Source organism: Aplidium turbinatum, chromosome 2 (genome assembly GCF_918807975.1).
Source record: "Aplidium turbinatum chromosome 2, kaAplTurb1.1, whole genome shotgun sequence".
Lineage (NCBI taxonomy): Eukaryota > Metazoa > Chordata > Ascidiacea > Aplousobranchia > Polyclinidae > Aplidium > Aplidium turbinatum.
The window spans coordinates 29,087,207-29,207,441 of NC_137473.1; the positions used below are offsets into that span (position 1 = coordinate 29,087,207).

Consider the following 120,235-nt stretch of genomic DNA (forward strand, 5'->3'; position numbering starts at 1 on the left):
TAGAATGCACCAAATTCAAAATAATTTTTCAAAATTTTCTGGGGGAGGACCCCCACACCCCCCACCGCTGGGTGTCGTCTTAAGCGAAAACGCGGTCGGGCTTCACCCGCCGGTCGTCAAGACCCCCCTTTTCAAAATTCCTGGCTACGCTACTCTCAATGGCACCCCCCCTTGAGAAAATCCTGCGTACGCCACTGCCTCCAGAAGCCCTGCCGGGCCCCGGTGTTGATGTTGCTGCCGGGCCCCCCCAGCGCGACATGTCGCGTGATATCTCACCAATCACAAGCAAAATTTGCGGTGCGCGTTCTTACAAAGGATAAATTAGGTAAAAGTATTAACACTCCATTATTTCACAAACAATGCACTATTGTAAATATAACTTTAAATTCACAGATACACACTAGTTAGGTGCACAAAGATAAAATGCTGTAAAATGCTAAAACACTACATAGTGTAAATATAGCCTCAATAGCGTTGTCAGATATGGAATTCTGCTCTAATTTGAAGAAAAGTTTATAGCTGTTGAAAACAAAAACTTGTATTTTGGAATTTTTTTTTAGTCCTGGGCAAAGATCAAAACCCTAACTTTTCCTAAATCTAACTTTTCCTAACTTTAATCCTACCTCTGGCAACACCTGATTGTAACCATGGCAACAAGTGCGTAAAATCAGCCATTTCGAAGATAAAAATTGCAATACCCGACATGGCTGACATAGCATTGCATATGTGTGCATACAGCTTTACATTAACATACAATACCATTTCAGACCTTGAAATCTGCAGAGACTAGGAGAGCAAACTTAGGATGAATGCATTGCTGTTGTTCATGACATTAAGAAATACCAACTTCATATAAGAAATACCAACTTCAAAATATAAAAAACATTTTATGCAAAATTGACCTTAACAAGCAAATTTAAACATTTTATCGGCCCCCTGAACGCAAAAAATGAAAATTTTGTTGTTCTGAAAAAGGGCATACCCATGAGGGGGCCCAATCAAAATACAAAACTAATATAAAAAACAATATTTTATGCAAAATCAACCAGAGCACGCAAATTCAAACATTTTGTCGGGCCCCCTAAACTAAAAAAATTGAAAATTCTGCAATTTTAAAAAAAGGCATAGCCTAGGTTACCCATAAGGGGCCCCATTCGACATACGAAACTAATATAAAAACAATATTTTAAGCAAAATCGTTAAAATCAATCTTTTTATCGCGTGAATTTAGACATTTTGTCGGGCCCCTTGAACTCACCGGGCCCCGGTGCAATGCACCAGTTGCCCCCCCTCTTGTGGGCCCTGCTGAAGAGATCCATAAATCGAAACATTGGCTACTGTCGGTGGTTAACAACGTCTTTTTAGACATTATCTTTAAAGAAATAAAAAAATGGTCCAAATTCATATAATTTCTACTTTGTGTGTGATGGAGCTACATGCACTTAAGAGGTTGTTGATATTTTTTTATTCACTTCTTGAATTATCCATATCAGATTGTATGCTCTGTAGATCCTTCTCTTGTATCATGTGCCAATCCCACAGTATATGGATGTTTGCTGGTACTCCTCTTCATTGTCTTTGAACAGTATAATCTGTTTGAAATAAATCGTTTTTTTTTACTGGCTAGTTTCCAAACAGCAAAAAGCAACCGCATTTTTTTGTAAATTGCGAAACGAATCTACACTCAATATAGGCCTACCGTAATCTAAATAAAAACCTTGTGCCATGACAAAGATAACTTGTGTTAGAAAAACCACTTCTGTTGATTTTTGTTGAATTGCTCATGCTGAACGTGCTTCAAAGTAGGATTTTAATTACAAATCTTTCTAAGGAATTCATTGTAACGTTTTTTCATTTTGTGGAAAGAAAATATTTTTAATCAAAAATACAGAGCTCAAAATGTCGATACTAAACTCATGTTCAGCAAACAAACGTTTCGGAAACTATATTGTCTTTATCTTCCTTGCAATAAATGTATATAGATTGTATATAATTTAAATGTGTATGTAACTGCAGACAGGACGCCACTGTTCCTCAGGGCAGTAAATTGTACACTAAACTGAACGATTACTACTATACAAGTATTGCAGCTTGGTGATTTTTCGATTTGTGGTAGGCAAGGAACCATAAATGGGTACTTTCACTCATCTTGCCAAAGTGCTCAAACTGCCGGAGCGGTGAGTATAAATCCTTTATAGCACTAAAGATAAAGACAATATAATCGAAATGTTTGTTTGCTAAACATGAGTTTAGTATCTATATCTTTGGCTCTATTTTATGATTAGAGTAGGCCTAACCAGGCGTTCCAACCATTTTGCTCCTAAAATATTTTTATTTATCTACAAATATTTGTTGCTCATAGCAGCTTACGATGAACATGTGTCAATAAAAATTTTGTTCATTAGCGCTGTCGGGTGATGAGTTATTGTCCAGTATTGTTCACGCAATGTTTATGATAGCAACCATCACAGTTTTAATTATCAAAACGACTGGTGTGTCATTTCAAGATTTTAAATTTCGAAGTTTGAAATAATACTTTCTTCTATTGAATCATATCATGAGGTATCAAATGTTAATGCAGGAAAGAGTACGACACAACTGCATGACTTGACTTAAGATCGTGCCTACCACATTGTTTAAAATATCTCAACTCTGTATAAATAAAATACAAATGGCAATTTTGGCGTCATCGTTGCATAAGCATTGCAAATTACATTACAATGCTTATTAAAAAGAAAAATTACTGATTTAAAAAATAATTGAACTCTTCTCCAATATACTCCCACACACACCTTTTTTACATCAATTAATTGAGCGTTTGTTCCAGGCTTTACTCAATTTCGTCTCCCACGAGAACTAAGTTTTCCTTAAATAGTTCAGCTCTTCTTCCTCGTGAGAGACCATTAGTTTATCCGATCTGCCTATAAGCAGACCGGGTTTAAGAGACAAACGTACCTGTGCTATGGTCGCTGCTTTGCTGTCGAATTACTTTCAGTTCTAGCCACCAAACACGTCGGGCCGCTCGGCCAATAGCCTAATATTAATAATTATATTTTATTTTATTTTTCCTCCATTGCAGCAAAGCAGGAAGCAGCGAAGTGACATAATAGTTTTCGAGTCAGCTGATCCACTTATTTTGGCATGCCAGTGTCTTTGCCCAAACACAGCTCTGCTATTTAAATTTTTGCTGGCGGGTCACATAGAGCTTTCAATCCACACTCTCCTTTTACAGGTAGACTACCTCGATTCTCAAGCTTAGTCCTCGAGACCTAAGCTGGTGGACCTTTCTCCTGGTGCATTGCCACCCAAACTTACGTCGCTCTCCACGCCGAAGATGGGGTAGATCGGTTCTTTAAGGCAGGGCTTCCCAAACTGGGGGGTCGCCACCCCCGAAGGGGTCGCGTAACGAACTTCAGGGGTCGCAGAAAGTATATCAATTTGCACAAGGTACTGCATACACTTCTGTGCGAGATGCTGTGACAGTTATTAACTTTATTAAGAGTTGCGCACTCAATAGGCTGCCCATATTTTTGAAAATTTAAGAGGTGAAATGGAATCGGAGTTAAAACACTTTTACTGCATCGTGACGTGAGGTGGCTTTCAAAAGTCAAAGCTTTAAAATGGCTAGCCAATTAACGTTGAAAACCGAAATCGTGTTTTGTCCAACAGAATAAAATTCAGTCTTAGTCAATCATTTTCGCAATGACATCTAGCTTTTGGAATTATGCCAAAAGTCAGATTTGCTTGAAAATCTGAAGGAATTTAATTTGTCCCTTCTGAGAGAAGACACCAATATTTTGCATTGACATCTAAAATCAATGCGTTCATCAAAAATGTGAACATCTGGAAACAAATATTTCAAAATATCTTATCTGAAATGTTCTCATTTCGCCTACCGTTCCAACCTAAGCAACATTGAAACCGCTTTGAGATCTGCACTTGAGACCAAACACTGAGCCACGGCTGGACTTGCTTTGTTGCAGAAAGCAGTCACACCCATCACACTGAATAAATGTGTTTGCTTTTTTGTTTCCAGTAGGCTGCCCATAGGCTTCGTTGTTGTTGTACATCACAAATGTATATTTCGCCCTGTTTATCGTTTAATCGTATAAGGGGCCGCGAAACATTTTAGGAGATTAAAAGGGGTCGGAGCAAAAAAGTTTGGGAAGCCCTGCTCTAAAGTTTTTTATCTGGCTATGTTTATTGTGCTCTTCTCGCCGCATCATTTATTTGTACTTGTGCGTTGTCGATGCTAAGAAAGCAGTTCATCACCGTTTAAAAGACTCCAATTTATAATAAAATTTAATTTTCCTATAAATTACATTATAATCATCTGATACCAAAGTGCTAATTTCTATAATACTCGCATTTTTGTGATGACATTGCACCATGGTGGTCAGGGATTTTCATCGAAAAAACTTTTTCTTCGGACTTGAACTATACAGTCAGGGATGTATACAGTATACGTTAGAGCAGAGGTGTGCAACGTGCGGCCTGCGGGCCAAATGCGGCCCGCGAAGAAAAACTGTGCGGCCCGCGAAGATGTGCCAATTTTGAATTGTGTGCCGCTCGTGAAACGTGTTTATAGTTTAGTTTAGTCTGGTACGTGTGAACAATTCATTGTGGAGTGGATTATTGTATTATTGGAGTAGATTTCGCACCTTCTGTTAACCATTTTAGAAATCTCCCACCAGCCACCTCAAATCCATTATATTTAATTATTTTGAACGTTAAAATGTATGGTCACATAAAAGGCATTATGAACAAATTACCACTTTGGAAAGCCCACATACAGATAGGAAATCTTTTCCACTTTCCAACTTTGAGAGACTATGGAATGCATCCTGAGAAGAAAACTGAATTTGCAGACCAACTTGAAAAATTATTGTATGAATTTTTGGCTCCTTTCTAGGACTTCAAATCTCATGAACAATTGAACATTTGTAACCGTCTCCGTACGGGCGCCGGGCTTTTCCGCTTAACCATGCACCAATTGGGAACGGCCTCTTCCTCCTCCTGTGAATGTGGTGCCGAGGAACTGACCGCAGACCATATCATCAATGACTGTTCCATCTTCAAGCCACCTAACGGAGTGGAAGGTCTGCGTGTCATGGATGATGATGAAACCAGAGACTGGCTGCTCTCTAGTAGTCTTCCAGTGTAGTCCGGGAACATCGTGAATCTGGCGTGGTAAAAGGATAGATCCTCGGCCCCAGAGGCTCACACGATGATGACGAACATTTGTTTGCTATATTCACTTCGCCATTCAACACAGACATTGACAAACCACCAGCAGATATAACTTGAACTGATTGATCTTCAAGAGAAAACGGATTTGAAAGCAAAGTATTTAGAAATGAATCTTGGCGATTTTTAACGAAAACATCTCAACCAAGATGACTTTCAACATTTTAAAAAATCTATAGCTTCAAAAATGGTTCTTTTTGGCTCAACGTATTTGTGCGACCAATTTTTGCTGAAATGGGCGTCATGAAATCTCCCTATCGATCGGTTCTGACAGACGAACACTTGGAAAATAGACTTCGAATTGCGAGCACTTCCATTAAAGTAAATTTGGAAAAAGTCGTCGGGAAAAGAAGCCAGCTGCAAACTTCTCACTGAACTCGTTTAAAGACAGGTGTGACAATAAATTTGAATAGCAGTTTTCTTCAGAAATTTAGGCTATGCGTCTTAACTGGTTATTTCTGCAAGGAGATAACCCCTCATAATGCCATAAGAATAACACGAGTAACAAAAAACTACTTTTTTGTGCCTGCAACTACTAGAAATCATATGTTAAATAAACGTGCGGCCCGCGGTTTCACCCAGTTATTTATATCTGGCCCTCCTGTAATAAAAGTTGCACAATGCACACCCCTGCGTTAGAGGATAAATTAATTAGCAGATAGAAAGAAATCATGTTGCCACGATATAATGGTCATATTGTTTTCATATAAAATGTTCAAAATTAAAAATAAATTTCTTCCTGGGTTTTAACATTAGGTTGCGTACTTATTAATACTTACTGTAGAAAAGTGTCTTGTCAAAACAATTTTTTGAAGCCTCTTATGAGGTTTCTTAATTCTAAAAGATGAAAAATGTGGAATCAAGACTACTGAGATATCTCTTCGTAGCCATAAAAGCACCAAACAAAAAGTTTCGATGCAGTGACAAAAAAGTGGCTCTTCCGTGGTTTAATGTCGATTCAGTCAGTTAAAAAGCTTCATGTTTATCAACTCAGAATTAATTTAAGCCATTGTTGATTTATGCATTCATTTAAGCCAAACTGATGCATGCTTTTTTTACATGAAAAACATGATTGCAAAAACGTCATTGCCTCCAAGAACTACGCCATCATATTAGCTAAGTTCATAATAGAAACGTTGAAGTCATGTAATGTCTCTTGTATTTTTGTACTTTAAAATTTACATTGTCGTGCTATGAGCTATTACATTGTTGTTCTAAACTTGGCCAACCTTGGCCATTTTCCAAACATTTGCAAGTATTGTGGATCTATCAAAGAAACCTTTCATTCAAAACAAATCAAATTTTTGCTGCAAAAGTTTTAATCACCGGGTAGGCCATCATTGAATAAAAGATGCTTTTAAAACGTCAAGTGTTTTGTGTGAAAGTGTTGCCGCCTCAAGCAGTGATAACAATGATACTGATACAGCAACGCACCTTTCTACAATGCTACTGATGATGATAATGATATTGATACAAAAACAGCACTAATTCTTAGAGCAACGAAGAAAACCAAACAAACTTGATTGATCTTACCACGATGCAAAGTCGTTGTATTAGCTTATATTTTGTTGGCAAATATATCTTTTGTGACCTACCTGCCTTAAAAGTACTCTACTAAAAATTGTAAAGCTTACAAAAAATGGAAAGCATTAAATGTCGAAAAAATAGTTGCAAAACAGTTTCTTAATAACACTTAATTATCCTAACCCGACTTCAATAACTTTGTAGATAAAAGAACATTCTTTTGTAAGCTACATGGAATTGGATAACTTTGAAATAAAACTATTTTAGAATAAATTCCATGCAACATGTAGCTGATATTTGTTTGTCTGAACCTTTTGGCAACTTGTATTCAATGCTCACAACTTTGCTTTCGATGGTAAGATGACAAATCGCAGGGTAACCAAAATTTTCACAGCTTTCCTCCCAAGGTCTTTTTTATTGTAAAACACAACACATAGTTTCATTTGAAAAAAATAAGTGTAGAAAGTGGATTTGATAAAAAAGTCCAACAAAAAATATAATAAAGCATTGGTGTGATTAATTATTATTGAATTTTAATTTTTTTGTGTTTTTAAAACAAACGTCTTAGTGACTATACTAATTTTGGAATCTTATTGTTTTTCAAAATTTTCTCACAAACCTATGAGAGAATTAATTACGAGGATAGAAAGAGTTTTCAGAAATGGCAATGTTCTGAAAAGTGGTTGCCTGTCAGCTTCGTGGAATCATCTATCTACTTTCGAGATGATGTCATTTTAATGTCCTTCGAAATACTTGGCTGTGTCTTTGCAAAACATATACTACCTGGTCAAAGTGGAAACAGGTGGCCTTCTCACAATCACTGGAGTTTCTCTTGTGAAGAATTGTTTACTATCATCAACGGTATTAAACTTATCTTCAGTCCATCAAGTGGAGCAAACAGGGCCATTGACAGGATTTCTCGGGCCTGGTACCAATTTATTTTCGGGCCCCTTTCATCGACAATGTTATGAATGTAAAGGTTGCTATTAAAATGGGGATGACACATGCCGTTCAAAGTAGAAAATTAAGAGGTATAGATCAAACCTGATATGCCAAAAGCATGGTTGTTTAACAAATCTTGCGCAATCTTAAAATTTCCTGAACCGCGAAACTTACTATCTTTATTTAGCGATTGCTTTTTTGAACTTTTATTTGTCGCATGGCGCTAGATTATTACTTCCCAATTCCATTGATGTTTCACTGGTCATTCTAGGCTCACCAGAAGAGAATTTACAGCAAAGTTAGTGCAGACGGTCAGAAAGTTTTCAATTTGATTTGGGAAAGGTTTTTGGGCCTAACTCAAACATTTGATGATTGCTGCAATCTGAAAAGCAGTTTTGGTCTAATTTTTAGTCCAGAAATAGGGATAGCAATCTTCTTACCTGTGCCATTTCAGTTTTTGAATTTAAACAAACATTAACTTGTATATTTTGAAATTCGTGTTTCGGGTTCATATTATTCGTGGTTGGGGAAATATTTGTGGTTAGGGAAATCACTATACAGTACTAGACTAAACTAAATTCTTATTTTACTGTTTGGTGGCTAAAGTGGCTATTTTAGCACCACAGATTATACTTTTTGGTGGCTGAAGTGGCTATTTTAGCACCACAGAGCTGAAGTGGGCCGGTACCAAGAAGGGGCCCGGTACTTTACCATCTGACGTCTTAAAGGGCTGTTTTAACCTCTGATGGCAATTCTTTTAGATCTGATTATATTAAGATCTTGATAATGTTTGAAGTCGCGGCAAATCTTTTAAATCCGGGCCCCTTACATATTCCGGGCCCGGGTGCAAAAGTACCACCTAGACCCCCCTGTCAACGCCCCTGGGAACAAAGATGTATTGTACGTACCTCGATGATCGAACCAACGATTGGCTGCACTCTACCTGCCTTTCGATGTGTCAGAAAACATTACCCAACTGGTTTGGTAAAATGATATCACCTTAATATACTGTATATCACTGTCAGAATAGTCGCAAAACAAACTGATTGGTTACATTTTTGAAACGTTTTGACTTCTGAATAACAAGCAACTACTATAGTTCAGTAGTAAATTAACTATAGAATGATAAAATAAAGCCATGTACAAATCTAAAATGGAATGAGACTACAAAACTAATCATAACATGTTCTTTGGTCTAAACAATTTTAATAACTTACATCAAGCCGTCATCGTTTCAGGTTTTCAAGAACATTTCCTATTCCCAATATGTTATACTGTAGTTGTTATAATTTGTTCTTTAAAAAGACAGCATGCAAATAAAAAAAATTCTGACATCAGACGAGTAAACTGATGCTTTATTTAAAACATTTCCAGCGGCAGATGTCCAACAGAGAAATCTGGAAATCATTCTTAATAAAGCAAGTGAATCCACCACCCATTAATCAAAGTGCAATTAGACTACGTCTTTCTACAAACGGAAAATCCGATAAATTCAACCGTTGTTGACTTGGTACGCCAACTGGGGTATTTTACACCAGCGGCAAAAAACAAGTAAATTTTTGCTAAAGCAAGTTAAATCGTGATTGATTTTTTTTTGGGTTATTCTGCGATGATATTGCAGTAATTCGTTTTTTTTTTGTATCCGCAGTCGTGTCAGACCAATTAGTTACGTAGTGTCAACATAGTAAACAATTTAATACTTTATGATAAATTCGACGTATATATAGAGGCAAAACCGAGAATTTGTTCAAAACGGTCATTAAAACTGCAAAGTTTGGTGAACAAATTTAAGAATGGAAGCATTGTATTTGTCGTTGACGATCTTTGCTTTTTGTACGTTCGGAATCAACTGGACGAAGTGAGTCAGTTTTTTGACAACTTATCTGTTTTCTGTTGATTCATATTCACTTATTGTTAAACGTACATACATAGGCCTACCTATGTTGTACCGTAAAAAACATCAAAAATTTGTTAGTCATGAGAATAGATGAACACAAAAAAAAATTGAAAACATTAGGCTACAAGTGGAAAAGGTTATCATATATTTTACTTACTGCATGAATTTGTTTTAAAATGTCATGTCGTCGCAATTGATTCTACTTTAATTTAATCCAAAGCCACCTGACCTCACTGCACAGGTCAAATTTCAAGAATTTTTTATCGCAACTAATGGGCCATGACATAAATAATAAATACATTGATCAAAGTACTACGATAACAAATATAAATCGTCACTAATTTAGAGTGGGTTACAAGATTACATGCCAATTCTAGCTTCAACAAATGTATTTCTTGAATTAAATCAATAGGTCTGCATGTTTTAGATAAAATAATGTCTAAAATATGATGGCTTAGTGAGTAGGCTGGAGTTTTTAACTCAGAGTTGAATGGATTGGGTTTTATATGCTGTCGGATAATTATACCAAAAACCTCATAAAAATAACAGTAATTTGCACGTTTTTTTTTTTATAAGCGCGCATAATACAGATACGCCATTATTAATTTAAACTTCCATCACTTCAATCAACTTTGGAGAAGCACATTATCTGAAAATGTGGATTATTTAACAGGATTGTTTGTTTAAACACCGTGGCGATATGTTTATCTAGTTTGTTTTTGGTATAGTTTTTGTTGGACGCAAGTAGTGTTTGGTTCATTTCGTGTCGTGCCTCACAAAGGTATTTCGCAATAAAAAAAAATCCCGGGCAAGTTCTGTCTTGCAGGATAAGCTACAAGTCATTCAAGCCTCCACATTGAAGAGCATGAACATGCCAATGAAAGATTAGAAGGTGTTGAATGAGCAATGTACGAACCAACGGTGTTTGAAATAAGCACTTTTCTCATTCGTTAGTTATCGCAGTATGTTAGTTTTTGTATTGTTTTTCCAGCATATTCTCAAGATGTCCGATGTTCTGTGCCACCGCAAGTGGCGAATGGAAAAGTAGTATTTTTTCCATCGGAAACAACAATTTTTGCGTTAGGAAGTATCGTGTGGTATCAATGTAATCGTGGCTACCTATTAAGAGGACGGGCATATGCGAGTTGTACCAGAAGCGGATGGACCCCCACGCCCGTTTGCCAAGGTGAACAGTATTAGCGTGGTTAGACTAAATATTAAGTTGCCTATACGATGGCGCACTTTGTAAAGGGCATCACAACTATTCTTACACCGCATTAGCTGAACAATTTGTTACATCCATATAACACTACTAAAAGGTAGACTATGTTTCATTACAAACCATTAACTGTACAATGCAATTTAATTGTAGATTTGCGTTGAAATTAGTCGTGTTTTTCTGGTATGTCATTGCCAACCTATTAGTTATAAACAACGAATAAAAAGTTACCAACGAATAATTGGATAGCAAAAGCACGTTTCGGAAAGAGAAACTTGAAAGGATAGTTAAGAAATACGTTAACAAGCATTTTTTATGCAACAACTAGAAACTTTACACAAGCAGTTGCATTACCTTTATCATTGTTAAATTTGCAGCACCTACAAGAGACCCAACTGGGTGCGTGCGTCCCAACGATCCACCTAATGGAAAAGTTCATTCTTACCCCAACACCAGACAAAGGTTTTCAAATGGTCAGATGGTTCAGTATCAATGTAATGGGGGATACCGGATTTCTTCAGAAACAAATAGTTTGGTGCAATGCAATGTCAACGTGTGGTCACACGTACCACGATGTGAAAGTGAGTGGTTGCACTGGCCCAAGGTCGATAAATTTGCTTATACACTCATACCCAGTGCCTAGTTTTCTCAGTGATAAAAAAAATTGGGTTATTCAACAACATCTATCATATTGATAAACAACGTTTAGAATAGCAATATATTGTAAAAAGTTTGTTTATGAAAGTGCAGTTTTCAATTTGAATAGATTTTGTATCGAAATCTCATAGCCCAAATTTTCCATCGCTCAAAAATAGTTGTTATAGAAGGGGAGTGTATTTCATTGATTTAAAGTGGATAAACACACCTATACAAGCATGTAAACGTTACCAAATTTTAGAATCACCCAGTGTACCAACTACACCACGCGAAGTTGTTACCACAACAACCAGACGACCAAGAACCACTTGTCTCCATCGATCACCACCAGAGAACGGAGAATACATCCAAAGCCAACAATCGAAAACAGTTTGGTACGCAGGAGATGTTGCAAGATACAGATGCAATTCAAACTATGATTTAATTGGAAGTCAAAGAGCAAGATGCCAAACTAACGGTCGATGGTCTAGTGATGTTCCAACATGTAGAAGACGTAAGTGTGACATTTTTTTTGAAACAGAGCACTAATGCTCAGCTCTAATACTCGGATTTATATAATGCAATAATGTTATAAGTATGATTTGGCTGCCATTGTCTCTAATAGCACAACAAACATAACGTAACTAGTAGCGCCTCTAAAGTAAAATCTGGTGGAGACACCAGAGTTTCAACCAAGCAATGGCTGTAAGATTAAATGGAAAAAACAGATCTGAAATAGCAAATATTTTGACAGATATCATCTTACTTTGGATGCTTTTGCCTATTTTCAGAACCAAAAATATATTTTGTCCAAGATGCCAGTTATTGCTTTTTTCACTACCAGAGAAGGATTTCAACAATAGATTTGTTGACTGATGCTTATATAATGTTGTGTAGTCTTTCAGTGAAATTTCAAAATCAGTCTGATGAGTGCCCACCTTTCCCAATAGTAGTAAAGGTATAAAGCTCAGCCTACTTCACCTTATTCTTCTACCTTTCAACCCTGAGTTATGAAAATGGTTGTTTTGAAAACTTTACTTTGCAAAAAAACGATCTTTACCAACATAAAGTTCAGTTTGTAAAAAACAAAATATGTTTGTTGTTTAATATCTGGATGTGGAAATCTCAATTGCTGTCAGGCCTTTGGTAGGTTTCACATTAGTTTTACATTATCCGATACAGGATACAGTATCGTCCGTTACGACACCTCAATTGGTTAGCGCAGTGTTTCCCAAAATTTTGTTTAATAGCGCCCCCCTAGACCAGGGGTCCGCAAATAGTGGGTCGCGACCCAAATTTGGGTCGCGAGACCATCCAAAGTGGGTCGCAAAACGGTTTAAACTTACCATAAATATAACTTGTATGGCAAAAATAAATACAATCATATAGTTTTTGATGTGCTGAGTTTCGTACAATTTGGTAGGCGACAAAAAAATTATACTTTTGATTGTAGGCTAGTAACTTACAGTAGTTAAGCCCACGGCTATATAGCCTGGAAGACACCTTGAGCCAGGGCATGAAAACTCTCTCAGCTTATCTCCAGAACTGGCGACTGAAACTCAGCGAAGCCAAAACTTTGGCGGCAGCTTTCCACCTACACAATCGGGAAGCTGATCGTGAGCTACATGTTCAGAACAATGAAAAACCTCTGTCATTCTGCCCCGCACCAAAGTATCTTGGGGTGACACTAGATGACTAGACAGATCGCTCACATACCGCCACCATTTGGTGTCACTGTGCAAGAAACTGACATCCCGCGCTGAGCTATTCAAGCGCCTGGCAGGCTCCAGCTGGGGGGCGAGGGCTGACACTTTGCGTATAGCAGCCTTAACCCTTGTCTACTCTTCAGCAGAGTACTGTGCACCTGTTTGGTGCCACAGTGCTCACTGCCATAACATCGACACTGCCATAAACAGCGCCCTGCGCAAAATTACCGGATGCCTGCGTCCCACACCATTGGACAATTTTGCCATTCTCGCTGGCATCCAACCTGCTGAGCTTCGTCGCGAAGAAGCCACTTTGTTTCTTGGCCGACGGGCACTAGAGCCTAACCATCTTCTCCACCACAAGATCTCTGCTCCCTCGTCGACTGAAATCAAGACACCCATTCGTGCCAGCCGCTCAACTTCTTATCAACGAAGCAGATGAACTTCATCTCTGCGGCTACTTGGGCGGACTATAAATGGAATTCTGAAGGGAAGTCATGTACCGTCTTCGTACGGGTGTTGGGATTTTCCGCTCAACCATGCGCCATTGGGGAATTGGCCTCTTCCTCCTCCTGTGAATGTGGTGCCGAGGAACAGATCGCAGACCACATCATCAATGACTGTACCAGTGTACCATCTTCAAGCCACCTAACGGAGTGGAAGGTCTGCGTGTCATAGATGATGAAACTAAAGACTGGCTGCTCTCTATAGTAGCCTTCCAGTGTAGTCCGGGAACATCTTGAGTCTGGGGTAGTAAAAGGATAAAGTAGACCCTCGGCCCCAGAGGCTTGCACGACGACGACGCACACGGTTAATAGGTCCACCCGCTTATTAAGCCCAATTTGGTCCATTTCGGAATTACTGAAGGTATAGAAGTGGTAGAAAATTGTCCCTCGCTTGATAAGCCAAAATCGTCCGGTTCCGATGTGGCCTTAATAAGCGGGGACGACCGTATTGGAATTGATATTAATTTGCAAAGTGTTTTGCGCAAAATTATATATTTCCGAAACGTTTGGGTGGCGAAGATGTCGAACGATTGCTTTTTGGGTCGCACCAAAAAGTATTTGCGGACCCCTGCCTTAGACCACCAACAGAGTATCAAAAGCCCACTTCGACAAAAAAAGTAAAACCAAAGTTATTTTTCATTCATCACAACTTTAAATCCAATTCTAATGAAACGGATGAGGTTGGTGATAAGGTTGAGGATGTTCTTCCACATCCAAGCTTTCTTCTTCTGACTGCACTAATTCATTTGAATCAAACACTTCTGATCATAACATCACTGTGTAGGGGGGTAGGCAATGTTGCTCTGGCTGCAATTGCTGTTTTCCAACCTCACTTTTCAAGTGAATTAAATAAAACCTAATGATGACGTCACAAAGTTAGAAGAATGCAATTTGCATTCCTGAAACAGTAGGTAAATTCAAAACTCGCTGGATCAAAATACTCTCGGATTGTAAGATCGGATTTGCGTAATCGCAGTGCTTCAAAGTAAGTTATGCGTTACGACCTCAACAAACTTGTAAGGCACTGCGAAGCGACTTTGCCACAATATCTGCCACAAAGCTCTTATAGTCACCGTCTTTTTTGTATTTCTTTGAAGAAAAGCATGACAAAAAAGGCTTTGCAAACCTCTTCTTGTAACTGCCCCGATTTACTCTCAGCACCCCCAATCGCCCACTTTATAACCAGCAACCCCTTGACGGTCGCAATCGCCCCCAGGAGGCACTGGCGCCCACTTTGGGAACCATTGGGTTAGCGCTGACTTCGTGGATGAAAAAGCTTCAAGATCAAGTGGCGCTGGTTCAACTCTCAGGGCGTGCGCTTGAACAACGCAGGCGCTTGAACGCATAAGGACTGCTCTCCATTCAGAGGCACCTAATGGATGGAATAATTGTTCCCAGGCAATAACATTTCAAAAATCGGAAATTCACTCTGTCAATCTCGCGGCCCTGGGTCAAAAGCCTCTGCAAGTATGCGAAACTACCAGGAATAACCTATCAAGGCTTTGTCAGTTCGTGGATAAAGATTCAAAACCAACCTACCGGTATTATACTGAGGACACAGTATTGTAAATTATACAATATTAAGTATCAGGAATGCATTGGAAGGCAAACTTATACATTTTTTTTCTTCTCTTTATAAGATTAAATTGATAAAGCTTTGGAAGAGAGTTTGTCTTGTTGAATCATAGGCATACAAAGCCGAGCAACGTTATCAAGTTTAACATAATTATTCAAGTTTATTACATTTACAGAAACACAAAGAAACTACGTAACAGCAATTAAATATCAAACGTTTTCGACATCACAAGATGTCCTTTTCAGGAATAACATATATACAATTTAATTACATCTGAATAAATACAATGGTTTATTAAATCTATAAACAGGAAAAAACAAAAACTACACAATACCTGTATACTTCTGACCAGCTCAAACTCAACGATATAGACTCTACGAGAATCAAAGGTAACTGTATAAAAAAGTGTTGAACAGATCACTTGATGTGGTGAAAAGACAAGTACTCAGACCTGCCTCTGGACTTTGGCCAACTTCTTTTTAGCGCACTTAGAAACGAAAATGTTTGAAGTGTTTCGTGGTTTTTACCCTAAAATGTATGTACGTTATGTTGACTCCCAATTTTTAAACCTTTTAAATGCTCAACGTCAAACCATCAAATTTACGGTTGAAAAAATCTGATAACACTATTGCCTTTTTAGATGTTAAAGTAAAAATAAATCATGATTCGTTTGACTCACAGATCTGGTGAAAACCCACCAACACTGGCCTACTGTTAAATTACAACGCTTTTTGCCCAAATAGGTGGAAATCTGGATTAATTCTATGTCTTTTATCTCGTGCCCGTTTGGTTTGATCGACGGACTATTGTTGTTCCACAATGAAACTAGTAAATTTATCGACTAGAGCTGGGGAACACCTGAATTTGAATTCTATACAGAAAAGTGCAATTAAAGATCACATTTTCTCATGTACAGAATGCGAAAACAACGTTTCTATAAAACAATTTGAGATCATGTCCAGAGGCAGGTCTGAGTATCAAACCAAAATCTTTGAAGCCTTGTACATAAAACGTAACAATCCACCTTCGAACAGACAATTGTATGCTTGCGGCTCATCTTTCTTGCTCTCTGTATTTTAAAATGATTTTCTTCGCAACTTGCCTTTCCACCACATCATGTGATCTGGTCAACACCTTTTGATGCAGTTACTTTTGATTCTCGTAGAGCCAATATCGTTGAGTTTGAGCTGGTCAGAAGTACTGTGCAGTTATTGTTTTTTCCTGTTTATAGATTTTATAAACCATTGTATTTTGTTCAGATGTAGTTAAATTGTATATACGTTATTCCTGAAGAAGACATCTTGTGATGTCGAAAACGTTCGATATTTAATTGTTGCGTAGTATTTTTTGTGTTTCTGTAAATGTAATAAACTTAAATATATTAAAGTGCAACTGCACAATCGAATTAACATTGGCTAGAATCCATTGCCAAACCATCCGGTAGCGGTTAAAAAACTCACTTCCTTACAATTGAGGCCCACAGCCAAGAAACCGACCTTTTTTCCACGCTCTCTAGTGCTTCTCTCTCACGCTACCTGGAAGTGGCAAACTCGTCAACGCCATCTGGTGATATGACGTCAGTTCAAAGTGAACTGAGTGGAGATCAAACTAACCGAGATAGGCTTGGCATCAAATAACGTAAAAATAACGAAAGGACTTGCAAAAGCGATCAAAGCGATACTCGAACTGACATCATGATCCGGTGTGTTGTGCAATTCAATCCGCCATTGCTGCTGCGTGGCCAAAAATACAAGCGCGTGGAAAACCATGGTTTTCATAATTTTTATTGAGATAAACATAGCATTAAAATGAAACGGCGAGGTTGTTATTTATAGATTGAAACATGCTCTTTCAGATAAAGTGCGGTAATGGTCATCGTGAAGTTGCACTTTAAGCTTGATAGCGTTGCCCGGTTTCTTAATGTTTTCGTTTTTTTAAGTTTTCTTAAGATTTGCTAAAATGTGTGATTAAGCGTTTATTACGACCCTTTAATTGTCATTGTTTCTGCCAATTATGACGACGTTGCTAATTACGATTACATAATAATCTGAAACAAAGTGATATATTTTCAGAACGAGCCACTTGCCCAAACCGACCTCCTCCACCAAATGCTGAGTATCATCGAAATCTAGAAGGAAAGACTGTTTGGTATGAAGGAGAAGTTGCAAGATACATTTGCAGACAAAACTACAGAAGAAGAGGAGACAATCCAAGATGTCAATCAAACGGACGGTGGTCCAGAGATCTTCCAGAATGTGAACGTACGCTTCAATCAAATTTTTGTAATACAAATCACTATTGATAAAAGACTACACTATTTTTTTGTGCGAGTTTAGTTCAAGATCGTTGTGTTGTTATATTTATAGTCCCTCCCAGAGACCCAACTGGGTGCGTGCGTCCCAACGATCCACCTAATGGAGAAGTTCATTCTTACCCCAACACCAGACAAAGGTTTTCAAATGGTCAGATGGTTCAGTATCAATGTAATGGGGGATACCGGATTTCTTCAGAAACAAATAGTTTGGTGCAATGCAATGTCAACGTGTGGTCACACGTACCACGATGTGAAAGTGAGTGGTTGCATTAACAACTCTAAGGTCGAATTTTGACTTCAAATTCCTATTTTTTGCTGTAGCCTAACTACAGAGGGAACTTGTCATCCAAGCCACTGTTAGTAGATATTATAGGTTTCAAATCTTATAATATTTTACCAACTTACGTTGCTTTAAATTATTGCATTGGCATGTTGGAAGGGCAAATTGCACATCGCAACTGTTAGCCTATCTTGATTTATGGTAAGCACACGTTAATAACCCCAATATTTAATGAAATAAATTTTAGATAACCCTATTGGATATGTTAAGATTTAAGATAACAACATATGACCTGGTATTGAAACATAGGTTTAGGTTCAGCGTACATCCAGGTTTCCTAAAACGATTTGCAAAGGTAAGGCAAGATTGAAATGTTGGGCTAACCAAAGATTTTTCGGCGCTCTTAAACGCTCTGCCAAATTGAAGTTTTATTGTATTCCTAAGTATACAAAATGTAAACAATTATTTGCACACAGTGGTACACCGTTTTGGCCTTACAGCCACATCAATGTAGTAGATATACGCTGGGTATGACTACAAAGATAAAAAGCCCGTCAAAAAGGTGCAAAAAACATCATACACGTTAAATGCATTTAATGCAATGTTTAATTTCAGGAATCCCAACAGTACCAACTACACCACGCGAAGTTGTTACCACAACAACCAGACGACCAAGAACCACTTGTCTCCATCGATCACCACCAGAGAACGGAGAATACATCCAAAGCCAACAATCGAAAACAGTTTGGTACGCAGGAGATGTTGCAAGATACAGATGCAATTCAAACTATGATTTAATTGGAAGTCAAAGAGCAAGATGCCAAACTAACGGTCGATGGTCTAGTGATGTTCCAACATGTAGAAGACGTAAGTGTGACATTTTTTTTGAAACAGAGCACTAATGCTCAGCTCTAATACTCGGATTTATATAATGCAATAATGTTATAAGTATGATTTGGCTGCCATTGTCTCTAATAGCACAACAAACATAACGTAACTAGTAGCGCCTCTAAAGTAAAATCTGGTGGAGACACCAGAGTTTCAACCAAGCAATGGCTGTAAGATTAAATGGAAAAAACAGATCTGAAATAGCAAATATTTTGACAGCTATCATCGTATTTTGGATGCTTTTGCTTATTTTTAGAACCAAAAATCAATTTTGTCCAAGATGCCAGTTATTGCTTTTTTCACTACCAGAGAAGGATTTCAACAATAGATTTGTTGACTGATGCTTATATAATGTTGTGTAGTCTTTCAGTGAAATTTCAAAATCAGTCTGATGTGTGCCCACCTTTCCCAATAGTAGTAAAGGTATAAAGCTCAGCCTACTTCACCTTATTCTTCTACCTTTCAACCCTGAGTTATGAAAATGGTTGTTTTGAAAACTTTACTTAAAAAAAACGATCTTTACCAACATAAAGTTCAGTTTGTAAAAAAACAAAATATGTTTGTTGTTTAATATCTGGATGTGAAAATCTCAATTGCTGTCAGGCCTTTGGTAGGTTTCACATTAGTTTTACATTATCCGATGCAGTATCGTCCGCTCCGATACCTCAATTTAGTGCAGTCGTGGGAGCTTAAAAAGTGGTGTTTGTGGGAAATTTTTTTTATCAAGCTGATACTTTTCTCAGACCTTCCCCATATTATGCAGATGGCTCAGAAAAAAATCCCCATCAATCGGATGATGGAAAACCCCCTTTTGGACCCATTTTCCAAATGACGTCACAAACCCTTTATGAAAATTTCAAGTTTTTCAAAATAGGACATATTATACATCACTTTTTAGCTTTTTTCAAGGGGAATAACTTTTTCTATTAACAAGAACCCTGAAAATGTACAGAAAAAGAGTTATTACCGATTAAGCAAAAGGATAAATCCATGATATTCAGGCAAATTTGAAATTATTCGTAACTGTTGAACTTATTCTTCTATAATCTATAACAAAAATTAAACAAAGTATGCGAAATGTAAATTGAAGCTATCATTAAAAACGACAAAGATGTTGCTTTCCTCCTTGTCTTGTCCCGTTTCATATCTTCATTGTACGAGAATTCCTTTTCTTCGGTACCAACATCGACGTTACGCAAAAGTGAAAAAAAGTCTTCATTATTAAGTTTTTCGTCTAGTCTCTGGAATATGTCGTTCATACAAATTATTACTTAGATACGAAAAAGATGTGACACTATCTTTGTATTTCAAGCATAGCCTACTTAGGCTACTATACTATTACATTCAACACCATGATATTCACCACACGAAGAAACACATGCCATTCCATAATTGCGACAGGTCCAAGTTTTCGTTCCACATGGATTTTTCCTTGATTTCTTACATCTGCATCTAATTACTTTGGTCAATGCTTCTGGTGCTATAGGCATATCCGTCATTATTGGGACAAGTTCGTTGTTGCCATTGTTTCTCCATCCCCATTCACAAACATTGAATTTAAATTCTAAAGACGTAACCCATGGAACTAGGCTGCTCTTTGGCTCGGTGGTAGCTTTTCCGGTGCAATTATCCCTTCGCATGCCATATAGCCTACATGTAATTGTCATGTCTAAAAGTAAACAAAGATAAATATTACATACAGGGTATCTTGAATTGGACAATATCTTAAAAGTGTAAACATTATTATATAATCTCTATGTAAAAATACATAGGCCTACCTGAGTTTAGTAAGCGTTGAATCTTCATTGCCACAATACCAGATCTTGAATGCAGTTATAGAGGCTTCTTCGACCTCGTTTTGGGAACTCCAGACATTGCTGATAATTGCAGAATTCTCTTTCAGCGTTTCTGATTTTCGCAAACTTCTTTTCCCATTTCCAAATATCGATGACGTTGTGTCGCATCCTGACCATGCATGGAGGAAACGAAAATCTTCTTTAATACTTGGGTTAGCTTCTTTGATTCTCCAGGCTTTGTTGAAGCGCTCCTTGGTCGAAGTAAATATCATCATGAGTGTCAGTCTTCCAATGATGCAGTAACATAGTAACTACATCAGTATCATCAGCAATGACATTTACTGGACTTTTTCGAAGAGAAGCATAATCAAGGGATTTCGCTACAATGGAACCGTCAGCATCATCAGAGCATTTTGCCTCGCGTAATTAACCGCCATGCGATGTGCCTTTCTCCTCTGCTTTGCAGTTTCATTCTTGTGCATTTCGTTTTTCAATGTTCATTGTGTAGATCAGTTATTTTCAATGTAGATGTTATTGTAAAATCATTAGAGCAGTTGTGAACTTCAACTTCGGATTGTCTCAGAAGGGTAGAAACAAACTTGATGTATTCAGCCTTGGTTTCGATGCAGCTGAGGTAGCGATCTTGAGTAAAAGGAAGTGAATTGCTCGGATCAATTTTCACAAACGTGCTCTGTGGAACGGAATTTCGGCGCAAGTGCTCGTCACTTTTAGTAGTACTTTCGTCATAATAGACATCAAACACAACAACAGCATGGGTATAATGGTTTTGGATATATTTCGGCAGCCGTGGCCGAGTGGTTAGCGCGTTGGGCTCGCAGTCGAGAGCCTGCATGTTCGACTCCAGCCACCTGCACTTGCTGTTGTTTCTCTGAGCAAGAAACTTTACGATAATTGCTTCTACCTAGTGATCGATTTCGAGTAATGGGTAGTATCAAATTTAAGTCATAAGTAGAGTAGACAACCGGAAACAGACATTGCCGTCGGCTGCAGCGTGGGTCAAGTGTATGTCAGAAGGCGTACACCGATGCATAGCGCTCAAGTCCGCTTTCCCGCAATGCAGGATAAAGATAAACAAACAAACAAACAAACATTTCACATACAAATTTCAAACTTCCGAAAACTTTATTCCTTTTTTCCAGCGAACTTTATGTAGTAGGCCTAATGCACCACCGTCGATAATAGAAGTTGCTTGTTGATTTCCTCTAAGGCATGCGACGATGAACCAGGCAAAAGAATTTTTCGAAGAGAGGGTTTGTCAGGCTTTCTCATCATGCCTTCCTTGAACATCGACATTGGCTCTGAAGTCAACTCGAATTCGAAAAATTGCTCAAGGGTTTCTTCGCTTTCAGCAACAGCAAACATCCTATTGAACATGGTTTTCGAACCAATACCACATGCACTACTTTTTGTTTTGTTTACTTCCATTATGGATTCTAATGGTTTGATTGATGCGATAGTAATTGCTACCCCATCTAAACCTTTTTGGATATTTTGACCAATTTGCTCCGCTTGTTCACAATTGACGTCATCTTTTCCAGCGATGGACACTAGACCGTTTGAAAGAAAAGATAGGTTTATATCTGGTACCAAGAATGGGTTTTTCGTTGTTAACCAGGCCAGAAACTTTTACAATCTTCGTAATCCCTCTTTTTTCTTGAAGCACCCAACTCTTCATGCTGGTTAGCCTACTTCATAGAAACTGAGCCTTGTTTGGTTGCGTCATTGCTTTATGAATACTTGCCGAGTGACTCACACTAAAAACCCAAAGATGTCGAACACTTTCTGCATACTTTTCCTTCCGTCAATCCTCCACGCGACTTAATTGAGCGCATAAGAGCTTGCTCGATCGCAAGATCTTTCCAAATTCCAGTGAAGCTTTTTGCTGTCCTCTTTACTGTGTGCTGCTCGGTTAGGAGTTGATCGTAGGCCTACAACCATTGATGAAAAGAGAATTCTGCAATTATCAGCAATATCTGGATTCATAGTAGCCTAAGTATGCTTCAAATACAAAGATAGTTTCACATCTTTTTCGTATCTAAGTATAACACAGGCCAACAAAAAAAAAAATTTTTAAAAGGCACAACATGTTAGAGTCATTTTAGGGTATTTCGAGGCCCCTGATTCCGAAAATGCACTTGTTTTTTTCGAATTGGCTCTAGTTTTTGAGATACAGCAAAAACATTTTTTTTGCAATTTTGAGCCCCCTGGATTTAACGTCGTGTATTTTATTACATAGACAAAACTGAAAATAATCCCAGGCACATTTCTGAGTTGTACAAAGGCTATTTGGAACCAATCACGTTGATTACAACCCAAACAAACAGCTATTTAACGTTTACTGGCCCAGTAACAATCAAAATACGACGTGAAGCAAGCCTGAGGATACATGCTGTAGAATATATAACTTGTGTTTTGCATTAATATATTTGTTGACTTCAACAGTATCAGATTTACTAACTAAGCTACTAAGTATAAACAAAATGCATACATTGTTTTGCTTAACAAACTAGACAAATAAGCAAAACAAAGCTATCAATGAACAAACGCAACTCTTTATTATGGTAAGCCTACTGAGCAACACCCCATCAAGGTATGAAGGCCATTTATGTAATTACAGAATACAAAGTTATGTCTTTCAGTAAAGTAGCTGCTTAGAATTTTATCCTTGTTACGGAAGAACGTAATCTTGGCCTCGGAGTCAAGAATGCCACGTTGATCGAGATGAGGAGCCAAGATTCCAACTACCACATTTGATAACTAAATCTCTAACTACAATAGGTGGTAGAAATGGTTTTGAGAAAAACCCTTGACCTTGCTCCAAAACATTGCTGAAGGTATTGAAGTTACTCTGGGTCATTCCCGTTTTACTATTGTTTCAAGCAAATCCCCACTTGAAACAAGAGAGGACAAAGAAAAACCATAAATGGCAACGTCCATGCAATGGCCGTCTTGCACACTCCATGTAAACATGATGTTACAACTTCCTTTGTGACGACTTCATTCGAACATGTTCACCGTACATAAGTAGCCTATCAATAAGGTGATTCCACGGCTCTCTTTACGCCATGGCACTCTGAACTTCTTCTTAGCCCTGAGCCCAGAAACGGGTTTGAGTGCAATGTTTGCATACTTTAGGAGGAACCCAGGACTTATCTTGCTCAACCAGTTTCATATGTCAAAATAATAATAATAATGTTTGTTTTTACATAGCGCTGTATCCATCGCAGAATGCGTTGCTCCTCAGCGCTTCACAAAGCAGACAGTGTCAATGCAGCCGTATAGAAGACAGCATCCTACTCGTCAAAGGCATATTTTATTAGCCCATGCCATTTATTAGCCTATAGATAAAAAAAAAACTTCTTGCAGCAAAGACTTGGCCTTAGCAAAGGCTTAGAATAAAATTTCATTTGTACAAGTATCCATTTCAATAGGCCTACCTTTTCAATATAAAGCTGCATTCATAAACACATGACTTTCGGGCTATTTTTCTTGTTAGGTACTGATTCACAACTGTTTTCATTGAATATTCATGTCTCCCTTATATTAATCACAATTCATTTCGACCCTTGCTTGTGTTTTGACGTTTCACACAATATCAATCAATTGAACTAGTCAAGTGCAATTATGACATCACAATGGAAAGCAGGGTTCAAAATAAGTAATGTGCCAGTTAAAAGCTTTTGAGTAACGATTTCAAAAATATTTTTATTGTCGAATATCTCGAAAACTAGAGCCAATTCGAAAAAACTAAGTGCATTTTCGGAATCAGGGGCCCTGAAATACTCTAAAATGACTCTCACCTTTTGTGCCAACATTTTTTTGTTGGCCTGTGTAATTAGTATGAACGACATATTCCAGAGACTAGACGAAAAACTTAAAAATGAAGGTTTTTTTTCACTTTTGCATAACGTCGATGTTGGTACCGAAGAGGAGTGCTCTTACAATAAAGATGAAACGGGACAAGACCAGGAGGAAAGCAACATTTTTGACGTTTTTGATGATGATGATAGCTTCAATGTTTGTTTCGCTTACTTTGTTTAATTCTTGTTAACGAATGTAGAAGAATAAGTCCAACAGTGACAAATAATTTCAAATTTGCCAGGAATTCATGGATTTATCCTTTCGCTTAATCGGTAATAACTCTTTTTCTGTACATTTTCAGGGTTCTGGTTAATAGAAAAAGTTAGTCCCCTTGAAAAAAGCTAAAAAATGATGTATTTTGTCCTATTTTGAAAAACTTGCAATTTTCATAAAAGGATTGTGACGTCATTTGAAAAATGGGCCCAAAAGGGGGTTTCCCATCATCCGATTGATGGGGATTTTTTCTGAGCCATCTGCATAGTATGGGAAAGGTCTGAGAAAAGTATCAGCTTGATAAAAAAATGTTCCCACAAAAAACCTCCCACGACTGCACTAATTGGTTAGCGCGTGACTTCGTGGACGAATAAGCCTCAAGACAAACCTGTGCTGGTTCGACTCTCGGAGTGTGCGCTTGAATATTGCATTATAAGGACTGCTCTCCATTCAGAGGCACCTAATGGATGGAATATTTCCCGGCAACAAGACTTCGACAATCGCTGACTTTACTCAGTCAATGTCGGTAACCGGTCCTGCGTCAAGAGCCTCTACAAGCATTCGAAATTACCAGGAATAACCTATCAAGGCTTTGTCAGTCCGAAGATAAAGATCCCAAACCAACCTACCGGTATTGTTTGGAGGACACAGTATTGTGAATTATACAATATTAAGTATCAGGAATGTATTGAAAGGCAAACCTAGGCTATACATTTTTTTTCTTTTTGTAAGAAAAAATTCTGTTAGAATTATTTTTTTCTTAGCAATGATTTTTAGAACAAAGTCACGAATTTTTTTTCAAAAATTGGCAGAAGCCTTATTTTTGCTGCTAATATGTGGAAAAGTATAAATACAGAATTATTTAGAATTGAATGCTGCCATGTGTAGGATGATGGGTGATGTGGACCACTACCTGGCGGAATAAAGGCTAAGCTTACCTGCTAAAAGTCCTCACGGAGAAATCTGTAGTGGGAATTAGATTTCCTGTCAGGGTTGAAAGGGTTAAAACACTAAAATAATATAATTTAATTGTTAAGTAAATGAATGAGAATTTACTTTGTGATATAGCATTATTTTCCTAACTTTATTGGCGCACATAAAAGCAATCATGTTGCTCAAATTTATTGCGGAAAACATAATATGTGCCGCAGGGTCTGTTACCGAGATTGACAGAGTGAAGTTTCCGTCTGTTAACCCTTTGAAGGTTGGGAGGTGGGGCTGTCAATTCAACTTTTTGTATCAACAGTTGTATCTCTAAAACCACTGAGGCTGCGACTACGAGATTTCTTGACTTTTCCTAACTTTTATTCACCTCTATTGAGCTGAAATTTTGAGCGAATAAAGATTATAAATTGAGAGATATAAGTCATTTCTCAGCACATCCTCTGAAATATTTCATATTCTATTGTTCAAAATTTTCCCACCAGCTGGATGAAACTAATTAATTTGGCCCATGTCTCGTTAATCCTAACTGTTTCACAGCGTAAAGGAAATTGGCTGTATGTAAAATTATGTAAAAAATTTTAATCACAACATTGCAATGCATGTTCTTTATTTCTCTATCAAAAAATTATGTGTAAACTCATGCTACAATTACAGTCATAAGTCACCTTAACATTTCAACGTATATGAACAGTTCTAAAGTTCACATAGTTTTAATTTTTGGATATGCTCAGCGTGAATAATTTTACAATGTGAATCCCAAATTTTGAAACCGAGCCTTAAAAAATAACAGAGATATCACTCCTAAAGCATAAGAAAAATCGACAGCCCCCTCCCCCCCACAACTGAGCAACACTCCAGGAGCCCAACCTTCTAAGGGTTAAAGTGTTGTTGCCGTGGAACTATTCCATCCATTAGGTCCGTTTGTAGCTAGGAGACAATCCAAGATGTCAATGAATCAGATGGTGGTACAGAGATTTTCTGAAACGTGTGATAAAGCGTTTATTACTACCCTTTAATTGTCATTGTTTCTGCCAATTATGACGACGTTGCTAATTACGATTACATAATAATCTGAAACAAAGTGATATATTCTCAGAACGAGCCACTTGCCCAAACCGACCTCCTCCACCAAATGCTGAGTATCATCGAAATCAAGAAGGAAAGACTGTTTGGTATGAAGGAGAAGTTGCAAGATACATTTGCAGACAAAACTACAGAAGAAGAGGAGACAATCCAAGATGTCAATCAAACGGACGGTGGTCCAGAGATCTTCCAGAATGTGAACGTACGCTTCAATCAAATTTTTGTAATACAAATCACTATTGAAAAAAAATTACACCATTTTTTTGTGCGAGTTTAGTTCAAGATCATTGTGTTGTTATATTTATAGTCCCTCCCAGAGACCCAACTGGGTGCGTGCGTCCCAACGATCCACCTAATGGAGAAGTTCATTCTTACCCCAACACCAGACAAAGGTTTTCAAATGGTCAGATGGTTCAGTATCAATGTAATGGGGGATACCGGATTTCTTCAGAAACAAATAGTTTGGTGCAATGCAATGTCAACGTGTGGTCACACGTACCACGATGTGAAAGTGAGTGGTTGCATTAACAACTCTAAGGTCGAATTTTGACTTCAAATTCCTATTTTTTGCTGTAGCCTAACTACAGAGGGAACTTGTCATCCAAGCCACTGTTAGTAGATATTATAGGTTTCAAATCTTATAATATTTTACCAACTTACGTTGCTTTAAATTATTGCATTGGCATGTTGGAAGGGCAAATTGCACATCGCAACTGTTAGCCTATCTTGATTTATGGTAAGCACACGTTAATAACCCCAATATTTAATGAAATAAATTTTAGATAACCCTATTGGATATGTTAAGAGTTAAGATAGCAACATATGGCCTGGTATTGAAACATAGGTTTAGGTTCAGCGTACAACCAGGTTTCCTAAAACGATTTGCATAAGTAAGGCAAGATTGAAATGTTGGGCTAACCAAAGATTTTTCGGCGCTCTTAAACGCTCTGCCAAATTGAAGTTTTATTGTATTCCTAAGTAGGCTATATAAAATGTAAACTATTAATTACACACAGTGGTACACCGTTTCGGCCTTGCAGTCACACCAATGTAGTAGGTACGCTGGGTATGACTACAAAGATAAAAAGCCCGTCAAAAAGGTGCAAAAAATATCATACACGTTTAATGCATGAATTTCAGGAATTCCAACAGTGCCAACTACACCACGCGAAGTTTTTACCACAACAACCAGACGACCAAGAACCACTTGTCTCCATCGATCACCACCAGGGAACGGAGAATACATCCAAAGCCAACAATCGAAAACAGTCTGGTACGCAGGAGATGTTGCAAGATACAGATGCAATCCAAACTATGATTTAATTGGAAGTCAAAGAGCAAGATGCCAAACTAATGGTCGATGGTCTAGTGATGTTCCAACATGTAGAAGACGTAAGTGTGACATTTTTATTTATTTGATATAGCAGAATATCTACAAATCTCCTAATGGACAACTTTTCTGAATAAAACCTATAAGTATCCTTTTGTATTAAATAAACATAAATATATGCTGTAGCCATTCAAAGCAGTTGACATCCTAATCACTATGTTGTGAACTTTATTGAAAGCAAGAAGGGTTCGTCTGAAACAAGTTGTTTGTACAATAACCTACAAATGATGTAGTTCGAAGTGGTTCGCGTAGCATTTTAAGATTACATTACATAATACGATTACATAATAATCTGAAACAAAGTGATATATTTTCAGAACGAGCCACTTGCCCGAACCGACCTCCTCCACCAAATGCTGAGTATCATCGAAATCAAGAAGGAAAGACTGTTTGGTATGAAGGAGAAGTTGCAAGATACATTTGCAGACAAAACTACAGAAGAAGAGGAGACAATCCAAGATGTCAATCAAACGGACGGTGGTCCACAGATCTTCCAGAATGTGAACGTACGTTTTCACAAATCGTCTTGCTTTTTGCTGTTTAAGATGTAGCTTGAATTGATTGGAAGATTAGTGGCAAACTAGATGCTTAAGAGATCTTTTACCTACAAACTTGAAGGAACGAGCTTTATTGCTGTTGGCATTTTATCTTAAGAACTTAATCTTCATCCTGCACAAAGGTTTATGTGACGACTGATCTTGGCAGTTCATATAATAGGCCAATAAATCACAAGATCCGAGATGGCCTGTTTGTTTTACTGTAATGCCATTTCATCTTTATCGGCTCAATTTAAATTATAGGGCATATTGCATGATGTCGGGTTGACTAATCACATACTTCACTGTTAAAGCTAAAACTATTGCACATTTATTTGCAGCTCTTATTCAACGAGATCCAGTGTGTCAACGGCCCAGCAACCCTCAAAATGGATACGTACAGTCAAATCCTTTACATAAACAAACATTCAACGAAGGTGAAGTCATCCAATACATTTGTAACGGCAACTTCATAGTTGACGGCGATGGAAGAGTGGGTTGCTTTGGAGGCAGATGGAATTTTGTACCTCAGTGCCGACGTAAGAACAACCTATTTTTCTCAGAACTTATTCACGTTTTACCTTTTACTCAGCGACGAAAAGCTACAGTATACTGTATTCGGCCTGGCCATTCGCCAGTAAAGATAACGTAAAAAAAGTAATTTTAGCTACCTAAATATACATTTCAACAAATTCAAAAACCGATCCTTCCTTTAGCTTCAGCGATTTGTTCTTATCGAGAAGCGCCATCCAACGGATTCTACGTAGAAAATATTGGTAAAACAACATGGTATGCTGGCGAGACTGCACAATACCAATGCAATCCAGGCTTCAACCTCATAGGAAGCAACTATGCCACTTGTCAAGCCAATGGAATTTGGTCTGCACAGCTACCAGTGTGTGAAGGTCAGTACAAATATATTTGTATCGATGTTAATCCCTTCTCGTTTTGCAGTATTTCACAGACCATCCAACACTTACACTATACTTAAAGCATAGCACGCACTGCATTATAAGCGTGTATTCAATAATGTTGTATAAAAAAGATAAAAAAATCTAAATCTTGAAATGGAGTTGCCTGAAGCTTCTAGCATTACTTTGGGATTGGTCTGAATAGTGGGTAAAGCGTTAAAGCTAATTTTTGAGATGATTAAAAAGTTTTTTTTAGTCCTTGTTTTTTTCATTTTTTTGTTTTTATCTGTTTTTTCGTTTTTTATACTATTTCTAATCGTTTCATGCATTTTTTCACGCGAAATATGTTTTCATGTAGCATAACAAAGAACTGCAAAAGAAAGTGTTGAATTATAGCTGCTGAATAACTTCTTATACTGTGAATTAGTTTGCTGCAGCTTTGGCTACGTTCTGTAAGTCAGAAGTGTGGTCGCATGCTCAGCAAATGGTTCCAATGAACCAACCAACTTCAAGTGCTACCAATGATGAGGATGAGGACGGTTCGGTCCCAGTGGTGACCGTGTCAACAATCAACCTCCTTTGTTGCTTATTTTAATTTATTTTATAAGTTATTTATTTTTTTCATTCCTGTCATTTCTTACATTGCATCGTTCACATAGCCTATTTCAGGTTAATATATATAATGAGTATTATGATGTTCTTTAAAACCTAATTGGTGATTCTACAGTCCATTCGACTGATACAGGTTGACTTATCGACAAAAAAAGTAAAAAGCACCACCCTAAATTGACCCATTAAAGTTCTTTCAATTTAAGCGTAATAAACTTAAATTTGCCAATTTGAGTGTGATACGCTCTTTTTGGATCATTTGTAAAGTAAAAAAAAATTAATCAAAACTTTAGTGACAAAATTGTATTTTGCTGCCTTATCGATGTCTTGATTATTTCAAAGGAGCAAAAGTACACATTTTGCTTCAACATTTAAATTTTAGACAGATTCTTGATGCAAATACAAACTATCTTTTTTTTTTTTTAAAACATGTTTTTTTTTAAACGAGCACAAAAAACGACTCACATCTCTATAGCTTATTTGTAAAAGATTTTTTTTCTCTTTTAGGCATCTTTTTTACGACAAATAAAACCTGGTTGACACATGGTCACCAATGCCGCCTTCAGAGCTTTTTTTCTTTTTTTTTTATGTGAATGGCAAATTAGGCAATTTACTCATACGGCGCACTATTGGACGTGACACTTTAATAATAAGCAACATGACAATCAATTGTGTAATTTCATAATAACCGTAATTGACCTACTTGATCTTCAGTAAAATTTGCAAGAAAAATTTCTTGGAGTGGTAGATCCACAGGCTTGTATCCCTGGCTTGCACGTCAGTGAGCTATTAATTTGATTTTACAGAGTCTAACAATTTTGGAGACACAACTCCTCCAGGTGAAGGTGAAGAAGAACCAGGAATTCCGGAAGTTTTTGACAGTAAGCAGTGTTGATATTTAAGCAAAACTGGTGTTAAATAGGCGAAAACTGTACCTCCTAGGGTTCACGCTGACTATGACATTTGTAGTGCAAACTTACAACTTTCTACAGTAGTTTATTATTTTTTATATATGGTAAAATTTAATATGGTGCTTATACGATGCATGCTTTAACTAAATGAAACCATTTGTGATTTCATTAAAAATAACATTTTTTTACATTGACACATCTCGACTGATGCTGTATCTTATATTTTGAAACCCGTTTGTATTTGTCCTAACAAGACAAAAACACCATTGAAAGTGAAAACACCACATGAATAAATAAGAGATTAAAATTCAATAAGGTATCACACAGAATACGCCTAAAAAAAGAAACTATTTGTGGTACAATACTAACTTCGATACGCACTCACACGTCACGAAGTTCTATACAACTGCAGTGGGTCGATAACAAAAACATTGGCCTACTAGTATTCAGAGAGAGTTTTTAAAGTGTTGAATGGGCTAGTAATCTTGTATCACAGTAGTTGTCACAATCAATGTGCAAGACCTCGCGACAGGCTGCTTTGTATCTTGACCAAACGTGCTGTTTTGATTGTGGAATTCTTATGCTATATGTTATTATCTGTTACTGTCTTGTAGTGACCTCTGACTGCGAAATCTTTATTATGTGACGTATTTCCAGAACATTTTGTGGACGTGCAAGTCGGGAATAATCTTTGCTTGACTTGCCAGGTGTTGGGTGTTGTGACATCATAAAAATGTTTGCCAGTAGTAAAATTTGACAGAACAATGAGTTCTTATGATGTAACGTTATCTCGAAGTTACTAGACCATCAAACCTACTATAAATAGTAGCGTAATTTGCGTAAACTATTCTTATGAAAGTTTATTATTGTAGTAGTGGTAGTTGGTAATAGACGCAAAGATTATTGTTGATCGAGAGTTGAAGTTATTGAATACGAGTAAACCAAAGTTGATGCTAATATAATTTCTGATTGAAGTTAGAATCGTATGAGGAGCTGTGGGTGGATTACGTTAAACTCGATTAATAGTTGTAAGCAAGGGCGTCCGCACATAGGAGAAAATGGGGTCAGTTGACCCCCCCCCTGGAAAATTGTTGGATGAAAAATGATAAAGCGAGAACATGCAAAAATAGGCAATTTTCTGAAAGGGGGGGAGGCGTGAAGCCTTGAAGGTGATACGAGTGATGATTGGCTGGTCAAGCTCTCCGATTGTGATCATCACCCTTCTTCGGGAGTACTCCACCTCCTCTATTAATTTACGAAGATAGCCTACCTACGAGCTACCCGTAATCGCAAAATTCGACAACTTGAGCTCCTGTAGCCTACTCTCAGAACCACATTACTAGTGCGGGCACTGGCTTTAGCTCACATAAATCTGAAGAAAAATAATTCACAGTTTCAGATAAAATCATCTCGTATTTCGTGAATTCAATGAAGCTGTTCGTAACATTGAATCATACAGAAAAGAACAATCAGCCACCAGTGTAGTTAATCAGTTCTTGAACAAAAAGTGAAATCGACGTGGGTCTTTGTCGAATTTTTCGATGACTTTTTGGATGAACGAATTTTTGTCCGAGTTTAATCGGCTTTTGTGGACACTCATCATACACAGCCCGGTTAGCCTGTCGTCAGACATGGTTGATCTGAGCCATGTTTTGACCCGCCTCATTGTGCTGAATGATCTTCCTACCGTACAAGTAGTGGCAGGGAGGGTCAGTAATGTTATCATTGCTTAACGTACAGCTGGAAAAAGTTCCATATTTTTCACCAAGTTCACAAATTCCAATTCTTCCGGGTCTTCGGACTGAGGAAATTTTCCTTTTATGGTTATGTCATACCACGACATGGCGTCCTGCTGAAAATTGTCAAAGTTGTAGAATTGGTGTATGGTTTTGACCAGGCTTTGTAGTCTGAACGGCCAACTTTCTCCATCTGCGTTGGATGCAGTCGGTATAACATGAATGCCGGCATGTTCGTCTCTGAGAAGCGGCTTTTCAGAGACTGGATTAAAGAGTCTATGTAAGGAACGTAGGCCTAAATGGCGATAGTATTCCTCACTGGGGCCACCAGTATTTGCTCTGAATACTTGACGGACACATTGCCGTGGGACAGATATAGTGAAACCGATTTCTTCGGCTGACTTCAATGCCGCTGTATAAATGTTTTCTGCAAAAATGTTTCTGCATTTTGCCGATGATCACAAAACATTGATACGAGTTTGTCAATGTGCTTCTTAACACCTAACATGTTCAGTTGGACTGCCTGAAGGGCTTTGGTGACAGGCTCCAAAATTGATGAATACTTGCCGATGATACATAGCGTTAGGCCTACTACAAAAGGTGTCCGACGTTTTTTTCGTAAATAGTTGTTCGTAAAACAATTGTTTGTAAAATTAATTTTTATCAATTAATTCTTCGCAAAACAATTCTTCATAAAGCATTTCTTCGTGCATGCAATTACGAACAATTGTTTTACGAACAACTGTTTACGAACAATTGTTTTACGAACAATTGTTTACGAACAATTTGCCTATAACCCTACAAAAGTAGCGGTTCCAGAAGCCTTCCGCAGTTGGTGTGCGGTCTGCCGTCTCTTTGCATTCGATGCAGTGATCGAGTGGTTAGCACATTGGGCTTGCAGTCGAGAGCCTGCATGTTCGACTCCAGCCACCCGCACTTGCTGTTGTTTCTCTGAACAAGAAACTTTACGATAATTGCCTCTACTCAGTGATCGATTTCGAGTAATGAGTTGTACCAAATTTAAGTCATAAGTAGAGTAGACAATCGGAAACAGACATTGCCGTCGGCTGCAGCGTGGGTCAGGTGTACGTCGGAAGGCGTACACCGATGCATAGCGCTTAAGTCTTTCCCGCAATGCAGGATAAAGATAAGAAAAACAAACAAACATTCGTGCTGCACTAAATTCTCCAGCTGCCTGTGAATTTCGGTGAAATTTTCCGCGAAGAGTCTTATTCTTTTATATTTTGCGCTCCACCTCGTTTCACCTAACAATGGCGTGTTTGATATTAAGCATCTTCGTTTCGGGCTCTCTCCGGCTGAAAGGGCAGAGTGAACCCACCTTGACCCCCCTAACCGAAAACCTGCGGACGCCCTTGGTTGTAAGCGTTGGAATCTATTGCTGTTCACTGTTACTATTACTTTGATTAGTTGCTGGAAGTGCTGAACCATTCGTTAAAGTCCTTCAAGAATTTTCATTATCATTTCACTAGTAGAACTATCCGACCATTTAATTGACTGCTTTTCGATGATATCCCATAAAACTACGTCATTAATCCTTTCCGAGTCTCCTTCTGGTAAGATATAGAAAGAATCGTGACAGTAGTGGTATATAATATACCGTCACAATATTGTATATTTAGATGTCAGATGTCCGCATCGCCCGCCTCCAGTGAATGGCGTTTACATACAAGACGTTGGCAAGACGGTATGGAGACCTGGCGACATTGCGCGGTACAGATGCAATCCAAACTACGTTCTGATCGGTCACGATTACACAAATTGCAGAAATGATGGCACCTGGAGATTTAGCGTGCCTAGATGCCAAAGTAAGATCTTATTTCTTTAAACCCCTAAAAAAGAAAGGCCATCTAAATTTTAGTGCTGTTCTTTTCATGCAAATAGAAAATACAATGGTCATAATGAAAATTAACGAATTATTTCCAAAAGTTCATCCAAGCCTTTCTTCAAACGGAGTCAAATTTTTGTTCTTTTAGTATAGTAAATCAAACTCAGAAAACATTAACAAAATAAAATCCACAGTGGGATGTGAGCGGCCACCACATCCACAAAACGGAAGAGTATTTTCATCGCCATCTGATAGACAAAGATTTTCCGCTGGAGACACAGTATCCTATCGATGCAATGCTGGATATCGCCTGGTTGGAGAAGCGAGAGTACATTGTCAAAGCAATGGATGGGCCACTCTCCCATCCTGTGATTGTAAGTTTGGCCTAAGTTTTACTTTATAAATTGTCGTCTATGAGCAAATCCTGTTTACAACCTTTAGGATCTCAGTAGGCTACAGTGTTTTTAAACCTAGTTTCAAGACTTTAACGTGATATGTGAACAAACTTCCAATGTAGAAACAAGCATTATCAATTTCACCAGTAAACAAAATATGTAAACGTGAGCTTGATTCCACTCATTTATCAACTAAACTCCTGCTAAAAGGTTGCAGCTAATATCAGGTGTAATCGCTGGACGATTCAGTCGATTTTATCATCACAGGGTAAAAAGTAGCAACTAGTAAATGTTGAATTATTCATTTTAATGTGTAAAAAGTAATCATTTACTGTACTTTATCACCAGTCAAATTTAATAGTCTAACTCACTATTGAATACTTCATTCATATACAGTCCAAGTAACTTGTCCTCACCGCGAAGCCCCAGAGGATGGAATTTATATTCAAGATGTCGACAAAACTCAGTGGTTTGTTGGTGACATTGCTAGATACAGATGTGATCAAGGATTCGTTATGGATGGCCACAGCTACATAGACTGCCTTGCTGATGGTACTTGGAGGTTTCATGTACCAACTTGTCGAAGTAAGCATGATAATCTCATTGAAATACTGACTTTTAACTTCTTTTTTAAACTTTATATCTTATAGTTATGAAGAGGCATAGAATATTTCAAATAGATCTTTTTATACATGACATATATCTTTACATCCTGAACAGGAGAACAGCAGTTTGGAATGCAATTGTCAAGTTGAAACTCAGTTTTGAGCAAAATTACCAAACTCTTAAACATAGTACTAGGCCTATCTTTAATCACCATAGAAATATTAAAAAATAACATAGTGTTTCATGGTTTCTACTTTTTTTTCTTGTGATGTGATGGTCCAGCATTTACGTTGCCTTTTTTGATTGATTTGGCTATTTGTGCAACAAAATAGAAAAATTTATAGTAATTGATGAATTTAAAGTTTAAACCACAGGGTCCGATTCAACGTTTGTGACATCACAACCCCACACAGAAGCCTCCAGGACGATGAGTCCCACTACGAGACAAGTTTCCCCTACCCCTGAAACACCCGATGAACCTGGTTAGGTTTAATGATATATTAAAGCTTTAAGAATTCAATTATCTGCAAGCCATTTTGTGGGACTGAACTAACATAGTCAGTCTTTTTATCAAATGCAGTTACTAGTCATTGAATACTGTACCTTCAATTAATCTACATCACTTAAAAAGGTTTTTAGTGACTGGTAACTGTATTTGGATGTAATTCGCTCTGCTTGGCTTTTTTGCTTGGCATTGAGAACAGTTTTGTAATATTAACAGAAGTTATTCTTTGGTCACTCTTTTCTGTGGAGTTTAAGATTTGTGGACGTTGAATAAATGTAAAAACGTGGCAGATGTCAGTCCTTTCCCTTTTCGATAAATCCGTTCTGTCAATCTTTTTCACATTGAATCATTGCTGCGTTGACAGTGCTTGCTATCAATAATGCTGACGTAATTATATTAATCGGCCAACCTTTCGCTATATCACTTCCATTTTTAGTATGCAAGTATACGCAAATGAATTTGATGAGACTGACTTCTAGTAGTCTTCCATTGTGGACTAGTTCACACTAACATTTTTGTACTGGTCGGAAAAAAATAATTACTTTCAGTCTGTCAGAGTAGATACAGAGCTTCAAACAATGCTACATTTTTGTGAATGTCTTTAGTGATCTGCATTCGTCCTCGAAACCCACGCAGCGGAAGAATCGTATCGAAACCTCGGAATAAGAGAAGATTTTCTGAAACTGAATATGTGACCTACTCATGTAACAATGCTTATACCTTGGTTGGAGAACCCAGAGTAGTATGTCGCAATGGTGTATGGTCGCACACACCCATTTGCAGAAGTAAGTCAAAGTTCTCTTTTAGTGAAGTGAAATTCATTCATTTAGCTTGTTTGAAATCAAGGAGTAAGGTTTACTTTCTGTCGAAAATAGACTCGAATCTTTCAATTGTTTGACTTAAACACATCGCTTGAAACATTGTTAGTCCGTCAATTATTACAGCTGTTGCACTTGTTAGGGTTGTCTTCAACTGAAGCCACTACAGAAATTGTACGAGCATCGAGGCATTGCAACGACATCGTACTTTCGACCATAAAAATATTGTGTTTTTCATGTTGCTGTTATAACCTAACTGAACTACGGCAGACTGTTGACCGACAATCGTTTAACAAGTTCTTAGCCTATTCCATATTTAAAAATTAGGAAATGTTTGGTAGCATGATTGCAATTGCTTCAATTTGTTATGGAGATGACGTTTTAGGAACTGGATGTATTCGTCCTAACGTTCCCGAGTCAGGGGTGATTCAACCTTCCAATAAAAGAATCTTTGCTGAGGGTGAATCAATAATATATTCATGTAACAACAATTATCAACTGTCGGATGATGCAAGAGCGATTTGCCGCAATGGTAAATGGGGGCAACAGCCTTTCTGCAGACGTAAGTATTTCTCTGTTACCTTCATTAACTAAGAAAATAAAAATATAAAAAATAAGAAAATAAAAAACTAAAAAAAAAAATACTTATTTTTACATGAGATAACTTTTGATACTTTTACAAGCAACAATTTTTGTAAAAGCAAGTGCAAAATAAACGTATAATTTTCTCAATTCTTCAAAACCGTCGTTAAAAACTCGAGCACGCAGTAATGTTAATAAAGTGTGCAGTAGACCTCCCCAATCCCCTGACTTTCTTTTGTTTTCTTCTATATTGTGACTTTTCTGCATGGGTTTTTAATGCTGATTTCAAAAATATGCATAAAATTTTTTTTCGATCAACGTCTTGGAAATTATTCGCCGTTGCTTAGCAACAACTTTTCATAAAAACTACAAAAAAATCTCCTTTAAAAACCCTTTACTTTTAACCTAGTATGCTGATATCTAAATTATCTAAAAGCACTTCTTCAGCTAAAGAATTTAAAAAAATAAAATTGGACAATCGGTACCAGAGATATAACCGTTAAGAACCCACATTACGGAGTCACGCATGACTGATTTTTGTTAATTTATTGCCAAATGACACTAGAAAAATGATGATAGTCGCTGCCAAAGGGTTTTTGGGGGTAAGGAGTTCAAAAAATATATTAAAAAGTGTCTCAGAGTAACAGAAAAAAAAGTTATTAAAAAATTGATACGAACAGTCATGCATGAATGATTTTGTCGCAGTCGCTTCATTCCTACAACGAGATGTATTCTTTAGGCACCACAAATGTTAAATGCCTGGAGTCATATTATACAGTATAACGTGATCAACTGATCATCTGGGTACCCATTGCACTTGATGTTAGAATACACGCTTCATTGCTCGGAAAGAGCTCTGATCAAGTGCAAGATGGTCACGGTCCGCCACAATTTCAATAGCATCTCTCACCCAGCATAATGTAGTCTATGCATCTAAATCATGTGGAAAAAAATGGATTAAGTCAGCTAAACTTAACGTTAACCTGCTGTAATGCATTTCAGGTTTCACTATTGATCAGTTAGCATTCTCTACTTGTATCTTGTATGATTATATTACGTATTGTATACACTTCTGTCTAATATTCCGTGTGTATTCATTTATCCATCATGGAGCTGAGGAAGAGTAAAATGAACAATGGTGGTTTGCTTGGTAGCTTGCAGCCTTTAAAACATTTTAAGGAAAGACAATTTGGACCAACTACTGGAGATGTTCTTCAGAAATACATATATCATCTTCAATTAAATCCTCGTAACCACCAGAGTGGGAAGCTCGTAGCTTGGGATACGGCAGTATGTCTAGCAAAAGTATGGCAGCCTGCTTATATTCCACTGATGACAAAACAATATATCCAAAACAAAATTATTCGTTTGGTTGGTGAATACAAGAAATACAAACATGCCAAAAAAGAATCTGCTGCCTTAATTAAATTTCGAGAAACACTGATAACACGATGAACTTGAATCTGCTGCTACCATAAAGGACCAGTTTATCTTCCCTGAACATCTGGTAGTCCACTTCGATGGGAAGCGAAGAAAACAAAGGGGACAAATGCATGAGTTTTTACCTGTCTGTGTTACAGGATATGGCATGAATAAGGAGAAGTTGCTAGGTGACATTCCAATTTCAGAAGGCACTGGAAAACAAATAGCACAAAGCGTTTTATTGCTCTTGCAAGAGTGGAAGATCGAAAAGAATGTTGTTGGTCTCTCATTTGATACAACATGTGCAAATACGGGCAGTGAAAATGGTGCTAATATCTATTTGGAAATCTTTATGGAAAACCACTGTTTTGGTTTGCGTGTTAGCACCACATCCTTGAACTCATCTTGTCAGCAGCAGTAAAGTGTAAATTGGGTCCAATTTCTGGACCAAATGATCCATTCTTTTCAAAATTTAGAGATTTTTTTTATGGATTGAGTGAAAGTGACATGGAATCAATAGTTCAAAGTGCTGCTGAGAAGATCAAAATTATTGCAAAATTTAAGAAACTGTATATCTTCTGCCTTATCTTCTGATAGCAATGTTTTGTTTTTGTTAATAAGATTTTCGGCCTTCTTAGCAGATACGTATCACAAATCGTGTTGTCAGTGTTTCTCGAAATTTAATTAAGAGAGCAGATTCCTTTTTGGCACTTTTGTATTTCTTGTATTCATCAACCAAACGAATAATTTTGTTTTGGATATTTTGTTTTGTCATCAGTGGAATGCAAGCGGTCACAACGGTAAACCATAATCTCTTCGTGGGAAAATTGTAACATAAGATTCCCGAATGCGTTGGTCTGTATGTAATGACCGAAAGAAACACTCTTCTGAAACGTCTATTCAAGAATTGTATTTCTTTAAAAATAGCCACTGGCTGTCGAAATTGGGACGCAACACCGTACGCTACTAAAACTTGTCACTACAATACAAATGACTGAGATAAAGACGGAAATTTCGTCCAGCTGGCAAGCACTAAGCAAAACAATTAAATATGCCTCCAACTTTTCAAGCAACAATTTTAAAATGACGAGAATAGATTGCAATCTTCCAAACGCACGTAACCATCTTATGTGACGTAATAATGATAAGTATTATGAAGCTATTCAGGCACCTGTTAAATTTGGCTTAGCTCGTAATTCAAGATTTACCGATGATGTAATGTTTCAATAGGTGTTACAAAGGTGATGCAATCTTTGCTTATTTCTAGCAATAGTCCATTACGTCAGACGCCAAGATTCAGTAGACCTGAACGGTTTTATGTGACGTTTGATTTGAAAATTGTCCGGAACATAGCGACCCCTAGTTATGACAGTCTAACATGGCATAACTAAAAAAGAATTTAAGGACAATCTTGAGCCAATGAATAAAAACACACGATACACAATTTTTTTGAATCACTCACATTTAAGTTAATACGCAAATACAAAGGGCATGCAAAGAATGAACAACAATAAGAATAATACACGACGATACATGAAATTGGTACCATAGGTACACGCTAAAATGACGCTATATACAATGGTTGCAATAATAACCGACTGTTCTGGGCTCAGACAAGGGTCGACCACCGCAGACAGAACCAGGCTCAAACCCTAACACTTAAGTGTTCTTTACGGGGGCGAAGCACGAAATATCCCTCAACACGTAGTCTACTTTCACTTTCCCCGTACTCCCATCATAGTTACAAACGGCAACTTTAGCTCTCCGAACCACAGGCTTCCCTTTCCTAATTTGAGGGACTACCTCATGCACCCTCCCAAGTTGATACTTTCCACGTTTACCAATGTCTTGGAGAGAACCCACCACTACAAGTTGAACAGGCTTCATTATTCTCGGCCATTTTTAACCATTTTTTTAGGACCTAAAGCCCTGGCAAGTAAAAATCGATCCATTTACTCCAAAACTGCTGAGAAAGTGACAAATTGAACCGATATTCCCTTCTTAGTTGGTCACGATCATGTGGTTGCCCGACAGCACAGTATGGGTCTAAAATATGGGGTCAACAGTGAGGTAGGGGTGATGACAGTAAAATCCCTATGGTCGTCACTCAAAGGTACCAAAGGGCGTTCGTTCTCGATCCGAACGGCACTGTCTGTGTACGTAAGCAGTTCAATAAAACTGGGCTTGCGTATTGAAGCTTCCAAAATGTGAAAAAAGTATTTAATCATATCAGCCATGAAACCAAATCTATCAAGCCGAAATCTAGCCAAGACATCTGCCAGAGGGTTTAACAAGTCAGGACCCGAAAACATTACATCATTAACACAAGTTCCTCGAAATTCAGACTTGCCATCGTAAACAATGCGCTTTTTAAATTGTGACGTCACAAAGTATGGTAAATACCACTCAAATCCCTTTACATTTCCTGCTTCACCAGCACGCTCAATATAACCATTAGATTTAAGATCTTTCATGGTATCGCTAATTTGCATTCATCAAATGCTGGCATTTGCACAACAATTTAACCTCTTAGTGTAATTTATTAAGTTAAGAATCGATTTCGCTATAGTAATAGCATCTTCAGCTAGCACATGTAAAAAAAGAAGAAAATTTGAAAAATACGTAAAACGAACAAATAAAGCAAACTCCGATGTTATCAACACGCATAAAAATTACATTTTAAATAGATGGTTACATAATATTAAAATCAAAACCTGCAAGCCTAAATCTTAACTGGTGTTCTCCCACGATTTCCAACAATATACTGGTACAAAATTCAAGAAATACATTAACCTGATCATCCGTCTAGTAAATTACAACAGTTTAAGAAGGCGAATACAAAGAAAAAACGCAATTTAGTTTCAGTCCATTGCCGTAAGTTTATATCGATAAAGCGTCAATAAAGAATAAGTGTAAATGGGCATCCGTCTAGTAAATTACAACAGTTCAACAAGGCGAATACAAAGAAAAACGCAATTTAATTTCAGTCCATTGCCATAAGCTTACATAGACAAAGCGTCAAAAAAGAATATGTTTAAATGGGCATAGTTGAAGAATCTACACCACAGGGGTCGGAGGTTGCTGATAACATGGGATTTAAGTGTTTGGTCGAATCAATTTCTGTATGTTTATGGTGGCTTTGATTGTATGTAACCATTTATCTTCAGCGATGTCTAAATAATGTCTAAATAATGTTTGCTGGGTTGTTCGGCGAAAGTAACGACAAAGCAGTCTGCCAGAGCTGGTTTCTTTTTGAGTTCAATATTGTGGAGTTTCGCATAATGTTTCAATAATGCTGCTTTGTCACCGGATTTATCAAAGTAATTAAAACTGTTCCAAATAGATCTATGTGTGGCCCAACGTGTGGAAAATTTTGTCATGGTTTGTCCTACATAGTGTTCGTGACATATGGTGCACGTTGCAATGTATATCCCGTAATTTTGGCAAGTTAATTTTTGTTTGAGACTGTATGTTTTGTTGAGTTTACATTTAATAGAGGTGCATTCTTTTACCATAGGCTTATGCGCTCCATGGTTACCACACAGTGCACATTTGCCGCATGGTTTGGAGTAGCCATTGGTTGGTGTTACTGTATTCAGGGCAATTTTTTTGTATTTTGTGAGTAAATTTCCCAGCGTGTTTGGCTTTTTATATGTCATCATTTGATTGGGCTGTAGTTTTTTCTCTGCGTTGGTGGTCTTGAGTAAATTAGGAAAAGATGTAGGCCAGATTACTCTGTGGGCTTTGGTTGCATTTTTTTCTGTGGGTTTAGGTATCCGTTCTGTCCATTTTTCAGCAAGTTGAATTTTTTCTTTGATAAGTTTTTGGGGAAAATTTGATTTCAAAGCCTTGTTTTTAAGATGTTCAAGTGCTGCAGTGTAGTCGTGTTGTGTTTCATTCAATCTCCTGAGTCGTAATGCTTCTCCATGTATGATTGCCTTGAATGTAGATGTGGGGTGATGTGATTTACCATTGAGGTACAAGCGATCAATAGCTGTTTCTTTGGTGTAGTTGGTGGTCACAAATTTAAAGTTCGAAGTTTTGCAAGTGCGGTGGTTAACATCTAGAAACTCAACATTTTTATCAGTTTGGGAGGTGTTGATTTCTCTGAAAGTAAGTTCCAAGTCGTGATTTTGAAATGCTGTAATTAAGCTGCGTTTTATCAATTCTGTGGTCTTTTGGCCAAATGATATCCACATTATGTCATCTATAAAGCGTTTGAATATTTCTGCTTGTTTCAATGTGTTGGAAGCTGTTTTGATGACGTAGTGCATGGCAATGTTGGCGATTGATACAGAATGGTTGTCACCTGTTATTATACCCTCTGGTTGCTTATAGAAACTCTCACCGTTTTGCGTGATAACATTGTCAAGACAATACAACGTCAAATCTGTGAGTGTTTCTATTGCAATCCGAGATTCAAATGAAACATATTCACGTCATGAAAATGACGGAAACCACGTAAACCCTGCTTATGCGGTAAAGTTTTAACATCGTCAATCCAAGCTGGGTTAACCACCGAGGTTATATCACAAAACAGTTCATCCGTCTCTAACGACTTGATGTTGAGTTTAACAAGGTCATCACAAGTAGGTTTCTGACCAGCCAGAGTATCCATTTTAAACGACGCTTTATCATACGATTTAAGGTCAAGTTCGCACACCAAATCACTCGAAACAAATGTCAACTGCGAACCAGGATCATGCTGACAATACACCAACTTCGATTTGCCAGTCATTGGATTTAAAACACGAGCAGCAGTAACTCGGTTAAAGTTTGCTTTAACATTTCCAATCTTAATATTACGCACAGAAACTGTGGCACCAGCATCATCTTTGCCGATCAAATCCAGAGAATCACGTGACGTCACATAAAAATGATGCAAAAGAGAAAAGTGCTTCCTATCGTTGTTAGGCCCACATTGACGACAGTTGTTTGCGTGATTACAGTCCCTAACCATATGCTGGCGCAAACAATTCAAGCATTTTCCAGCTTTCACAATAACATCTCTCCGATCTTTAGGTGTCAAGCGCAAAAATTTTTACAATTAGACAAAAAATGATATTCAACTTGACCACGTGACGAACAATAAAAACATGCCGGCATGTCTCTACGTCTGGCCACACCATCGCGCGGTGCGCCAACAGCAGTCGAGTACTGCGAACTCCCCGACATCACATTATCATGGTGTTTTACCGACGTCTGCCTAACCGGACATGAAGGCAATTTTCCTTTGCCAAACTTTTTAAAATGCTGCGACTCACCAGAATCGCCCATTATAGCATAATGCTAAAATCAGTCGACTTACGCGTTTCCTCCCGTACAACAAAATCGAACAAACTCTGAAAAGTAGGCTCATTAGTGCTACCATACTGATCACCTAAAAAGTCAAGATAGCGTTCTTTAGCGTCAAACGGGAGTCGCTTAGCCAAATCCAAAACAAAACGTCCTTCCAATTTATCACGCTGACCATAAGCTTGGCGTAAAGCAGACACTGCGACAATTTCATCTTTAAACTCTTTCAAATCACTAAAAGAGATCGAAGTCAATTTGCTATAATAGCGATACTTTCTAATTTTCGGTTCGGCGAAAAAACCTCCACGAACTCCAAAACGTTGGAACAAGCGAGCTAACGACATTTCTATCCTGTCTTCCTCTTACAAGCCAGGAGTGTCAGAAACCAAATTAGCAATCGTTTGAGCAGCTGTTTTAACACAAGCTGCTTGTAACAAAGTCAAACGATCCCCCTTAAAGGGCGAAGCTGCCATTAAGCCGTAATACGATTTTTAAAGAAGATAAATCGCATATTATTACCATCGTAACCAATCAAGGCCGCCTTATCGAAAAACGTCCTACTATTTTCGTATTCATAAAAGCAATCCTATTGTTGAGGACTCGATTTAGCGGGAGAGGACAAGCTATATCCCTTAAGGGGCTGAAGGGGCTCAGTCACATGCACAGCCCGATCACGCTCCTCACACACGTTAAATTCAGGAGACGCGTACGCCTCTCACAACCACCCAAATTACGTGTAGCTGGGCGATCAAAAACTAGCGGAGCAGAAAACTGTGAAGGGGCAAAACATTACTTCTAATGGCGGCCCTGTGACCTGTACGCTATGGGGGAGAAGTTCGGTTATAATTCGCAGGCTTTGGCTCTAGAGCCTATGGAAGACCCTTAGCCGCGGCCCCGAGACCTTCTGGAACAGCTTGAAAACGTGTGGACTGCACTGGTCCACCCACGGGTTAAACAAGCGTCTGGAAAGGATTATGTAAATTAAACTGCGATTGATGTTCACTTCTGGAATGGCTAGAAGAGCCCTTTTTAGAACTACGCTGCGAGCCCAACTCTGATCGATATTCAGCTAAAACTACCTTTTTACGTTGTTCAGCCCTCAACTGAGCGTCTATGAGTGCGAACTCAGCAGCTCTCCCTTCGGCCTCAGCTCTCGCGGCGGCCTCAGCTCGTACGGCATCAGCAGCTCTCGCTTCGGCTTCAGCTTTCGCGGCAGCCTCAGCTCGTATGGCCTCAGCTCTCGCGATGGCCTCAGCAGATCTTGCTTCGGCCTCGGCTTGGATCTGGAACTCCTCTCGTCTTAGCTGTAGGTTAATTTGTGCAACTATCCGAGACGAACTCCTAGACATCCTAGTGCTTACATTTGAGGCGCTATCCTCAGGATGTATGTCAGCATTCAACATATCTGAGAATTCATTTTCTGTTTGTTCGAAGTTATTTTTTAACAAGTTAAATTCGGAATCTACCCTATCACGAAGTTCTGCCAAAATTGCAGAGTTAAAAATTTTACTCAAAGGAGCATGGAAATACCGTAATTCCTCTTTTAAAGTAGATAAGTTAGATCGAAAAATTATCGGTTCCTGCTTATCACTCAAAGAACTTAGGGCTACAGAAAGTTCCTCAATTTGAGTCAAAATATCCCTTCTAAGATGCCTGGCCTCTCGAACTGACTTAGCCTCATCGTTACTGGGTCCCTCCCCAGAATGGACTGCCCGACCGCAAAGAACATCATTACGCTTAAACTCAGTCGAGTCGACGGCGGTCGGGTCCCTGTCGCCACCGAGTGTAGACATATTAAATGTTGGGCTAAATTTAACAATTGAAAATTTAAGTTACACAAACACACAAAATATTAAGTTATAAAAAACTTAACTGCAAAGACCGTAAAAATACAAAAAGAATTTAAATGCACAATACCGTAGTTGTAGGGGTATATGAAGTCCTACCACTTCTGGAGACTTCCAATCTAGGCTATTAAAAGTTCCACAAAACTTGCTTGGATTCGTCCACTTGAATCTTCAAGCACAGATCGATTGTCTTTAATCTTTTTTCTTGCCAATGAATGTCAATGTAGTTTTTCTTCAGGACCAACAAAGAAACATCTTTAAATTTTAGCTTTAAGTTCTTCAGTATCAATTTTCTTTTGTGCTTCTGGAACTGACAACAACACGTCTTTATTATTTCTTGTGCTTCTGTAGCCTACCAACCAACAAGATCGTCTTCATTATTTCTTGTGCTTCTGTAGCCTACCAACCAACAACAAACCGTCTTTATTATTTATGGTCACAACGGTAAACCATAATCTCTTCGTGGGAAAATTGTAACATAAGATTCCCCGATCCGTTCGTCTGCATGTAATGACCGAAAGAAACACTCTTCTGAAACGTCTATTCAAGAATTGTATTTCTTTAAAAATAGCCACTGGCTGTCGAAATTGGGACGCAACACCGTACGCTACTAAAACTTGTCACTACAATACAAATGACTGAGATAAAGACGGAAATTTCGTCCAGCTGGCAAGCACTAAGCAAAACAATTAAATATGCAACCAACTTTTCAAGCAGCAATTTTAAAATGACGAGAATAGATTGCAATCTTCCAAACGCACGTAACCATCTTATGTGACGTAATAATGAAAAGCATTATGAAGCTATTCAGGCACCTGTTGAATTTGGCTTAAACCATATCTCGTAATTCAAGATTTAATGATGATGTAATGTTTCAACAGGTGTTACAAAGGTGATGCAATCTTTGCTTATTTCTAGCAATAGTCCATTACGTCAGACACCAAAATTCAGTAGACCTGAACGGTTTTATGTGACGTTTGATTTGAAAATTGTCCGTAACAGTAAGCAGGCTGCCATACTTTTGCTAGACATACTGCTGTATCCCAAGCTACGAGCTTCCCACTCTGGTGGTTACGAGGATTTAATTGAAGATGATATATGTATTTGTGAAGAACATCTCCAGTAGTTGGTCCAAATTGTCTTTCCTTAAAATGTTTTAAAGGCTGCAAGCTACCAAGCAAACCACCATTGTTCATTTTACTCTTCCTCAGCTCCATGATGGATAAACGAATACACACGGAATATTAGACAGAAGTGTATACAATACGTTATATAATCATACAAGATACAAGTAGAAAATGCTAACTGATCAATAGTGAAACCTGAAATGCATTACAGCAGGTTAACGTTAAGTTTAGCTGACTTAATCCATTTTTTTTCACTTGATTTTGATACATAGACTACATTATGCTAGGTGAGAGATGCTATTGAAATTGTGGCGGACCGTGACCATCTTGCACTTGATCAGAGCTCTTTCCGAGCAATGAAGCGTGTATTTCTAACATAAAGTGCAATGGGTACCCAAATGTTAGCTACATTGAGATGATCAGTTGATCACGTTATACTGTATATGACTCCAGGCATTTAACATTTGTGGTGCCTAAAGCATACATCTCGTTGTAGGAATGAAGTGACTGCGACAAAATCATTCATGCATGACTGTTCGTATCAATTTTTTAATAACTTTTTTTCTGTTACTCTGAGACAATTTTTAATATATTTTTTGAACTCCTTATCCCCAAAAACCCCTTGACAGCAAGTTTCACCATTTTCTAGTATCATTTGGCAATGAATTAACAAACATCAGTTATGCGTGACTGCGTAATCTGGGTACTTAAACAGTCATAACTCTGGTACCGATTGTCCAATTTTAATATATATTTTTTTTAATTCTTTAGCTGAAGAAGTGCTTTCAGATAATCTAAATCAGTGGTTCCCAACCTTTTTTGGTGTCGGAGCCGAATTTGAAACTTCAGAGTACATATGGAGCCGCATGAAAACATTCAAGTAATTATAACGAAAATTTTAAAGCATGAAAGCTACCAACGAATAGCAACAATAACAAGAAAAATAACACAAATCAATTTAATGTCCAACTTGGGTTTGAGCCAAGTTTGTCAAAGCGAGGCGCAAATGCAGAGGATGCAGTAGCTGCTTAAGGTGGTCATCGGTCAACCGATTGCGATATTTATTTTTGATTCTGATCATTTTCCTGAAAAGTGCTTCACATACGTAAGTTGATGCAAATACAGAGGCGTTTTTCTGGGCATTGGTTTTCAAGTTGGGATACTTTCCCTCTGGAACTCGATCGACTCCAAAATTTAAGTAGGTCTTCACTTTGAAATAATTGTTTGAGCTCGATATCTGACTGCATGTCTAGCAACTCCAATTGAAAATTATCAGAAGCAGTGGCCACATTAACTGCAATAGGATTTGCAAACATGTTCACCATTGGCAAAAATAAATTCATTCCGTTAATGCGGCGGTTGAACTCATCAATCAAGTTACTGGTAAGTCTGCTGTAGCCTGTATGCTTCAAATGATCCATTGGTTCGATGGTCAGATAGCGTTGGGAAATGTGTTGTAACACCACCTGCAAGCTGCGTTTTCCTTCAGATTTATTACTAACCTTGAACATATTTGTTTGCTTATTCCGTGCCGACTTAAGAGATTCCAACTTTCTTTTCCTTGATTCTCCTTGGTATCAATCATATTTTGTAGAATGAGTTTTGTATTGCCTCTCAATGTTAAAAGATTTTACACTACTTATCACCACAGGACATAGAAGGCAATGCGCTTTGTTGTCTACCTCAATTTGAAAATATTTTTCTTCCCAAGCGCTTTGAAAGACCCGATTCTCCTGCTGAAGAGTACGTGCTTTTTTTTGAAGGCTGATCTGACATAATTTTTGGTTGAATATACTAAAACTTAAGCGAATTGCTGATTATCCTATCACAGTTTTATAGCGGCAATAACTTACTGCTTTTCTCAGTCTGTTTTAAAGGACCTACCAGAAATTTTACACGTTTTGAGGTGTGTTGAGCACCACACCATATCAACCTAATTATTTCACTTAATGGTTTATGATTCACAATAAGCCGACAATGGGCCATTCACAACAGTAGGCCTATAAAGTAGGCTACAAGGTGTAAGATGAAAAGTTCACTGACAGTGCAACCTCTACGACACCACGACAATGCAGTTTGTTAACAATTTTGACTTAGTAAATAATTTTGACAAATCAACAAGTAATCGCCCTAATTATTATAATTAGATTTTTTTTATTTTTTGTGGGATTTTCAGGGATCAATGAGAGCCGCAAGAAGGCTAGCTTGGAGCCGCATGCGGCTCTAAGAGCCGCGGTTGGGAATCACTGATCTAGATATCAGCATACTAGGTTAAAAGTAAAGGGGCTTTAAAAGGGAATTTTGCAATTTTATTGAAAAGTTGTTGCTAAGCAACGGCGAATAAGTTCTAAGACGTTAATCGAAGAAAAATTGTATGCATATTTTTGAAATCAGCATTGAAAACCCATGCAGAAAAGTCACAATATAGAAGAAAACAGAAGAAAGTCCGGGGATTGTGGAGGTCTAGTGTGCAGGGGTACTTTTTGACCTAAGGTTGGACAATTTTAGGGGCGTGGAGCTGTTTTATGGGCCTAGGAAATTGAAGAAACCACCATGTATTATTTAGATGTAGGCCTAGTGTGGTCTATTTGCATATAGTCTAACTCGTTCTGAAGACAAGTTCCATTTTTTGGAGAAAAAAAACAAAAAACAACCACTTTCCTTGATGATCTGCCCAAAATTCTTTTGAACGGCCTTGCAATCCAACGTACAACTAATTCAAATTAATCCAAGCTGCAATCTAAGCACACAGTTTGAAAACAAATACATTTATTGCATGATTAAGTTACATGAAAGCTCGGTAATAGTACGAGCGTTATATGCAGGCTATACTGGTGTTGCACAGCACATTTGCCTTCAAAGCAATTAACCTCATGTTTTCTCTAATATTTAACTTAAATCTAATGCAATAGGATCTTGTCCTCGTCGTAACCCTCCTGGAAACGGCAGATACGCAAACTACCAACCAAGATGGTTTGCTGGTGATGTTGCAATAGCAGTCTGCGCGGAGGGTTTCAACCTTGTCGGAGAATCGCGATCCACTTGCCAAATGGATGGAACCTGGCAGTATGAAAATCCTAGTTGTCGACGTAAGGCAATGCTTATATCTTTTGTGCTCATTATTATCATTCAATTTTTTTTCAAGAAGTTACATTTAATTATGCCGATGCGCCCGAGGGCACACAATTACTGATGAGTGATGATATTAATGTAGTGTCGTATAATGTTGTCATTTTTATGCAACAAAACAATATGCAAGATTAAGCATTTTGTGATTTACATACCACAGGAAACAAGTTATATACGCTTTTAGCAGAAATTGAAACACCCCGAGACTTTGTAAAACAAGATTAATGCAGTATACTTTATCATAAAGCCAAATGTATAGCTGCTATAGCAAGAAGCAAATCAATATTACTTTAAATAGTGCGTAGGCCTATAGCAGGCTACATGAATAATGACATTTTGTTTTTGGTAAGTTATATAACACATTTCTATTGCTCATTCTATATGAGGTTTTTATCGCATAAGATAAAAAACACTCAATTAGCTCAGGCCAGTAAAGTTCGACCTCTTTCAGCATAATCAAACATACTTTAAGTAAGAAAAAAGCTTCTAGGACAATAGTAATGGGAATTTAAATTATTCTATCTGCATTCTACACTATTGCAAAGTGCTAAAAACTTTTTATTTCTCAATCGTTTTGAAAGCATATAAACAACCAACGAAACAAAAGTCATGTTTTTGCATCGTTACACGTTTGGCAACTTTGAATCTTGTTTTATCGAAATGATCATTCACTGCGCTAATAATTTACAGGCGCGGAAGCATCTCTTGGTTCATGCCAAAACCAATGCAACATGGTGGACGTTGGAGGGTGCACTTGTGATGCCATGTGCTTGAAATACAATGACTGCTGCAGTGATTATAAAACTTACTGCAGAATGAATGACCAACATTCATGTAAGTAAAAAATAGATCACTTTTTGTATAAAATAGAGTTTGGTAAAGACATCGACAGAAAGCGCAACACGCTTATGCTACAAACAGCTTTACATTTCATGCAGGAGAAATGTTTACTTTTGATTAGCCTATGCTGTAGACTAGCTTATGTATGGGCGCATTATTGCTTCATAACAAATTTCCAAAGCTTCATACTTGACAACGTTCAGTTTTACCGTATGTTATGGGTACTTTGTAAACATTATTTCTGTAGCTCAGTTTATAAAACAATTCAAATCTTCAACGCTTATTACATTCTTTAATGATATTTTTGCAGATACAAAATAGAAGAATTGTGAAACATCTCGGGACACTTGCGTTACGATTATTGCTCTGTTGTGTCTTTGATTCTTCATGAGTTATTACGTTTTTTACAGCACAAACACGAGTAAGAATAATAAAACGTAGTTTAAGTACAGTCTCATGGTATGTCAAGTTAAAGTATTTTGTTGCGATTTCTGCAATCGTAGTAGGTCAAAAGAAAACCTACGTATTGTGAAGTAAAAATCAAGAGCCGGCATTGGTAAAAACTTGACAAAAAGTTCATAAAATTTTGCTAGGCCTCGATAAACCGTTTTTACTATCGTGTAAATATGTTAACCTCTGTCACAAGATGTATCTGAGTTTCTTTTATACGATGATTGATGATATTTAAACTACCGGCAATATTTGCATTCAATAAAGCAAGTCAGGCGCCTATTACTTGATCTATCTCCTATTCACCAGTGCTCAAATAACAAAACAAGGGAGTGCGAGTAAAAACGCAAATAATTATTATCATTGACAACATCTTGTAATAGTTGATTTTATGGATGCTAGATGAGTGTTCTATGCCATACAAAACTTTACAATAACAATGAAAACATGAAAGAGTGTACGAAGTCCTTTCGACCACCGGCGTCCACATAACGTCACGGGCAGCTTTGCCCAGCGCCGCATTAAGATTTAGGTGGACCTGAGGCTATATGGTAGTTAATGGTCTATACTGCACCAACCACATTTCAAATGTAATAGCAAAACTATTTTTCCGTCTCCATCTGAAATTTAAGTTAACCTAAACGCAATACCTATCGATTTGGAAATACTATTGTCTAAACTAAACAATAAATTTGTGCTGTCAGTACGGTTCTTGACCACAATTGTCAATCACAAAGCCAATCAATACAGTATACTATGCATTGCACGCTGCCTCACGGACACTTTAGGGCTTAGACCATGGCTTACGTAATACAGGCCTTGCCATCGTGCGAGCTGGAGTCCAAGCTGGAGGCGAACAAAAACTCATGTCTATAACTTGCTAAACACACTTTTCAAGGCTTGTTTGCCCATTTTGTTAAATCCTGCTCGATTGATACCATATCAGTAAATAATAATCTTTTTTTTTTAATTATTGATAAGTTATATGCATTCTACGTTTGATTTACAATGAATGACACATTTAAATAAAGCACATAGTGGAATAAAAGGTGTTAAATGAAAAGGTACAAATGCACACAAGAAAACAATATTTCTTGTTAAGCATAATCTGCTATTATTAACGTTGATTTAACGTCAGTAACGCAAATACAAGCACAACACAAAAGCACAATGAAAGACAATATGTATGGGTCATTCTATTATAATACAGTCGAAATTTTGTAACCCATCCTCTCAGAATTTCTTCATTTTTTTTAATATGTTAGAGCTATTAGGAAAAGATGAAGATTGGCATTTGTACTGTCAAAATCCATCAAGCGGTTTTTAAAATATTAACGAGTATATTTTTGCCACTAAAGGCGCTGTTTTCATATCACAAAAACAAAAATAGCTTAGAATTCGTATTTTTTATGATACAAAAATAATAAAAATATGTATTCTTATAGTTTTTGGGGCAAGGAATTGAAATATGTTATTACATTTGTGAAAAGAGCAAAGAAAAACACTTTTTTCATTGTACAAAAGCTTTGGGCCACTCCATTTCAATGCCCCATATCTCAAATCTGCAAAAAGATTTTCCCCCCAACTAATGCATGCTAAACTGTCACGAAAAGCTATCTGCTTCATGTAGAAAAGTATGATAAATACATTTTGTTGCAAGCTTCTGCAATTGACATGAAATTTTCATTGCTACAGTATATTCATAATGTTTTCAATCAATAGACTTGAAGTGTCATACAATTAAGGCACTAATGATGCTCTGCAGTAGTAGAGCGAAATGCATATGCCATAAATAGGGCACTGCTGATTATTGATTTTTTAATAAAAAATACATGATCACACAGCATATGCATCATGATGTCATGGTAAATGTTCAATTTGATTGGTGACAGATTTTGATTTAAAAGACTTTCATTAAGTGCATCAAGTGCACCTTCGTTGTCTGTAATTGCAAATTCTGATCTGTCAGCTTCAAATGTACTTGAAGATTAGCATGCATCATCACACTCATCCGTGTAAGACGGTTTGTCCTTGGCTAGAATATCAAGCTCTTTTTTTGCTTGTCTTTGGCAAGTGATGCATAATTTCAATCCGGGTCACTGTGATCCGGGTGTAATTGCATTGTGGGTTTTTATCAAACTTCTTGACATGAGTATTTAATGTAATTGATTGGCGTGCTTTGGGAAGCTTAACTCCATAATGGAGTTGTAAGAGATTGCAGCATCTCGTTTGTCTCTTTTCACATCGCGCAATATGTATAGGCATATCTTTGCACTTAGTCGTACATGCAATCTTCCACTTTGACTCCCGCTCTCCATTATGCAGTTCTAGTTCATTTCATTTCAACTGTGCAATGGGTAACAATTCTTGTCGTTTGGTATACCACGTTTTATGACATTCATCAGACTCCTTTGATTTTCTAATAAAGCACTTCTCCAGATCCATAACTTTGACACATAAATTGTAGCAATAATGTTGTGTATTGTACAGTATGTTCTACAATAAGTTATTTGCCTATTTAATTCCTAAAAGTCATGATGGTAACACATAATACATTGAGGACTCTGAAAGCATTGATCACTATCATATACAGCAGTAGTCACAGTCTCATTAACGACCAGAATTAAAGCAAATAGCCTTGCCATTTTGTTGTTGATGATTTAGCTAGCTTTCTGTATTTCTTATTAGGAAGTGGCTATTTTTCCACACTTAATGCCATTGTTACAATTAGGTGTTGCCAGAGTTAGGATTAAAGTTAGGAAGGTTTAACCTTTTGCGGTCCAATGTTTTTTCCGGTTTTGGTCCGTACAGGTCCAATTTTTTTTTTTTGCTTTTTCCGATAGATTTCAGTATGCCTATTGCAGATTTAAACTTTTTTCCAAGAAAAAATGAAAAAAAAACACCTTTTTGTCCATCAAAATTTGCCTCAGTTTAGCAGAAAAACAGGTTTTTTCTCGTTATAACGCATGCTTGACACACTCTTTACAAGATAAATGTGAATCCTCTTGACATTGCCTCGCTCATATTTACATAAAAACATGTAGTAGATGCATACATCAATGTTTTTTTTTAATGTAACAATAATGAACGGTGCAATAAAAGGCACACAAAAACACCACAAAACAGTAATTTTCAACAAAATGTTTAGGGTTTGTAATTTTCCAGCGTGTGATACTTTTCGAAGCATTCTCCTGGGTGGAGACCAGGTTTTCTTGTGCAAGTTTTACAGAAAAATAGCGTTGTTTTTCTGCTTTCTTTGGTTGAGCAAACCATGCAGATTCTGTTATGTCCACGTGGCCGTTTGGATACGAAATGTGGCCTTTTGTTCAGTCGTTCGCTTGCATCGCTGGTACTTGGTCTTCCTCGGTGTGGATTGCGTCGGATATCTCCAACAAGCTGCACAATCAGTTTTTTCCTGAATTGCAGATGTCTTGCTCTGGAAAGACCATTCACCTCTTTGTAGAGCAAATACGAATTCACAATACACACCTCTACAAGCCAAAAGAAAAGCTTCCTCCACCACCTTAGAGTTTTTCGGGTGAAAGAATATGAAGAACAATAATGATCTGAACGATCAACAGCACCCATGTTGGAGGTGTAATCACTGATGACTACAGGATTTTGCACATCTTCTTCTCTACCTTTTACCCATCTGTGATGCAGAGAGGTATCTGCATTATGCCATGTACTTAGCATGAGAATCAGTCGTCTGTCCTGCCAAGCCAAACTCATCATATCATCTTGATGCCTGTAAACTTTTATGTCACCGTTCCTCAGACGTAATCTCTTTATTTCTTCAGGCAATCCAACTCTGTTTTTTTGAATTGTCCCTGTGAGATGAACCTGTCGCTCTTGTAGCTGTACAGCTGAGTAGCTGTGCAGCTGAGTGTAGCTGTGCAGCTGAGGTGATCGTACATGCAACATCCAATGAATCTGCAGAAATCTTCTTCGCGAGAAAACATCAAGAAAAAAAGCACAGTATTCTGTCCACTCTCTAATAAAGTAGTCTTTTACATTACTTTTTTCTGTCAAGGCCATTTTTAATACCACTCCAAGATAAGCTTTCAGCTCTGTCAAGGACACATCTTTTCAGTTATTCCAAACTGAACAGTTACTGAAAACTTTTCCTCTCAAACGAATTGTTGCATATGCATTAGTTGCTGTGACCATTTGCATGAGCAATTCATCTGTCATAAAGCTCTGGAAGAATTCTAACTCTGTCTCTGGTGCTGATGGCAAAGTTGCTCCAACACTTTGAGCCGTGAAAGGACAGTGAGGCAGATCTCCATCATTAGGAAGCCATGCTCTCCATCCATTACTAGTCGTTCCACCACGGTCAAGAGATACCGGTATATTTACATCATCAACATCCATGTCAGAATCAGAAAGGTCTTCCTCATCGTCACTAATTTCTAAATCTGTATCGTTGAAATCGCTTTCTTCTCCATCATTCGAATCTGAGTATTCAGAAAGCATTTCCACAACATCATCAGCATAGTAGCCTCGCTGAGTCATTTTAGGCCTACTGGTGGCTAGCCAAACAGCAATAAACAAACGTTGTTAGTAGAGTGTAATTACTCTAATCTAAAATCGATAAAAAATCTTTTTTCGCAAAACAAACACCCCACTGACGTATTTGGACCTTGTTGAGCAGTGATATGTAGACATCATCCCAGGAATGGCGTTGGACCATATTACATAATTTTATTTTGCATCCCAGGGAAGTTCTTGGACCGCAAAAGGTTAAGGTAGGGTTTAGAGTTAGGAATAAGAATAGGGTTTTAATCTTTGCCCAGCACTAAAAAAAATTTCCAAACTACAAGTTTTTGTTTTCAACAGCTTTAATCTTTTCTCAAATTTGGGCAGAATTCCTTATCTGGCAACACTATTGAGGCTATTATTATACCATTGTGTAAATATAACCACAACCTTCTTAATAACTGAATAACTATTACTAAATTGATTTAACAAATTTAGTCAAGTTTCACTAGTCATTCCATTCATTGTATGAAAAAAATGATAAATTCTTGCAATGAACAATAGACATTCATACCAAGTAACCAACTGCAAAAGTTTACAAGACTACACATTTATCATATCTTTAGCAAGAAGCAAGTAATAATTGCAATTCATCACACATTTACGCCCCATTATGAATTAATTTTTATTAAGTTACCTAAATATAACATGCGAGTAGTTAATTACAGTACCGTATATGATTTTATTCAACCATAGGTTTACCTTTTAGGTTCCTTATAGCCTATTAACCTATTCCTGATCAGTAACATATAAAAAAACTAAAGTTTTAATCTCTTGCTTTGACCTAGCCCTGCGCAAAGATACTCTCTTGGTAAAATTTTCTGTCAAAAACAAACATGCAGAATAACTTCTACTCTGTAATTTGTTTATTAAAATTTTTATCAATTCTTGATTGCTGAGAACCTGGCTGTATCTATAGTAGGGAAGTCCTCTTTGATATTTTGGCTGTTCAAAGTACAGCTACATCTATCTAGCAACTTAATGATTGTGAGAAATCTAATGTACAACAGTTAGTGACTATTCACCAGCTACAACATTAGCTTATAACATTACCAACATTAAGAACTTGTATTAGTAGACTATACTTTGCTGCTGTCAAAATTCACATCTTCTTGCTTGCAGCATAGATAGATTCCTGTTTTCCCAATCATTATCTTCACAAAGACCGATTCAACATGTGGCATGGTTGTTAAAAACTCGAACAAATGGCTACTTTAATACACGTTTGTACAAATTATGCTTCTAAAAGTTACACATACAGTAATAAATAAAAAAAAATTGTTCAAAATAAAATCAAATCAACACTACATTGCTATTTCATAACCAAAATAAGAAAAACGCCCCCTTCTAGTTAGTTGGCTACTTTCGTAAAATATTTTCTGAATCAATCGTTGTGACGATACATGCGAGAAATACTACGAGATCGCGGAGGAGCAATTTTTTTCTTTCTCTTTATTATCTTATCGAATCTGAGAGAACTCTTTACTGCAAACAGTGCAAAAACAAGGTTCGCCTCCAGCTTGGACTCCAGCTCGCACGATGGCAAGGCCTGTATTACGTAAGCCATGGCTTAGACCTTAGACTAATGATTTTCAACCAGTGTTCCATGAAAGATCGTCAAGTGTTTCACAAAAATTGATTCAAAATCACAAAAGCTTCACTTTTTTCTTTCTACACTTCTTGCCCAAATATCAACTTTGTGCTGATCCAAAAAGGCCGAGATATCGCACTGAGAAAAACTGAGTGAATAAATCGCTGTTGTAATGTTTATTTTATTCTATTAGGTATTATAAAATTCTTTTGATGTTCCGCAAGACTATTTTAATGCATAAAGTGTTCCGTGGCGTAGTAGCTGTTTGCACCAGTTCCACAATACTGTGGTCATGTCTGTGACTAGTACCACACACTGACTTCAACATCATTCGTCATAGCACGTGACCAAGCAACTGTGTTCCGAAAGCTAGTGCAAATCGCTACTACCAGAGCAAAGTTGGCGTCGCAGCATGAAGCTGAAACATGTCGTTGGTATCTACTTTATGAAGTAAACAATGATCATGCTGCTAAAAGCAAAACTCAATCTATGGCAATAAATTTTTTTGTTTGCAGCTTTTTTTAAATATTATAGGCTACTTCTTGTTTTCCGTATTGCAATCTAAAAATTTACCAGAAAATAGAAGTGTTTGTTATTTGTCAGTTTTTGTGAAAGTCACCATTTCAATTTCGATTAGAACTTAAGTGAAGTAAAATTAAAGAAAATCCAGCAAACCTCAAAATCTGGCAACACTGAAGAAGGGGTCAGCCAGTTATAAATCGAGGAGTTGGAGTCGTATATTTTTTGCCCGCCTCTACAGCCTTGGAAAATTTACGTGTTTTTTTCGATTTTGGGAGAGGTATAGCCTACTTTGATAGATATGCAAGTGTTCCGGAGGCTCATTTGGAGGCTCATTTAAATCCTGTCCGGATGGCTGTAACTTAAATTTTGCATTCTACTGTGGTGGTTTATGTAAAAATCTAATTTTAATTCTAGTTTGGTAGAAAAAACAAAAATAAAAAATAAACAAGTTGGTGATCATTTTAAGTCTGCCAGACATGATCGGGAGACTTTTTTGACAAGCTCTCTGAAACGCAGCATGTGTCTTTCGACAGCCTTGAGGGACGCTCCAACAAGTAAAAGGCAGGCAAATATTTATTTGCACGTATTTAGTGCACAGCTGCAATTGTTTCCACTGTAGTCAATTTATTCTGTGGCTAAGGACATACTTTCGCCCAACTGGAACTTTTGACGGCAATGTTGGACGTGTGTTCTCGCGACCCCGTAGCAACCTTTTCATGACCCGGTGTTTGGGAAGCCCAGGTCTAGTTCAACGATTTTTCAAAAGCTTCAACCTTATTCCCCAATCAGGCTACGTAGCACTTCGTTAGCTAAAGAGCATCAATGGTCTAAAACACATGGTATAACTCAGTATTCATAAGCTCTGCAACCAGCTCAGCGGCAAAGGGTTGTCGCTTTCGTCTCATAGTGCTGCTAGATCTGAGATCGATTCCCGGTCGATTCCTTGTACCAAAAGTTTCCATACGTACAGAAAATACCGAACCCTTCAAAAACGGTACCGATTGTAAATTTGTGGGCTATTCTTTCTTCCATCACGCAATTGGGATGTCGGGTAATGATGTGGTGACATCGTAAGTTTGATGCGAAATTAAACATGAGTCATGTCGCTAAAAGACCATAACAGTTGCAGAGCGACTATAAATACAACCGTAACCAACCATATTATCATTTGTCATTGTACATGACGAGGGAACTGTATCCCGAAAGTCAATGCAATCCGCTACTACGACAGAGAACCTGCAGCATCAGGCTAACCAGGTCGTTTGCATCTACATTTGTAAAGTAAATAACGATTATGCTAAAAAAAAAACGAATCACAATCTATTGCATTATTATTATTGTCATCAGCTCTGCAAAAGTGAAAGTTGTTTTTACAAAATTTGCTTTTGATTGAAAATCATGACCATGCAATCAACATTAATTGACAATTTTACATTAAAGTTCTAGCCTTGCTCCATGATTTCAACTTCCAATAACAACAGGCCCAACTCAAAGTAATTGGAAAGAGCTACGCCTACATCACTGCCTCAAGCATGTAAAGTTTGACGAATGTTCGGTTGAAATACTTCCATGCTAAGTCATTCAAGCAAACAGCTAATAGCAAAAACAATGATTTGTATCGTCATCATTCTTACAATTTAAAAATAAAACATTCAAATTTAAGTTATCAATCCTAAAAACCTATTAGATTGTTTGGTTTTCCATGTTTGCCTTAAAACATCTAGCCTACTGATATCGATAATGCAGTAGAGTATAATTGACCAAGAAACCCTACGCTGGGGTTTCCCAAACTTTTTTTGCCATAGACCCCTATGTGTGAATTTGTTTCTTTTTCCGGAACCCAATCATGTTTTACGTTATTTTTTTTGCCCAGCTAGCTTGAAAAGATGATCTAAACTAAAGCAAAAGACAAATAACACTTAAAGGCATAGTAAATGAAATTGTCAAATGGGAATTAAGCATTAAAATGCGTAAACTGAACATTCAAGAATACATTTCAAAAAGAATTACCGAAAAAAATCGTTTTCAATAGCACTGGCAAGGCCCAAAGTTCAATGTTTCATTTATTTTTTATTTTTTTTCAAAATGACCAAAAAGTGTTAACACTGCTCGAGAATACGTCACTATCGACAGCAATAACAAAAGCCACATTACCACTTCTGATGCTTCAACATCAGATCTGATGTTTTGAGCAAACTGTCTGATGTTTTGATGTTGAAATCTGCTGTTTTGATGTACATACATACATAGCCTACAGTTAAATCGCCCGCAGTAACAACTATTGCGCGATCAACTGATTGCTCGCCTATAGTGACGTAGACTGTACAGTCGCACGCTTCGCTGCTCACTCCAATTCTCGTTTTGAAAGCTCTGACAAAAGCGGGCGCGGAATGCTGATCAGACCGCAATGTGGCAAAATTTTATTGAAAATTGTTTTATGGTAGCATGTTAAACACAAAGAACGCGGAAAATCGCCAAGACAGGTTTTTCCTTTACTATCCCTTTAAGGAAAGCATTTAAACATGATTTTCACTTTCGGTTTACAAATTTTAAGAAAAGCATCCCAGACAGCCATTTTATCTGGTCTAGGTCTGGTAAAGATCTGGACCAGATAAAGTGGTTGTCTGGGATTGAACCACACTTATTAACCCTATCTGTAGCGACGCGGAGTTTTATGACCACGCTCCACTCTGGTAGTGAAGTATTTCACAGAAGAAACTATGCTAGAAATGTGAAATTTCTAGACTATTAGTTTTTTTTCTTTTTGAATTTTCTAAACCTACACTGGTAATTTTTCTACCTTCCTGCCCTTCACAATAAACGCCCCAAAATGCCTTATATTTATGAGCAAAAGTAATTTTTTGTTTCGTTTAGCATGTTTATGTTATAATTTAAAAATTTCAATTTTGAAGCTATTTTTTGGAAAGTATAGAATAAAAACCGACTTTCTGAAGTTTTTTCATCTCAAACAATTTATTTCAATAAATTGGTTGGGTAAAAATTTAATTTCTATGTGCACAATACACAACACATGGCTATTATCTTGTAAAATATTTTGGCTCTGTGATTTTCATAGCTCCCGTTATTAGCGATTAATTAGCACGGGGCTTAGATAGCCTGTGACGTGCTTTTCGTGTACGAAAACAGCTCGTATTAAGATAGGGTTAACAAACTGACAACACCGAGTGAAGGGATGAGGTTGCATCTTATCGCAAAATTTATCCATCCTCTAATCTAAACTATTTGTGACAGACAAACTCGTAAATCACGTAAGTCCACGGTAAGTGTGGGCCTATACTTTGGAATTTGCTTAATCTACTGTACAGCAACATTGTTAATTGCTTTGACAGTGCTATCAAAAACTAAACAAGAAAAATGTAAGAACTGTTTGATTCAAAGTAATTAAGAAAGTGTGATCAAATGCTAATTCGTCCAACTCTTTTTTATCGCGTCCTGACACATTAATTTTACAACAAAGAAAGTGTTTAAAGTCCTGTATCAAAACTCTGGCATATCTTTTATGGAAAGCACGTTTTGAAGTGCCCTGAAAGCAACTGCAAATGTTGCTGATAGTCAAAGAAAATCAATTCTTCTTTTAAGGATTTGTCGACTATGTAGTCACACTCAACAGGAAACATGTTTTTCAGATTATCATTTGTTCTAATTTTCCATATGTCAAATTTCTTTACTAACGCAGTTATTTTGTTTTGACTAAGTAAAAAGTTATTGACTAAAAAGTTTTGACTAAGTAAAAAGTTATGACATCTTTTTCCTGAAATGTCAAGTTCAGTTGGTTCAGAAGGTTAAAATGTCTGTCAGATAATATGCAAGTTTGCAAAATCAACTTTCATCAGCTAATTGCAAAGCACAGCCACATTGTGCGCATGCAAGAAAGCTAAGAGCTTTTTATCATATGGTCACAGATAGAGATGTAAAAAAACGTTTTTTTTTGTTTTAAAAAAAAAACGAGCTCGTTTTTTTGTTTTCTTTGTTTTTTTACCTATTTTGACATAAAATGTCACAATATGTAGCAATTAAGGTAATACCATTGCAATAACACAACAGATTATTCATCTGAGGGGTCTGATCTTGCATAACTACTTCGTAGCAGACAAATAGACTCTTACTACATCAGATTTTTGTTAGTTTCATTAAATTTGTTCTTGTTCCCAAATAAAATAAGTTTTCATCTTTGCTGTTTGTTTTGCATCTTTCTCCTGCATTGCGGGAATATGAATAAAACTTTATACTTGTCAGGAAAAGTATTATGAAGCATTTATTCACTCTGTGAACACTGAGCATTGCTGAAAAACTCCACTTTAAAGGAAAAATTTCTTCATTCAGGGTTAGTAGTTACTAACAATAGCCAACGTGGGTGGTGGGTATTTGAAAGGAACATTAACGTAAACCTTTTCTGACAAATGCAATTACTTCTGACAGCTAAAAATATCAGTGATAAGATCTCTTGCATTATGTCACAAAGGATCTTCAAGAAGCATCAATGACAAAGTGTCTATGACCTTACAACACACGAAAGGAATACTTCTGTTTCAACATTTATAAAGCATATACATTGTTGCTAAGCTATCAGGTAAAAAATTGGCAATAGCTTGAAGCATTAGTAAATTACCACAAACAAGATAATGTGTGTTCTGAATACTGCCATCCAGTGGCGTAGCCAAAATTTTTTTGGGGGGTTTCAACCCCCCTTTTGGCACGCGTGTGACGTCACGATATTGAGAATGATGCTTTTAGTCTCTTTATGTCTCTAAAACAAAGTTTGCGTAATTTTAAACGAAACTGCATTAAACGAGCGAGTTTTGCCAATACCAAACATTCAAATATCAAATGAAAACATAGAGACTTAGCTTTATTTCCGAAAAATGCCGAAGAAAACATGATCTTATCCTTTTGCTATGCCACCGGACAGCACTATTTTACAGGAATATTCATACCCCCATTTTTGTTGAAAATGCTCTCAGAATGCACCAAATTCAAAGTAAAAATTTTCTAGGGGAGGCCCCTCAGACCCCCCACCGGTGGGTGTGGTCTTAGGCGAACACGCCGACGGGCTTCGCCCGCCGGCCTTCAAACCCCTCCCCCTTTTTCAAAATTTCTGGCTACGCCACTGCAGTGCCATATTGTTTTTGCCAAATTTTTGTCAACCCATTAAGTGTGTACAAGAATTACAAGTAGGCTACCGGTATACTAACACCGTAGGCTACCTTCCATAAAGGGCACTTCCATAAAAGGAAAAAGAAATTAACTCATCCACATTATGTCATGTATCAAATTGCATTAATTCTATGTTTGTCAGGTCATGGCCACCTGGAGATGCGGCCTGATTTGTCACATTTTGCAGATTTTGATTACAGCTACTGCTAGTGCTTGACTGAGTTTTTTTGAGATGCTTTTACTATTTGTGGTTTCCTAATGACATAAAACTTTTTTCTTGCCTTGGGGAAGCAGTAGCAAATGAAAAAAACTAAGTTGAAAAACGCAAAATCAGACTGTTATTGAAAATTAACAGTCTGACTAAAATCTTCGAAATCAAATTCTCTTTGTTTTTCTACATGTGAAGATGTTAAAACCTATTGTGTCATCTGGGGAAAAGAATAAAGAAAGCGTAAAAATCTAATTTTTAGAAAAAATTTATTTAAACATTTGCCCAAAGTTAGAAAAACCTGGAAATTTCTGCAAAATGTGACAAATCAGGCCGTATCTTTAGGTGGCCATGGTCAGGTCTACTGCCACAACAAATGCCTGAGAATGAAGAAGAAAGTGAAACAACGTAGGGCTATGCAGAAAAACATATGCTGCTGCTTCTTCGTCGTATGAGCTGTTCTTCTGGACTATATGTTTGGGCATGATGTCATCAGCCACTCGACAGTCTCGTCATCCAGGGCCTTCAGTCCAGGCGCTCCATGTGGTGGTTGATGGATTGGGCAGTCATGGACGACATGATCTACTGTCTGGTCTGTGGCGCCACACTCGCATCCCGGTGAGGAAGCCAGGCCCCATTTGCACATGTCTGAACGAAAGCGACCGACGCCGGTTCGTAGGCGGTTAAGTCGGACCCACGCAAGTCTTGCGAGGGACATTCCCGGAGGGTGGGGATCGACGTCGGGTAGGAAATCACGGAGTCGGGAGGTGTTGTTTTGCCACTCCATGTTCCATGTGTAGTTCGTCCAGTGTGCCGCACTTATTCCAAGATCTTCAACGTTGTTCAGAAGCTGTCGTGCGGCGGGCACAAATGGGCGTCTTGATTTCAGTCGCTGCTGTCCTCCAGGTAGGCGCTGAAATGTACTGTGGAGGAGGTGGTCGGGGTCCAGTGCGCGACGAGCAAGGGAAATCATGGCTCCTTTACGGCGAAGCTCAGCAGGTTGGATGCCTGCAAGGATGGGAAGGCAGTCCGTTGGAGTGGGACGCAGGCATCCAGTCACAGTGCGTAGTGCGTCATTGATGGCGGTGTCAGTGTGGCGGGTGTGAGAGCTGCGGCACCACACTGGTGCGCAGTACTCAGCAGTAGAATGGACAAGGGCCAAGGTAGCTGTGCGAAGGGTTTTCGCATCAGCTCCCCAACCGGAACCCGCCAGCCGCCTCAAAAGTGCAACGCGCGCAGATAGTTTTTTGCGCAGTGACTCCAGGTGTCGTCGGTACGTGAGTGACTTGTCCAGGGTTACGCCGAGGTAGGTGGATTCGGCGCAGTAGGGGAGGTGTTCGTCATCGGTGGTAATGTTGATCTCACGTTTTGCTTCCTTGTTGTTTAGGTGGAAGGCCGCCGACACTGTCTTTGCCTTGCTGAGCTGTAGCTTCCATTTCTGGAGATATGTTGATATAGTTGACATGTCCTGGCTTAGGTTCCTCTCCATTGACTGCCAATCTCCGGCTGGATGCAGGAGAGCCAGATCGTCTGCATAAGCATACTTCCTGGAGATGGTGTCAGGCAGGTCATAGATGTAAGTGTTAAAGAGGAGGGGAGCCAGGACAGAGCCCTGTGGGACGCCGTTCCTGAGTCGACGTAGTCTACTTCGTCGGCCGCTACCGGTGGAAAGGGTAAAGCTGCGGTTTTGCACAAGTTCCATAATCATATGGACCATGTGCCTGTCAGGAAGGAGACGCTTGGTGGCCAGGTGCTCGATGATGTTGAGCTTGCTGGCCGTGATGCCCTCGGTGTTCAGCTGCAGTACGGTGGGTCGTCGGTACTTTTCGACAGTGCGAGCACTGCCGTGCCCTGAAAAGGGCATTTTCCTACCCACCCGCGCTGAACAGTCTCATTAGCTGGCTGGCTCATATGCTGCTGCTGCTAAGCACAAACACTTAGGAATTTCAGCACACCAATAAAACCATTTTTACTAGTTTAATGCTTTTCAAGAGCACTATAATGAAACAAAGCTGCAAATTGTAAAAAAATTGCAATTTTTCCAGAAAAATATGAAAAAAACAAAAAAAACAATAAAAACAAAAAAACGCGTGTTTTTTAAAAAACGCTTTTTTTTTATTTACAACTCTAGTCGCAGACCACCTCAGTAGTCGTCAAGAACCACAGTTTGGAAAACTCTGCCCTGGAATATACCAACAAAAACAAAACTCTTTTAGCCGATGAAATAGCACACAGTGGGTACCCAAAGTAGACGACTTTGAACAACCAACTAATGAATAATAATGTTTCTACAGCTACACAAATGATTTATGGTACATAAAAAATTACAGAACAAAACTTTTACCGATTCCACGAACCGGGCTTTTTCAGGCTTTTGCATTTTATGTTAAACTTGGATTAAACCTTTCAATATTTGTCTGATGTCTTTGTGGCTTGTTGAGCGCTGGGAGAGATACTGCCCAGTGTACAGTAGCAGATGTTTTAAATTAACACACAGTAAATTTTGATGCAAAGCAAACATGCGAATAACTTGAAACAAACCTCCAAACTTCTCACGTTGCTTTGAAAAGTTTTTCTTTGTCTACAAAAGAAACAAACAAAAATATAATTCGAACCTAAGTAGTCTGGTAACCGAGTTTGGTAATGTCTTGAAGTTCTTTAAATTAACCACAACATTCTGTTACGCTTATGCATTTCAAAGATTAAAATAATAATAAACTGTTCGAAGTATTGCCTCTAGCATAAAAATTTACAGCTACATAAGAATCAAGTTGTACAAAAAATTCTCAAACTGCTTTTGCAATAACACAAATGGTTTCTATGTTTAGAGTTTGAGCATGAAACGAGTTTTATCTTCAGTTCTTTTGTTCGTATTACTTGGGATTTTGGTGGATGCTGTTTGGGGAAGATGTGGGCCACCCAATCAAAACTCCCAGGGGTCATACTCTCCAAAGAAGAGAAGTTACAGAACAGAAGAAAAAGTGACATACGAGTGCAATGATGGATATGAAATTCATGGTCATGAAGTTAGACAATGCTTGGAGACAAATTTCTGGACTGGTGAAGCTCCTTATTGTTGGAGTAAGTTTTTCAACATAAGCTATTTTTTTCGTCGCTGCTTATCGTACTTTCTGCTAGTCCAACATTTGTTGTAGTTTTTACGAAAGTACAGTCAATGTTAGCGATCTTTTTGCAGCTAGTAGTATAGTTCTGTTATTAGATTTGAAGCGGTCCAGAAAGCTATAATTTGTGTTAACTTTAATCTGAACAAGTCTTCACGTATTTTTTCATAATACAGATCTAATTTTACAAACAATTTATGTTTTGTAGTTTGCAGTAAACCCACATATGCAACAATGATTCCATAAAAATCGATGTTGCGGGCTATTAGGCCTACATATTAATTTTCCATCTTTAGGAAGTTGCCCGCATCAAAAATAGAAATCTTTTTAAAATGTCGGCTGCGTGATCAAGTGGTAACAACGTGTAACTTGCACTGGAAAGAGAGTTAGTTCGAGGCCCATAAACACAACGTTGCCTTTGCATGATATTCAATGATATCCTCAAGGCCAGCCACAAAGATTTTCTTATTTTTCTCCATATCTAATTATAACTGATCTTCGGCTAACAGATATTCTGTAGTAAAGCTTAGTATTTAACAAAAAGATTCACTGTTGAGCGCATCCCAATTCTGTAGACTGTAGCTATTGTATTTTTTTAGTTCCTTCGACCAACACAATTCCCTTTTTGACTTGCAAGCGTCCAACAAAACCAGCCAATGGGTACATTAAACCACGTAATAAGAAAATATTTACCTTTAATGAAAAAATAACGTACACTTGTGACGATGGCTACTGCATTGATGGAAAGCACGAGTCAACTTGCAGAATTTTATGGACTCCTCCTCCAACTTGTATTCGTTGCGGTAAGCGAAAGCAATTATTAAAGTAAATAACGAATCAATCAAATCGTAGGCTGGGATGAAAACAATGACAAAGACTAATGAAATTAAAACTTAAAAATTAAAAAATTGCTACGTTTTTTTCTTATAAGAATAGCACCAGATTGTGCATACTGTTTATTATTCAAAGTAGGCCTTGTGCATAATTTGAAAAGTAAAGTCATATATCATTGTACTAAATTCTGATAAGCGTGGAGGGAAGGCTCACTCAGTTTTCAATGACGTGCATGGTTATGGTTTTGTCTGAGTTCTCTTGAAATGATCATACGCATAAATTGGATTACAAGTTTTAACCAGGGCTGTGGAGTCGGAGAGATTTGGGCGTATCTGGAATCGGCCAGTTAGAAACCGAGGAGTCGAAGTCGTGCATTTTTCACCCGACTCCACAGTCTTGATGTTAACACATTTAGAGTACCGGTATCTCAGTTTTTTTTTTTTAACAAGTGCATTATATAGTTTTGTGTTTGACAGCATAATAATAAAATGTTGCTTGAACAATATTATTCTTTCTGCTAATTTGAAAAGTGGTACCGTATGCTCTGCAACTGTATGTCGCACCATGACAAAGTGGTTTAAAATGATTTTTAGTGAGACATTAGTGACTCACAGAAACTGTAACAATATTCTTCAGTTAGTCTTATTTTTAGATTAAGCTACTTTCAAAGCCAACCAACCAATTTTTTGTCTTCTGCATTTCAAGATTTCGTTACATTTTAGTCTGGGTGTGCTGTTGTATTTAATAAAAAGTTTGTAAATGTTTATTGAATAAAGAACGGTTGCTGATCACAGGAACTACGTAGGATAAGGCTCATAATTGTCAGGCTTACATAAATCTGTGTCAAATTTGAGAAACTGTACACTATGCAATTCGTTTGGCATAAAACCTTTCATAAAATATTTATTTGTAGTCTAGTCAAGTGATAGCCATGTTTTTTAGGATATCTAAAAGACTGATATTGCATAGACATATAGGTATTATTTGAAACATTTTTTTGGCTTTCTCAACTCGTAAGTATAATTTCGGACTAAAAATACTTAACTTTAAAATCCTGGCATGGGCATAATTGCATTACAATCATGATTTCAGCTGGATGCTACCAACCGCGTAATAGTAATTGGTCACAGCGGTAAACCATATATCTCCGTGGGAAAGTTGTAGGATAAAATTCCCAAATCCTTCGTCTGTATGCGATGACCGAAAAGAAACACACTTCTGAAAAAGTCTTTCACAAATTGTATTTCAAGAAAGCACAGCAACACGGGCTGTTAACACTTTCACTGCCACGCGTTTTTTGATGAAATTTTCAGGATTTAGCTTGAGCAAAGGCTTTGATTTTGAACTGCTGTATTTTGAGAACGGTAACTGCTAGAAAACAAATCAAAACATGAAAGTTGTTGCATTTTCAACAGTCTTTTACAATATGTTTACAAATTTTGTGCATTTTCTTTTGAAAATGCCTTAAATGACTAAAATTTATGACAAACTACAAAAAATCTGTGTTTTTTTGATTTTTTTTTCGCTTCCGTTTAGATATCTGAAAAAAATGTTCAAACTGCGATAAACTTCACCGGTAGATGTCAGGCAAGTACTACGCTTGCCGCACAAAGGTTGTCACGGCGATATTGACGCGCTTTGCGAAGAAAGAACTGGATATACTTCACTTTGCACAAAAAATGACAACTTTTTGTAAATAATTGATAATTGCAGGAAAAAGTTAAATACAAACCTAGTAATTTCTTTCAATTTTTAGACAATGCAAGTCTTCCTGTTTCTAAAACAGTCAGACTCATGCAGTTTGGCAAACAAAGACCAGATTTATGGTGATTGCAAACAGTGTGTATTTTTTAGAATTTTGTCTCTGGATATCCAGAGGTTGGACCAACGAAAAATTGTCACCCGAAACAGATTTCCAGATGAAGAACGGAAATTTCGTCTAGTGATTACCCAAAGCAGAACTGTTTAATATCTGACCAACTTTCACAGCGACAATCTACTGACAAAATTGACAAATTCAGGGGTGTGCAACCTTTATTCCAGGAGGGCCAGATATAAATAACTGGGTGAAACCGCGGGCCGCACATTTATTTAACATATGATTTCTAGTAGATGGCTAGATGCAGGTGCAAAAAAGTGTTTTTTTGTTATTTATGTTATTCTTATGGCATTATTAAGGGTTATATCCTTGCAGAAATAATAAGACGCATAAATTTCTGAAAAAAACTGCTATTCAAAATTCAAATTTATTGTCACACCATCTTTAAACGAGTTCAGTGAGAAGTTTGCAGCTGGCTTCTTTTCCCGACGGCTTTTTCCAAATTTACTTTAATGGAAATTTGGAAAAAGCCGCAATTCGAAGTCCATTTTCAAGTGTTCGTCTATCAGAACCGATTGATAGGGAGATTTCATGACGCCCATTTTAGAAAAAAATTGTTTGCACAAGTACGTTGCGCCAAAAGAGCCATTTTTGAAGCCATGAATTTTTTCAAATGTGGAAATTCATCTTGGTTGAGATGTTTTCGGTAAAAAATCCCCAAGATTCATTTCTAAATGCTTTACTCTCAAATCCGCTTTTTTTTGAAGATCAATCAGTTCAAGTTATGTCTGCTGGTGCTCTGTCAATGTTTGTGTTGAATGGCGAAGCAAATATACCAAACAAATGTTCATGAGATTTGAAGTCCTTGAAACGAGCCAAAAATTCATACAACAATTTTTCAAGCTGGTCTGCAAATTTAGTTTTCTTCTCAGGATGCATTCCTTAGTCTCTCAAAGTTAGAAAGTGGAAAAGATTTCCTGTCTGTACGTGAGCTTTCCAAGGTCGTAATTTTGTTCATAATGCCTTTTATATGACCATACATTTTTACGTTCCAAATAATTAAATACAATTGATTAGAAAGCTAAAACCTCAATTGCTAAGGTAACAGGGATCAGTTGTCAGTAGATGTTACAGAAAATATATTTCGCACTTATTCAGTGCATCGTCAGTTCTGATAAAGGGCAGTTAAAACCTACAAGTAATGTTTTAAACAACATTACAGTGACGCAATAATGCCAAAACATGAGCGTAAAAAATTGAAAAAGCAAAAGCGTAAATATTGAAAAAATGCTGAATGAAAACTAAACCAAGCCGGCAGTAAAGTAAATTACGTATGAAATATAAATTATAAACTAGAAATGATGAAAGAGCGATGAGCAAAGCCTGCAAATGTAGCGTTGTGACAAATTACGGCAAAGAAAATAAATTATATGCGGAACACGGCAGTCAAAGGCAGTGATAAACAAACTAAGTACAGCGATAAATAATTAAATGGAGCGTCTTGGAAAACACAAAATGTAGCGTTGTGGAAAAAAGAGTAGGCAAAGACGGCAGTGAATAATAAGGCAGTAAAATATTGAAAAAATACCAAAAAAGTAGTGGAGCGTCAAAAAATTAAACTTGTGGCAGAATTAATTTTTGGATATTTATTTTGGCATGTATCCTATGTATCCATTTATCTTCACAAGCATCTAGATTATCAATATTGGGTTGTTCAACAAATGTGACATTGTAGCATTGGGAAAGTTGTGGTTCAGTACTTAGATCATGAAATACAGCAAAATGTTTTAATAACGCAGCCCTGTCATTATTAGAGGAAAAATCGAAAGTGTTCCAAGTTGCACGATGGCCTGACCAGCGAACCGAAAATTTATTAACCGTCTGTCCAACATATTGTTCATGGCAAAGTAAACATGTTGCTACATAAATCCCATAATTGCTGCAATTGAGTTCCTGTTTTAACTTAAAAAGTCTTTGCGGAGTGCTCAATGTCGTTGTACGTGAAACCATTGACAAACGATGATGACCATGGTTACCATACAACGCACAGCGACCACAAGGGGCAGAATAACCTCTTTGTAGAACAGAAGATTGGATTTTTTTTGATAGATCTTTGTAGTTTGTAACATAATTTCCAATTGTTTTTGGCCTTGTGTATGTGATCATGACATCAGGTTTAAGTTCCTTTTCTTTTTCACTCATTTTTAATAAAGCTGGGAAAGCAGTAGCCCACATAGTCTTGCTGTTTTTCTTTTGAGGTTTTGGTGGCCTAAGTCTGTCAGTCCAAGTTGAAGCAATTTCAATCATGTCATTTGTCATCGCGATAGGGAAATCTGACCTAGTAGCTTTTTCTTTGAGTCTTGACAAGCTGGAAATGTAATGTTCATGGCACTCATTCAGAAGACGCATTCGAATGGCTTCTCCGTATAATATGGATTTGAAGGTGGATATAGGGTGGTACGACTTTCCATTTATGAAGCAACGATCTTTTGCTGTAGCTTTGACGAAATCTTCAGTGGTAAATTTAAATTTGTTGCCATGGGTGATGCAATGATTGACATCTAAAAATTCCACTGCGCCTGTCTCTTGAGAAGTATCAACCTGTCTGAATGTTAATTCAAGTCCAAATTTGGCTCCATTTAATTTAAAAATTAATTTAATTTAATGGAGCTTAAATTAAATTTCATTTAATTTAAGCTCCATTTAATTATTTATCGCTGTACTTAGTTTGTTTATCACTGCCTTTGACTGCCGTGTTCCGCATATAATTTATTTTCTTTGCCGTAATTTGTCACAACGCTACATTTGCAGGCTTTGCTCATCGCTCTTTCATCATTTCTAGTTTATAATTTATATTTCATACGTAATTTACTTTACTGCCGGCTTGGTTTAGTTTTCATTCAGCATTTTTTCAATATTTACGCTTTTGCTTTTTCAATTTTTTACGCTCATGTTTTGGCATTATTGCGTCACTGTAATGTTGTTTAAAACATTACTTGTAGGTTTTAACTGCCCTTTATCAGAACTGACGATGCACTGAATAAGTGCGAAATATATTTTCTGTAACATCTACTGACAACTGATCCCTGTTACCTTAGCAATTGAGGTTTTAGCTTTCTAGATATGGAACAGGGATCGTTTCAGAATAAGACTAGGTCAGAAAGCGAGGCAGACTCCGACGAAGCTCAGCATCAGCCAAGAGCAGTTAGCTACAATTGATTAGCGTAACAAAAGGTGCAAAATCGACAACAATCCACTCCACAATGAATTGTTCACCAGACTAAACTAATGTATAAACACGTTTAGCGGGCCGCACATAATTCGAAATTGGCACATCTTCGCGGGCCGCACAATTTTTCTTCGCGGGCCGCATTTGGCCTGCGAGCCGCACGTTGCACACCCCTGGATTGATTGCCAGATTTCAAACGCACATAACTTGTGTCTTATGACGTAACAGTGAGTTGGTCTGTTGCGTAATTTCACACGAGTTAAATCTGGCTTATGCAATATTTAATCACATTCAGCAATGTTCTAGCACAGGGGTTCCCAAACTTTGTGTTCATCGGTACCCTTTGGTCAATTTATAGATTCGCTCGTGTACCCCCAAATTTCCTCATATTTTTGGCTTTAGAAAGTTTAGATATTGCAACAAAGTAACAGTAGAGCTGCATTAGAAGACTGCATACATGATATTTTGTACCAATCAAAGCAAACAAAGTTATTCATAACAAGGTAATTCAAGGTTAAACAAACACTACAATCAATCAATCAAACAACAATATATCGCAGGGTTGTCAGATTAGTTGCAGTCTTCCCTTCCAGATTGCATGTCAGTTTGATTCTAATTATTCTAAAATTTATTCTAGACATTTCATTTTAAGTCTAAAACAAAATACCATTAAATACGCAGTGTACGTTGTAAATATATACGGTATACAAGTAGTGACAAGAATCTTCCTGTTGAAATGAAAATATCCCTGAGATAAGATGGTGCCAGCACATTTTTTTATGAAGTTTGTCGCCTTTGTTCGCCCCATTTTTATATCTGTGCCTGCGTACTTGTTGAAAAAGTTTGTCAAATGATTAGCAGTGTTAAACGATGTATCCTAACAAATGAACACAGCAAGTTAAAGAGCAACTGTTTTTTCTTTGTATCATTAGAATTCATGAAAAATGTACGTAGGGTTGCCTCCTGCTGAGAAACCTTGCCCAGTTTTTGCCCGTTCGTGTAAGAGCTACCTGCAAGTTACCAATAGCTGTTTATCTGCTAATAAATTTCATACGAATATTACCCTAAAAGTGTTTCCAGAAAGCACTATAATCCATTATTTGAGTGTAATTTTGCAAAAATTTTCCGGGGGGCATGACCTCGGACCCCCCTAGAATATGCGTACCTTCGGCACGTTATTACCCTCCACGAGTTTTATTGTTTCCCTTCAATGCCTTGCTCAACCCACCAGGATACGCCACTGCGTAGAGCTATATTCTTCCTACAATAAACTTCATGTAGTAGGCTACTCTTGGATTTTTGAACTTCTTATCTAACTTCTTCGATGCAACAAAATATGAAAATCAATAAATACCGTACTTAACAATAACTACGGTGTAACAACCTAAAAACATAACAGATTAAAACTAGTAAACTTAACATACATGGAAATATAACCCAGTGTTAGTGTGCGGAAAGTCCTGTCAGCTAACTTGGGTTGCGTCACATTTCTCACAGACAGGCGTTCGCGCCAGAGAGCGTGCAATTTAGCAACAAAGTTTCAAACAAAGAGACGGAACTAGTGCAGAAAGTTACGCGCACGCGTTGCAGCTACTAAATGCAATGAAAAGACAATTACCGAAACAATCTAGACTTGTCTAAACAATTCCAATTTGCTTGTAAAAATTATTCCAGATTCCAGACATTTTTTTTCCCTACTAGACAGTTCGTTTTGATTCCAGATCTGGAATCAATTATTCCAAACTGACAACCCTGATATATCGGCTAAATAAGCCCAGCAATCCTAGCTAATGTGATGGATGAGCCTGCTTTTCAGCAACAAGCTCATTAATACGCGGTGAAACATTAGCAACAGCACAACGAAGATCATGTTCAGGTGTTTTGAGCTGTGATCTGTTTTTTGATTTGATTCCAAGCAGCACTGAAAATGTTGACTCACACAACCATGTTGATAGAAACAACAACAATGCATGAATAGCAGGTTCCGCAATCTTTTTGTACGACTTGCACGTCGTAAATCACATCGTAGTTACTGTAGTTGTAGTTAAAGCTTCTACTGGGGTGAAAATGTGACTTACTAAGGAGTTCTTAATCTCAGGTCTTCAAATTATTAACATCATCAGGTGATAAAAAATATTTTAAGGCAGATTAGAAGTTATGGAAAGAATATCCTTATACTTAATCTAATGTATACCCCTTGAAAAGTCGAAATGTACTCCTGGGGGTACATGTACTCCAGTTTGGGAACCCCTGTTCTAGCAAGTGCTACTCAAACGCCGGTACGCGAGCACTTGGCTGCTGGTACGCGGTCAGTTAGGAGAAATTGTAAATTGAGTACGGTAATTTGTTTTATGTTGATTAGAACGGATTATAATAATTTTTAGGCATCGATAATGTTCAATCTGCTTTCCCAGCTATAGACTGTTTGGTGGCCCGCTACCATGACGACTTCCAGCTACGTCACAAAGAAATGTCATTTCGTAATTGTTATTCATTGTTTCAACAAAGTATCGCAATGTTCGATGCGAGATGATCATCCTTTTTGTGTCTTTGTGCTGTGTCCACGTGCTTGACTATACCTGCAGCGTCCAGTAACGAGTAGAGAAGTGAGAGGCTCAATCGATCGGCCACACTCTGAGTTCAAAATATCAGATGATTGTAGTGAGTTGAGCATGTTTTTACATAGATTTGTTAAAGCTATAAACCTTGTTCTTTTTTAGAAAGTGAGTTAGCCCTGTTAGCCCATATTAACCTATAAAAAGTATAGTTTCAGCTAAGTTTTACAAATGGCAAAGCGTGGTCCTATGGAGAAATATATGAAATAGAGACAATCAGTTTCAGACCTACATGATGCTTCTGATTCAAACAAAAGTAATGCTGGAAGCACTGAGGTGACTGCAGTGGCGTAGGAGCATATGCTGCCGCCCCTGGCTTTCATTGAAAATGCCGCCCTAACTAGACTGAAGCAAATTTTGAAATAGTTTCATGTTCAAGCAATCTTTTCAATAAAAATAATTACAAAAAATGTGCCGCGTCTCAGAAGTTCTATCTCTCTGTAGGTATCATGGCTGATACAGCCCTCGATGTACAATGATGTTCCAGTTTGATCGATCTCGTGCGTCTTGCCAAATTTTAGTAGGGTTCTTGATATGTGGTTGAAAATTGTGCAAAAATGTAAATCTTTGAGCTCCTCTTGACCGTTTTCCTAGTATTTTTCCACTTAAAGATAAATCTTCAAGTTCGCCTTTCCTTATGATGTGACCCAAGAACTTCAGTTGCCGCATTTCTATAGATCTCATTATCTGCTGCTCCTGGCCCATCTGTTGGAGAACTGCTCTGTTGGTTCGAAAAGCTGTCCATGGAATTTTGAGAATCCTTCGGTAAAACCACATTTCTGCAGCTTCAAGCTTTTTTCGTGTTTTTGCCGTTAACGTCCAGGTTTCACATCCGTACATCAAAATTGACCAAACAAAGCATTTTAACAAACGAATTTTTAAGGTTTTGGAGAGCTTTCGATCTTTAAAGATTTTTGCCATGGTGTTGAAACTTGATTTTGATAGTGCAATGTGTCGTCTAATTTCTTCTTCACATCGGGTGCTTGGATTCAGTATTGAGCCCAAATAATTGAATTTTTGAACCTGTTCAATTTTGTTATCATTGCAGTATACGCAAATTGTTGGTTCAGGAAGACGTTTCGAGACTGCCAGAGTTTTAGTTTTGTTAATGTTTATTTTTAGTCCATATTTTTCACTAGATGTTTGAACTGCATCTAGTAAAATTTGCAAACCACATTGCGACGTTGCAAGCAAGACTGTGTCATCTGCATATCGAATGTTATTTATAAGTTTTCCGTTTATATTAATTCCTTCATCAATATCTTCCAGTTCTCTAAGGATGAGTTCACTGTACAAATTGAAGAGATCTGGGCTCATGACACAGCCCTGTCGAACACCTCTTGATATTTCCATCCATTCAGTGATTCCATTGGGAAGCATGACAGCGGCTTGTTGCTTGTAGTATAGATTGTGTATCATACGGAAATCTTTATCATCAATCCCAATTCGTTTTAGTGATGAAAGAAGCTGGAAATGGCGTACTTTATCAAAAACTTTCTGATAATCTATGAAACACAGAAATACATCTTGTTGGTGTTGAATTGAACGTTCACACAGCATGCGAATTACAAAAATTGCATTTCTTGTTCCTCTGTCAGGCATGAATCCGTATTGGCAAGCAGATATTTCCGGTAAAATCTTTCTTCGTATTCTTTGGAGGACAATTTTCAAGAGCAGTTTTAATGTATGTGACATTAGACTTATCGTTCTGTGGTTTCCACACTCAAGTGTGTTTGGTTTTTTCGGAAGGGCAATAAAAAGAGATTTCAGCATATCCTTAGGTAATTCACCACTTTCATAAATGGTATTAATGAGATTCCACAACAAGCTTATTCCATCTTCTTTCAAGGCTATCAACATTTCCACCACAATTTCATCTGGGCCTGCTGCCTTGCCGGTTTTTGAATTATCTAAAGCCCACTGTACTTCTTCCTTTAATATTGGTGGTCCAGTTTCACAATTAATCATATTATTATCAATATCTTCTCTGTCATCTTGAAAAAGGTTAGTGATGTACTCTTCCCAATGTTTCTTCACATCTTTCGGTTCATAGAGAATTTTGCCATCAGAAGATCGAATCATGGACTTTTATTTAGAAGTCCATGATCGAATGCACTTCGAGGTTAATACAGGACCGGTTTTGGATATTAAGCGTATTGCCTTGAACAGTTCCTTCGGGCTGATGTCTTTGAGCCTTTCAATTTTTTCACACTTTTCTTCTAACCATTGTTCTTTTGCAGATTTGCACTTTTCTTGAATAGATTGATCAATTTTGTTATATTTTTCTCGGTTTGTTTTTGACTGTCTTCATTCTGACATAAGATTTTTTATTTCTTCTGTCATCCAGTGAGGCTGTTTAGTTCGTCTGGTTTCTTTTGGTATAATTTTATCTGCTGCTGTTAGAATACTTGTTTTGAGATTGTCCCACTGATTATCTACTGTTTCTTTCTTTTGGTTAGCTGGGAGATTATCCAGGACAGCATGGCAAAAATCTATTTTTGTTATAGGGTCTTTCAGAGCAGTTAACAAATATTTCGGTTTGCATTTCGGTTGTTTTAAAGTGTTTAAACGAATTTTAATTGTTGCAATTACAGGGTTATGATCACTGCTTGCATCAGCACCTGGGTCCTGGATAGGCTCTTGCATTAGAAATGGAAGACCTATATCTTTCATTTATCATAATGTAGTGAATTTGATTTCTTGATCGGTCACCAGGACTTGTCTAAGTATATCGACGCCGAGGGTGTGCTGCAAACCATGTGTTCATAACAGCAAGCTTTTTTCTTTCACACCAGTCAATGAGCATCTCACCGCGATCGTTTTGTGATCCAAGGCCGTGAGGTCCAACAGTTTTTCCATGTTTGTTGCAGCCAACTTTAGCATTAAAACCACCCATCACAATATTCACTTCCTGTGGTTTACATTCTTTGTACAGTTCATCCAGTGAGTCGTAGAAATCACCAATTTCCGAGTCATCTGCATCCGTTGTTGGTGCATAAGCAACTATCAGATTGATATTGAATAGACTTTTGAAAGGCTTTCAGTTTTACGAGAAGCAAACGGTCAGATTTAGGCCAACTACCCAATATTGATTTAGAAAGTTGTTTGTCAATAATCACAGCAACACCTCTTTGATGTTCATTACCTCCAGAATATATAGTTGTTTTATCGTCTTTCATGAATTGACCAGTTTTTGTCCATCTTACTTCGCAAAGACCCAAGCAGTTCATTCTCATTCTGTCCATTTCTAGCATAATATTGTCCAGTTTTCCTTGTTGGTAAAGTGTTCGTACATTCCATATGGCAATTCTTTGAGTTCGTTGTCGGAATATTTTTGCATTAATTACAGTTGTTGAATGACGATCGAAGGAGCCCTGCAATTGATGACTCCGACTACCAGACGAGGGGCTCTGGTTTCTAGAACTCGGAGACCCATTTACGCCGTTTCTCGTATTTTTGTTAAACTTTTGCATCATTGTAGACTTGGCCATAGTACTGAAGTAGGTAGGCCAGTTCCTTTCTTCAGCGCCTCTGTGTTTAGTCAGCCGCACTGCTTCCAGCCGCACCACGAGGAGGTACACAGATGACTTGGTGCCAACAACGGTCACCCGCGTCTCAGAAGTTCTATATTGCTTGAGAAAGAAGCCTCACTGTCTCAGCGTTAAGGCCAAAAATAAAAGACAAAAAATGAACAACAAATATATTAGGCAAATAAAAGATCAATAGCCGCCTCAAATTTGAACTGTTCGAGCTTTCGCCGAAGCAAAATCAGCGATAATATCTTCAAAATCAAGTTTTTGAACGTAGTCTCTTTCTATAGAAAGAATCGATAAAGCTGATAGCCGATCATCATTCATGGTACAACGTAAATACGACTTTATCATTTTGAGCTTTGAGAAACTCCTCTCACAGCTCGCAATTGAAACACTAATGGTAAGATAAAGTTTCAGACACAAGCATAAATATGGTGTCGAATCAAGTAGGTGTGATTTAGCTAACCACCGTAAAAAATACAATCAAACGTGGTTATCATTTTCTTGTTTTACTTTTTATTTATTATTGCATTACTTCATTTCTCGTGCTGTGTGCACTGCGCAGCCTCATTTTGCCGCCCCCTAACAGCCTGCCGCCCCTGGCGCAGAGCCAGAACCGCCAAGTGGCTGCTACGCCACTGGGTGACTGAGGTGTTGACTGTAAAAAGAAGTCGTTCAACATTTGTTCGAAAATATGATTCATCGTATTTAAACTTTGGCCTCATTGGCGCAGATGAGGCAGGTGTACAGAAACCGCAATGTGTTGTTTGTGGAGTTGTACTTAGCAATAACTCAATGAAACCTTCAAATTTAAAGAGACACTTAGCCTACATTCAAACATAAAGATTATTGTTCTAAGCCGAAAGAGTTTTTTGAAAGGAAATGAAATGAATTAAAAAGTGCACAAAAACAGATGTACGGTGTGACTCATGTAAATACTAAAGCGTTACGTGCATCTTATAAAGTGGCGCTAAGAATGGCAAAAGCTCAAAAACCGTACAGTGTTGATGAGACATTAGTACAAGGCTGCATTCAAGACGTTTGTTTAGAAGTAGTCTACTTGGTGAGGCAGCAGCTGCAAAGGCTGCAAAAGTTCCTCTTTCAAACCACACTATTGCTCGATGAACTGCTGATTTGACTGATAATATAGAAATTCCAGCGCCGGATTAACTATAGTAGCAGATGTAGCAGCTGCTACGGGCCCCGCGCTTTACAAGGCCCGTGCTTGGCGAGTAAAACATTTTTTTTTTGCAAAAAATGTCGAACATGGCAAGTAATTTTTGGCCTGAAAACTGGAATGGCATAAGAGAACATTATTGTAGGATTAAATTACTATAGTTCCAACGTCTTGTCCCTTCCTAATTACTCTGAACTTAAAAAACCGGTAATTTCTGCTGGAGGCAACTGGCTGTTCGAGTGTGCGATTTTAAGGTTTATAGTTGTTTCACTTGTTTGTGTAAATAGTTTCTTTTGTATTGGAAGAGGCAAAGACATTTGATTTGAACAGGATTTAGCCTATTGCTTTTGAGAGAAAATTGTAAGTAAATTCTAACTAGCTATTTCGTGCCAACACATCAAGATGCATACGAATCAGGGAAAAGGGCACACTTCCTACTTATCAAAAACCGTTTGCGAAGAGGGCGTCAACATTATTGGGAAAAGCAGCTGAAGATATAATCGTCAGTGAACTAAAAGAAGCTAAATACTTTTCCATATCACTAGATTCAACCCCGGACATTACTCACACGGACCAGCTTTGTTTCACGGTAAGATATGTCAAGCCAACAGGGCCAGTGGAAAAGTTTCTGGCACTACTGCCAATGGAAGACCATACTGCTCAGCAGATTTTCGACAGCCTGGTAGGCTACTCATTCGTTGAATTTAGTTGGTGTATGCGCTGCACAATCGTGTCCAGAAACAGTTCAGTTCTTTGACTTCGTTGAAAATATCTATGTATTCTTTGCTGCTTCAACACACCGGTGGTCTGTTCTGGAGTTTTCAGATGGTGGGGTGCTAAAAAGGCTCTCTGCAACACGATGGTCCGCAAGAGCAGATACCATTAAGGTTAAGAACGTTTTCCTTTCATAAAGGAGGCACTGGAAATACTGCGAATGACCAAGGGCAAAAGGCAGAATGTCAAAAGCAGGCAAATGGAATCCCCGAGAAAATGGAGTTGCTCGAAACTGGAATCTTAGTGGTTTTTTGGAATAGCTTACTCGATTGCTTCCAGGCAAATCAAGCCTCTCTTCAAGCAAAGCAGCAAAATCTCAACATTGCTTCAGCGTTGTGTGCCTCTTTGGTAGGATCTCTACAGACTTTCAGAAAACAATTCGCTAAGTTTGAGTCAGAGGCGCAGAAGCTGACTCAAGTGCCGGATTACCGACCAACAAGCACAAAAGAATTGTCCGAAATCGAAGGCGCGATGAGGATGTAGGCAGCCGCCGTTCAGTTCCAGATGCAATGGAATCAATCACCTAAAGACAGATTCCGGGTGGAAGTTTTCCTTGCAGTATTGGACTGCCTACAATCTGCGCTGGAGCAACGTCGCAAGGCATACACCCAACTGAACACACGGTTTAGTTTTTTGCGAAATCTGCATGACCGAACACCTGCGCAGATCCAAGAAAGTGCTGACAGACTTTAGGAAGCATATTCCTAGGAATTGGAAGACGGATTGAAAGATGAAGTACCTCAGTTTTCAGAAGTCGTAAAGCACATTGCTATTAATTACTCCTCTCCAGAACTCAACTATTTCACTTTGATTAAAGAAAACAATATTGACACCACGTTCCCTAACATTGACAGTTTGTTGCGCATTTATCTATGTATGATGGTAGGCTAACTAATTGTACTGGAGAGAGATCATTTTCAAAATTGAAGTTGATTAAAACTATCTGCGAAACACGGTGGGGCAAGAGCGGCTACACTATGTAACTCTTACGTTAGACTTTTGTTATTTTTGTTGTTGTAGAACAGTGGTTCTCAAACTTTTTCAAAAAATTGTTTGAACGGTCCCCTTGCTATTTTTTCAAGGACTCACGGTCCATTAAAAACTTAAGGCAAAAAACGGCAAATAATAATTTATTTGTTAAATGCAATTAAAAATGCACACGTCAATAAAATGGGTGCACCTGCTTGGGTGTTATCAGTTCTATGTTAGGTTCCGTTTGGTTCAATATGATCTTGATATCATGCATTACATCCAACATGTTTTGAGCTAAGTATCAATGTGACATTGTGTGTCTTAGTCACTAAGTATTGTGATTGTCTTAGTCTGTGAGTGTCTTAGTCATAACGCATTGTGTTGTTCTCAATTACCGCACAGTGGAAGTTGAGCCTGTTTTTCCGCCATCTTGGATTTCGTTTCCTGGCCTGTAAAGTTATAGATGGCCTTGGTCACAAAAACAAAAATCGACCACATTTAATAGTAATAGCCTACATTACTGCATCAATGAGATTTCTGTTGCTGTTTTTCAGAGACCAATAGTGAGATTCGAGGCTTTGTCTCGGAAACAGCAATTCTCATGTCATTTTCTCATGCAAGCCGGTTTCGTTTTTTTGCTTTAACATCCACCAGAATAGAAAACGCTTGTTCACATAAATAAGTGGTTACGAATGGCATGAGAACTTCAACGGCAACTTTTGTAATAAAAAGATAACTTTCCATTTGTTGGCACCAAAACGTTTGAAGATTTGTTGCATTGAAGCTTCTTTTTTGCACCTCGCTTTCTTGAAGCTCGATAGTGTCATCCAAGTATGAACTGTTTATATCTGTTGTTGAAGTATCATAAGCAAATGTTTGACGTATCTATGCTGGATATTGCGTTTGCTCAAGAAAGTAGTTTTGAAATGAATTTTGCAACTTCTGCAAATGCTCAGTAAATACTGGCTTAAGCCTCCGAACTTATGCAACTTCGCCATTAATTCTTCTTCTTCAATTGCCTTGCCTGAACCAGGCATCGACGCCTCAGATAAATAATTAGACCAAATGTTCCTATTATATGTTGCATGGATAATTGTTTCTGTTTTGTCGTTAAATTGTTCCAGATGTGTTTGTCTTTGTCTGCCAGGTGCCCGCTTTCCAAAAATTTTACCAGTTAAAGAGAGATGCTCCAGTTTTTGCTTTCTTATTACATGGCCGAGAAATTTATATTGTCTGGTTTTCATACTTTTTAACAGAGTTCTGGTTTGGTTCACTTGGTGTAGAATTTCTTTATTTGTTTTCTTTGCCAGCCATGAAATGCGTTGCATTCTACGGAAGCACCACATTTCAAAAGCATTAATCTTTTCTGCCATTTTTGTTGAAATATTCCAGGTTTCAGAGTTGTAATGAAAAACAGGATAAATATAGCATTTTAAAACTCTAGATCTTGTTTTGAAAGAGATATTTTTATTGCAAAGAATTGGTTTCATTTGTTGGAAGCTTGCTTTTGCTTGGGCTGTTCTTATGTTGAGCTCTGTTTCGTCTCTTGCATCCCAATTCACCATAGTACCAAGGTATTTGAATTTTTGGACCTGTTTAAGAATTGTTCCATTAACTGATAAATTACAAATAGGAGTTTCGGTTGCTTTTTTCTTTGTTATGACCATTGTTTCTGTTTTCTTTTTATTTAATTCCATGCCAAATATCTTGCTTATCGTACACACAATATCTAATATGTTCTGCAGTTTTACGTCCGAGTCGGCTATCAAAACGGTGTCGTCAGCATATCGTATGTGGTTAATGTTGTTTCCTCCAATACTAATACCTCTTTCATCTATTTGAATTTTTGCTCATAGATTCTATTTGAATAAGGCACTAATGATGCTCTACAATTAGAGCGAAATGCATATGCCAATAGGGCTCTGCTGATTTTCCATGTATTTTGTAATAAAGAATGATTACCTCTTTCATCTTCAATATGTCTTAAAATTATTTCGCTGTATAATGAGAAAAGCTCAGGTGATAGCACACAACCTTGTCTTACTCCTTTCTGAATGGGCGTGTAGTCACTGCAGTCATCATTTATCCTGATAGCAGCTGATTGTTCGTAATAATTGCTTTGTAATAATTGTAATAATTGTTCGTAATAATTGCCATTAATTGCTGTATCGAAACTACTTAATTACTACCTCGTCCAGACGTGGAAAGTTAGTGAAGTTGTTATTTTCCAATCGCTGCTACTACAACTGCAATTTCCTCTGTAAAGCATTTGCTCTTCAGCTTCTAAGTTATTACATTTTGATCACTCAAACACATTTTTCCGTCAAACACACAGATGTTTATTTGCCACCACGTAAGCCGCAGTCAAGTTTCGGCTGGACAATATTTTCCAAAAATACTCGCAGTAGGACGTGTGTTAATGTTTCAGAGGACGTTTACGCCGAACCCCTGAAACAGCTTCATTGAACTCCAGGGGTTCGATCGAACCCTGGATAAGAACCACTGTTCTAGGATGTGAATGATGCAATATTTCATAATTCTGGCTGATGTAACATTTCCTCGGTACTACGACAGTTTATCGAACGACTATTGATCGAACGACAGCTTATCGAAACGACAGTTTATCGAACGACAATTAAACGAACGACAGTTTATCGAAACGACTGTTCACCGAACAACAATTTATCGAACGACAGTTTATCGAAACGACTGTTCACCGAACAACAATTTATCGAACGACAGTGCATCGAACGACTATTGATCGAATGACAGTTTATCGAAACGACAGTTTATCGGACGACAATTAATCGAACGACAGTTTATCGAAACGACAGTTTATCGAAACGACTGTTCACCGAACAACAATTTATCGAACGACAGTTTATCGAAAACCTAACCCCTAACCTACAACCTAACCCTAACCCCTAATCTTAACCCTAACCCCTAACCCTAACCCTAATCCTAACCCTAACCCTAACCCCTAACCCTGACCCCTAACCCTAACCCTAACCCCTAACCCCTAACCCCTATAACCCTAACCACTAACCACAACCCCTAACCACTAACCCCTAACCACTAACCACATCCCCTAACCACTAACCCCTAACCCCTAATCCTAACCCTAACCCCTAACCCCTAACCCTGACCCCTAACCTTAACCCCTAACCCTAACCCCTAACCACTAACCACAACCCCTAACTCCTAACCCTAATCGTAACCCTAACACCTAACCTCTAACCCCTAACCCCTAACCACTAACCCTAACTCCTAACCCTAACCCTTAACTCCTAACCCCTAACCCTTAACCCTTAACCCCTAACCCTTAACCCCTAACCCCTGAGTATTCCATTGCGTATGTGCTTCGTCGTTCGATAAACTGTCGTTTCGATAAACTGTCGTTCGATGAACTGTCGTTTCGATAAACAGTCGTTTCGATGAACTGTCGTTTCGATGAACTGTCGTTCGATAAATTGTCGTTCGATAAACTGTCGCGTCACGCATTTCCTCGTTTGCAGAAATATTCTGTGACGTCAGAAGCTAGGTACATTTTAACGGTTTTAAGTTTGATCTTGTGGAACGATTGTCTGTAACAGTAATCAGCAGGTCGCTGCAGCAGATGAGGTCCATTACAGTATATAAATCAGCTGGTTGCACTTGCAGTCATGCAAGTTATGCACGTTAGAAGCTAAACTAATTGAATGTTTCGCCGTGGCCAGCTTGGCCTAGCCTAAAGGGTTAGGGCTAAAGAATAGTAGGCTACTTTTGATGGAATGGATTCGATTCCCATCTTTGCTATTGTAATATTGGAAACGTGCCTTTAAACTTTTAATTTTGTTGAGAACATTACAGCCGTTAGCCTACTCTTTTTTCTTTTTTAATTAACAAACATAGTTCAAAGCAAGATGTTTAAAGCGTTAGGTCAAAACAAGGTCTTCTGCCATATAGTCTGTCCATCTTCTTTTCGGCCTTTCTTGCCTTCTTTTCCCAAATTTCTCTCGTCTCATTAGTCTTCCGACATAACCACCATCTCTCCGTAAAACGTGTCTCAACAAATTGAAACTGGGATGTGTCTCTCGGAGCTTATCATTCCTCCGACTTGCAGTCTTTTTCTAATAAGTTTATTGCTTCAAAATACTGTCTCTAGTGAAGGAATTCATATTTCTAGGCTCTAAAATAAGCTGGGACTCTAATACCTCACCAGAGATAAGGAGAAGAATAGCGCTGGGAAGAAATGCATTTGTTGGAATGAATAGCATTTGGAAGAGCAAGTATGTAAAATTGGAAGCAAAAAGGAAGCTGATCAAAACTATTACATTCCTAATTGCAACCTTGGATGCGAAACATGGACAATGAACAAAACAGACAGAAGAAAGATTGACGCATTTGAATTGTGGTGTCGGAGAAGGTTACTGCGTGTTCCTTGGACAACCAAAGTAACAAATGAAAAAATTCTCGAACTGATTAAACCGGACATATCCCTAGAATCGTCAGGCAGAAAGGATAAGATCATGCTTTCTTTGGCATTTTTCGGAAATAAAGTTATGTCTCTATGTTGTCTGGATGCAACCTTTTTCGTCCCCTGAAAAGTTCATACCCCGATTTCGTACACTGAAATCTTGTACCGGTAACAAAATCAAATTTCGACCTATTTCGTCTCCTGAAAAGATCGAGAGAAATTTTGAAATATTTGCGGCAACTCCGATCAGCTACTTCGGCTCTGTTGTTTTTTTTGTCGATCTTTTAAGGGTACGAAATGTTCAAGAGACGAAAAAGGTTGCACCCATTGAATCTATGTTTCTTGTTGCTAATTCGTTTGTTGAATTTTTGCATTGGAAATGACAAAAACTACAAAATTACCGCATTTTCTGAGTAAATTGCGGGGCCCCTAATTTGCGAGCCCAGTGCGATCGCACGGTTTGCACAACCCAAAGACCGGCACTGCCGAGAGTCGTAAACGACTGAACGGTTGATGAAGAAGAAGACTGTCTCTAGTGAAAAATATCAATGTCAATGACATGACAACACATGTGCTAACCAAAAAGTGTTGTTTCTAGTCGTCCTTTTTTACTTAGTGCAAATTGGTGAGAGCTCTGTCTATATTATAGTGTCACCTGTGGCGTTTTCTTTAATTTCGTTTATAATAATATTTCAAAGTGTACGCCAGCCTTTTATAAAGTTCTGTATCACAAAATATGTAGCATATTGTATTGCATACTTTTCAGCTGGATGCTACCGACCAGATAATCCTCAGTTCGGTTCAGTTCATTCTGAAGTTGACGACCAGACACAGTTTCCAATAGATGAATGGGTGATATATCGATGTGATGAAGGATATATCTTGGAAGGCGATTCAAGTGTTTATTGCAGAAGCAGTGGATGGTCTCATGTTCCTGTTTGTGTTCGTAAGTAGACTTTCTTGTGCCGTGTTGCAATTTTTCATTTCTAGAAGAAGAGGCTGATAACAGGATTGTCTGCCACATTAACGATATGTTGCGAAGTGGTTTGTCAACAATATGTGTACGCAAGGGCGTCCGCACGTAGGGGCAAATGGGGTCAGCTGATCCCCCCTGGAAAATTGTTGGATAAAAAATGAAAAAGCGAGTACATGCAAAAATAGGCAATTTTCTGAAAGGGGGGGAGAGGTGAAGGTGATACGAGTGATGACTGGCTGGTCAAGCTCTCCGATTATGATCATCACCCTTTTTCGGGAGTATCCCACTTCCTCTAACTTATCAATTCACGAAGATACCTACGAGCTACCCGTAATCGCAAAATTCGACAACTTGAGTTCCTGTACTCTCAGAACCACATTACTAGTGCGGGCACTGGCTTTATCTCACATAAATCTGAAGAAGGATGATTCACAGTTTCAGATAAAATCATCTCGTATTTCGTGAATTCAATGAAGCTGCTCATAACTTTTTTCTGTGTATGGTTTTAAAGATTATAGACTCCCAAATACCATCGCGTAATTGAAATGTTTCTTTTTCTCTGTTCTTACCTTCCTTTACTATCTCTTCTTGGAACTACTAGCAGTCGGTCGCTGGCTCGCTACGGAAATCACACAATTATGACAAAACAAAGTACATTATTACCCCAAATATATATATTACACCTTACAAAAGGTTCACTTAAGCACGATAATAGTGGGATCCAGGCCGGATAGCGACTGTCAAAACAGCGACTGTCATAATGGCGACTTCATAATAGCGACGTAATGAAGTGAGCGACATTCCAAACAGCGATTGTATAAATGCCGACTGCATTAAAACAGCGACTGTTATGATAGCGACTTAACACTTTGAGTGGGCATATTTTTGAATTTTATTTATTGTAGGCGCCCATGCCAGTCAGCAGGTTTTGACTTGGAGGCCAAATTGGGTGGTTCTGTATGGCACCAGCTTGACAATGATTGCCTAGTCTAGTTGATCTGTGATAAAGTTTGTAAAGTATTTTTTATCATGTCAATTACCTTTTAGGGTAGTTTTAGTTTACAAGTTTACAGTTAGAATTAGTAGGCTAAGGTATTGGAAGTACAGATGCTCAGCTTCTTGGTCAAAAACGTCATGAGTCAGAATCGACCAAATATAGGGTGAAGTGTGTGAATACCATCCAGGCAAAAGCTGTTTTATGCCTTTGCTGCTGTAACTTTCATTTGCTATTTTGTCATCTTAAACCTTAACTTGTAGGGTTAGAAAATAGCAAAGCAAAGGTAAAGTAGTGAAGGCACTATATTAGGGTTGCCATACCGTCCGGAAAATTCCGGACATGTCCGGAATTTAGGGTTAAATTTTGCGTCCGGGAGGAATTTAAAAAAACGCTCAAATGTCCGGAATTTTATGATGGGCGTTTTGGGGGAATATAAGATATATCAATATTTTTCTATTTACACAATTAAAACTGAACAACTGAAAGAATGCTGTGAATTTGCAAATTGTAAATACAAGAGACTTCTCTCTCATAGCAAGACTCGCTGGCTCTCCTTGTTTCCTGGAATTTCAAGATTGTTAGAAATGTTTTCACCCCTGAAGTCCTACTTTTTGTCACAAGAACATCCACCAATAGTTATTGAACGGTTCTTTGAGAATGAAATGAGCGAATTATACTTTTGGCATATGAACTCATTAATGTCCGTGTTTCATGGACGTATTCAAGTAGTTGAGAGAGAAAACAATTCCGTTGCAGAAGTACTAGAAAATTTGGAGCTGGTTCATAATGTGCTTGTGGAAAGGAAGAATGAAAACTTTATGTCCTTGAAAGTTAAAAGGCTTTTAGTTGAAAAAAGAGAAGAGGGATATGAAGATGAATGTAACAATTTTCTTTCCGAAGTTGCAAACCTCTATAAGAGATGCTTGGAGTACCTGTGCAAATGGATGAAACCAATGGAAGAGTTTGCTTGTTTCAATTGGATGACCTTGAACGAAATACCAAGTTGGAAGGATGTAGAGCCTTGCCTTGGATATCTGATTGGTAAAGGGGTTGATGTGGACGATGCAAAATGCTTTGACCAAATCTGTAACTTGAAGCAGTTTGTGGAAAGTTACCTACAGGACGAAGAATTTATTAAATTGTCAACGCATAAGACATGGTGCAAATATTTCGATCAGTCTACGAACATCACATGTCACTCAGAAATTTTAAGGATTGTACAGTTTTTCTTTGCTGTTACATCCCACAATGCCAACGTAGAGAGAGTCTTTTCACTGATGCAAAGTCAGTGGACTAAAGAAAGAAACAAGTTGCGACTATGAAAGGCATATTGACTCTTCAATATAATTTCAAAGATATGTGCTGTAGTGAATTTTTCTCATTTTTGAAATCACACAAGGCCCTATTGAAAAGAATTAGATTTTCAGAAAAATATGCATCGTCGGAAGAGTAAATTTGTAGTGACTTGACTTATAAGCGTGTCTTTAATTTGTTTTAAGCATGTAATTGCTGTTCTTCCTTTTTCGGCACAACCTAATTCTCATTATTATTTTTCACTCTGAACTTGAGATTTTTTTCAGTGACGGTCCGTAGCTATATTTAGAAAGTGCTTACCCTGCCTGGTGTGAGATTCTGCTCGTGACAGAAGACAATACTTTTCATTTCGGTAGCTGGCGCTTTAGCATGAGTATCGTACAACATTTGCAGCTTTAGCATTTCGGTAGTGCATATATATATGGTCTCATGAAAATAGTCATGCTCTGTCCGGAATTTTGCTTTTTCAAATATGGTAACCCTACACTATATGTACCTACTTCACCCTCTATTTGTTGGTCAATTCCAATCTATGACGTCATGGCATTTTGACTGGTGCATAGACTTGAATACTAGCTCCTGTGTCTGTATTTTATATGTTGTACTAATTGCTTTTTACAAAGTTTTATTTTACATTTTTGGTCAATTTCAATGTGTTAGTTTTGACTAAGGCGGAGACTTGTATACCAGCTTCGACAGAGTCAAACTTCATGAATAGGCTAACATTATCAAAACGAAATTGTGAGCATAAACGTGTTTTGATATTTTAAATAAAACATGTGAAAAGTCTTCATTTGGTGAGTGTCATTGGGCTTAAGTTTGGATAGGCTACAAGTCGGGTGAAACTGGATCACCAAACAAAATTAGAATGCTTAGGCAAACTGTGTTCATAGCTAAGTTAGGCTATCCAAACCAGGACTTAATTTTCATCAAACAATATTTGTTTTCAACAACGCCAACCGTTGATGGAACTCAGTCATTTCCCTTCTAAAATGGTCAAAAATAAGTCTTTCCGATATGTATTATCCATATGCCAAATATTAGCCTATTCTTTTCTGCAGAGGAAAAAAAAATTAAGTGATAAGCTGGCAACACTTTTGTATAATATTTTTAAGTTGGGGAATACCCCGAATAGTGCTCTATAGTTGGCACTGAAAGTGTTAACTCGTGTTCACTGAGTTGAATTCACTGTGTCGAATGAGGCATTTATAAATGAAAGGCAACATTATGTCGTGTCACATTAATTTTAAAAACGTTTGAAAAATTTGCCTCAATGGATTTTATAATTTCAAGAAAAGGAAGTGACATGATAAGTTATGAAGGCTTTTTGTACAGGAACGACAAAACAAAGATAAATACAATCAATTGGAGATGTGCTAAAACAGGTTGTAAAGGTCGCCTAACGACAAGCCTTCAGTATCGTGAGCAACAACAACCCCCAGTGAGCAGTGGCGTCCACACGCATCCACCAAACCCTACGGAAGTGGCAGCCAGGAGAGTTGAAAACAGAGTAAAAACAGCTGCAGTAAGAACACGGGATCCACCACGAAGAATCGTGCAGTATGCAATGACTGAAGTTAATGAAGAAGTTGCAGCAGCTGTTGGCTCTTCCACAAATCTGCGTCAAACCATCAGACGGAAAAGGAAAGCAACAGACAACAACCCCCCAGCTCCTGTTAATGTAGGAGAACTGTTCATACCTGATATGTTGAGACAAACAACAGACCAGCGTGGCTTCCTGCTCTATGACAGTGGGCGTGGAGATGTTCATCGGATGCTTATTTTCAGCACAGATCAGTTTCTTCAAACCTTACACGATTCCGAACACTGGATGTGTGATGGTACATTCAAAGTGTCACCATCCCTTTTTTATCAAGTATACACTGTGCATGCTATGATACGAAACAATGTGCTTCCTTGCATTTTTGTTCTACTCCCAAATAAGCAACAAGTAACATACTCTCAAATGTGGACTGGAATCAAATCACTGAAACCTGGACTCGCTCCAAGAAGTGTACAGATCGACTTTGAACTAGCTTCCAAAGCTGCGCTCATTGAAGCATTTCCTCAAACGCACATCTACGGCTGTTACTTTCACTTGGGACAATCGCTCTGGAGAAAGATTCAGGAAAACGGACTGCAACGGTTATATGTGCAAAACGACAATATTCGGATGGCACTGAAAATGCTCCTTGCTCTTGCCTTTCTACCAGTGGATGAAGTGAGCGATGCCTTTGATGAATTGGTGGCAGACTACCCAGCAGAAGTAATGCCTCTCGTAAATTACTTCGAAGACAACTACGTGGGCCGAAGAAACAGACGGGGAGACAGACGACAGCCATTGTTTCCCGTACATATGTGGAGTGTGAAAGCCAGACAAGATGCGGGACTGCCACGAACCAACAACCAGCTAGAGAGTTGGCACAATGCGTTTCAGGGATCAACGGAAACTCATCATCCATCCATCTTTCGATTCATCGAAGCTTTAAGACGGGAGGAAGCCCTTCAACGGGCAAACCGAACCCAGCTACTACAAGGCAGAGACCTGACTCAGCGAATGAAAAGATACGTGACAATGAACACACGAATCACTGTTGTACAGCAAAATCGAGGCCAGTATGATCTGCGGCAGTTCCTTCGAGCCCTTGCTCACAATTTAGAAATAAACGTGGCTTGATTTTTATTGCAAGACTTTTGGTTGTTTTAAAGTCCCTTTTGGTTTCAATCTTTTTCTAGACCCTGAATTTTATTGCAAGGCTTGACGACTTTCTGTTGTTTGGCTTGACTAGCCTATTTCTTTTTAAATCATGTGACTTCTATGGATAGTCCAAATAAAATGTTGTTTTAAACTCCCTTTTGGTTTCAATCTTTCACTACGCAGTGTTTGCCTGTTTGTGCGTGCATACGTGTGTAGAGAGGTGTGGGGGATGGAAGGTATGTGTGGAGGGGGTGAAAGAGTGCGTGTGCGCGTAAGCCTTGGATTTAATAAAAGAAGTGAGGTCGCTGTTGTGGCAGTCGCTGTTTTTGATGAATCGCTGTCGTGTAGTCGCTCTACTGACAGTCGCTGTTTTAAATGAATCGCTGTCGTGTGGTCGCTCTATTGACAGTCGCTGTTCTGACAATCGCTATTTGGAACCCGAGCCGATAATAGTATGCAATAAAACGATTATATAACTCTGATAGTTTTTGCTCTGGCCAATTTTGATAAAAATCCGTAGAAATGTAAACACTGATAAAAATAATAAATTGTCTGGATAGTGTAATGGTCAAATTTTCAAAAAAATTTTGCATCCGGCCGAAAAGGCAGAGTGAACCCACCCTGAATCCCCTAACTGAAAACCTGCGGACGCCCTTGTGTGTACTGACTGTAGATACAGATGTAGTTATCATCCTACTTGCTTTCATATATCAATAATTATTGTACAACACGGTTTATAGTTTAAGATTTTTGAACAAAATAGAATATTGAAATCTTTGATCTTAACTCATCATGATTGCGCATTCTGTAGCCTACTTTTGATTCATTTCAAATCACAGTCTACAGGTAAATTACTTTTCAGCTGGATGCTACCGACCAGATAATCCTCAGTTTGGTTCAGTTCATTCTGAAGTTGACGACCAGACACAGTTTCCAATAGATGAATGGGTGATATATCGATGTGATGAAGGATATATCTTGGAAGGAGACTCAAGTGTTTATTGCAGAAGCAATGGATGGTCTCATGTTCCTGTTTGTGTTCGTAAGTAGGCCTTCTTGTGTGCCCTAAAAGTCTCAATTCCCGCTCAATACGCATGTATATGCACCACTGATGATCTCAAACAAGGGTGACGCTCAAGTATAGCGTCTTCCATTTGTCTTCGATCTGGGTCTTAAAGTAGCCTATTATTTCTAGTAGAGAATTAGCATTCCTTGCGTTCAGTTTAATCCTCTGTCACGAAGAAAGCAAATCTTTCGAATTCTCAAATTCTCGGGGTACCAAAAGAAAACGTCACTCCGTCAATCTTTATGGTTCAGCCTGTGTCTGATTTAAAACATCTCATACAATGTCAAAACAGCCACGATGAAGTTTCAGACAAGGCTTTCTTACTGCCAGGTTAACGATCCTCACAAGCACTCAATACTTATCTTTTGATGAATATAGGTTATTTTACTGTATAACACAAGCCAACACACTTTTTGTGTCAGCATAGTAAATGTCATTCTAGGATATATTTTGGGTGCTGAATTCAAAAATCACATCAGATTTTTTGTATCACATCAGGATTTTATGATATCTGAATGCATCAGGATTTTATGATATCTGAATGCTGTTTTGGTAAAAATGGGTAAAATCGACTCCTGATCTATATTGGTAGACTATGGCGTTTCGTGGAATTTGAACTCTTTTTTGTCAACAAGGTCTGTGATAAAGTCTAAACTCATCACGATAAAGTCTAAAGTCTACACAAGAGATACAAACATAATATTAATGAAAACATTGAGGTATTTCAAGAGCTGTTTTATTTTTTTTAATTTAAAATTTTATTGAAGTGTGGTAACTTGAACCCAATTCTTCAAAGTTTATCCGCTAACACTAAACGTTCAACGTCATTTGTTTTACAAGAGTAGGCTACATTGTTACTTTTTTTCGTGTTAAGAAGTAGGTTTGGTGGCTTTACAAATCCCCAATACATAATTATTTTAAACCTTTTGGTTTTGCCATCTTTTCCTTTTGTTGGTGCTACATTTGTGTGTTTGTAATGTCATTCGCTATTATGTTTGCGCCAGCAAAGAAAAATAAAATTTAAGAAATTGAATAGAATAGACACTTAAAAATAGGTTCAATTCTACAGAAAAAAGGAAATTCACATGCACATTTGGGAAACGTTACTCTGGACAAACTTTCGCTTGCATGATTTTTATATTGTGAGTGGATTTAAGGTTTCCATTGATCTATCGTCTTAGGTTTTCCACACAAGCTTTACATGCAGCATGTGTGGAACCCATGATTTGTCCTGATCACCCAGGCGAATTTTAAAGTAGCCTATGTCAGATATGCTTGTTTCACAAAACTTGTTATGGTTTGCCTTTGGTTAGGAACAGTAGCCTATAACTGCCACATACGTAACAAAGAACTTCAGGGTCATTTTCACACTTTTTTGAAGATGCCATTCTGCTACTTATTCACACCACAAACAAAATTAACACCTTGCTAATATGAAAAAATTTGAATACATGAAAATTCAAATAAGAATGAGTCATAGACAAGTTTTACATAAGCTTAAATCCCCAAGTTCAGCGAAAAAGATAAAACCGATGTTATATATCAAAAAGTAGAATGGGACTAAGCATTCAGGCGAAAGTGAATGTAACCCTGCCTGTAAGGGTGGTTTATGGACAGTTCTCAGAAGGTACATAAGTTGGATGGTCCACCATAGACAGATGGTCCACTAGCCAGATGGTCTAGGTGACTCTTGACCAGTGGACCATCTAGCTAAGGGGGGCTTCTGACTAGTATACCTTCTGAAAGTAGGTCGGTCACTCCAATGGTCATGGTGTCATCATACATCTCCAAATGTTACAAAATAAAATCATTTCCATGAATATGTCAAATTTTCAAACACTATTGGCTCATAAGGTCTTGATAAAACGGTAACAGTAAGAGAAAATTTGGCCAAAAAGCCAATATTATGAGAAAAAATATCATGCAAAAATCTCAAAAAGCTGATGCGATAGGTAAAATCTTATGTGATTTTTGAAATCAGCAGCCTCAATATACCCCAAATCACATCTTACATTGCAGACACAAATTTGTTTATCTTTTTTGTTGGCCTGTGTAATCATAGATATGTCATCTCCTATTATTTTCAGCTGGATGCTACCGACCAGATAATCCTCAGTTCGGTTCAGTTCAGTCTGAAGTTGACGACCAGACACAGTTCCCAATAGATGAATGGGTGATTTATCGATGTGATGAAGGATATATCTTGGAAGGAGATTCAAGTGTTTATTGCAGAAGCAGTGGATGGTCTCATCTTCCTGTTTGTGTTCGTGAGTTGACAATTAATTTTAGTAGCTACATACATCGAAACAACATAAACCATTTTTTGCTTGATTGAATATTTTAAAGGTATTACATTTTTTCGAAACAGCAACAATGTGCTTTTAAATGCCTTTCACGAATTTTTCAACCAGCTGGTACTTTCCGTGATAGAGGGGATTCGCTACAAAAAGATTAGCAGTCTGGGCTGAAATATGTGGCAAGAAATAAAATAGAAAATTAATACTATTAATACTATTTATGAAAGTATAAACGCAGCGATTGCAGATTAAGAATAAATCAAATGAAAGCAGATAATTGTCCAGTATTACATTACTTTAATGTAATCTATAGCAAACTGCTATAATATGAGAAAGAGCTTAGGGTTTTAGTCTATCCAAAAAATTATATGCTCACAGTTTTTTTATGAAGGCTTTACTGCTTCATTGCAATTTAAACCCACTGGTGCACCCTAGGTGATTTTAATTTTCAGAGAATCATAAAAGTGAAAAGGGGCGCTTGGGAGCGAAAATATAAATACACTTGTAGCGGACGCTGCTTTCAGCATATCCACCCATACACAGCCATCAGTGGGATGGCAACATTCCTGGGCAAAGTCGGCAAGGAATGATAGGACACGAGGTCGATTACGCTGCTGTATTGTTTACTATCTCAACTCAGAAGATCAATGCTTGCTCACAACGTAATTGTTTATAGTTTTTAATCTTCGATCCAGCAACACAGAAAGTAAAGGAAAACACCGGAATATTAAAGCTCCACCACCAACAACTGGATACGAAATGTCGTCGCTGCTACATTAACAATAAACTGATCCAAACGTCATCCTGGCAGTGCCAAAAGTAGAAAACAGTAGCAACAACGAAACTGATATATTGCTTTAGAATTACCGACTGATTTCTTGATACTGGTTTTAAGTTCTGACTTTTGATATTGCATTCAACTGATTTCCATATTGAAAGAACCGACTTTTCATATTGAACAAAAACTCAACAAACTATTGATTTTCACATAGCAAAAACTTAACACACTCTGATTTTTACATGTTGCAGAACTCTACAAAAGACTAAACTTCACATAGCAAACGACTGATTGATTTATATAGCAAGAACTGATTTTACATATTGCAAGAACTTAACAAAACTGATTGATTTAAAATCATGAGCTTAACTTCTTTAAGAAGGTACTAGTGTGAGATTGCGAGTTTTACATATGATCACACAACGCAACACGACTGCAATTCTACATAACGATGAACCAAGGTAGGAATTCGGCATAGTGACGTTGATTACAGAAGTTGAATTCCCGATTGCTGAATTGAATTCCCGAGACGTGCAGTTATGCGCTCAAGGCGGAGTCTTCTGGAAGATTCTAGTGACGTGTACGTGTGACGTCAGAGACGACAGAGCTCTCTGGCGCTACACACTGATCAAGTAGCCTATATTTGCTGCAGGTATTTACCACACTCGCTGTCCGTTCATATGAAGCAGAAAGTTCATCAGCAGAATATTGTCAAGCATAGCGATCTAGGCTAAACTGTATAAAAGTGTATATGCACAGGCCTTGACAACGTGCGAACTGGCGGCCTGACTGAAAGCCGATGTAATTTCAATTTTGAATTCTAAGCTAAATTTACTTTACATACCTTTGAAATGATAGTTTTGACAATCCAAAGACAAATCTTTCCTAATTACTAGTGTTGACAGACGTTTTTTGGATTAGACGTTTTTTGGATTTCCAGCACAAGTGCCAAAACCTAATATGTTATTTGAATGGTAACAATAGCACTAATTACCCAAAATCACACAAAATATACACAAAAACTATTTTCAATGACTAACACTCAAACTATCAAGTTATTCTAGCAATTTGGCTACTAACAGATCGATCTTCAGTCAAATTTTAAGCTGCATGTTGTCATAGCCTGTGTATAATGGTCGCCATTTAAGTCATCAAGTCGGTGTAACCAGCTATTTTGCTGGTAAGAAAATAGCTAGGTGAACTCAAATGTTATAGCCTATCGTTGACTTTTGGAAAAACGGGTTCTCACAGCACATCCTGTCAAGCAATCGTTAAAAAGGCGTCTGCTGTAGAGGTTTGATTTCACTTCAATGATGTTTTTGCAATTTGAAACCAAGTGGTAGAAATACTGAATCGACCTGGATGGGCATTATGATTATACAGTACTTAGTTCTCCAGACCACATGCATTCAAGATATCACCATGAGCTTCAAGCATCTTTTTCGTTAGCGTTAAGTTTGCTACTGCACCATACCGCTACTGCGCATTCAGCAGCGCTGTAAGCGAGTGTCCGTCTCTGGTCAGACTACACATGAAAAGGATTGTTAGTGATGATATGCCAAAGCAAAGTACTAACTTCTTATCAATTCATAAAACTGTTGATGTTCTGCGTTACCAATGCGCTGCCTTACCAAGATCACGCAGAATCTCTCGAAGCTTTGTGGAAGCTTTTGCAATGCAATCTCAAATATTGATTTCTTGAAATATTCTACATTCTAAAAAAGGTCGTTTATATTCTAGTTATTTCCACAAGCCACCCAACAGCCTAAGGGGTAATGGAGATTGGTGATCAGTGGGACGCTTTACTAATGGGACACTACCGTTTTCTAGAACTGTGGTGAACATAAATAACTGGAGTTTTGCACGTGGAACTGAGACACTGGTCAATGTCGTTTAGAGTAGTTTGATGGCGAACTTTTTTGTCGTTCAAGCATGACATCAATATGAGTTTCTTTCACTTGTTCAAGTAAACAGGAGTGATCAGATTTCTTGTGTGTTTTTGATTTAACAGTAGCTTTGCAGGAAATAGTTTTTAGATTGAATTAATCCTTATAACTTGTACTTCCATTCAGCAAAACCTGCAAACTTAATTTTTTTCAAGTTTTTAATTGAGAGGCAAAGATGTTTCAAAATGAGGTTAAGGCACCATTGGGACATTTTGTTCAAGGACCTGTGGGACAGTATAAACGTATACATATTCAACATACATAACGCAATATGCTGATATCGCCTAAATGCATTCTGTTTTGTTTTCAGTAGGCCTAGTGTTTGTTTGTACGTTTGAGAGTTTTACTGAATCAATCCATTAAAACCATTTATTTCAAATTTTTTTTGATAATTATAAAGTGTCGAGTTATAAACCTCTATGAAATCGGAGTGTCTAGGGAGCTGACTTTGTTCAGCCCCCATCTCTATGGAGATGACTCAACGCGGTGTAGAGGTGAACCCAGCCTGAAAACTAGGCTCACTCCTAGAAACTCCTGGGGCTAATAGACACACGTAAAAGTCCCCAACGGCAATTTTTTGGCGGAAGAGGGCAGTGTCTGACGGGCAGGCATCCTGTAAGGCGGGTCTCGATGAACAGAGAACTCTCAGCCCGTTGCAACCAGTTCCCCTGAAGCTGCACATTTCAATATAATTGGACTGCAGTGGACAACTAGACATGGAGCTGGCCAAGAGTGTGTGCGTAGCCCTCGCGTAGTCACGACCACCTTAAACAACCAAACAAGCGAATGGCCTCTGTCTCAATTTGGACGACGATAAAATGTCGAAACAATGCCTATAACATACAAACGCATACATGAAAGCAATGTAAAATCTCTGCTTTGTATTTGCAACTAGTTTCTTGTTGCATTTGTAGCGGACAGCAGGTAACTTAACTTATCCGCTCATACCTAGCTGTAGTATTAGTCTACAGCGACATTTCGGGCACAACAATGTTGCAGAAATGATCCAAGAACGATGTCTGTACTTCTTTACTACATGTGTGATTTTTATTGTCACCACATAACTTAAAAGATTGCAATCGTCTTTCCACAACAGAACATAATTCAAATCATAAGTCCAACCCAGGAAACTGCACACTGAGCGTTGACTGACGGAGCCAGAAGTAATATCACTACTGTACCAAAATCATATTATAGTGAGCTGCACCAAAATTATACCATACTCTGACATACTCCCTACACCAAAAATAAAATTCTCTGTCTGTCGAATTGTAGGCCAAAACGCGATATACATAGTCGCTGAGGAATCAAGCATCTGTAGACTAAAACGTTGAAGAGACGAAATACTACGCATATGTGATTGAAAAGTGCCGGTTGCAAGAATGCTTTTAGCTGATTAACATGCAAGTTCTTGAGGAACGCAAATCCCTATTCACGCTTCAGAACCCTGAGGCACAACTACAAAATTACTTGAATTACTGGGTAACGTTACATATATGCAAAAGAACGACAATTTCATGACTGTAACAAACCTAAGGAAAGTTGAAAAGACCTAAGGTGAAAATCCCGAAGCGCAATTGTAAATTTCACGACGGCAACAAACGTTAAAAAGACCTAAGGTGAAACGCAGGGCGCTACACATTAAATGCATTTTTAAAGTGTCCCACTGCTCGCTAAGGTTAGAAACCAGTGGACAGTTCAGTGCGGCATTTAAACTTAAAAAATAAACATCAAAACTGTTTGTTGAAATGTTTTAAAGATGTGAGCAAAAGGTGAAACTTCATAAAAAATGTAGTTTGGTATATAGGCTATTGTTCCTAAATTATTTGAGTTATTAAAGAAAAAGTCATTCTTGTCCAACTGATGTTATCAAACAGAAGAAATATACAATTTTTCTCACGATATGCAAATTGTTCTTGCATGTTTAATCCCATAACAATAAAGTAACTACCTGCATAAAGGCCAAGCATGTTTCGAGTTATTACCGTAACGATTTTACAGGAGGAAATAGGTTTGATGCAAGCCCTTCAAAAACTATAAATTCTTGCTATTTTTGTAAGTAAAGGTTTCTCATGCAGCTACCAAAAGTGAGCAAGGAAAAACAATTTTCTAAGTTATTCTCCTCTGACCTGCTATCACTTCCTTCGAACCACAAGTGTTACAAAGTGTAATTGTTAAAAATAAATATTTCAATCACCAATAAAAGTAATTAAAAGAGATAGTTTTAACTTGAAATTGGATTTTATACTCAAGTTTTTGAATCCAAAATCTACAAAAACCATGCTTTGAATTGAAGGTTAAGTTGTCATATGATTTTGTTACGACAACTCCAGATCTCTGATAGTTCACAGTGAAATTTTTACTTATCAGCTGGATGCTACCGACCAGATAATCCTCAGTTCGGTTCAGTTCATTCTGAAGTTGACGACCAGACACAGTTTCCAATAGATGAATGGGTGATATATCGATGTGATGAAGGATATATCTTGGAAGGAGATTCAAGTGTTTATTGCAGAAGCAGTGGATGGTCTCATGTTCCTGTTTGTGTTCGTAAGTAGACTTTCTTGTGTGCCCTAAAAGTCTCAATCTGGGTTGATTAGTGATACCATTTTTAAATTGAAAAAAATTTCTGTGTTGGTCGTAATGCAGTAGCCAACTTCCGAATATGCTTTATGTAGGCGTATGATAAAAAGTGATTCAATTGTGATCACCATTCTGTTTTGTAAATTGGAAAAAACGTTTCCTTTCTTTGGCACAATTTAAGATATGTCAAATGTTTAGAATGACGGTGCTAAAAAAATTGGACTCCATAGTCCACGTTGGTCATGTAAAGTGGTTTATAGTAGCAAATCAACCAGACCAAACATTAGTTAGGGTCTGAGTATAAACAAATATAGGCTACATTGTGTGAAAACATATGCTCCTCTGTTTTGTAAAGCTTTTGTATTTTTGTTTAGAGTGGTTGGTCTCACCGCATACACATAAACTTTGTTTTAAAGCAGACAACAGCATCAAGGTTGCCAGATGGGTAAACGAAACAATAAACATTGTGATATAATCTAGTGAAAGTTGAAACTTCTTAGAAACACGAATAAAAGCTTCACATGTGAAACAGAAAAAATTCGATGAAAATTGATGCAGTTCAAAAGTGTTTTTTTTTTTAAAGTAAAAAATTAGTTGTTACTTTTGTGACTTTTTCAATAATTATAGTAAATACTTTCGGCTTGGGTGTGACATTGCGATTCTACACAAACTATGACAACGATTGATAGGCCTAATAGCAACAGTCACTGACTTATTACAATTTTTAGACTATCGATCGAGTAGTTAAAAGCAACAGTAAGCAATAGGCTACCAACCACCTTTAACCAGGGTGCTTATAGTAACATCTGTTTTTTTTGCAACATGATTGATCAAAAACTTAATTTATTCAAGTACAGAAAAGTGATCTTGAAAGTGATCTTGATCTTCAAGATCACATTATTTTGGTGATCTGATCTTCATCTTCAAGATCACATATTCTTGGTCATCTCATGGCCACCTAAAGATACGGCCTGATTTGTTACATTTTGCAGAAATTTCCAGGTTTTTTTAACTTTGGGCGAACGTTTGAATAAATTTTTCTAAAAATTAGATTTTTACGCTTTCTTTATTCTTTTCCCCAGATGACACAATAGGTTTTAACATTCTCACATGTTGAAAAACAAAGAAAATTTGATTTCGAAGATTTTAGTCAGACTGTTAATTTTCAATAACAGTCTGATTTAGCGTTTTTCAACTTACTTTTTCTCATTTGCTACTGCTTCCTCAAGGCAACAAAAAAGTTTTATATCATTAGGAAACCGCAAAAAGTAAAAACATCTCAAAAAATGTCAGTCAAGCACTAGCAGTAGCTGTAATCAAAATCTGCAAAATGTGACAAATCAGGCCGCATCTCCAGGTGGCCATGGTCATCTTGATCGTAGATCACCCAAAAAAGGTGATCTTGCCCATCTCTGCTCACAAAAGTAAACTATACAAGAAACATGGAACTATTGTTGAAAAACCAATACCATCTGAAAAGATATGAGTTCTACGATGTTAAATCACAACTGCTTAGATAAGCCCCTTCCAGATATCAATTGTACAACACGGTTTATAGTTTTAGATTTTTAAACAAAATGGAATATTGAAATCTTTGATCTTAACTCATCATGATTGCGCATTCTGTAGCCAACTGTTGATTCATTAACAATCTCAGCCTACAGGCAAATTACTTTTCAGCTGGATGCTACCGACCAGATAATCCTCAGTTCGGTTCAGTTCATTCTGTAGTTGACGACCAGACACAGTTCCCAATAGATGAATGGGTGATATATCGATGTGATGAAGGATATATCTTGGAAGGAGATTCAAGTGTTTATTGCAGAAGCAATGGATGGTCTCATGTTCCTGTTTGTATTCGTAAGTTGAGTTTGCCGCACTTATAGCTTTACCTAACATTTTTTTGGGCATAAAAAGATTGAGAAGTTGCAGTTTCAGTCTTAGTAGACTTTCTATGTGCCGTGTTGCATCGAAAATCCATTATTCCAAACCAGTGGTTCTCAACGGGGCGTTTTGATTTGCAGGGGGCGGTATGACTACCTCGGATTAAGGGGGGGTTTTGATTATAAGGGCATTCTGGTTTAACCCATCTACCGCCCAGCGTATCGATTTCGTGAAAGAGCTCGTATCTTTGCGGTAGCATTTCCTACCACATACCTGGTGGAAAAGGGGTTCAGCTGTGTTGTTCTGCTATATACCAAATAGCGAAACCCACTTGACATAAGAGGTGATCTTCGAATGTTTTTCACTGGCTTTAGCCTACACCGGATGTGAAGAAATTGGCACTTTCTCGCCAAGCCCAAGGTTCACACTGACTACTAGTAGGCCTATACTGTTTTCATGCTCGCAAATATATATTTGCTTTTCATCAAATATAGTTACTAGTCTTAATACTTATTACTAGCCAAATAGAATTCTATTTCTATTAAAATAAGAACCTTTTGATGGTGCCCGTTTTGGGGTGAAACATGCTGTAAGGGTTTTAGAGACTGGTAACTAGCCTATATTTAATGTAATTCGCTCTGCTTGGCTTTTTGCTTGGCATTGAGCACTTTTTGTAGTATTAATAGTATTTATTGTTTTATATTCGCTTTCCGTAATTAATTGTTTTTGTTGGGGAGCGGTAAAATTTGCCAGTTCATGAAGGGGGTGTTGAGCCAAAAAAGGTTAACAAACACTGTTCGAAACCGTTCATTGTAACTTAAATCGCTAAATCAAAAAGTAGACTTTAGAATTTATAAAATGAACTGAGGGTTTGCAAAAATGCGTATGAACTAAATGAGATAAAAATGGACCGGAAGATAAAAATTGCACAATGTAATTCATTTTTGTATTGCTCACATAAATTACCATTAATATAGAGTTGACAATGCATTGTAAGTTACATTGCATGCGACGAAAGATCATATTTTTGCCAACAAACAGTTGTTGATGGCACGTAGACTTTTGCCTAAATAACTGAAAACTAATCAAAACAAATGAATCCCTTATCAGCTGGATGCTACCGACCAGATAATCCTCAGTTCGGTTCAGTTCATTCTGTAGTTGACGACCAGACACAGTTTCCAATAGATGAATGGGTGATATATCGATGTGGTGAAGGATATATCTTGGAAGGAGATTCAAGTGTTTATTGCAGAAGCAGTGGATGGTCTCATGTTCCTGTTTGTATTCGTAAGTTGAGTTTGCCGCACTTATAGCTTTACCTAACATTTTTTTGGGCATAAAAAGATTGAGAAGTTGCAGTTTCAGTCTTAAAATGTGAACTTATCGAATGGACATTTTCATAATGAATCTAACATTATTGGTTAATTGATTTCATAATTAATTGAAAAACGTTTCACTAAAGATGTTCCATTGAAGCTTAATTCTAGCAATTTCGATTAGCTGAAAAAGCTTTAATATATTGATACCAGCCCAGTCGGAGAACAAAGTTGACAACGTAGCCTAAAGCACCTAAGATCCCCCGTCGCTTTCGTAGAACCAGTTTGGAGAAGTTTGGAATTTTAGATGAACTATTTTGCAAAACACTAAGCCCGTTGAAAAAGCGTTCGCAACAAAACAAAGCGCTTTTGAACATTTTATATTTTTTAACGTAATCAAAGAGCGTATCAACCAGTTGTTGGCTTTAAACCGCAGCTCTCACACCCGCCACATTGACACCGCCATCAATGACGCACTACGCACTGTGACTGGATGCCTGCGTCCCACTCCAACGGACTGCCTTCCAATCCTTGCAGGCATCCAACCTGCTGAGCTTCGCCGTAAAGGAGCCATGATTTCCCTTGCTCGTCGCGCACTGGACCCCGACCACCTCCTCCACAGTACACTCCAGCGCCTACCTGGAGGACAGCAGCGACTGAAATCAAGACGCCCATTTGTGCCCGCCGCACGACAGCTTCTGAACAACATTGAAGATCTTGGAATAAGTGCGGCACACTGGAAGAACTACACATGGAACATGGAGTGGCAAAACAACACCTCCCGACTCCGTGATTTCCTACCCGACGTCGATCCCTACCCTCCGGGAATGTCCCTCGCAAGACTTGCGTGGGTCCGGCTTAACCGCCTACGAACCGGCGTCGGTCGCTTTCGTTCAGACATGTGCAGATGGGGCCTGGCTCCCTCACCGGGATGCGAGTGTGGTGCCACAGACCAGACAGTAGATCATGTCGTTCATGACTGCCCAATCCATCAACCACCACATGGAACGCTTGGACTAAAGGCCCTGAATGACGAGACTGTCGAGTGGCTGATGACATCATGCCCAAACATATAGTCCGGAAGAACAGCTCATACGACGAAGAAGATTGGCTTTAAAGATAAACAATAGCAAAATTACTGTAGGATTATTTAATGAAAATTACACCCATATTACAAATTGGAAAGATGTACGTTCTCGATTTTGAGACCAATCGGGAAACACTGTTTGCCTAAGCCGTATCAAAATGCTAATTATTGTACAACATGGTTTGAAGTTAAAAGATTTATAAATATCCTCATCATGATTGCGCATTCTGTAGCCTACTGTTGATTCCTTACAAATCTCAGCCTACAGGCAAATTCCTTTTCAGCTGGATGCTACCGACCAGATAATCCTCAGTTCGGTTCAGTTCATTCTGTAGTTGACGACCAGACACAGTTTCCAATAGATGAATGGGTGATTTATCGATGTGATGAAGGATATATCTTGGAAGGAGATTCAAGTGTTTATTGCAGAAGCAGTGGATGGTCTCATGTTCCTGTTTGTCGACGTAAAAAAATAAATTTATATGAGTACACCAGGCTTTTAATCTGGTTAAGCAATGATGTAAAGGTTATTGTTTTGTTTTTGCGGCAAGGTAAAGGTAGTCCCATACTTGATTCAAGTGTTGGGTATGAGAAGATAAGGTTCTCATTATACTAAGCCTTCGACACTAAGGAGAGTAGGGTGGCCAGTCTCTTTCTCTCGGCCGCCTTTCCTGCAGCAATTATGCCCACCCAATCTATTACACCAGGGGTGGGCAAACTTTTTGTACTGAGGGCCACATTTGAAAAAATGTTGCAGCCGGAGGGCCGCACACTCTCGTTACAAAGTAGGAAAATTTACCCGGTGTGTAAATGAACGCATATTCATATTAAACACAATTTTTGTATTTCACACTCGGTTACGTTTAAAGCTATGCAATCATCATCACAAAAGTTAATGAGACTTGTGCAACTGTTCACAGTTTTTCACAGTCTTCTGGTTTGGTTGTGTCTTTTTAAATTGTACTCCTTCAAAAGAGCCACGGACTCACGGCACAACAAGCAAACTGCTTTATTCCCAATTTCGATAAAATAGTATTTAACAGTCCATTCCTTATTGAAAACACGACTTTCATCTTCAATCTTTCGTTTCTTAACAGCACTCATTATTTTAACAGAGTAAAAATATAAATCTTTTATTTTTTAACAAAAATCCTGTCGAAGTAGAAAACATTAAACAGTGCGTCTCAAATAATAATGAAAAGCTATTTGGAGGAAAGTAGAAGTACTGGTAGGCCTACGGTAGCCGCTACCGTATTTGTATTTTATGATCAAACAATTGCATCAAACAATGCGTGAAAGCATGTTGCAATACATGCGCGACTGACGTGTGTGTGTTTACGCACTGAAAGTGAAGAGAAAAACACGCTCGGAAAGGGAATAATATTTTGTCATGTAACCTGTTTAATTAAAACAATAAGTGATGAGTAGTAGTTTCTGCAAGTGCCGGCGGGCCGCATAAAATGGTCTCGCGGGCCGCATGCGGCCCGCGGGCCGTAGTTCGCCCACCCCTGTATTACACCCTTGTTATGAATCCATACTCATTCATCACAAATCCTCAAATTAAGGTTTAATAAACAAAACACACGATATAGCTGAACATAAACATAGCGGTTAATATCAACATAATAAGGTAGTAGGTATTAACTTAAATAAAGAGATTATACACTACAGCTTACAAACTAAAGATTACATGCAACTGAAATGTCTTCACTACTAAACAATCTGCTGTATGAAGCTACGCTGCTAGAACACAAGTAAAATGTCGCGGCAGGTATTTGATTGTTTAAACGAGCAATTACCTACGTCATAGTACCGCAAGGAGAAGTAATAGAAATGATTAGGCACGAGGCAAAATACGAATGGTCAGTTGTAATCTACAACATTCTCCCCTGCCAAGAAATCGAGTTCAAACGGGTATTTGTATCATTCAAACATCAAACGATCAGGAGGGCGCCTTATGCGGGAAGAACGCCTCAGCATTGATTCTTCTCTTGTGTTAGGCTCTTCATTGACTTCAGAATGACGATCAACTTCGTTGTTTGGTTCAGCACTTCTCACGTTGCTGTGATGCATTTTATCAGCGGGTAAATCGCTTGCAACGGTTTCATCATTGTACGATTGATCATTAATGAAAACAGAAGTGTCAGAATCAGTTGCGCTTTTTTCGAAAGCATTTCTTTCTCTCACAGGAGCAACATCACGCAATGATACGGTAGTCTGGCGACCATTCGGTAATCTCACAAAAGCATACGTTGGAGTAGCATGAATTAATTCTACTTCATCTACAGCAGGTTCATATTTGCTCGTGCGAACGTGGCGCTTCAATAGAACAGGACCAGGAGTACTGAGCCATGTGGGACTTGATGATCCCAGCATGGAACGCCGACTAAACTTCATAAAGCGCTCGTGGGGAGATACATTGATCGCAGTACAGAGCAGTGAACGTACGGAATGTAATACGTCAGGCAAAACACTTTCCCATTTTGAAATGGGCAAATTGCGCGTTCTTAATGCAAGTTGCACTGCGGTCCAAATAATATTATTATATTTTTCACATTGACCATTACATCGAGGGTTATATATTGAAGTTTTGCTGAGAGCTATTCCTTTGCTGTGCGCAAATGATATAAATTCGTTTGACATAAATGCAGGCCCTCTGTCAGAATGAATATATATATGAGCAAAGGCCAAACAAAGAAAACAATTGCGATAAACATGAAATAACAGTTCCGGCATTCATATTTGCACAAGGAAACGCAAATGGAAACCTCGAATACTCGTCCATTACAGTTAATATATATTTGTTTCTTGTGGCTGAAGGCAATGGGCCTTTGAAATCAGTATTTAGGCGTTCCATAGCTTGAGTAGCTTTTATAAGCGGAGTTTGAATCGGCTTGTGGAAACGAGGTTTAATTTCAGCACAAACATTACAATTTGAGATCATTTTACGTATCTCGCCGAGCGAATAAGGTAGATTCTTTGTTTTGATATAATGTTGCATTCTTGTTACCCCAGGGTGGCAAAGACTCGCATGAATCTCGTACAAATAATTGCTAGACAAACTTGCACAATACGCTCTTGATAAGGTATCGGGTGCCACGTTAAGTTTTCCTGGTCGATAAACTATGTCATATTGATATTGTGAAAGTTCAACACGCCATCTCAAAATTTTACTGTTTTTCAACTTACTATGACTTTTGCAATCATACATAAACGCGATTGATCGCTGATCAGTTATAAGTTTGAAACGCCTCGCGGCCAGCAAATGGCTCCATTTCCGCACTGCTTCATCAATAGCAGCGGCCTCTTTTTCTATCGAAGAGTGATGCTTTTCGGTTTTTGTCAACGATCGGGAAAAAAATGCAACTGGTCTATCTCGTTGATTTAAGGTTGCTGACAAGGCAACATCTGAAGCATCAGTTTCGACTACAAACATGGCTTCTTCATCGATTACTCAAAGTGTCACAGTGGCCAACTCTGATTTAAGCTCTTCAAACGCTTTTAAAGTATCACCATTTAAAGGAAAGTCGCCGTTTTACGTACGGTTTAACTTTGTCAGAATAATGAGACACCCATTTGGCATAATATGCGAAAAGTCCGATAACACGCTGCTGCTCTTTGTTATTTGTTGGAGAAGGGAGCTCTAAAAGAGTTTTCACTCGGTCAGGATCTGGTTTTAAACAACCTTTAGAAATTTGATAACCCAACAACTGTATGCAGTCAGTCGAATATTCACATTTCGACTCATTAAATGTCAAATTACACTCTTTAGCTACTTGCAAAAACTTTGACAAGTTTTCATCATGTTCTTGCTGCGATTTACCACCGATTGTAATATCATCAAGATAAGCGAACGTACCTTTGCAATTATTAGACTTGATAATATCGTCCACAATTCTCTGGAAACATGGCACTGCATTTGTCAGCCCAAATGGTATTCTTTTCCACTGCCAAAGTGAACCGTCAGCTTGAAACGCAGTAAATATCCTGTCGCATTTGGGTAGTTCTACTTGATGGTATGCACTTGTCATATCGATTGTCGAATACACATTAAACTTTGCAACATTTTGCACCACGTCCTGCATCCGTGGCAGCGGATACGCATCAATTCTAGTGAATTTATTTATAGTCTGGCTATAGTCAATGACCATTCGCCTTTTATGGTTATCTTTGGTAACCACAAGAGGCTGCGCACGCCATGGAGAGTTACTTGGCTCGATGAGTCCTTCCTTCAGCAGTCGTTTTACTTCAGATCTTATGAACTCTTTATCTTGCATTGAATAGCGCCGTTCTTTGGTTGCCACTGGATGGCAATCCTCCGTTAGATGCTGGAATAAATTGACAGGAGTTGACGTCTTTACAGCTTGCAACAATCCGAGGTGTAACGTGGGCTTCGAACCTCCGAAGTAAATGCTGACTCTTTTATGCTGTTCCATAAAGTCTTGACCGAGTATGACATCAGTTAGCAGATTTTCCAGCACCATTACATCCACTGTTTGGTATAGTTGACCACCAAGGTTCACGTCAACTTTACTTATGCCTACACCTTTAGAGCTGCATCCTTTTACTGCTAAACCAATCCGCTGATCAGTCTCTTTAAGGTTTAGTTGCAATTGTTGACTAAACGACTTGCTTATGTGCGATAACGACGATCCTGTGTCCATTAAAGCATTGGCAGAAATACCGTTAATCGTGACAGGAATGATGACTTTCGTATCAATAGATTTTGAAGTCTTTTGAGGGGTTATGTGCATTAAAGAGGTTGAAGAACAATGACTTTTATTCATAGAAAGTTTAGGTGATCGACACATTTTGGAGAAATGTCCTTTCTTAGCACAACGATAGCACTCAACTTCCTTAGCTGGGCAAAATTGTCGAGAATGCCGTTTATTTCCACAATATGGACATCTTACTGAAACGGTAGCTGCAACAGTATCTTGCTTTCTTTCAAGGTTATTTTTAGGTTCGGATATAACAGCAACTTGATGCGAATGCAGTGTCGAAGGTTCTGCAACTATTCGTCCAGCGTTTTTTTGAGCATCTTCCAACGACCGAGCTTTCTCGAAAGCAGCTTGTAGAACAAGGTTTAGTTCTTCCAATAAACGTTGCTTAATTTCTTGTGATGTCAATCCGCCGATAAAGGCATCAAGAATAGATTCCTCTCTGTGCTGAACGGCCGACACAGCTTCGAAATTGCAGTCAGTACTCAAGCGCTTGAGCTTTTGATAGTATTCATCAAGTGTCTGGTTGACCTCTTGCTTGCAAGATTTAAGCAAATATAACGCGCATAAATTCGATGAGGAGCTTGTCATATGCACTTTGAAGTTGAGTAATTGCAGCTTCATACGTGCCAGCTTCTGAAATGACCTCATAAGCGGCACTATCAAGATGATTGACAAGAAGACCGAGTTTATCTGCATCCGAAATGCCTTCGTACTTCTGAATATAATAGGTAAATGACCTATACCAGTGCGACCAAAGCTTCCTGGCTTCGCTACTGTGAGGATAGGCAGTAAACAGTTTTGGTCTTAAGTCTTTAAGATCTATTCTGTGTCTGTTTATTAAATTGTTATGAATCCATACTCATTCATCACAAATCCTCAAATTAAGGTTTAATAAACAAAACACACGATATAGCTGAACATAAACATAGCGGTTAATATCAACATAATAAGGTAGTAGGTATTAACTTAAATGAAGAGATTATACACTACAGCTTACAAACTAAAGATTACATGCAACTGAAATGTCTTCACTACTAAACAATCTGCTGTATGAAGCTACGCTGCTAGAACACAAGTAAAATGTCGCGGCAGGTATTTGATTGTTTAAACGAGCAATTACCTACGTCATAGTACCGCAAGGAGAAGTAATAGAAATGATTAGGCACGAGGCAAAATACGAATGGTCAGTTGTAATCTACAACAACCCTAGGTAGAGGTGAGCGGTGTTTTCAACAACCAGCTGAAGCCGGTAATCGAAGAAGGTTTGCATAATTGGAAAGCCAACGCCTTATCTGTTGCGCCATCCCACCGTTGTTGCGGTAAAGATAGGAAAATCTCTCAAGAGAACAATCCCTCTGTTCTCTGCTTCGGTATATTAAAAGTCCAGCAAAACTACATAACGCTCTTTACCAAACTTTTTTCTGACATTGTGGTATTGCTTGCAAAAAAAATTATCTTGGTCGGTTTACGAAATTATTCGTTTACTAAAGAAATCCAGACAAGGGCAAGCCTACACTACATTTAATATGATACCGTAGTCTATATTTGCTGCAGGAAAGGCGGCCGAGAGAAAGGAACTGGCCACCCTACTCTCCTTAGTGCCGACGGCTTAGTCTTAGTACAATGAGAACGTTATATTCTCATACCTGACACTTGAATTAAGTATGGGACCACCTTCACCTTCTAGTCTATATATTTTGCTTTAACTTGGCACAATTTTTGAAGTGCTCTATTTGCAGGTGTGTGCAGTCATCGTGACCCACCAATGAATGGAAATTACGTACAGAATCAACAAAGGAAAGAGTTGTGGTATCCTGGAGATGTTGCTCGATTCCAATGTGATGTGGGATACTCCATTTTCGGTTTCTACAATTCAACCTGTTTAAAAAGTTATAAATGGCAGTACGAAGTACCCACATGTAGACGTAAGTTCGAAAGCCTTGAGTAAGCTTTTCCGAACTACAATCTAACAGCTTTGGTTGGTTTTGAAACTTTATTCTCGGACAGACAAAGCCTGAAGTGATGGGTTATCCCTAACAATTTCGCATAGCCTACTTGTATAGGGTTTTAACGCAGGGATAGGCAGAGTGAAGTTTTACGATTGTTGAAGTGTTGTTGCTAGGGAATTATTCCATCGATTAAGTGCACCTGGATGGAGAGCAGACTTTGAAATGCGTTGCTCAAGCGCACACCCCGAGGGGCGGACTTTACTTTGCAGCTCTTTCCAGCAATCACACAACACTACCGTTTGAGTTCAAATGAACAGCAACTCTTAACTTACTTGTTGTACAAAAGTTGTGCTCCAAATCTGCTAAAACTATTTAGGAACCTGTCGAAGGCCTTCTACCCCTTTGAATGGATATGTTATCATATCTCCTCGAGGTAAAAAACGGTTTTCCATTGATGACACCATCATTTATCAATGTAATAGAGCATACCGCAGGGAAGGTGCTGCCAGGGTGCATTGCAGGGTCGAAGGATGGTCTCATACGCCAACTTGCGTGAGAAAAGGTAGGCAATCGAAATAACAGAATGAACGCACAACATATACATTTATATACTTACAAGTATTTTAAAGCTTATAGATTTTTGAAAACACAATAAAGATATTAGTTGAAACAGAAATTATGCTTATACACTAGAAAAGGATAGCAGTCGATGTTTAATCTTTAGTAGCCAACTATGGTACATGCCATGGTATTGTATCGTCTATTTACTGGTAAAAGTATGTCAGTCAAACTAACTATGAATCAATGCAAGTGATAGACCTTATAAAGAATTGGAGGGAACTACTTATATCACCAACACCTTTTCTTAAACAAATGGTGGGCAACACAGCTATTGCGTTGAACAGCAAAACAGCAAAAACAATGCTATTCAGCGTTATCACTGTGTCCGCCTATCATCTGTTTATGACGGTAGGCACTTAAACATAAAAACTTTAGTTAAACCTGTTACATCGAACCAATCAGAAGTTGCAGGGAAAGCAGAGAAAAAACGTAAACATTTTTGATAGAAAGTAAATTATGTCAACGTTTCGCCGTCCACAGCTTGGCTTTAGAGGATTAAAGCAGTGGTAGTCAATTCGATGACGTGTGTTCGATTCCCACCTGTGTTATAACTCTTTTTTTCTGTAATTGCCAAACAAAGCAGGTTCGACTTTCTAACTGAATGCTAGGTCATAATTGGATGGTAGTCACTTCAGCATATTCTGATTGGTTGGCTGTGTTATCGGGTCTTATCGGGAGTTGTCCTGTAGTGATGATGATGGCGTATGAGCGATCTTTCCAGGCTAGATTGGAGGGCAGGAAATCTTCAGCCACTCAGCAGTCTCGTCGTCCAGGACCCTCAGATCATGCGCACCGTGTGGAGGCCGGTGGGTGAGGCAGTGGTGGATGACATGGTCTGCGGTCTGTTCCGTGGCACCACACTCGCATTCTGATAAAGGAGCCAGGCCCCACTTGTGCATGTCCGAACGAAAGCGGCCGACGCCAGTTCGCAGGCGGTTTAGCCTGACCCAGGCAAGCCTTGCGAGGGACATCCCTGGTGGACGGGGATCGGCGTCGGGTATGAAGTCACGGAGCGTGGAGGTGTGATTTTGCCACTCATCCTGTAGTGGCGAGTGTAGTCCTGTAGTGGCGAGTGTAGATCGCGAACTCTGTAGGACCCGTTTGCAAAATTTAGAATGGCGAAGCTAGCAAGGGAAACAGACTTAACTTTCCGGAATGCAAAAAGTCGGCCAACGACGGGCCGGTCGGCCTGTCCTGTGTGATGACTGGAACCGTCGGTAATTTTACTGTCAGGCAGCGCCCCTGTGTCCATCACACGACCGTAGCACAGGTAAGCTACGTCTGACTTTTATACTCGGTCTGCCCGTAGTCAGAGCAAACTTTGGGTCTCGCAAGAGGAAGAAAAGCTGATTTAATTAAGGGATATTTAAGTCTGGTGAGAAAGAGATTAAAAATGTGTGCTGTAACTTTAATCTAAATTATAAAAACACACAGCACAATCTTTGCTTGCAAAAATTTTAGTTTTGACCAACAAAATATCACACCATTTAACAAATTGAACTGCCCATTTCATTGCCTCAGATTCAGCGAACACATACTTCTTATCCCTAATTCCAAGAATAATACAGATTTAATATTTTTTTCAATTTTTATGCGGCGCACCTTGCGACCTTTTATGACGCACCGGTTAAGAAGCGCTGGTTTATGATATCGCAAAATTACTTCAACAAAGTTGTGCTATAGCCTACTGCCTCCTTATAAACTGGTCAAACAAACGGAGAAATCTTAACCATTAATAATTATCAATTTCAGTGGTTTGCTCTCATCCTGATATACCCGAGTCCACCAATTACATTCCTTCTGGAAAGCGCAGTTGGAATCAAGGCGATAGAATCACTTATCGATGCTCAAATAATTATGAGCTCAGAGGTGCTAAATTTTCCATTTGTCAAGGTGATGGAAGTTGGTCAGATGAAGCACCATCCTGTACACGACGTAAGTTTCTACTTCGGCTTCCACATTAGTTATTTGCATTGCTGAGTGATATCTACTTTAAAATGTATTACCACAATGAGATAACATTAGCATCATATGGTAAAATTTAATCAATAATAATCATTTCAGCTGGTTGCAGCAGGCCTTCTGCACCAGATAATGGAATAATTGTCATACCTCGGTCGTTATTTTCCTTCCTCTCAATACACTCGCTAAACTCGGTGGTGACATTCTCTTGTGATCGTGGCTATTGCCTTATTGGAGAAGAAAGAGTTACCTGTGTTCGAACCGGCTGGTCTCATAATCCTACCTGCCAGCGTAAGTTGCAGCAGTCATTTCGGCTTCAGTCATGTTTTTATACTTAAAGGAAAAATATGGTCTTTATTTTAGTATTTATAAAATAAATTCTTTAGAATTTAAATTTCGGACCTTACTTGCTGTAGGGTACTGTATTTAGCCTAATCACATTTTTTTCTTACTGTAGTTTGGGTTCAAATGTCATGACGTCTGACATATTTCAACGCAAACAATCTTAGCAAAGCTCTCGCTTGATATGTGAATTGTTCCAAGAACAGTATTCTGATTTATCGACAAATATTTACTTGGAATGAAAATGGTTTAATTTAGTCTACCTTTTCCATTATGTATCTCAATGAAATACTTAATTGGCTGCCATGCTCACTTTTTCAACAATTCCATCTAATTTTATAGTTCGAGAATTTGAAACACAAAGTGAAAACATTGATGACCGCCACCGATTAATCATGTGACCTAGTTTTGCTTTGATTGCTGACTAGGTTACACCTCAACTCTTCAAATCTGTACAATAATAAAGTTTTGGCAAAAAAATCGCTTTGTTGAACCATAGGCAGACAAAACAAAGTAACCTCAACAGGTTTAACATAATGTAAACAAATAAAACCTAACAACCAGAAGACATTTATAAACTAAAAATTACATACGTTTACGGCCATACTCATGCTAGCCCTTTTCAAATAACACTGGTCAACACACATTTTGGTGCCAAAAACGTTTTAACGATTTTGAGGTATTTTGATGCCGCTGAATCCGAAAAAGACATCGGTTTTTACGAATTGGCTTTAATTTTTGAGATATTTCATGGTTTTGCTCTAAAAAAGTGGGTCATTCCATATCTAAACAGAAAATATAATATGGTACCTCTCAGATGTTGCTGAAAAGTTGTCATACTATGCCTGAGGCAACCAAATAAAAGAATCCTAAGTTTTAGATCAATATCTTAAACGATTTTCCCATGGCGGCCATTTGAATTTCGGGCACTACCCTCGTTTTTGACTTGGGGGTAGGGGTAGCGAATAGCAATTTCAGCCATTTTCAGAGCCTCATAACTTTTATTGTCTCTGTGGTAGAAGACTAAAAATTGCTGTGCTAGTTCATAAACTATACTACACACTTTAATAGTAGAAAACAACATGTCTTGATGCATAAGTGTTAGGTGGGTCATCAAAATCCTGCTTTTTTGCCCCGTATGAGTGTTTTTTTCAATTTTTAAATGCTTCTACTGCCCAAACCAATCAAACTATTTCTCTAAAACCTAATTATTTGTAATATTTGGAAACTTTTCTTCTGCCAACTTGAATTTGAGAGTTGTGGTGCCATTAACAGAGATCCTATGGGGGTCTGAAAACCCTATCGGGCAGAAATGGCCCATTTTTGCTCCTATGTTTAGAGCCCCAAATGAACGCATGGGCATTTTATGGTCATGTTGAAATTTATACCAGACAAACACAAACATTTATTCTTTCATTTTATGAAATAAAATCTTTGTTGATCAAACTCCTTCACTATAAATTTTATGTCTTGAACATGTAACATTTTGGTAATTTTTAGCAAATAATCTCAAGTCCGTAATGTAGGCCAGAGAAAATTCAACAATGATTTATCATGAAAACAGTGAAAATAAGTAGGTAGCCTACTATGCTTAGTGATCATAAACCTTGAAATGCTGACACTGTTGACCACTAATTTATGTTCAAAATGATGCTTTCACCTCTTCACCTCAGATGACCTTACAGGTCTTTTGTTGCCATCCTGTTGTGCTGATAGACACTCAATTTGTATGTACTTTTTGTTTGTTTATCGCCATCAAAACAATAAACTGAACTGAACTCACCCATGAAAAATTACCCACCTGCAATCAATGAGCTATGGTGTGGAGATAAAAATGTAGGAAAATGATCAAGTCGTGTTCAAAATTTAAATTGTTTTCAGTTTGCACTATAATTCTGCATTATGTAAAATGCATAGCTCCAATCAGCTTATCTATCATCTATTGACTAAGAAACTGTGGAAGTAGTGTCAGAACATTTTCATAATCTTTTTGGTTAAGTTTGTATTTTCGAGCACTCAATTTGTAGGTTTTAGAGAAATATTTTGATTGGTTTGTGTGGTAGAAACATTTGAAAATTGAAAAAAAAAAACACTTATTAGGGCCAAAAAAACAGAATTTTGATAACCCACCTAACACTTATGCATCACGAGATGTTCTTTTTTACTATTGAATTGTGTAGTATCGTTTATAATGAACTAGCAGAGCAATTTTTAGTCTTCTACCACAATCACAATAAAAGTTATGGGGCTCTGAAAATGGCTGAAATTGCTATTCGCTACCCCTAAGTCAAAAACGAGGGTAGTGCCCGAAATTCAAATGGCCGCCATAGGAAAGCCGTTTAAGATATTGATCTAAAACTTAGGATTCTTTCGTTTGGTAGCCTAAGGCATAGTATGACAACTTTTCAGCAACATCTGAGAGGTACCATAATTATACAAGATATCTTCATATTGGCTGTTTTGATATGGAATGACCCACTTTTTAGAGCAAAACCATGAAATATCTCAAAAATTAGTGCCAATTTAAAGAAACCGATGTTATTTTCGGATTCAGTGGCCAAAAATCGCCCAGAAACCGTTAAAATATCTTCGGCACTCGGAAAAAAGTTTTTTTTTTTGGCCAGTGTAATCAACTGACTAATGTTCTTCATAAATTGAAATTTGATCAGATCTGATCTATTGTGATCTACACACACAAAATCAAAAAAATACACGCACAAGAATGAAACGGCAAGGCAGAGGAGAGGCAAAATCACATGACGCTTAATTGCTTAAGAAAAAACACAAATCAATGACGTAAAATTTGTGTTTTATTTTAGGCAATTGAGCGTCATGTGATTTTGCCTCTCCTCTGCCTTGCGGTTTTATTCTTATGCGTGTCTTTTTTTCGATTTTTGTTATTTACTCGTAATCTTTCTTGAATCACTTGTTGAGTTTGTGCTTTTCAGTTCAGAGTGTCGTTACAGTTATAGTGCATAGTCAGATTTATCTTGTAATTTTCATTTTATGTATATTGCAGATTGTAATTCCTGATGAGGACACAACTACGAGTTGAAAACGATAGTATATTTTATTTCTGTTAAATTTGTTTGTGGAAAATAGTTCTACGTCTTAACGTGGTGTCTAATTTTTTAGGTTGTTGTTCTTCGCCAATTGCTCCGGCAAATGGTTACATTGAACAAAGCACTGATCTTCCTAAAATATGGGCGATTGATTCCATCGTAAACTACGGTTGTGACACCGGATACACTTTACTTGGCTCTTCAGCAAGACAGTGCTCACACAACGGACGTTGGAATTCCCCTCTTCCCAGTTGCCGACGTTAGCTTCATTTCATAATTCGCACTTTTTACATGCAGTAGATTGAAGTTAGATAATCGAAAAAAGACTTTGTAACTAATTTTAAAGAAATAACCTAGCCTTAAATGTTTTCTTGCTCTAGCTGCAGTATTATAAAGCTGAGAATCGTTATTAAATATTTTTGTGATTTAAAACATTAATTTAATATATTGTTCGAAGATCACATGAGATCGATTTAAAAAAAAAGTTACTCTTTATCATGATGGCAACAGCTTAAATACACAATAACTATGTGATGATTAAAACTACTTAACCTTTATTGAAGTTTTAAAGATAATAACAAGTATTTCGATTTCAATTAGGAACGAGAAATCCACGAACATGCCTGAACAATTGTGGCCGTACCAACATCGCTGGTTGTGCTTGTGATAATGCTTGCGGAATACACGGAGATTGTTGTGATGATTATGAGCAATACTGCTTAGTTCCCTCTACGCGCTACTTTCCACCAACTACACGCTACTTTCCACCAACTACACGCTACACTCCACCAGTCACACGCTACTTTCCACCAACTACACGTTACAGGACGACAGCTCGTACTCCATATTGTAAGTATCCACATACAAATTAACTGTCAATTCTTGTATGTAAATGAGTGCTTGCTTGGTGAGCTAAATACATGAACTGCTTCTACACTTAAATTTTTATTTGTTGTCGCATACTGTACTTCGTTGTCTTAGCTGAACATACATTAAATTGGGACTGCACGGATAGAAAGGCCAGGCGTGCGCATCCACCAACGTGATTCAGTGTCGTTTCAGCATCCAATTTGTTCTTGATGAGTATCGAATACATGATCGTGCAAACATTTTCTTTTGAGTTGTTATGGAACAATTTTTACAGCTAAAGTACTTTTTTACAGATCGGAGACGTCGTTGAAACAAGAACGTGTTGGAGCAGCATGTCTGCTTAGAAATGTTAAGCAGATATAATGAATAAAGTTCGAACAATTTCTTGAAAACGAAAAACTTCAGTTTAACTATGATGTGGACTACATGGCTTATGTTGCTGTTCTGCTGAAGGAATCTAAGCCATGCTTGACCTGTGTATGTAGCCTACTGTACATAAACTTTTGATGCCTTGATAACTTTTCTATCTACTTGCTTTGACCTCGTTTCAATTGTGCCAAAGTCCTCTTAGAATAGGAGTCTTTATGCCCTGTCTTTATTTTCTAATGTTTTTGTTAAAATCTGCTGTTGAAATAGTCAAACACTATTTTACAATCATGTCCCAAATTGTTGCTAAAATTTTGTTTGTACAAATAAATGTTGACATGTTCTGCAAATCTGTGCGTTCTTTATAGTGGCGACAACTTGATTTGTTACACTCAACCGCAACATCCTCTGCGATAAATTAGTGGATTTTCGAGGAGCAGCCACGATTAAAGCAAGAAACAATACGCTTCAATGCAAACAGCGCAGCTAGAATATTTGCTTAAGCGAGTTTTCTTGCTTGAAATATTTTTCGCGCCAAAACCTCAGATTCACTCTTCAGTTTCTAGTTTTAGACTGGTTGCAGGTCAAGCTGGTCAATTAGTTTGTCTTGTTTGTAACTAATTAGGTGATAGTTGTGAAAACAGTTTGGAGATTGCAATGTGGAAACTCTTCAACATCGATATGCTTCTTTGTTGGCATTTACTCGTCATATAGTTTTTAAGAAGTTCATTTCCATCGACGCCGGCTGGTTCAGTTGTTTTTACCTTGAAAGAAAGGTTGATTGTAGAAGTGCAAAATTAATAACTTGCGGGTTTGCGTCCTTTGGTTTTTGCTGTATTTTTTTCCACAACTTTTTGGAAACCGTAACTGAATGACTGCAACAATTATTTAAAATACCAGTTCAGTGGCTCACTCCGACTAGTTATTGAAGAACGGTTACTTGGTTTAGTTCCTACCTTGGTAGCACATTTTCAACAGCACCAACATGTGCAAAGGATATTGAACATCGCATAAAAGCAGCACATTGTGCCTATGGAAGACTTAACCATCGTGTTTTCAACAACCATGCTATATCTATCCGCACAAAAATTATGGTCTTCCGAGCAGTCGTTCTTTCTCCCTTCTCTATGCTTGTAAAACCTGGACATTATACCGCGTGACAGCAAACGTCTTGAAAATTTCCAGCAGAGGTAACTGAGGCAAATGCTAGGCACTTATT

At 38.0% G+C, this 120,235-nt stretch overlaps 3 protein-coding genes across 3 annotated transcripts; all 3 read left to right on the forward strand.

Moving 5' to 3' along the window:
* Positions 1–10,748: 10,748 nt before the first annotated feature.
* Positions 10,749–28,588, forward strand: LOC145788488 (complement factor H-like). Its single transcript, XM_082600252.1, has 10 exons — positions 10,749–10,803; positions 11,207–11,410; positions 11,728–11,979; positions 17,326–17,514; positions 17,620–17,823; positions 18,463–18,714; positions 26,668–26,856; positions 26,962–27,165; positions 27,795–28,046; positions 28,362–28,588. The coding sequence occupies exons 1-10, from the start codon at positions 10,749–10,751 to the stop codon at positions 28,586–28,588; spliced, it is 2,028 nt and encodes a 675-aa protein (XP_082456378.1).
* A 37,868-nt stretch (positions 28,589–66,456) lies between these two features.
* Positions 66,457–119,360, forward strand: LOC145786190 (complement factor H-related protein 4-like). Its single transcript, XM_082597839.1, has 16 exons — positions 66,457–66,725; positions 67,366–67,569; positions 86,942–87,121; positions 93,023–93,202; positions 95,314–95,493; positions 100,618–100,797; positions 102,511–102,690; positions 103,825–104,004; positions 105,405–105,584; positions 111,584–111,769; positions 112,170–112,355; positions 114,167–114,349; positions 114,479–114,667; positions 117,854–118,039; positions 118,381–118,629; positions 118,944–119,360. The coding sequence occupies exons 1-16, from the start codon at positions 66,482–66,484 to the stop codon at positions 118,958–118,960; spliced, it is 2,904 nt and encodes a 967-aa protein (XP_082453965.1). The 5' UTR covers positions 66,457–66,481; the 3' UTR covers positions 118,961–119,360.
* Positions 90,736–92,187, forward strand: LOC145765586 (uncharacterized). The gene has a single exon (XM_082577422.1). It carries the CDS (start codon positions 90,736–90,738, stop codon positions 92,137–92,139), a length of 1,404 nt encoding a protein of 467 aa, XP_082433548.1. The 3' UTR covers positions 92,140–92,187.
* Positions 119,361–120,235: the final 875 nt, after the last annotated feature.

What these genes read in the sequence shown, in the direction of transcription:
- LOC145786190 (XM_082597839.1), top strand. Translation starts at nt 66,482, where the DNA reads ATGAAACGAGTTTTATCTTCAGTTCTTTTGTTCGTATTACTTGGGATT. An exon ending in TCATGTTCCTGTTTGTATTC is followed by an intron (nt 104,005 to 105,404) that starts GTAAGTTGAGTT and finishes ATTCCTTTTCAG; the next exon opens with CTGGATGCTACCGACCAGAT. An exon ending in CCCTCTTCCCAGTTGCCGAC is followed by an intron (nt 118,040 to 118,380) that starts GTTAGCTTCATT and finishes GATTTCAATTAG; the next exon opens with GAACGAGAAATCCACGAACA.
- LOC145788488 (XM_082600252.1), top strand. Translation starts at nt 10,749, where the DNA reads ATGCGAGTTGTACCAGAAGCGGATGGACCCCCACGCCCGTTTGCCAAG. An exon ending in ACACGTACCACGATGTGAAA is followed by an intron (nt 27,166 to 27,794) that starts GTGAGTGGTTGC and finishes CATGAATTTCAG; the next exon opens with GAATTCCAACAGTGCCAACT. An exon ending in TGTTCCAACATGTAGAAGAC is followed by an intron (nt 28,047 to 28,361) that starts GTAAGTGTGACA and finishes ATATATTTTCAG; the next exon opens with AACGAGCCACTTGCCCGAAC.
- LOC145765586 (XM_082577422.1), top strand. Translation starts at nt 90,736, where the DNA reads ATGGATTTTATAATTTCAAGAAAAGGAAGTGACATGATAAGTTATGAA.